This window comes from Dama dama, chromosome 7, assembly GCF_033118175.1.
Source record: "Dama dama isolate Ldn47 chromosome 7, ASM3311817v1, whole genome shotgun sequence".
Lineage (NCBI taxonomy): Eukaryota > Metazoa > Chordata > Mammalia > Artiodactyla > Cervidae > Dama > Dama dama.
In genome coordinates, this window is record NC_083687.1 from 11,130,108 (window position 1) to 11,255,497 (window position 125,390).

General features: G+C 53.7%; 2 protein-coding genes and 1 non-coding gene across 7 annotated transcripts; 1 reads left to right on the top strand and 2 right to left on the bottom strand.

The window, feature by feature from the left end:
• The first annotated feature begins 17,157 nt into the window (after positions 1-17,157).
• Positions 17,158-84,237, top strand: PACSIN1 (protein kinase C and casein kinase substrate in neurons 1). 4 transcript variants are annotated; one of them, XM_061146474.1, is made up of 11 exons: positions 17,158-17,250; positions 17,378-17,476; positions 73,410-73,534; positions 74,436-74,592; positions 75,704-75,939; positions 76,312-76,467; positions 76,565-76,740; positions 77,084-77,204; positions 77,303-77,430; positions 78,596-78,783; positions 79,291-84,237. In XM_061146474.1, exons 3-11 carry the CDS (start codon positions 73,472-73,474, stop codon positions 79,398-79,400), a joined length of 1,335 nt encoding a protein of 444 aa, XP_061002457.1. In that variant the 5' UTR covers positions 17,158-17,250; positions 17,378-17,476; positions 73,410-73,471; the 3' UTR covers positions 79,401-84,237. The 4 variants fall into 4 exon arrangements, with proteins under 4 accessions (XP_061002457.1, XP_061002460.1, XP_061002458.1 ...); XM_061146477.1 differs by lacking the exons at positions 17,158-17,250; positions 17,378-17,476 and adding exons at positions 17,828-18,002; positions 18,933-18,969; XM_061146475.1 differs by lacking the exons at positions 17,158-17,250; positions 17,378-17,476 and adding an exon at positions 17,828-18,002.
• TRNAE-UUC (transfer RNA glutamic acid (anticodon UUC)) lies at positions 36,857-36,930 on the bottom strand. Its single transcript has one exon. It is a non-coding gene; the product is annotated as a tRNA-Glu (tRNA).
• Positions 84,238-84,350: 113 nt separating the features above from the next.
• Positions 84,351-101,901, bottom strand: SPDEF (SAM pointed domain containing ETS transcription factor). Of its 2 annotated transcripts, XM_061146479.1 has the most exons (7): positions 101,347-101,901; positions 93,593-93,733; positions 91,669-92,127; positions 89,297-89,494; positions 87,612-87,659; positions 87,350-87,496; positions 84,351-85,500 (listed from the first exon to the last, which is right to left on the bottom strand). In XM_061146479.1, the coding sequence occupies exons 3-7, from the start codon at positions 92,102-92,104 to the stop codon at positions 85,322-85,324; spliced, it is 1,008 nt and encodes a 335-aa protein (XP_061002462.1). In that variant the 5' UTR covers positions 92,105-92,127; positions 93,593-93,733; positions 101,347-101,901; the 3' UTR covers positions 84,351-85,321. The 2 variants fall into 2 exon arrangements, with proteins under 2 accessions (XP_061002462.1, XP_061002461.1); XM_061146478.1 differs by lacking the exon at positions 93,593-93,733 and having other exon boundaries at positions 84,352-85,500; positions 101,347-101,896.
• Positions 101,902-125,390: the final 23,489 nt, after the last annotated feature.

Below are 125,390 nucleotides of genomic sequence, written 5' to 3' on the forward strand. Positions count from 1 at the left end.
TGTGCATAAGGATATAGAACTATCACTTGCCCCATGTTGAGGACACACGCACACACAACCCTCCCAAAAAACAGGCTTAGAGAAATACATGTTTCTTGTTCAAGGTCACAGGACACAGAGGTAGGAAGTGATGATGTAACCAAAAGTGGGTCCTGCTTGCTTGCCACTCAAGGCCACTTAAAAGCCATTAAAGAGGCCAGGTTGGTGGAAAGGAAAATTTGCTTTATTTTGGATGGGTAATTGCGCACTTGTCCAAAGGCCAACTCTAGTCACCTGTCCCCCTGGCAATCAGTGGGCAATAGCTTTTATAGGCTGAGGGAGGGGACTACTTGCAGAAAGAGTCAGCTCTATCATCTTAAAATTGGCCATCTTGATTGTTTTAAGTAGTTAATCTTCAGTTCCAGGGTCAGTTTGTTTCCATTTCTTTGAGGCCAGTTCTCAGAACTGTGGCAGCTTATGTCATGGCTATAGCCTGGTCATCATGTAGCTAAGTTTTCCACCTGGTGGGGGCTTCAGCGTCTATAAGACAGCTCACAGGATATGGCTCAGAATATTATCTATAGCCCTGGAGAAGGAATTAAAGCTTCTTGACTATGCTTAATGACTAAAGTATTATTACTTGGTCTCCTTTGACTCTCTTTCTTTGTTTCTGCATTTGCTCACTTCTCAGATGAAACCTGTTCTTTGGTTAAAGTTTTCCACAGAGAAAGCAGGCAGAGGACATAGAGGACAAGGACCATAGGGTCTTGCTCCATTTCAGTGGGACTGGACTCTCTGCAGAGCCTAAAGCCTTCCTGCCATCTCAGGCTGCCTCTGAACTGGAATCTTCCCTCTGGGGCCAAGGTCGGGGACAGGAAGCCAGAGCCCTGGATTCAGAGCAGTGAGAGGCAGGGTTCTGGCTCCCCCCACCCCACCCCTGTATTCTTGCCCAGAGAATCTCATGGACAGAGGAGCCCGGTGGGCTACAGTCCATAGGGTCAGACACGACTGAAGCGACTTAGCACACACTGCAGCCTGTTAGAATGCTTTGAGAGGCTTTCAAAAATCTATTTACGCAGGCCACACCCCAGATCTATTAAGTCAGACACTCAGTCGAGGGGTGAGGGGGAAGGCATTAGTATTTTGCTTCTTAATTTTTCTTGATGTGTGGTATACTTCACAGTGGGCTTCCCTCATGGCTCAGATGGTAAAAAAAAATCCACCTGCAATGCGGAGACCTGGGTCTGATCCCTGGGTTGGGCAGATCTCCTGGAGGAGGGCATGGCAACCCACTCCAGTGTTCTTGTCTGGAGAAGCCCCATGGACAGAGGTAGGTGCCTGGCGGGCTACTGTCCATGGGGTTGCAAAGAGTCAGACATGACTGAGCAACTAAGCACATACACAGCACATACTTAACAGTATAGGGTACAAATCTTAAGTTTCAACTCTATGTATTTTTACATGTGTGTGTAAATCCAGGTTAACTACCATCCAGATTAATAGGGAGAATACGACCACTACCCCAGAAGTCTCCTTTTCTGTCGATGTCCCACGCCCACTCCCAGATGCACCCGGTTCTGACTGATGTCACCACACGACGTTTTGGTTTGTGTCTGGTTCCTTGCCCCCTCCATCGTCAAGTCTGTGAGAATCCCCATCAAAGTCATCTGAACATAACTTGTTCATCCATTTACCAGTTGATGGACATCAAAGTGGTTTACAGTGTTTATAAATAAAGCTGCTAAGGATATTCTTAGACATGTTTCCTGGTCCCTGGGCAGTAGCAGTTTTAAAGCCACCAATGTTGAGATCCACCGACTCTGAGGAAGCTGTAAAATCCTGAGGGCTGCTGCAAGAGATGGAAGTCAGGGTCTAGGTCCCCCGGGCCCCCTGGAGTTCTCCCAGACTGGAAAATAATAAACCATGGCTTGTAGAGATTTTCTAGTTGCTGTTCTTTTCCTTTTGAGACTCCAGAGCCTTGAATAAAATCTCCTGGGTCAGAGGGGAGAGAGGGAGTCCTGGGGAGCAGGTGCCTCTGTGGTTAGTATACTAAATCACTTCAGTAGCGTTCAACTCTTGCGACCCCATGGACTGCAGCCTACCAGGCTCCTCTGTCCATTGGATTTCCCAGGCAAGAATCTTGGAGTGGGTTGCCATTTCCTTCTCCAGGTGATCTTCCCAACCCAGATTCTTTACCATCTGAACCACCAGGGAAGCGTGGTGGCCTCTATTTCTGCGGCTCTGGAAACAGTAGAGGGCACCCTCTCAGGGCCCAGGCACCAGGACGGTGAGGCCCTGGCTGCGACGACAGTGAGCCAGACATCCTCAGCAGACACCATCTAGAATAGCTTCCTAATCCTGTAGCATGGCACCTCCCACTCCAGAAGAAACCTCCTCAAAAGAGCCATCTGTGCTGCGAGTTTTCATTTATAGCTCCCACGGCATGTGTGAGTTTGTGATCTGTGACTAGATGGCTGCTGACACATTTCTGGACACACACACACGTCACCCACATCTGTTGCCATGAGGCTGAGGGTGTGATTTCTCCTCTAAGTGGAGCCCAACCCTCCTCTCCACCCGGGCAAAACTCTCCCGCAGCGCCTGCCACCTCTTTGCCTGTCATCGTTGGGGCAGCTCCTCTGACCTCACTCACCCAAAGCTGCCGTGATTACATTTCCTGCATTATTTTATAATGAGCAGTGTGGAGGTAAAAACAGCGCACAGGGTTTGGGGAATGCCACCTGTTGACAGCCTGCTGGATCTGTGGCCTGCGGAGGTGATCCACGCTGCTGTCAGGGTCTGATTTATCCATCGTCACCTGTAAACCTCTGAGCATTTCTTCTGCTCCCTTGTTTTCTTTTTGTCTTTGAGTGTCCATTTTGCAGCTGGAAAAGCAGAAGCGTGGGAAGCTTTGGAGTCTCAGCTCCACAAGGGCAGGGATTTCTGCCTGAGGTGCTCGCGGCTGGAGCCCCAGCAGCCTGGGACAGTGCATGGCCCACAGGAGAGGCTTGGTAAAGATTTCTGAAGGAAACGAATGGAGCTTGTGATGCATTTTGGTGGAAATGCCTGTCTCAGTATCCTCTTCCTGGACTTCCCTGGTGGTCCAGCAGTTAAGACGCTGCGCTTCCAATGCAGGGGGCACAGGTTCAATCCCTGGTCGGGGAAGTTCTGCCTGCTGCGCCATAAGGCCCAAAAAACCCAGAAAGTAAAATCAATATCCTCTTCCTGCTGGACCTCCTTCCTCAGCACAGTCCATCAGGACCAGCAGGGCAGCCACACTTTCCTCCCCATGGCCCGTAAGAGCCTCTTTATCTCTGCAACTGAGAGCACAGACTCCAAAGCTACAACGCCTGGTGCAGCCTCTGCCATTTTGTAGCGGTGGGGCCTTGGTTTCATCCTCTCTCTGCTGGAAATAACAATGGTACTAACATGGTGGAGTTGTGGGGAAGACTGAAAGAGTCTGTATAAATGATGCATTTGGAGCTATGCCTTTTGCACATGGCATATGCTCAAGAAAAGTTACTTATCAATATTACTTTTTTTAGCTTTTTTAAAAAAACTTAACTGAAGGCTATTTGGTTTACAGCCTTGTGTTGGTTTCTACCAAACATCAACAAGTATTGCTTTAAATAGAAAATAAACTTTCCCCTTTGTTTTAATGAGGTATGATTGACAAACAAACATTGTATAAATTTAAGGTTTGTGGCCTGATGGTTTGGTATCTTCTCTGAAAGGTCTTTTCAAATCTTTTGCCCATTTAAACTTTAAGTTGTGGTAAAATATATACACCATAAAGTGTACCATCTTTTTTTAAAATAAATTTTAAAAGATATTTACTTTTTATTATTTATTTGGCTGTGCCATGTCTTAGTTGGGGTACATGGCATCTTTAGCTGCAGCACTCGAACCCACACTTGTGGCATGTAGGACCTAATTCCCTGACCAGGAATCAAATCTGGGTCCCCTGTGCTGGGAGCACAGAGTCCTAGCCACTGGACCACCAGGGAAGTTCCTAGTTTTTCTATGCTGTGTAACATGTTATCACAAATGCAGTGGGCGAAAACAACACACATATATTATCTCTGAGCTTTCATAGGTCAGATGCCTGGGCACCACTGAGCTGATCTTCGTATTGTCAGGCTGCATTTTTGTCTGGAGGCTCAGCTAGGGAAGAATCTACTTCCAAGTTCATTCTGGTTGTTGGCAGAACTCATTTCCTTGCAGCTGCAAACTGTGGGCCCAAGATATTTCCTGGCCATTGCTGGAGATGGCCTTTAAATGCTAGAAGCTACCCCAAATTTCTTGTCATGTGGCTCTCTCCATAGGTTGTTCACAGCCTGGCTGTTTTCTTATTTAAGGCTAATAAGGGAAGGACTTTCCTTGGTGGTCCAGCAGTTAAGACTCCATGCTCCCAATGCAGGGGGCCCAGGTTCAATCCCGGGTCAGGGAACTAGATCCTGCATGCCACAAATAAGAGCCCACATGTTGCAACCAAGACCCACCAGCAGAGTCAAGTAAATAAATATTTTTAAAATAAATAAACAAATATTTTGTAAAACGACCAATAGAGGCGTATCCCCATGCATCTGCTAAGATGGAGTTTTAGATAACAAAACATGGTTATGGGGGTACCATCCCAGCACCTCTGCCATATTCTATGACCTGCAAGTTGCAGGTTATACCTACACTCGGGGGAAGGGAGTATATAAGGGTACAACTCATTGGGGGGTCAGTTAGGGTATGTTGACCATTCTCTCCATGTCCCCCCTTTACAGTTAATTTGTTGGAATATCTGGGCTGTTTGACCGGTGGAGTCCCCCTCGGTTTAGATTTTGCTGATTGCACACACAGTGCAGTTCAACCTGCTCCTTCGTCACCTGCATCTCTGGCAAACTGGCAACTGGACCCAGAGTGCTGACTGGACTCTGGTTGGATCCTTTAGGCAACATTCCAGGTGGCAGTGTGGTCTTCCCTCAGTAGGCACATCATGTCTGGCTGTCTCTTTTTTTGGGATGCTAGCAGTCGTGGCTGCTCAATGCTTATACCACTTAATTCACAGAGGGCAGCAAAATGATGATTCTATTATTTCATTTATTGGTTGAAATAATTTTTAAAGCAATGCTTCCTCTCATCTTCATTTGGTTACCCAGTGGCATAGGTCATATAGGGAAGACAGGATAAATGCTTGATTCATATCTATTATTTACCAGTTTCTAAGATAATAAATAGCTTTCCTATCAAGAGGACCAAATTAATTTTTAATAGCATTATGAACTTATGGGCTTCCCTTGTGGCTCAGTCCATAAAGAATCTGTTGCAATGCAGCAGATGCCAGTTTGATCCCTGGGTTGTGAAGATCCCCTGGAGAAGGGAATGGCAACCCACTTCAGTATTCTCCCATAGATGGAAAAGCCTGGCGGGCTACAGTCCATGGGCTCACAAACAGTTAGCCACAACTTGGAGACTAAAGCATCACTGGCAAGAACCTATAGATTAAAACATATTTGATGGATTTGAATCCATTGCCATTGTTATCGTAATTAAAGCTCACATGGGCCAGTGGGAGTCTCTTCAAACTGGTTTCTGAGTCCTTATGACATCCTATTAGTCTTGGAGAACTTCCTGCTAACTGCTCCATCAAGGTAGTCCAGTCTTCTCTTGTCCTTTAAACCTTCCTGTTCTAGACTTGAAACCAGGCATTTTTCCAAGAAGCCCTGACTTTAAAAGAAAAAAGTTTCCTCTTTCTTTTTAAAAAATATTTATTTCTTAAAAAAAAAAAATGTATTTCTTTGACTGTGTTGGGTCTTAGTTGCGGCACTTGGGATTTTCTTCACATCAGGCAGGATCTTTGGTCATGGTGGATGAATACTCTAGTTGCAGTGATGGGCTCCAGCCCTTGCGGGCTTAGTTGCTCGACCAGGGATCAAATCCACATCCCCTGTGCTGCAAGAAATCTTAATCACTGGGCCAATATGGAGTTCCCCTTTTCTTCTTTCTTTTTTTTAAAAATAAAATTTCCCCTGACTTCTTTTCATAGGAAATGTTACTTCAAAACCACAGTTTGGGTTCTGGGGTGCTCATTGCTGTAGAGTTGATCATTGTATCTTGCTTTCTGGCGGCCAGAACTCGCAAATGTATAGAATCCCTTGTGAGCTCCTCAGGTATGGGGAGAGATAGCTGGCGTGTGGGACCTTAGAGGCAATCAATTAATCACTGGCACATCCACGATTTTCTGGCCCTTCCCTTTCCTTCATTTCTGTAGCTCCATTTTATTCCACAGTCAGCAGTTTCTCCGTGGGGCAGGGAGCCTTGGAGGGGCTCTTTCAGGAGTTTATAGCAGCTGGACGGCTCAGTCCCTCCAAGCCCCTTGCTCTGAGGCACACCCCAGAGTCACCTGCTCTTCCCAAGCATGCCACCATGCTTCACCAGGAATATCTGCTGCTTATTTGGGGGTTTTCCTGTTCTCAGGTCACCAGATGCACCCCCCACCACCCACCTTGATTTTTTTCTGCTTCTGCCCTCAGATGCAAGTCTTGCAGCTGTCTCTGCATTGTCTTCGCCTTTGTATTTTAAGCTGCATGGAGACAGCGTGCCACCCAATGTGTTGTGAACTTTGCCTGTGGTTTTGGGCCACAGCTAGAGTCACTCGCTCAACTGGTGGCTGGGCTAGCCTGGAAGGTCCAGAGGGCCCCCAGTGGCATTTCTCCCACGTGTCTCCTAAAGGTCACACCCATCCCAAAAGCTGGATCAAAGCAAGTCACAAGACACGCCCAGATTTCAGGGGAGGGAGACTGGCCCCACCCCCGATGGGAGGTGTCTGTAGGGAGGAATGGGTGGGGCCATCTTTGGAGATTCCGACTCAGGCTGGTCTGAACAGGAGCCCAAGCTGATGCCTTAGGAGACTGGGACCAACTGAACTCTGCACCAGCCACTGAGCGGTGGGGTGGAGCAGGGGGTACGGGGGAGTGGCCTCCAGTCTCAGGAAGGAATTCCAGTGTTCGACTCTGCGGAACTCTACCCAGTATTTAGAGTTTCCACCTGGGGCTGCAGGGCACAGGGGGATGGGTGGTGCCCTCCTTTGCCCTCAGGGTTGGAGCTGTGGAAAGAAAAGGAATTAGCTTTTTCATCTTTCCGCCCTGCCCCTGTCACTTGCAGGCCCTGGAGGGCTGGCAGGACATATGGCCCTGCCAGTGGTAAATCGAGCCGGGAGTCCTGCCAGGGATAGCCAGATGGAGCAGGAAGAAGACACAGATCAACCCTGCAGCTAAGGCTCCCGGGTGGCATTGCAGCTCTGCGGGCCCGTTCCACTGGCCTTGGAGAGTCCATGCTGGGCCCCCTCCCTTGCCCAGGCCGCCTGGCAGAATAGCCTCTTGCGGTCTGCAGGGCCAGGACAGCTGAAGGGGAAGGCAGATGACTCAGCGACCGGTTAGGGCCACTCCAACAGTCACGATTCTGTCCCCACGTTGCTCCTCTCCCCGCATGGGGCTGAGCCTCCTGGCTGAGTTTGCAAACAAGTCAGCCTAGAGCCCTGACATTGTGATGGACAGAAGGCAGGGCATTTTCCCCTCTGATGCCTCAGCGTTTTTTCTGTGGCTGGCTGGGAGTGCCCGCCAGCCTCATGCCCTATGAGTTCCTCGTCCTCCACAATAGAAGTGGATGTCAGCAAATTGGAGAGCCATTCCAGCTGTCTTCCCTGCCTTCAAGGTGAAGATTTGACTTTCTGCCTCCAGGCAAATTCCACAGGCTGTGTTTCTCATCCTTAAGAAGCAGAAACAGGGAGTTCCGCCTGCCAGAATTCCCCAGATAGCTTTGCCGATGTCAGGAGGATCTGAGGGTGCAAAGATGAGCGTGGATGAGTCCCTGTGCATGTCATATCATAGGGCTTGTTCCCTGCCCCCCCCCCCCGCCCCCGACTAGATGTCATTGAGTTGTTTTGAACAGGGAAACATCTTACAGCTCTGATTCTCACAGTGTAACCCAGGTGTCACCAGGGGATCACGTGGGGAGCTTTACAAAATGTCAGTTTCCAAATCAAAACCACCAATGAAGGGGAGAGAGCACAGATAGCTGTAGAAGTCCCAGTAGGGGACTAAGAGAGACCTAGAGAACTTCGGAAGACCGCTCTGAGTTAATGGTCTCTTAAAGAAAGCCATAGGAATGTTGTGGAATGAAGCAGGCTTGCTAAACTATAATATAAAGCCATAAATAAAAGCACGAGATATGCCCCAGGCCATTTGTTGTTGTTTGGGGCTTCCCAGGTGACTTCCTGGTGGCTCAGACGGTAGAGAATCCACCTGCAATGTGGTAGACCTGGGTTTGACCCCTGGGTTGGGAAGATCCCCTGGAGAAGGGCTTGGCAACTCACTCCAGTATTCTTGCCTGGAGAATCCCATGGACAGAGGAGTCTGATGGTCTATAGTTGCAAAGAGTCGGACACAGCTGAGCAACGGTGAGTGACTGAGCACATATTTTTTGTTCTTTCATCTCAAAGTTATTTCCAATTCTTTTGGGACCCCGTGGACTGGGGCCCGTCAGGCTCCTCTGTCTCTGGGATTCTCCAGGCAAGCATAGTGGAGTGGGTTGCCATTCTCTTCTCCAGGGGATCTGCCCAACCCAGGGATCAAACTGGTGTCTCCTGCATTTGCAACCAGATTTTTTTTTACCACTAAGCCACTAGGTAGGTCCCATTAGGTGAAAGAAAAATGTCACCACCCTTCTACTGATTTGAATAAGTGCTATAATAATCCTAGTTTGACCTAAGGTCAGACACTCTCCTGCCCAACGCAAAGGAGGAGATAGTGATATAAGCCTGCATGCCTGGGTGTTAAGTTGCTTCAGGCATGCACCATTCTTTGCCACCCTATGTAGCCTGCCATGTGCCTTTGTCCATGAGATTCTCCAGGCAAAAATACTGGAGTGGGTTGCCATACCCTCCTCCAGGGGATCTTCCAGACCCAGGGGTCAAACCCGCATCTCTTGGGTCTGCTGCATCGGCAGGCAGGTTCTTTACCACTAGCGCACCTGGCAAGCCCTATGTAGGCTTGATGTCTACTCAACAGAGGTAGTCTTTCCCCCCTCCCCCATGTTCCTTTTACTATAAAATTGCAGCCCACATAATCCTCGGAGCAGAGCTCCCTAGCCCGCCTGCTTGCATCTCTCTCGTGAGTCTTATACTAATAAATCTGCCTTTTGCCTGTCACTTTGCCTCTTGCTGAGTTCCTTCTGCAGTGAGACACAAAGAATCTGAGCCTCCGTCAGTGCAGACATCAGGTGAGTGATTCCAATGAAAAGATCATGAGTTCAAGTCCCAATCCGAGTTTTGGCTGGGTTCGAGTCCCTGTGTGAGGTCTGTGCTTTCACCATGAGATACCACCTGACACCCATTAGGATGGTTACTATTATAAGAAAAATAACAGAAAACGATGTGTGTGGAGTAGTGGGAACCCTGGTGCATTGTTGGTGATGATGTAAAATGGGGCGGTCACTATGGAAAAACAGTATAGAGGTCTCTCGAAATATTAAAAATAGAATTACCCTATGATTTAGCAATCTTATTCTTGGGCATATGCCCAAAAGAATTGAAAGTAGGCTCTCAAAGAGACATTTGTACACCCATCTTCATTCCAGTATTATTCACAATAGCCAAGAAGTGGAAGCAACCCATATGTTCATCAGTGGATGAATGGCTAAAGAAAAAGTGGTACGTATGTATGTGATGGGATATCACGCAGCTTTAAAAAGAAGGAAATTCTGTCACGTGCCACAGCACAGATGAACCTCAAGGACATTAGGCCAGTCACAAAAGGACAAATACTGCATGATTCCTCTCATAGGAAGTACCTGGAGTAGTCAAAATTATAGAAACAGAAAATAGAAATGGTGGTTGCCAAGGGCTTCCCCGGTGGCGCAGTTGGTAAAAAACCCACCTGCCAATGTAGGAGACTTGGGTTCGATCCCTGGGTTGGGAGTATCCCCTGGAGAAGGAAATGGCAACCCAACCCACTCCAGTATTCTTGCCTGGAGAATCCCATGGACAGAGGAGCCTGGTGGGCTGCAGCCCACGGGGTCACAAAGAGTCAGACATGACTGAGTCCACATGCATAGGTACAGAGTTTCAGTTTTGGAAGATGGAAGAGTTCTCGAGATTTATTGCACAACAATGTCAATATACTTAACACTACTGAACTTAACACTTAATGAAGATGGCAAATTTAATGTTGTGTGTGTTTTTTTACCACAATGGCTTGTTGTTGTTTTTTTCCCTCTTCTTTAAAGGGAGCTAATTTCCATTTGGAAATACAAATATTAAAAAAAGAGCGGGGGGCGGGGGGGGCAGATTCCTGGGCTTTGCCAGATCTTCAGAATCATAATCCCTATAGAAGAGCCTTAAGAAGCTGCCTTTTAAACAAATCCTCAAGTAATTCTTAAGCCCACTAATATTTCTTGTCTTAGAGGTCATGCTTAAGAAAACTGGCTCTGAAGGGAGCTTCCCTCGTGGTCCAGTGGCTAAGCCTCCATGCTCCTGGTGCAGGGGGCCAGGGTTTGATTCCTGGTGAGGGGAAATAGATCCTGCATGCTGCAGCTAAAGGTCCCACAGCTAAGACCTGGTGCAGACAAATACATAAAATAAGTATATATTTAAAGAAAAAAGAAAACAGGCTTGAACTCAAACTGTTAGGCAACCAAAGCAACCCTGGAGAAACACCTTGGTTTTCTCATCTGCCTAATGGGGTTCACGGGAGTGTTGTGAGGATTCAGTTAGTTAATAATCACAAGGCTTCTGATCCATGTGTATATCATGGATCAAGTGCCCCCTTTTGCCTGAATGGGTCAGGGAGGTGCCCTGTCTAAGCTCTCTCCTCCGTGCAGCGCCAGCGTCAGGAGGAGCCGCCTCCCAGGCCACGGTCACGGGCGCCCCGCTCCCTGGGGGCCAGGCCCGCGGTCGGGGGTCCTCAGCTCCTTTCTTGACTCGCTCCATTGCATGTGGGGCGAAGGGGACAGATGGGCCTCAGCCGCTCCGTGTCCTGCCCAGCTGCAGGGCCGCTGCAGCTTCGGCCATCTGGGATCAGGACCCCAGAGGCAGAGCGGAGAGAAGGAAGTGCCACACTCTCCTTCCTAGACCAGACCCCAAGTTTCCAGGAGAAAAAATCCTTCCCTTCAGGAGGTGGAGGTGCCTCCACCCACTGTTTGTGGAGCTCCAACTCTGTCCTCGTAGGATTGCTCATCCTTCTGACAACACAACGAAGTGACCCTGTTTGGTCCATTTTTCAGATGGGAAGGCTGAGCCTGGGGGAGATCCACTGGGGCCCAGGCTTCCTCTCATGCAGTCAGCCCGTGGCAGAATTGGGGTGAGGGCTCAGAACTGCCTGGGCCCAAAGATGTGTAGGCTTATCCTGGAGCTGCTGCTGCTGCTAAGTCGCTTCAGTCATGTCCGACTCTGTGCGACCCCACAGACGGCAGCCCACCAGGCTCCCTGTCCCTGGGATTCTCCAGGCGAGAACACTGGAGTGGGTTGCCATTTCCTTCTCCAGGGGATCTTCCTGACCCAGAGATCAAATCCACGTCTCTTTAGGTCTCCTGCATAGGGAGGCAGGTTCTTTACCACTAGCACCACCTGAGAAGTCCACTGGCATGAAGACATAGAGCCAAATGGAACAGAGTAGAGAGCCCAGAAATGAACACTTGTAGATATGATCAAATGATTTCTGACAAGGCTACCAAGACTGCACAGTGGAGAAAGGACAGTCTCTTTAACAAGTGGGGTGGGAAAACTGGATATCCACACATCAAAGAATGAAGCTGGACCTCTACCTGACACCATGTACAAAAGTTAACTCAAAATGCATCAAAGACCTAAACATAGGAGCTAAAACTAGAAAACTCTTAGAAGAAAACAAAGGGGAAAATCTTCATGACATTGGATTTGGCAATCATTTCTTTGCTATGACATCAAAAACACAGGCAACAGAAGAGGGAAAAAAAAAAGGTATATTGGACTTCATAAAAATTAAAAACTTTTGGGAATTCCCTGACAGTCCAATCGTTAGGACTTTGCGTTTTCACTGCCATGGGACCCAGGTTCAATCCCTGTTTGGGGAACTGAGATCCTACAAGCTGTGCAGTACAGCCAAATAAATGAATAAAAATTAAAAACTTTTGTGCACCAAATGACACTATCAAGAGAGTATGGAAGGGAGAGGCAATGAAGGGAGGGGATTATAAGGTACAAACTATTAGGTATAAAATAAGCTACAAGGATATATTGTACAACATGGCCAATATTTTATAATAGCTATAAATGGACTATAACTTAAAAAAATTGTGAATCACTATATTGTAAACCTGTAACACAGGCGAAGAAGGAGCGGACAGAGGATGAGGTGGTTGGATGACATCACCGACTCAATGGACATGAGTTTGGGCACACCCAGGGAGATGGTGAAGGCCAGGGAAGCCTGGCACAATGCAGTCCATGGGGTCGCAAAGAGTCAGACATGGCTTAGTGACGAAGAACAGCAACAGCTTAGGGGCAGAGGGCATGTGGTCAGCCTGACCAGAAGTGGTGCTGATGATGCCACCAGGCCATCAGGACAAGGGGAGACTAGGAGAATTTTCTACCCCATGCAATAGAAAATTGCTCCAGAGATGATCTTGTCTTAATACCATTTACTCCAGAAAATATTTTCTCAATGATGTTGAACTTGGCACCCAGCACTTGTTTAGGTATTCTGCCCGCATTTAAGGTAATAATGCCACTAGGTGGCAACGGTGTGAAGATCCTGAGGTCCCTTCCAGAGCAGATTCACTAAGGATCATCTCAAACGTCCTCGCTTTTTTTACTTAGAGCTGCCTCACCAAAGGACCCACTGAGCATCAGTTTCCTCATTGGTAAAATGAGATAATAGTACTAAGATCATGTAAAATACTCCTGTGCATAGTAAGACACTCGGTTACTTTGCTTCTTTCGTAGCTGAGTGATTATGAGCCTGCCTTTTGAAACCACTTTGCCTGGGTTTGAATCTCAGCTCCACTACTTACCAGCTGTGTGACCCTGGGCAAATTATCTAGCCTCTCTGGGCTTTAGTTTCCTTGTTGGTAAATGGGGTTATTAATTGTACCTACCCCTGGTAGTTTATATGTGATGTGTGTCAGGTGTTTAGAAGTGCCTGTGGTCCAAGAAATGTACTCTGAGTTTGCCATTGTCTATGTATATGAACATAGACACATACCAAGGGGGAGACACATACTCACCCTTGAGAGAGGGTTCACCCTCTCAAGCATAGTCTAACAATAGGCACCTCCTATGATTGAGTGCCTTGTCAAGATCATATGTCTTCAGGACATTTTTAACTCTCCTAGCATGAGTCACGGACAGAGAAAGCCACAACTCCAAGACTCCTGACACCCTGGTCTCTGGATTTAAGACACAGCTGAAAAAAAAAAAAAAAAAAAGACGCAGCTGACAACAGCTTCTGTCCACCAGGCAGGTGATGGAAATCGGTTTGCAAGTGTGAAGCCAGCTGGTGGGAAGATAAGGAGGGGAGGATTTTTGTCCCTTGGGGGTGTCCTGCTCACCTCTGTCTATTGTTGGGAGGCAGCTCAGAAAATAAAACACCCTGGGGCTACTGGGCCAATCACTTTCCCAGATCCATGGGACCCACCTCCATGCAGATCTGCAGGGCAGGTAGAGGAATCTGGTGACCACAGCACCTGACCAGAAGTCAGACCTGTTTTTAGCCCAGCTCTGTCACTGATGTGCTGTGTGACCTTGAACAAGTCATGTTTCCTCTCTGGGCTTCAGAGTCCTGCTCTGCCAAAACTGGGACACACTTTCTGCCCTTCCTTTCTAACCAGAGATGTGGTGAGAACAGAGAAACTCCTCAGAACATCACCTCCTCCTGGAAGCCTTCCATAACGGACGGAACGAAAGGGAATTCAAATCCTCCCCACTTCCCTCCATCTTTTCCAGGCTAAACATGTGTTAGTAACCACCAGTTTGCTCATGCATGGATTTCCACATTCATGTTCAGGGCTGGTCAGCCTTCCTGTCTACGTGTCCTTTCTGTTTTGCTTGCAAAACACCTCTGCAGTGCACCATGCCTGCCTCCTTGCTCCAAATGAAGAGTCTAGCAGAGGAAGCCTCTGAGGGATGGTTTGGGGCTCTGGGTGGGAAATGACGGTCCCATGGAATCCCAGATGGATCAGAACTTAATGAGACTGAAAATAGCAAGTTTTGGGGAAGATCAGAGAAAAGCTCTTTAGAAAAAAACACTCTGAAAAGTGAAAAGAGGGAATTCCCTGGTGGTCCAGTGGTTATGACTCTGGGCTCTCATTGTTGAGAGCCCTTGTCAGGAAACTAAGATCCTGCAAGTCTTACAGCAGGACCAAAACAGAAAAAGAAAAATAAAACTGAAAAGAACTATGAAAATGAGAGAAAGTCTTAGTCTCTGGATGGGGCACAAAACAATAAGAGAGGAAGACGGGGAGGGGGTTAGTTTAACTTTGATGAACCTAAGTTTTGCAATCAGAAGATCTAGAAGGAACCTACTTTAATTTTAGGAAGCATGGAAGTTCTGTGTCAGTTTCCAAAATAACATTTTATTTTTGATTACACGTGAGCAAGGGATGTAGTGTGTGTGCATTCATGCATGTGTGTGTATATGTGTGTGTGTGTTTTCCACTCATTTTTTTCAGGGCTTGGGGCTGCTAAGATCTTCATTTAATGCTGCTAAGGTCTTCATTTAATGCATACTTTTAACTTCAAATGGAGTAAGCCCAGCTCATCTGCTCTGTCATCGCCTCTCCACAATATCTCCCCACCCCCCATAATCTGCCTGATCCGGTCTCCCCCTCCATGACCCTCCCCATGACTGCTCCAAGCTGGTTCAGCTTCTGTGACCCTCCAGCGTCTCTGAGCACACCTCTCCTGAATACCAGTGCCCCTTCCACTCTTGCCACCCTCCACCAAATGCCCAGCTGCCAAGGGACATTGAGTGTTCCATGCTCCGGACTTCACTGCCTTTCCAAAACTCACCCCTCTGGGCTCCATCTACACCAGATCCCCTGATGACACGTGTACAGTAGGGGAGGGGGCAGATGTTCTAAGCTTTCCATCCTGGTTGCACTTTAAGACCCTCTTGGGGAATTAGCCTCTCACATTATGAAAGTTCTGTCTAACAGGAATTTCATAGCTCTGGAGGAGACCAAAAGGGAGAGATTTGAGGGTGCATGTAGTTAAAGACAATATAAGAGACACCAATTATTACACAACTGTTTGGTTCTAGGCGCTTATGCGAGATGCTTCACCTTCTTTATCGAATTCCAATTCCAACTGGATATCGAATATCCAATTCCAATATTTAATTCCAATTCGACCAGTGAGACAAGTGTAATTATAATAAAGAAAATAAAATTAACTAAGTACTAACACGCCAAGCAGTTCACCTGAATTGTCTTGTGTAATACACAACCCTTGACGTAAGAACTGTCATTGTTGCATTTTCTAAATGAAGGAACCAAGCAATCAACCAGTTAAGTAACTTGTCACACAGCTATTAAGATGAGGAGGTTGAAACACAGGTTAAGTGACATGCCCATCTTTACCCAGCAAACAAGCGATTGAGGAAAGTGTATTTTCCCCTTATATGCTCATCACGCCTCCTCCTGTAGCAAGAGAAAATTCCAGGTTGAGGTGAGGGCAGCTGGGGACCAGGAACTGCTAGGGTGGAGATGGGAGGGGTACTTTGTCAGCTCATACCCCTGGCATGGACGGTGTCCAGGAATGTTTCAGGACCCCAGCTCCAGACATCTGCCAAAAGTCCTCTGGTTTTGTGAGCCTCTCCTAGTAATCCTTCCTTGGCTCCTGCCCCATCTGATTGTTCCAGCTGTTGTTCAGAATTTCAGCTGTCGTTCAGCACCTCCTTGGAATGCTGCCTCCTCCAGGAAGCTTCCTGGATTCCTTTAACCCAGAGCCATCTGACCTTCTCTGGAACATTGTCCACTCACCTGGCTGTCCTGTTCATCCTTGGGGTAGGTACCGTCAACTGGACTTCCAACCAGGTGTTGAGTTCCTTTAGGCTCTAACACCTTATGTGTGATAACTGGTCAGAGAATTCTTTCTGAAGGAACAGGAGCTGCACTTGGGCGTTCCCCTGGGTCACTGGGGTCATGGATTTCAGTGCCTCTGGTGAGGGGGAAAGGTGAGGGAGGGCAGGAAATACAAATGTGTGACGCGTTCAGTTGCCAACATCAGGGAGTGGTGAGGTCTGCGGCAAACCAGAGTCTGCATGCTTACCTGAGGGGCTTACCATCAAATTCACTTATGCCTGCTCCCCACAAATGGCTGGGGCCTATTCTCACCCTGACCTCCCTCACTTTCTTTCCCTTTCTCAAGCTTTATTTTTCTACTTTGTGCATATCACTTTATTTTTAAAGGAATTTATTTTATTTTATCTTAAATATTTATTTATTTGGCTACATTGAGTCTTAGTTGTGGCACTGGCTTCTCTAGTTGCAGCATGCAGACTGAGTTGCCCCTTGGCAAGTGGATCTTAGTTCCCCAACCAGGGATTGAACCCCCATCCACTGCATTGGAAGTCAGATTCTTAACCACTGGATGACCAAGGAAGTCCCTAAAGCATACTTTATATACTATTTATTATGTTTAACATCTGTTGTCCCTCACAACATGAGTAACTTAGGGCAGAGATTTTGTCTATTTGTGTGTGTGTTTTTTTTTATGGTTAGCTTTTTTTTTTAGCAATAAATTATTTTAAATTAATTTTTATTGGAGTATAGCTGATTTACAGTGGTGTTAGTTTCTGATGTACAGCAAAGTGAATCAGTTGTACAAATACATATCCCCATTACATATACACACATACTCTATTCCCGTACAGGGCATTAGAGAGTATTGAGTAGACTTCCCTGTGCTATGCAGGGGGTGTTTATTAGCTCTCTATTTTATGTATAGTAGTGTGCTATGTCAATCCCAGTCTCCCAATTTATCCCCACCCCAGTTTGGTCTGTTTTGCACTCTGCTGCAGTCCAGCCGCTCCTCACTGCCCTGCATGAAGCAGGTTCTCAGTAGATAGGTGTTGAATAAACCCTCCTTATAACTCCAAGACGGCTGCTTACAAGTCTGCAGTGAAGAGAGCTGCCCCAGCGCCCCTCGCCGCGTCTAGGTTCCCGGAAGCGTGCAGGGTTTAAGACAGGAAGAATGCATCGGGGGTCCCAACGAGTCGCTCAGACAGCCCCCAGGAGGTGGCCTGGGTAACTTCCCCATGGGGCCAGTTTGGGCATTTCTGGGAGAAGCTGGTGCGGGGTGCGGGGGTTATGGGTGCGGTGCTGGGACAGGAGGGGTCCTCACTCCAGAGACTACTCCCCCATACGCACACAGACTCCAGACCTGCCCACCGCACACGCCCCCGCATGTGCCAGAAGACGCAGGATTCCGCGAGGCCAGAAACAAACGCGGCGGGAGGAACGTCCTAAAAAAGTGAGAAAAGGGCGGAGAGGGGGAGGGGAGCGACACCCCGGGGTTCACGGGGCTCCCGCCGGGGGCCGGGGCGGGGGGGCGCGCGGGAGACGCTCTCCGCGCCCTCTCGGCGCCCGCCTGCCGCAGACAGAGCCCCTCGGCCGGGCGCCACGGAGCACCCCCTGGGAGGAGCAGCAGGGCGCTGGGGGTGCTGCCCGCCCCCCCGCACCTCCTAAGCCGGCAGCTGCCGCCTCAGCAGCGCGGCGTCTCCACCTGCGCAGCCAGCGCTCCGCCCGGCGCCGCGCCGCCATTGGCTCGCTAAAAATGCCTCGCTAATCTGCGCCCATCTGCGCGCCTCCGCCCGCCGCCTCCCCTCCTCCTCGGCTCTGACCTTCCTCCTTCCCGCAGCCCCGGGCGAGGTCCGGAGGGACGCGGTGGCGCAGCCTCTTTTGCCCCCCGGGAAGTCGACCGGGCTTGAGGCCGGGTCCCCCAGACGCCCGCTTGGCCCCGCGGCGCCGCCGATGGTGCCGGGCGCGCCTGCCCCCAGGTAGGGGGTCTGGCCCTTGGATACGGGGGTAGGGAGGGAGCGCTCCAGTCTAGGGGTGCGTGCTGGCGGCGGGCGCAGAGGCGGACAGGGGGGAGGATCGGAGAGCTACCTGCAGAGAGGTGAGCGCGCGACTGCGGGTGCTTTGCAAGCGCCGGGGTTCTTGAGCATCACCGGGGCAGTGTCAGGATGTCCCTGAGCTGGGCCCCCTGGGAGACAGACCTGGCGGAGGCCTTCACCCCGGGACCCGGGGGGTTGGGGAGGAAACGCAGGAAATAGGTGCCTTGGGAAGGTGGGACCCAGGCCCCGGGTCCCATCCGAGGCTCTGGCCTGGCTTGTTCCGGTCCCAACAGGGTGGGTAGGCTGGTGCCGGCTTGGTGCATAGGCTGTTTGTGGTCCAGAGTGGGCTGGGGAGAAATCCAGCAGCTGATGCCCACCCTAGGTCCTGTCTGGTTTACAGAGAAAAATATTTCCTTCTGGCTTGTCTGCCCTTTTCCCCCACTGCTGAGATGGGAGGGGGGAGAGGGAGAGAAGGTGAGGATAAATGGCCGGCACAGACCGCAGAGGCCAAGGTCTGTCTGGCCCTGCTCCCTTCCCCACCCCCCCAGGCCACTTGCTGCCCGTTTGAATTCTCTCTCCTCCTTAGTTTTCTCTTGGGAGGCCTTGAAAAGCTTAAAAGGTCATCAGGGTGTGAGGGACACAGTGGCAAACCACAGAGCTTGCCCGGACCCAGCATCAAGCCCCAGCGGCCCCCCACCCTCTACTGCCCAGCTCTGCACCCCACGTGCAGTGACACATGTGGCCGCTTTTCTCTGGGCACAACCATAAATAACTCACGTTGTCCTGGCTCTGGCCTGGCGGGGGTGCAAACGGAACTGTCTGTCAATGGTTTTGAAGGTTCTATCCCTCACCCTCCCGGCCTTCCCATCACAGGTCCATAAGCCACTGACGAGCCTCCCTGCTACCCCAGGTGAGATCCATGCCGCCTGCCCTGCCTTCTCCAGCCTAGCCTCCTTGTGCCTTGGTTGGTAATGCCTTGCCCGTGGCCCATAGACTGGAAGTGCTTTAGCACAGGAGTCTGTATGATTCATCTGTCATCGCCCCTGCACCTGACCCGGGTCTGGCACCAAGTACATGTTCGTGGAATGAGTGAATGAATCCACTTGAACTCTGAGAAATAGCTGGCACCCTGAAGGAGGGGGGTGAGACCCATCTTGGGCTCTCCTCCCATGCCCCAGGACCAAAGAGCTACTGAAAACAGACTCTCCCATTCCGGCCCTTCCTTGGTCTAGAGGTGATGAGCAGCTATGGCATTTAGAGATAGACACTGGGGTCCTAATGGCTCTAGGGGGTCTTTTGGGCCCCAGGCTTGAGTCCCTGGCTGGTCCAGGCTTGCTGGAAGGCCCTGGTGAAGGTCTGACTTGCCTCAGGCCTTTGGGTTGGTACTTGCCTCCCAGGGTGCTGAGCCCACACCAGGCGCTCTCTCTCTGCCCCAGCCCTTAGCAGGGTCCCGGTCAGCATCAGGGCATCTGGGAAGCCCTGAGGCAGGCCATCCTCAGCCTCCGGGGTCCTCACAGTGAGCTCTGAACAGATCTTACGTGGAGGAGCCAGTGTCGGCCAGAAGAGGAGGCTGCCAGCAAGAGTTCTGGCCCAGCCACAAGGCCGTGCCTGTGACATAGACATTCTCAGGGCATCTCCAGCCCTCATTGCTCCTTTGACAGCCCTGCTGATAAGACAGCAGTAAGATGTCCTTGTCCTCATCTCACAGAGGAAGAGTCTGAGGGTCAGTGGCAGAGCTCAGCCCGGGACACAGTTCCTGGCTCCAGGTCCAGTGTTCTGTCGACTGCACTCGAGGGAGCTGGGGCAAGGCCCCAGGCCCAGGTCAGTGGGCTGTCCTAAATCCCGTCTGGCTCTGTCCCACCCCCAGCGAAGGAGAAAGGAAGGGTGTGATGCTTCAGAGCTGGGGGAGGATATGGAGGATGGTTTGGTTAGTGCCTGCACGTGGTTGGCCCAGGGGAGGGCTGCAGGAAAAACAGTAGAAACCAACAGTGCGCAGCATCTGCCAGGAGCCAGGAGGCAGCCACTTTTTCAGTATTGAGTCACTCAATCTTCACTTCAGCCCAATTGGATACCATTATTATCCCCATTTTACACATGAGGAGACTGAGGCACCGAGAGGTCATCTGTCCAAGGTTACACGGTTTGAAACCGGAGGAGCTCAGATTTGAACCGAGGCTCCAGAGTCCATTATTCCCTAAGGTAGCGTATTCCTTCACGCTAGAGCAGGAGGGCTGGGAGCCTCGGGCCTGGGGGCTCGTCTCCATGGAGACACAGGTTTTAGGTACTCCGTGGCTAAAGTCCCCACGTGGCAGATAGTGTGTGCTTGATTAGGTGGGACTGTGATGGTTTCAGAGGCTCAGGATGAAAACTTGAGCTCCTGCTGTGTGGCAGGTGGAGATCTTTATAGGATGCCCACCCGAGTCTGTCCCTCCCCTGCTCTGCGTCCTTCGGCGGCTCCCCATTTCTTTGAGGACAGACCGCAGTCTCCCTCACGTGGCCCCGCTGCCCTCCCCAAACCTGGGCTTCCTCTCCCTCCCCACCGCCTCCTCTGCCCTCCAGCTGCTCTGAACTGCTTTCAGTTCCTCAAATAAACCACCCTCCTCTCACCTGCAGGCCTTTGCAAAGACAGATCCCCTGCCTCGAGCCGGGCTCCCCTCCCTCCTCCCTACCCGCTCCTTCTCACCCTCAGGGATCTGCTGAGACTTTTCCTTCTTCCAGACGCTTCCACAAATTCCTCCTCCCCACACCTGGCCCACTTCACCTCACACAGTGTCCTCTCTGACTTTCCATTGCCCCCACCCCACCAGCTGTGGAGCCCTCGGAGGCAGGGTCTGTGTCCTGTTCCCTTGGCCCCCAGCGCAGAGGACCCCAGCGGAGTTAGCAAATGCTGGTTCCCCTCTTACACTTTCTCTCCAATCTCAGGACTTAACCTCCTCCTCCCAACCAGCGCTAAGAACCCCTCCAGAATTTGCATATAACCCCCCCCCAGCAAGGACGAGCTGATGGTGGAAAGCTGGTGGTGGAAAGCCTTCGGTGGAGAAGTGAAACCACCTGTGGGTCTGGCAGGACTGGGGAGGCATTTGGGGTGGGAGTTCGCTGATTCGGGGGCAGTCCTCCCTGGGGAAGCAGGTGGGAGGGAGTCGGGGGGGGGAGTGGGCAGGTCAGAGAGGAGGAGGGCTGCTGGGTTGGTTTTACACTTTTCTTAAAGAAAAAAAAAACTTTTATTATTTTTATTATTGTATTGCTGAAGTAATATGTACCTGTGTGGAAAAATCTAGAATGTACTGGAAAGCCCAAATTAAAAAAAAAAAAAAATTAGCCAGCCCCAGACCGAGCCACTGTGGACACTTAGTGGCTGGTTTCCGATCAGGGGTCTGTGGACCGGGGCGGGGAGGTAGGGACGGGTCTGGTGGGGCAGGCGGGGAACAATCGGCCTGTGCACAGCAGGGGAGGGGAGCAGGGCGAGTGGAGGGAGAAGCGGAACCCTGGGAATTCCCCGGTGGTCCAGTGGTTGGGACTCCCAGCATCCACTGCAGGGGGCACAGGTTCGATCCCTGGTCCGGGAACTAAGATGGATCCTGCATGCTGTGTGGCACAGCCACAATAAATGAATGAAAAATAGACTTAAAAGTGGAGCTCTGGTGCAGGCCCAGCAGAGAGCCCCCCGCCACTGCTCGGGCGCTCTGGAGCTGGAGGGGCCCATCAGAGGTGCAGTGGAATAGCTGGGCCTGAGGACCTCTGCGTCCCTCTGACACTGGGTATGGCCCAGGACGTGCCTTTGGGCAGGCGGCTCCGAAGCAGGCACCATCCCGAAGGGACTGCCAGTCAACAGAAAGCATGGGTGGGCAGATGGGAGACGGGCTGAAGGGAGAAGAACATCAGGAATGTGACCCCAGATGCTTTGAGGGGACAGAGACTCTAATCCCAGGGAAGCTGGTGGGGCGTCTCTGGGTGGGGAGCATTTCTGTGAGGGTGGGGTGCATGCCTTCAGACCTCGAGCTTGGGGTAGCAGGTTGACCAAAGACTGGGAGGACAAAGAGGGTCTTGGCTCCTGTTTAAAAATCACTTGATCTTTAGACACTGGGTGGGGTCGATGGTCTGCTTGCCAGATAAACCCTAGGACGCCCAGTTAAATCTGACTTTCAGATGAAACAGCACATTGGTAGGCTTTGGTTGGTTTGTTTTTTGGTATATGTATGTCCCAAATATTGCATAGGACATACTTGTACTAAAAATTTTGTATGTTGTTTGTCTGAACGTCAGATTTAACTCAGTGTCCTGTATTTTCATTTGTTAAATCTGGGTCCCCTGGACTGGGCTGAGGTGTGGGTAGAGAGGAGGGGAGAGAGGCGGGGAGGGCGCTTAGGGCTCCTAGTTTTCTCTTGTTTTGTATTGAGGGACACTTGTTTGAAGTTGACAGTTTGAAAAAATTAAGATGTCCATTGAAAAAATTTTTGCATTTGTTTCTGTTCGCTGTCTAGAAAGTAATTCTCCATTTGTGAGTTTTGGTCCCTCATGCTGTTAGAAATAAAATGATCCATCCTATTATTTATTCAGGAGCTTTGATGATCAAAGGTGGAGTCGCTAAAGAAGAATAATCCATTTGAGAAATAAAAGTCTTCATCATAAGAAAGCTCTTAGGTGGCAGAGGGTGTGGGAAGCTGGAACTCTCCCATCAGCTGAGGTTGGCTCGACCTGTTTTGGCAATAGCTGCACGTTTTTTTTTGAAAGCCAGCATTTATTCTTTCAAATACACGTGGTTCTAGAATTTTTTACATTAAAATAAGAAGAGAGAGACTTTCCTGGTGGCCCCGTGGTGAGGAATCCGTCTTGCAGTGCCGGGAACTGGTCAGGGAACTAAGACCCTCCATGCAGCAGGGCAGCTGAACACACATGCTGTAACTCCTGAGCCCACATGCCACGAGAGGGTCCGAGCACCGCAATGAAAGATCTCACGTGGCACATCTAAGGCCCACCGCAGCAAGTTAAAAAAGAAAAGAAGTGCAAATAAACAGCTCTAGGAAGGAGAAGGTATAAATTAGGAAATATGGAAATATTTGTATGTTTACAAATAATAGTAGCAAGTACTTGCTGAGAGCTTGCTATTGTTTCAGAAACTGTTGTTGAAATATACTGTGATTCAGGAAACTGTTTGTACAATAGAATACACGCGTGAGGTTTTAATGGGGCGGTTCCATGCCCCAGGGCTCCTCCTATAGGTGCCCTCTAGGCATGCAGAGCTGGGTGGAAAGGTCCATGTGGCAAAGCTAAATGTCCATCAGGAGGGCTGATGACATAATTAGGACCTGATGAGATGCTGTGATTTTAGGTAGCTGTTCGTTCTTTCATTTGGTCAGTGAATGTGCACTGAATGTCTTCTGTGTGCCGGGCACTGTTTTAGGTGCTGAAAACCAGAGAAGAGAACTGGGCAGAGCTTAATATTAGGGTGGAAAGATGGCCAGACTGTACTGGCAAGTCAAACCAAATGACTTTGTGGAACAACGTGGGTAGTATGATCCATTCAAAAAATGCATATGGGGACTTTGCTGATGGTCCAGTGGTTAGGACTCATCACTTCCACTGCTGGGGGGGCACCTTTAGATGATCCCAAAAGCCATGCAGCTCAGCCAAAAATAAATAAAAATATACATATTTATCTTGTGTGCACATTTGTATAAAAATGTCCCCAAAGCTGCACATCTGATGGTTTATCTCTTGGGCAAGTACTGGGAGGTCAAGTGCCAGGCAGGAGAGGCAATGTTTGCTTTTTAGCACCCTATGCTCTTTGCATTTATACCACAATTGTCATTACTCGTACAAAACATAGTTTACAAAACATAAACTCCACTTCATGATACCTGGGGTTGTTCTTAGAAGTCTCAAAAAAATGAGCATTTAAATTACACTCCCCTCCAATGCAGATTCGATGCCATCTTACTTTTGGCTTGAAGAGTTTTTATTTGTAACTGGCTTTGTTTTTTATTTATTTATTTATTTTTAATTGAAAGATAATTGCTTTACAACGTTGTGTTGGTTTCTGCCATACATCAACAAGAATCACCATAGGCACACATGTGTCCCCTCTCTCTTGACCCTCCCTTCCACTGCCCACCTCTTCCCGCCCCTCTAGGTTGTTATAAGCACCGGTTTGAGTTCCCTGGTCATGCAGCATAGTCTCACTGCTGTCTGTTTTCCATGTGGTAATGTATATGTTTCCATGCTCCTCTCTCCATTTGTCCCACCCTCTCCTTCCCCCACTGTGTCCACAGGCCTGTTCTCTCTGTCTGCGCCTCTATTGCTGCCCGGCAAATAGGTTCTTCAGTATCAGCTTTCTAGATTCCATATATATGTGTTAATATACAACATTTTTTTTCTCTTTCTGACTTACCGTGTAATAGGCTCTAGGTTCATCCACCTCATTAGAATTGACTCAAATGCATTCCTTTTTATAGCTGAGTAATATTCCATTGTATGTATGTATCACAACTTCTTTACCCACTCATCTGTCAATGGACATCTAGGTTGCTTTCACGTGTGACTGGTTTCTAACTGGTCTCTTCATGAGTTTCTTGTCTCCTCTCCTTCCTCCTCCCAATCCTGGGGTGGACAAAACCTGCTAGGCACTTCACTGGTTGTCCAATGGTTGAGAGTATGTGCTTCCACTCATTGCAAGGGCACAGGTTTGATCCCTGGTTGGGGAACTAAGATCCGGCATGCTATGCAGTGTGACAGAAATAAATAAAAAACGGAAATTAAAAAAAAAGAAACCTGCTGGGATGGGAGAGGAGGTAACTGTGGTGTCAAGAGGGCACAGAGAAGTGAGGCAGGCCCTGGACAGCAGTGCCAGGGGTCCTGAGGGGGTCCAAGATCCTCTGACATAGGCCAGGCGCTGTTCTATTTATCCCATTTATCAACTCATTTAGTCTTCTCAGTAACATTATGAGGTTATCCCATTTTACAGATGTGGAAACTGAGGTCAAGTGACTTGCCTGAGGTCACACTGGCAAGTGAGTGGCGGAGGCAGGATTCACGTCTGTGCGGTCTGGAAGCAGAGGAGATGACCCTTCCTCCCAGTGAAGAGAGTCCTTCGCAGGTGTGCTCCCAAAGGCTGGGGGTGATTGTGGGTGGTCTTCTGTAGAAGCAGAACTGGAAGGAAAGGATGGGAGATGCAGAGAGGTGGGCACAGGGGCAGGGGAGGAAATCAGTTCAGGAACCCAGACGAAGAAGCAGGAGGTGAGACTGATAGGCGATCCAGCTGCTGGACTGTTTAGATGACCGGCCTCACGGGACTGGCTGGGACAGGTAGCCCAGTGCTCTCTCTGCTCCTTGCAGGGTCTGGCAGGGCCCAGCCTCCCCAGCCCGACTCTGTCCCACCTGGGCTTTCTCTGGGCCACACATTCTATCTCTTGCCTGCCTGGGTCCAGCCTTGACTGACCTCCAGAGCAGAAAGGCAGCCGAAGTGGGGCAGGGCCAAGGGCTGGGCTTTGGGACGCCCCCGCTGAGGTTCAGGTCTGACACGTATGGAGGGGCCTTATGCCATTCAGTGCCTCCCCTTGGACTTTATTTTCCTCCCTTTTCTTTTTAAACTTTTTATCATGGAAAAATATAAGCATTTACAAGAGTAAAATAGTATAATGAACCATTATTGTCCCTAGCATTCAGCTTCAAATGCTGTCAACTCATGGCCAAACTCATGTTTCAGTTCTATACCCCTCTCCCCCATAATAATTCAAGCAAATCCCAGGCATGGTTTCATCACAGATATATCAAGATGTGTCTCTAGAAGATCAGGATTTTTCCTAACATAATCATAATACCATCATCACACTTATGAAGAAATCACTTTCTTTATATCATCAAATGTCCACTCAGCATTCACATTCTTGGTTGTCACAGATGTCTTTTTTTTTTTCACATCTAATTTGACTCAAGATCCAAATAAGATCCACACACATTGTGACTGATTGATAAGTCTTAGTCTCTTTTAACCCATACTTCCCCCCTCCATCTTTTTCTTTGTCCTTGGCAATTTATCTGTTGGAGAATCCGGGTTATTTGTCTTGTAGGATTTCCTGCCGTGTGGATTTTGTGGATTGCATCCCTATGGTGTAGCTTAACATGTTCCTCAGTCCCCTCTGTAACTTGGTAGTTGAGTTCATCTTCTGACCCCTCCACCAGGCTCTGTCATCAAGATCCCCAGAGTCCCACGACTTCTCACCACCTACACTGCTGCCCCATCTCTGAGCCCCTCCATCGCTCTCCCGGATTACTGCAGCAGTCTCTCCCTGGTCTCCCCGCGTCCCCCTTGCCCCAGCAGCCAACGGTATCCTTTTAAAACCTAAATGAGATCATCTTCCTCCTCTGCTCAAAACTTTAATGGCTCCCTCTTACTTGGAATAAAATCTCAAGTCCTGTAAAAAGTCCTGTTTACAAGGCCCTGTGTGATTTGGCTGTCAGGTCCTGCTGACCTCATCTCATGCCTTCCCCTCTTCGCTGGGCTCCTGGCCATTTCCCGGGCATATCAGATATCCTCCTGCCTCAGGGCCTTTGCACTGCCCTTCCCCATGCCTGGCCGCAGAGGTCCACATGTCTCATGACGTTCACATCTCTGCCCACATCACCTCCTCAGAGAGGCCTTCCCAGAGCACCACATCTAAGACAGCCCCTGTCCTTCTCTACTGCCAATCTTCTCTGTTTTCCTTCTTAGCACTCAGACATCCCTCATATTCGTCTCGTTGTTTCTGGGCTGTCTCCCCTATCTGTCTTTGAGTTCCCTGAGAGCAGGGCAGCACGACTCTGCCCAAGGAGCAGACCTCCTCTGCCACTTAGATACCCTGCCTGTCAGCTCGTCTCCTTCTAGCATTTTCTGGAAAGCAAAACAACCCTGTACTTGCATGTGGCCCTTTCGGAGTTTATAACATTCTTCCTGTCTTAGGTCAGAGTCCCTTGAAGCTGTACCTAAGATGGAGATTCCTGGACCGTGGTTTCCTGCAGGCATGCGCATAGGAAGGAGGGAGAGAGAGAAAGAGCATCTGATGGGGTCGGGAAGGAGCCAGGGAAAGGTGCTTCCAGCTGAGTCCATCTCCGGTCCTGTAGGGAACCCTGGAGTGGGAGCAAGGGGCCAGGCCTTTGGAGCCTCTTCTCAGGCCTAGGGGAGAGCGTGACCCCCAAGACACCCCTAGCTGAGGCTGCCCACCTAAAGCTGCGGTCCAAACACCAATTCAGAAAGCCACATGCACCCCAGTGTCATAGCAGCGTTACTCACCATAGCCAAAATGTGGAGGCCACCCTGGTGCCCACCAACAGATGGCTGAAGAAGATGTGGTATGTCAACACACATGTATGCACACACAAACACAGACACACTGGAATATTACTCAGTCACAGCAGAGAATGAAATTCTGCCATTTGCAGCCACGTGGATGAACCTGGAGAACATTATGGTTTGTGAAATAAAGTCAGAAAGACAAATACTATATAAAATCACTTATATGTGGAAAACAGACAAACGTATAAGGAAAACAGAAGCAGACTCACAGATATAGAGGACAAACTAGCGGTTACCAAACTAATGTGAGTGTATGTGTGTGTGCGAGTTTGTGTGGGACAGGGGAGGGGCAAGAGAGGCACGGGGTTAAGAGAGAAAGGTTGCTATGTATAAAATAGATAAGCAACGAGGATATAGTATGTAGCACAGGGAATTACAGCCATTATCTTGATATGTCTTTTAGCGGAGTGTAAATTGTGAAAATACTGAAGCCCTGTGCCGTACACCTGAAACTTAACATCGTAAATCAACTACTATAAAAAATACAAACAACTCTCAAGGGAAGGGGGCATCTGGCTAGGGATGGGGACCCTGTCTGATGAAGGGTTCTGACAGCACCACCTTCACCTTCACATCCAGTTTCTGCTTTGAGCCCTGCCATAAGCTGATGAGGAAGGTATTTATTAGTTACCATTACTGCTGTTTTGATAAATAAGGAAGCTGAGGTTGGGGTGGGGATGACTTGCCTGGGGTTGCACAGCCATCGGAGTAGACCTGGGATTCGACTTTGGATTCTTACTTGGGATCCCCTGATGAGTTAAGTGTCTTAGTGGCTACTGGGTCACTGTTTTACTCTCATGTATTCATTCGACAAACATATATTGAGCGCTGTGTGCCCAGGTTGAACGGGGCACCGACCATTCAGTGGTGAATGAAACCCACCCCGTCCTTGCCCCGTGGAGATTTTGCTCTGTGCCTCTCCCTGCATTTAGCTGACCCCCCACCCTTCTGACCACTGCTGAGCCCTCAGCAGCCCCGACTTTGGTAATGAGAGCATGTGATGTTCGTTTAGAACTTACTATGTGCTGGCACCATGCCAGGCTCGTTGTGTTGATGAGCTTGCTTCACCTTCCCAGCACCCCATTTTTGGATGGGCAAGCTGAGGCTGCAGAGGGCCCTAAGGCTCCAAGCCCAGGTCCTTCCATGATCTGGGATGCAAACTACCCCTGAGCACAGCTCTCTCCGCTTCTGCCTCCCCTGCCCGGCCCCCCGCTGCAGGGTATCTGGTGTCACCTCTATCAGCAGCTCCATCGGACGCCAGGCTGCCGCCGCCGCCTGCTCACCGGGTGTTGGGTGACCGGCTGCCATCTCGCCTGCCCCACTTGGCCCTGTCCCAGGTGGGGCGCTTCTGATGGGAGGCCTCCCCACCCTCCAGGGGCCAGGATCCCTGCCTCCGCACCCCTTCCCACCACTTTTCTCACTGGCCCCAGCTGGCCGGGTGGGACCTTCTGGCAGCCCCAGCTGGACCTGGGCATTGGGGGCCCCTCCACCCTCACACCAGCTGGCCTAGTAAGCTGCAAAGCTGGCTCAGGCGCCCCTGAAAGAGTGGGGGGCGGAGGGCAGATCAGAGTGGGCTTCCTTCCCTCCTCACGCTTCCCCACACAGGGCCAAGACAAGCCCAGCAGGGAGAAATCAAGTCACAACATTTCCACCCGAGGAGGGTAAGGGTGGGGAGGGACCGCCCCTAGACTGCCCTGGAACAGTAGACTGGGAGTGAGCACCCCAGCCTGCATCAGCTCCAGAGATCTGAGTTGCCTGCCCCCTGCTCCTCTAGCTCTTTGGAGAAATGACTGATTGCAGCTCTGAGGAGCCGGGAAACATCATTCCAGGAAGCAAGGACACTTCCAAAACCGTATGAATGATGCCGGAGTCAACTTCAAGAGGTTCCCACTGGCCAAAGAGAGGACAATCTGAGCATCACTGAGAATGACTGGGACTCATCAAATATATAAAAACCCATAATGATGATCAAAACGTTAAAAAAAAAAAATACAAACTCCGAACAACAGAAAAGTCTGCTAATAACCAACTATCTGCAAGAACGTGGAGCCTGGGCTCCTGCACATACTGCTTGTGAGCTGCATTATCTAGTAATGCTAGTAAACATTCCCAGTGATCCAGCAGTTCTGCTCCTGGGAATACACCCTGCAGAACGCACGCATATATTTATCCCAAGACATAGATGAGAATGTCCCAAGCATCATTTTTCACAAGAAAAAAACATTGATGTCTGCAAACCGTAAACTGGATAAGTAAATCACGATATACTCACATATCAGAACACTGTGCAAAGATTAAAAAAAAACTAAAGGACTACTGCTGCAAAGAATAACCTAATTGCATGGTGAAAAGAAAACGTTGATTTTGCAAACAAAACAAAAAAGACAGGCATAAAATAATACATCATTCCATTAATTAAAATTCAAGAAGAGACAGAACTATTTGGTTTTGGATGCATACTTTGTGGTCAAACCCAAAACTAAGCAGCTAATAACCCCAGCTATTTAGAATGGTTGGTCCCTCTCCCACAAACCCACAAGAAGGGCTTGTGGTAGGGAAGTGTCCATGGGGGTCTTTTGGAGCCCTGGCAATTCTCTATTTTTGACCTAGATGGTGGTGACTTTATATTAATGGTGGCTGTTGGCTTTATAACTTTTCTTCTATAAAGTTATGACCAACGTAGACAGTATATTAAAAAGCAGAGACATTACTTTGCCAACAAAGGCCCGTCTAGTCAAAGCTATGGTTTTTCCAGCAGTCATGAATGGATGTGAGAGTTGGACTGTAAAGAAAGCTGAGCACCAAAGAATTTGATGCTTTTGAACTGTGGTGTTGGGAACACTCTTGGACAGCAAGGAGATCTAACCAGTCCATCCTAAAGGAAATCAATCCTGAATATTCATTGGAAGGACTGATACTGAAGCTGAAACTCCAATACTTTGGCCATCTGATTTGAAGAACTGACTCATTTGAAAAGACCCTGATGCTGGGAAAGATTGAAGGCAGGAGGAGAAGGGGACGACAGAGGATGAGATGGTTGGATGGCATCACCAACTCAATGGACATGAGTTTGAGTAAACTCTGGGAGTTGGTGATGGACAGGGAGGCCTGGCGTGCTGCAGTCCATGGGGTCGCAAAGAGTCAGACACGACTGAGTGACTGAACTGAACTGTTGGTTTTATATTAATTTGTTAAAATGCATAACCTATTTTATATACTTAAATATTTTAAAACTAGAAAAAATACTCATTGGTCACTTTTGGAGGTTGCTAGAGCACCAACTCATTTCTCTAGAAAAATGATCAAGGGAAGGAATCAAGCCTTTATCCTACTATGTATGCCAGATTTCAGAATAACAGAATAGGTGAAGAGGAAAATTTCTTTATAAAAGTCTGGCAAACAAAATGATCAAATTAGAAAACTCACCATCTGGTCAGGGAGAAAAATGTGATGGAAAGCTGGCGTTAACTTGCAGAGGAGGTGGGACGGCCTCGGCTCTCAGGGCTCTCCTGCCTCCCAGCCGCTGCTGGGAACACAGGTCTCCCAGCTCAGCTGAGCGATGCAGCCTGTGGGTGGGGCAGTCAAGGGGTCCAAGGAGGCATGGGGTGGGGCTCAGCGATCTGGCAAAATGACTGATTGCATCTCTGAGGAGCTGGAAAACACATTATATGTGGAGATATACATACAATTAAATTGGGTTGGCCAAAAAACTCATTCAAGTTTTTCCGTAACATCTTACAGAAGATGTTTTTGGCCAACCCAATACATAGGTATACATTTACAAATTTGAGATATAATTCATCCACCATAATTTTCACCTTCTTCAAATGTATAATTCAGCAGCTTTTAGCACATTCACAAAGTTGTGAATAACTGCTTCTAATCACCAATATCACAATCACCACCACCATCTAACTCCAGACCATCTTCTCTCGGAAAAGAAACCTATTAGCAGTCACTGCTCAATTCCTGCTTCCTCAAGCTACTGGCAACCACCCATCTGTTCTCTGTCTCTATCAATTTGCCTATTCTGGATATTTCATAAAAGTGAATTATATCTTTTGTGTCTGGCTCCTTTAACTTAGCACAATGTTTATAAGGTTCATCCATGTTATATGTAGCGTGTAACAGTATATATGGTCATGTACGGATGTGAGAGTTGGACTATAAAGAAAGCTGAGCGCCAAAGAATTTGATGCTTTTGAACTGTGGTGTTGGAGAAGACTCTTGAGAGTCCCTTGGACTGCAAGGAGATCCAACCAGTCCATCCTAAAGGAGATCAGTCCTGGGTGTTCATTGGAAGGACTGATGCTAAAGCTGAAACTCCAATACTTTGGCCACCTGATGTGAAGAGTTGACTCACTGGAAAAGACCCTGATGCTGGGAGGGATTGAGGGCAGGAGGAGAAGGGGACGACAGAGGATGAGATGGTTGGATGGCCTCACCAACTCAACGGACATGAGTTTGAGTCAACTCCGGGAGTTTGTGATGGACAGGGAGGCCTGGCGTGTTGCAGTCCGTGGGGTTGCAAAGAGTCGGACACGACTGAGGGACTGAACTGAACAGTACTCTATTCCTTTTTGTGACTGCATAATATCACATTGTGTGAGTTACATTTTTTGTTTATACATTCAGTCATTGATGGATATTTAAGTTGTTTTCAACTTAATTTGTTGGTTATTATTTGTTGTTTGGTTATTATTAATAATGCTTCTATGAGCATTTATGTACAAGCTTTTATGTAGAGATTTTTTCTTGGATATATACTTAGGAATGGAATTGTTGGATCATATGGTAACTCTATATTTAACTTTTTGAGGAATTGCCAGACTGTTTCTAGACATATACATTCCCTCCTTGCAACGTTTGAAAGTTCCAGTTACTCTTCATTTTCAGCAACACTTATTATTGTCCTTTTTTTTTTTTAAATCATAGCCACCCTAGTGCATGGGAAGTAACACCTTAATGTGGGCCTGATTTACATTCTCTAATGACTGATAATACTGAGCAGGGAAACCTGCTTATTGGACTTTCATATCTTCTTTGGAGAAATGTCTTTTCATACCCTTGCCCATTTTTAAATTGGGTAAACTTCCTTTTTATTGTTGAGTTTTTAGAGTTCTTTATGTATTCAGATACTGGACCCTCATCGTATAGATGATTTGCAAATATTTTTTTCCCCATTTCTATGGGTGGTCTTTTCCCTGTGGACCCATTGAATAGGGAATGGTCTTTAGAGACTCAGTCTGGGTGTTGGAAGCATTAGGCTGTTTGAGTTCTAGAAACCAACCTAAGGCCCCACTTACAGCCTCAGCAGCTCTAGGGGATAGGGCCTCGTCTCCCAGTGGTCCTGAGACACAGAAGAGGGAGCTGGCCTGCCCAGGGACACCGGCTGCTGTGCGGCTGTGGGGCCCAGAGTCAGGGCCCCGGTTTAGTTCCCATAGCTTCTCTTGGGGTCTTCATTCCAGCTCAGTCCACATCCTCCAGCCCCCAAACTCAGCTGTTCGCTTTGCCTGGGTGCCTCCCACTGTTTGGTTGCTCTCAGTTCCTCTCCTTCAAGGAAACCCTTCCTGGCTGCCCCAGCCCAGAGGGTCCCTCTGGGGTGAGCTCCAGGAGGCGGGAAGCTGCACTTGGACACGTTATTGTTTTTCAGTCGCTCAGTCGTGTCCAACTCTTTGGACCCCATGGACAGCACGTCAGGCTTCCCTGTCCTTCACATTCTATCTCTCAGAGTTTGCTCAAACTCATGTCCATTGAGTTGACAATGCCATCAAACCATCTCGTCCTCTGTCATCTCCTTCTCCTCCTGCCTTCATCGGGGTCTTTTCCAATGAGTCAGCTGTTCACATCAGGTGGCCAAAGTTTTGGAGCTTCCGCATCAGTCCTTCCAATGCATATTCAGGATTGATTTCCTTTAGGATTGACTGGTTTGATCTCCTTGCAGTCCAAGGGACTCTCAAGGGTTTTCTCCAACACCACGGTTTGAAAGCCTCAATTTGGGAAAAAGCAAATTCAACCAAGGGAAAGAGTTTTTTCTTTATTGCAGGACTCATCCGTGCCTTTAGCTTGCTACTGTGTATTGTGAACATTAAGGAATTTAATTGCCAAAACCTAGAAGCAACCAGGATGACCTGCAACAGGTGAATGAATAAACAAACTGTGGTTCACCCAGACAATGGAATGTTATTCCATGGTGAAAAGAAATGAGCTATCAAACCATGAAAGACATGGAGGAACCTTCAAAGACATATTACTAAATGAAAGAAGCCAATCTGAACAGGCTACTTACGATGTGGTTGCAACTATATGACATTCTGGAGAAGGCAGAACTACAGAGACAATAAAAAGATCATGGTTGCCAGGGGTTTGGAGAGAGAAAAGGACGAATAAATGGAGCACAGAGATTTTTAGGGCAATGAAACTATTCTATATGCGCTTAAAGTGGTAGTTACTACGTGCCATTACACATTTGCCAAAATCCATAGACTGCACAACAAGAGGGAACCCTGGTGTAAGTGATGGATTTTGGTTGATGATAATGTGTGTCAGTGTTGATTCATTGATTGCACCAAATGAACCACACTGATGAGGGATGTTGAGGATGGGGCAGTATATGTGTGTGTGTCAGAGGGGAAGGGTGCTGTGTGGGAATTCTATTTTCTGCTCAGTTCTTCCTGAACCTGAAACTGCTCCGAAAAAATAGTCTGTTAATTTAAAAAAGTAACATCAGGGGACTTCCCTGGTGGTCTAGTGGTTAAGAATCTGCCTTGCAATGCAGAGGATGTGGGCTCAATCCCTGGTTGGGGAAGTAAGATCCTACATGCCCCAGAGCAAGGAAGTCCACATACTATGAGAAGCAACAAAAGAGCCCATGTGTAAGACCCTACACAGCCAAATAAATAAAAAAAAAAAAGTAACATCAGGGAGTGATAAGTGTTACAGTGGAAAAGTGGAACAGGGGTAGGGACTAGGGAGTGATGGCTAGGTTTTAGATGAGGCGGGGGTCAGGGACATTGATCAGAGACCTAAATGAGGCAGGAAACCAGCCTGTGGACATCGCGGGAAGAGCTGTCCAGCAGCAGACGCAAAGGCCCTGAGGCAGCCAAGAGCCTAATTTGTGTCAGGGACGCAGCAAGGACAAACTGGCAGGAGGGGAGCGAGGGGCGGGGGGAGAGGTTGGCGGTAAAGACAGACAGACGGGCTACTTACTACTCCACGTTGGCCTGTAGGCCTGGAGGTCCCGGGCAGCTTGTTCTCAGTGAAACATGAGTCCCTAGGGGGTTTCAGCAGGGGTGGGACACATCAAAATTATATTTTAAGATGAGTGTCAGGCAAGCGGACTGAAGGGGCAAGGATGGAAGCAGGGAGACCTTATAGGAAACGACACGTCTTCCAGGTGAGACAGACTATGGTGTGGACCCACCGCCCACGGCAGGGGTGCAGGGTGGCTGGATTCTGGGTCTGGTGAGGGGAGAACCAGTGGGATTTGGGGGTGAGGGAAGGAGAGGAATGTAGGACTTTGGTTGGAGCATGTGGGTGAACAGAGGTGTCCTTTTCTGAGATGGAGAAGAGAGCAGAGCAATCAAGAGTTCTGCTGGGACATGTCTACCTGTTTAACATGTCTACCTGTTTAACATCCAAACGGGGGAGCCGTTGAGGAGGTGGTTGGGTTTACAGGCTGAAATTCAGTGGCAGAGCTGGGGCTGGAAACTGGAGGGAGGTGTTAAAGCCACAGGCTGGATGAACGCCCCTCGAGAGTAGGCGTAGGTGGGGAAGAGGAGGGACCCCAGGCTGGGCTGGGGGTGCAGGCCGCCCCCTAGCTGCCTCTCTCTCTCTTGCTTGGAGAGACCAAGCAGTGACGGCAGGGGGTGCATGGTGTCAGAGAAGCCGGGGGGCCACGTGTGTCAGGGCTGACGACGGGCGGCTGAGGAGGGGGGCGGGGACTGGGGGCTTTGGACGGGGGAGGCCAGAGCCGGATTGGAGGGCTTCAGGAGGGAGTGGGTGTCCTCGACAAGCCAGGGAGAAGTCAAGCAGGCAGGAGCTGGGGGCAGCATGCATGCAGCATGGGACTTTCTTTTTTGTTTAGTGACAGAAACAGTGCCCTTTCTCCATATGGAGGGAAAACCGGGTCACGTGGGGGAGGGAGAGAACTGTTTGTTGGGGTGATGCAGTTGGGGAGCTGGGGGGCAGGAGCTGGTGCCAGCGGGAGGGAGGCGGAGCCTGGGGGTGGGGAGCAGGCAGGCGTGGGGCCGGGTGTACAGGTCTCTTTAGGCTCCTGTTTTCTCAGCGTCATCAACAGAGCGAGTGAAGCCCTGCTCTTCGCTGCCGTTCTCTGTGTGGGGCAGATGAGGAAATGGGCCCAACTCTCACCTGCCGCCGAGGGGCAAGTGACTGGGATTTCGAGCGGGGTCTGGTGGATTCCGAGGACACTCTGGGTGTTCACAGGGCAGCCTGGATCTCAGGATGTGTCTACGTTCCGCTCCCCTGGCCTCCTCGCCCAGGGCAGCCTTTCACCTGCAGGGCACACACCAGCCAGACAGGGAGGTAACTGCCCCCACGTCATACAGACGAACCTGGGGTGGACCCACGGGACACCCTGGGAGCCAGACCTGGGCCAGGAATCCATTTATCTCGTGGTTCCCACATGGTCCTATTCTAACGGGGGAGCTGTGATGACTGTCAGGGCCCCTGTGTCTCATAGTCCTTGAGATGCCTGGGTATTTGTGGATTCCTCTTTGCCCAGTTCTCTTTCCCTGATGAATGGCTGTGTCAGCTCCTCTGGGGAGGGTCTGGTGGGAGCATTACCGTATACACTTGTTCTGGGGCCGCAGGGCACTTGCTCCCAGGCACCTGGCCTCTCCTTCCATCAGCTGGACCTGAAACCTTTCTCAAGTCTGGAAACTGGGCAAGAGATCATGACGTTTTATTGGGGTGCAACCCAGGGGTCATCACGCCTTAGTTTCTTTTGGTTACAGAGAGTGGGCCGTGTCCTGGCTGCCCCTTGAGGCACCTGGTTCTGCTAACCATCTCCCATTTCCAAAGCTCTGTGGGTCAGGCCCTCCCAGCTGCCCTCTGACCTGCCCAAGAGCTGTGATAACAGCACCCACCTTGTTCTGACCAGTCAGTGCTATCACCTGGCCTCTTATTTGGGGACCCTCTCACCTTCACTGCGTCAGGGTACCCAGTTCTGTCCCGGCGGCTCCTAGTCTCAGGTCCTCAGAGGACACACCCCTGAGCTTGTCAGGCTGCCGTGGCCAGCACGTTCCTACAGCTTTGGCAAACAGAGATTCCATCAGGCTGTCCTGCGGAAGACGGACACCTGGTGGGTTCTCCAGCCATATTCACCCAACGTGCTCCCCTCTCTGAGCCTTTTGACTTCTCTTCCACTGCCTGCAGCCCGGGCATTTCTACTTCTTGTGCCAGGATATCACTTTCTTTTGGCTGAGCCATGCAGCTTCTGGAATCTTAGTTCCCTGACCAGGGATTGAACCTGGGGCCCTTGGCAGTGAAAGTGCCGAGTACTAACGACTGTACCACCAGGGAGTTGCCTGTGATACCGCTTTCTCCAAGCACCATGCCGGTACCATCTTTCGGGGTCCTTGTCAGTGTGTGTGTGTGGAATTAACTCTCTCTTATCAGACTCTACGCCCTGCCCCCCCCCCCCCCCCCCCCCCAATGGCATCTGCTGTGTTCTCCTGGTTCTGCCAGCACCGGGCTCCTTCCGGCAGCCCTCTGAGGTGTGACTTATCTTAGCTATTGCTCCGGTGGTCAGGAGAGGAACGAGCTAGTTCTAAGGCAGGATCCCAGCGTCATCCTCCAGCAGGGAGCATTCTGCACTCCGAGGGGTCACTGCTCAGGAAAGAGCAGGACCTGACCTTGGTGCTGAAGACTCATCCTGGGCTGAGACTTCCGCCTTCCCTGACATTCTGCTCTGCTTATAATTCAGCTCCGCGCCTGCTCCTTAGCTTTCCCCTCCCCTCCAGCTGCAGGAGAGGAGGATTTATATGCAGCTAAGGAGGCCCTTGGCTTCCACACTTGGCCTTAAATTAGTGATTAATCACTCTCAGCCTTTTAGAATCGTCTTTCTCCAGTGCCGGCCCATTCCGTGGGCTTTATCATTAATCACCACCCTTCTCCCGCAAGTCTCAAACTCTGGAGAGACTGCCCAGCCCCACAGTGTGCTCCCCTCCATCCAACCTGGAAAGGGGTTCGCACCTTCACTGCTGTGCTAGCCGGTGGCCAGTGCTGCCCCAGCTGTGGTCCTCACTGCTGGCCCGCAGTGGGTGACCCAGCTGCATCCCCAGGTTCAGGGGCTGCTTCCGAGCCGCTCCTGTTGCTGATTCAGGATGGGTTCCTGGGGTGACAGGCTCTGAAATGGTTTTTGTGCAGGAAGGTTTCAGGGTCTTGTTCTCCTTGTATGAGGTGAGGGAAGCAGAACAGGGCAGGGAGAAGGAGGGGTTGAATCAATGGTGGACTTTTTCTTTTTTAAGTGCTCCTAGGTTTTTCCTTTATTTATTTTTTGGTCTCGCCACTTGGGGTCTTAGTTCCCCCAATCAGGGTTTGAACCCATGCCCCCTGCATTGAAAGTGTGGAATCTTAACCACTGGACCGCCAGGGAAGTCCCTGACAGTGCACTTTTAACACCGGCTTCACTTGATCCCCTGAGGAGTGCTAAGGCTGAGATGGCATGTCAGGGTTGTCCTGCATTAAAGATCCAGGGATCCAGGCCTATATGAACCAGTTATTGGATGTGAGCTTCCCCTGTGAGGGGGCTGTGAGGTGGAGGACAGTCCTTGGGGAAGGACTCAGACTTGTCAGCAGTAAATATTCCCCACAGCTCGGGCACACCTTTGTCCTGAGGCAGGGCTTCTGGGTGGTGTAGCACACAGCCCAGCACACGATTTATTTAGTTTTTCACATACTGGTGGACATTTGGGTTGTCTGGGGGCTAGTGTGAATCCCACTGCCTTGTGCATTCATGTACATGCCTCCCCCTTTTATTTTTTTTTTGGATCTAATGAACCAGCGCTCCCTCTCGTGCAGTGGAAGTACTGAGTCTTAATCACTGGACCCCCAGGAAAGCCCCTCATGTACATGCCGTTTGGTGGCCGCGAGCACTCCTTACTGTTGGGGGTCCGCTCGAGAGTGGCAGGGTTGGTGAACTTTAGTAGCTATTGCCAAATAGTTTCCCAAAGTGGCTGCACTTTTTATAGTCCCACCAGCAGTGTTCCAGACTTCTGGTTGCTCGGCAGCCTCACCAACACTTGATATTGTCTTTCCTTTTATTTTAGCCGTCCTGGTGGTCCAGGCATCAGTGATTCTTTTTTTTTCCCTTTCTCAGACTTTTTTATTTTTAAAATCTTGTTCCTTGCCTAGGTATATAGTCTGTTGTTGTTGTTTTATTTTTTTCAAATGAACATAGTGTTGTTTTTATGGAAATATTTATGGTAGTATAAATTTATAGCTTTACCAGAAACATCAGTGATTCTTTTGTGCAGTCAGGGTGGGAAACCGCTGCTCCATGGTATGTGGGTAGATGTGAGATTTGGGGAGTCCTGGGACCACCCCTGCTTGACTGTACCTGATATCCATTTCCAAGGGTCTTTGCCAAAACCAAATCCTGGTGGATACATTGAAAGGTTATCAGACAGTAACATCCTCATGTGACTTGGTTTAGCCATTTCCTTTCAGCCTGAGAGACCAGCTCCAAAGGCCTGCGGAAGGAAACAGGTTCATTTTGCTCCCCACGAGGCCACCTTCTGCAAATCTTACGAGGACAGCTGGAAGCAGCTGCAGGGATGCACCCTGTCCAGTGTTTCACGGTTTCCAAAATGCTTCTCATCTGAACTCCTCTGGGCTTCACTGCTGCCCCCAAAGACAGCAAGAGAACATAGTATCAGCTCCCCAGGACAGAAGGGGAAATCAAGGCCAGTCATGCAGCAAGTTAGTGCAAAGTGACCATGAACCCAGTGGTGGATTCCAAGTCCAGGGCCCCCAGTTTACTTCTTAGTTTCATTGGCCTGTGGCTCCTCCCTTCCTTTAGAAAGCAACTCAGAACCAGCACCTCAGCACCCCGGCCCCCAGCCTGCTGTCCATCAAAGTACTCTTAGAAGCAGGTATTCCAGGGACTCTCTGGGCCTAACTTTTCCAACCTTGATGGGCTCAGCAGTCTTCTGGGGACCTTGCTTGAAGATTCTGAGTTAGGAGGCCTTATAGGCCCAAATTCTGCATTTCTCATCAACTCCCAGTTATGCCAGTGCTGCTGGTCCATGGACCACACTTTGAGTAGTGAGGATTCAGACCGATACCCAGCTGAGGGCCGTATAGGCAGGTCTCTCTGCTGTGCTTGATACGTCCCATGGAACTCGGGCAAACACTGGTTCATTACTGTCTGGATTCTGGTATGAGTGTTAGTTACTACAAGTTCAAGCCTCTCTCCAGTTCTTGTTATGAGATGTACCATTCAAGCCATTTGCCTAGTTCAAAGTCCCTTACTCTTAACACCTCTCTCAGGAGCACCTCTTCCCCCTCCCTCTTCCTGCTCTCTTTTCTTTCCTCTTCTATCAACACTCCTAATTCCCACCCAACCCCGAAATGGGCAGGATCTCAGCTAGGCATCAGGCAGAAAGCTGGTTGAGTAAACATATTTATACTAAAGTGTGAATGACTCACATCTCATCCCTTAACTCTTCCAGTGGTTATTTAGATGTGGGGGTGGGGGGAGGAGCTGTGAGTTGTTGGAAAAGTTGGCAATGAGGGAATGAACAGGAAATATTCAGGAATTCTTTACTGTACCCCTTAACGTTTCCCAAACCTGGGTCAATGATTGACTGCTTGCCCACTCTGCGGTTGTAACTGGAGAGTGGAGAGGCAGCAGGTTATGCAGATGCAGGAGATTATGCCGTGGGACGGGGATGCCAGGGGCCAGAGCATGTTGGGGGCTCAGTACCTGTGCTGAAGCCTTGGTCACAGTGGCTTGTGAATAATTGCTGTGGTAATGATGAAGACTGCTCAGGCAAATGGATTCCAGTTTACATTCTGCTCCCTGCAAAGGTCATCTATAATTGCCCGGTTTCCTCTCTGTGGTGGGTACGAGGCTGCAGTGGGGGCCTGTCAGGGGGTTTCTGGGCTCTGGGCCCGCACTGAGGGGGTTGGGGGCTGAGGGCCACTCGGGTGATCTCTGCCAGCCCGAGGGGAGAGGCAGGAGGTGGCAGCCTCCCCCATCCACCCCCGGGTGGTGCTCCAGCTCCCCGGCACTCTCCCGCTGAGCTGGCTGGGAACGGGCACGCAGAACTCGCTGACCTGCTGAGCAGTGACTGCTGGTGGCCTCTGCGACCCGTTCTGCCCATCGGTTTATCTAGAAGCTTCAGCCAGATCCCTCTGCCCTGACATGCCGTGGGGCAGGTGCTGTCACCTCCCTGCTCTGGTTGTCTTTCTCTGCAGAACAAAGGAGTTGGGCCAGGCACAATGGCCTTGGGAGGCCCTCTTAGATCTGGATCCCAGGAATCTAGCCTTTGGCCCCCTAGGTTTATGGAAGATTTGTGCATGGGCTTTGGAGTTTGAATCGTGGCTCATTCCTGCTGTGTGACATTGGACTCCTCACTTCACTCCTCTGACCCCCAGTTTTCCTCTTTAAAAAAAAAATGGAGATAATGGTAGATGTCTCTTAGTGTTATTTTTGAGATTAAAGACTATTGTGGCAATGGATTCTGACATAACCGAGTGCTTCCTCTGTGTCTGGTATGGTTCCAAGGGACTTTCTTTCCCCCTCAGCTGCCCTGTGAGGTCGGTGCTGCCCTTATCTCCAGTTTAAGATGAGTAAACGTAATGGAAAGCAGACACGTGTTTTTAATAGCCATCAGCTTCTGCTAAGCCTTTTTGTTGTTCAGTCACTCAGTCATGTCTGATTCTTAGTGACCCCATGGACTGCATCATGCTAGGCTTTCCTATCCTTCACCATTTCCTGGAGCTTGTTCAAACTCGTGTCCATCTAGTCGGTGATGCCATTGAACCATCTCATCCTCTGTCATCCCCTTCTCCTTCTTCCTTCTATCTTCCACAGCTGCTAAGCTTACTCCTTTTCAAAAATTTTTCTTTGTTATTTTTTAAATTTTTGATGCCACACCATATAGCTTGCAGACTCTTAGTTTCCTGACCAGGGACTGAACCTGTGCCCTTGGCACTGAAAGTGTGGAGTCCTAACCACTGGACCACCAGGGAATTCCCCTAAGGGTGCTCCTTCTACGCTCCTTGGGAGGCTTCTCCAGCGAGGCTCCCCCATTTGCTCCATGTGCGCTCACCTCTGCACCTCTGCACCTCTGCTCAGGCTTTTCCTCCTCCGAGCACCCTTTCCTCCTGGGCCCTCCCAGCCCTGTCCCTAGCAGCCCACCCCACAGCAGCCAGACTCTTTGATTTCGTAGCCTGGACGGCCTGTCCCGCACCGTCCAGCAGTCAGTTACTATCAGACTCTGTAACCTCTCCTGAGGCCACCTACGCTCCCTAGGGCTGAGCCTCCGGCTGATTCTGCTTCATCTCCTCAGATGTACCTGTCACAGCCCTGGGAATGGAACCCATGTGTCTGAGAAGTTCCAAGGCTATGATCTCCCATACCAGGCCCAGCATAAACCCCGTTGAATACCTCATGGGCCATGCCTTGTGCTAGAAAGTGGGAAGAAAGACCAATACGAGATGACCTGGGACTAAGAAGGACTAAGGAGTGCAGTAGGACTGTGGCTCTCAGCCTGGGATGCCCTTGGGCACCACCTGAGGACCTTGGGATTGCTGATGCCTGGACCCCACCACAGAGTCTAGGGTGAGGCTGGACTTGACGAGTTTTAAAAGTGTCCTAGGTAAGAAAATTGGACATCACGTGCAGAAGAATAAAGTTGGACCCTTACCTTACACCATGTACAAAAATGGATCAAAGGCATAAATGTAAGAACTAAAGTGATAAAAGTCTTGAAAGAAAATGTAGGGGGAAGTCTTCATGACATGGGATTTGGCAGTGATTGCTTGGATATGATACCAAAAGCACAGGCAACCAAAGAAAAAATACATACATAAAGTGAAAGTGTTAGTCGCTCAGTCCAACTCTTTGCAACCCCATGGATTGTCCATGGGATTCTCTAGGCAAGACGGGAGTGGGTTGCCATTTCCTTCTCCAGAGGCTCTTTCCAATCCAGGGATCAAAGCCGGGTCTCCTGCATTGCAGGCAGTTTCTTTACCAGCTAAGCTACCAGGGTGGTAATACACAAATTGGACTTCATCAAAATTTAAAACTCTATCAAGAGAGTGAAAAGACAACATACAGCAGGAGAGAAAATATTTGCAAATGATATATCTGATCAGGGATTAATATTCAGAATGTATGAAGAACTCCTACAACTCAACAATAAAGAACCAAACAACCAATTTAAAAAATAAGCAAAGGGCTTGAATAGACATTTCTCTAAAGGAGATATACAGATGGCTAATAAGCACATGAAAAGATGTTCAGTAATTCCCCAATTAATCATTAGGGAAATGCAAATCAAAACTACAATGAGATATCACTTCATACCCATTAGGATGGCCATTATCAAAAAAAGCAGAAAATAACAAGTGTTGGTGAGGATGTGGAGAAATTGGAACCCTTCTGCATTGTTGATGGGAATGTAAAATGGTACAGCTGCTGTGGAAAACAATTTGATGGTTCATCAAAAATTAAACACAAAATATAATTAAAAAAATTCCCACTTCTAGGTCTCTACTCAAAAGAATTGAAAGCAGGGGCTGAAACAGATACTGAAACACCAGTGTTCATAGCAGCATTATTAACCACAGCCAAAAGGTGAGAACAACCCAAGTGTCCACTGATGGATGAATGGATAGACAAAGTGTGGTAAATCCATGTGACAAGAAATTATTCAGCCTTAGAAAGGAATGAAGGACTTCCTTGGTGGTACAGTGGATGAGAATCTGCCTGCCGATGCAAGGGGACATGGGTTTGATCCCTGATCGGGGGAGATTCCACATGCCTCGGGGAAACTAAGCCCATGTGCCCCAACTACTGAGCCCACGTGCTGCAACTACCGAAGCCCATGCTCCTAGAGCCCGTGCTCCGCAACGAGAAGCCACCGCAGTGAGAGGCCTGCGCACCGCAGCGAAGAGTAGCCCCTGCTCTCCGCAACTACGGAAGCCTGAGCTTTCAACAAAGACCCAGCATAGCCCTACAAACAAAAAACAGGATGAAATTCTCATACATGCTGCATCATGGATGAACATGGAAATCATGCTGAGTGAAAGAAGCTAGGCACAAACGGACGAGCATTGGAGATTCCACTTAATACGAGGTGCCCAGACTAGGCAAATTGATAGACGTAGAAGGTGGAATGGTGGTGGCCAGGGTCTGGAGGGAAGGCGGGGAGTGGGGAGTTATTTTACCTTTAAAGTTTTTTTTTTTTTCGTGTGGACCATTTTTAAAGTCTTGTTGGGATCTGTTACAGTATTACTTCTGTCTTATGTTTTGGTTTTTCGGCCACGAGGCATGTGGGATTTTAGCTTCCTGACCAGGGATCGAACCCACACTGCCAGCATTGGAAAGCGAAGTCTTAACTACTGGACCACCAGGGAAGTCCCAGACCAGTGGTTCTTCAAGTGGGGTCCCTAGACCAAGAGCATCAGTCTCACCTCAGCACTCAATAGAAAGGCACATTCTTGAGCCCCACCACGGACATAATGAATCAGAAAGAAACTTTCGGGGTGAGGCCCAGCAATGTGTGTTTTAATGAGTCTTTCAAGTGATTCTGATGAATGTTCAAGTCTGAGAACCACTGGCTTAGAGTTTATATCTTGGACCAGTGGTTCTCAGTCTTGGTTGATTTTGCTTCCCAGAGGGCATTCAGCAATGTCTGCAGAGGTCTTGGTGGTTATAATGGCTGGGGGTGGGGTGGGGGAGTGTAGACGCTACTTATGTCTAGTGGGTAGAGGCCAGGGATGTTACCCAGTATCTACAATGTATATGACAGCTCCCCAGTAAAGAATGATCCAGCCCCAAATGTCAGTAGTGTTGAAGTTGAGGGCCCCTGCCTTGGGTCGATCATCATTTCTTCTGAGTCACTTGTTATGTAATCAGGACTCTGGTCAGCATGAGCCAAAGAAGAATGGCTGTTAGTCAGACAACCAACAGTGTCTGCTCCTGGAAATTACTTTCACAATAAATCAGACATTCCCTCCATCTTTTCCACCCTACCCCCTTGTGGAGAGGCTCGATCTTTAGAAATAGAGAGATACTACAGAATGCCAAGTATGGGGCTGGCAGGGTCAAAGAGGTTTCCATATGTCAGGGTGAGCAAACACCCAGCCCCTCCTTCCCTTCCTTTTTTTGGGGGGTGGTAGAGAATCCTGGTGGAGGGATGTTGACAGGGATCATACTTGGTGGTTTACTCCAAATATTATTGGTAATGCAGTTTTGTCAGGAGAGTAATCATCTCTCTCTAAACGTAGCACATGATTTTAAAGGTTGGCTGCATCCCTGAGTGTGATTTTTGCAGTACTTTGGAGCCAATTTTATTTTTTTCTGTCAGAGAAATGCAGCCCCATTGTGTCATAGGAGCAGGGGAGCAACTAGACTGTAATGTGTAAAGAACTCGTTTTGGGGGGGCCCCAATCAAGTGTGTGACACCGGACACCCCTGATTTTGTATGAACCAGACCTTCTAGCTCTGTCTGAATTTTCTGCAATGGTACAAGTGATCAGTTTCTACACTAAGGCGGTAGCTATTAGCCACATGCGGCTGTTAACACATGAGATGTGGCTAGTACAGCTAAGGAATTATTTTGTTGTTGTTGTTTTAGGAATAGCATTTTCAAATGTATTTCATTCCATTTAACTTAAATTTGAATAGTCAAATGGCACCAGTGACCACTGTCATGAGCCGTGTTACCTTAGATGCCCTGAGCTGTCCCCATGGTGCTCAGCAGTGTGCTGGCTCGTGGCGGCTCCGAGAGGTACTGAGCATACAGCTTGCTTGGAGTTGGACGGATTCGTACTTAGAGGGCTCCCATCCAGCCCATCTCAGCTGGCACTCCGCCCCCCAGCCCCAGGTTCCAGAGAGAGGCTTGGTTATTTTTTTTAAACGTATTTCTTTTTTAAAAAGTTATTATCATCTTGGCTGTGCTGGTCTTCATGGTGGTGTTCGAGCTTCCTCTTGTTGCCACGTGTGGGCCTAGTTACCCTGCGGCACGCGGGCTCTACTTACCTAACCAGGGATGGGACCCACGTCCCCTTCATTGGAAGGTGGATTCTTAACCGCCGGACCACAAGGGAAGTCCTGAGGCTTGGTTATTTTGGGTTTTTGGGTTTTTTTGGCCTTGCTGTGAGTCTTGTGGGGTCTTAGTTCCTTCAACCTGGGATTGAACCCGGGCCCTTGCCAGTGAAAGCACGGAGTCCTAAGTACTAAACCGTCAGGGAACTCCTGAGACTCAGGTGTTTTGAATGTTGCGAAAACCTGTCACCTTGCTGAGCATTTACTAGCTGAGGCAACCCAGCCCATCCAGTACTTCAGAGCTCTTTGCTTCTGGTGAGAATTTTCTCAGTTTAGCATGGAACTGTTGATTATACCACGCCAGTCAGGAACTCGACCTGATAACTGAGTAAAAAGTAAATTTGTTTTCCAATTGAAAAACATGTGCAGTCTGTTTGATAGATAAAAATCTTTCAAAACAGGGGTTTCCTTGGTCAAAAAATATGTAAAAGTAATTAGCCTCCAACTAATAAAAAAAAAAAAAAAAATGTAAAAGGTCCCGGAGTGGTGCAGAGGTTAGATGTTGCTAATATAGTCCAGCACCCTCACTTTGAAGGAGAGAAGGGAGACCCAGGTGGAATGGGGCCAAGTTAGGACTGAAAGCTGGAGTTTCAGATTGATGGGAGAGGCCAGTGTCTGAGCAGCCTTCCTGTGGCCCAGTGTGTGTGTGTGTCTGCCCTGGGCTGTCCGCCCCCGAACAGGGATTGTGACTGTGTGGCATTCTCTTTGATGGCTGCGCAGACATTAGTGAGTTGTAACAGCCTCTTTGATCACAGTGTCATGGAGTAGGTATTACGGGCTAGGAGCAGTGCTCCAGGTGTGCTCCCTGGGCTGATTGTATCACAGTGGGGAACTACCTGGAAAGAAGGTCATAAAACAAAAATGCAAAGTCTTGGGTCCCATAATAGACCTATCCTGGTGCCCTGGTGCTCCCTACCCCCATCTGGAAACCCCAGCTCTTGTTACTCACACCCTGGTGTAACCCTCGTCAGCCTCCTTGCATGGGCTCTGGGCTTGGCCATTGACTTGCTTTGGCCAGTGAGATGTTGGCCAGCAGGATGGAAGCAGAGGCTTGAGAGCTAAATGCTCACACCTTGGAGGACTTCCCAGGTGGTTCAGTGGTAAAGAATCCACCTGCCAGTGCAGGAGATGCAAGAGACTCGGGTTCGATCCCTGGGTCGGGAATATTCCCTGGGGTAGGAAACAGCAACTCATTCCAGCATTCTTGCCTGGAAAGTTCCATGGACAGGGGAGCCTGGCGGGCTACAGTCCATGGGGTCACAAAGAGTCGGACACGACACACACGCACATTGGAACTTGTCCTTTTGGACTGTATGCTCTTGGAACCCTGAGCTACCACATAAGTAGGGCCAGGTACTCGGCTGGAGAGACCACGTGGGGATAAGGGCAGGGAGGGGAGGGGGCGAGGGGGAGGGACAGGTACTCAGCCAGCTGCCAGCCACCCCAGCATCCCAGTCCTGTGAATGAAGAAGCTGCTTTGGACATTCCAGCCCCAGCTGAGGCATATGGAAATGAACCACCCAGTGGAACCCAGCCAGCCCACACCCTGGTGGTGGGGTGTTAATGACCAGGGTTCTTGACCTTCCCCAATCAATGGAAATTGACGAGCGACCAGACAAGAAATTCAGACAAGGCTTTCATGGGGACCTCTGCTGCAGCAGAGAGGGGCAGCAAGAACAAACAGCAGGTTCCTCGCTTGTTTGCTCCCTGAGGGCGGCGAGCTTTTTCCTCATGTGGGGTGAGGGTGGGGGTGTGTCCAGGGGTCTGGCCAGAGGGGTCACTTAGGTGTTTTGCCCACCCTTAGGTGGTGGTGTGTGCAGGGAGCATGCATAGTAACTGCTTTTGCTCCCAACACCCTGTTTTTGCTTCAGGCTCTTCAAAAGTCACAGGTGGGTTTTTTGGTCTCTTTGTATCTTTTGGGCCCAGAATTTGCCCCAAGTCCCATACAGTTTCATTGTATTTTGTCGCTCAAGGAGAGGTGTGTCCAGGTGCAAGCACTGCAGCGCCGCAGCAAAGGGTCCCGGACCCCAGCCTGTCAGGGGCTGGGGTGCTGGTTACTGCCAGGCAAGGCGCCCCACCTGACCCCTGCTCATGGGGGGTGGGAAGGGCTAGGGCTGCAGTTTTTTCCCACGGTGTTTGGCTACAGTAGGGCATTTCTTGTTTTAAAAGTTTTTATCTTGCTAAACTGCACCTCTTCTAGTCCTTTGGCTAAAGAGAAGAGGCTTTTTTTAGAGCTGTCATTGTCCATAGTCGTTGGTCTTTCTGGGTTGCTGACTTCTCCAGCCACACACCTGGGGTATATCAGGTGAAAAGAAAACCCAGAGAACTCTTTGCCCTGTCATTCTTTGGGTTCTGAGGTCTCTAGTAGTCAGCTGGTCTTCTTTTCTCCCCTTTTAGAGTCATCTTCTATTTGTTTATGTCCAGGACTTTTAGCTGGACTTTGCAGAAGGAGGAGGGACAAGTACATTTACTCCATCTTGCCAGGAACCAGAAATCTAGATTTGCCTGTTCTTGAGCTTCATATAAATACAATCCATTTAGTATGCTCTGTAAAGTTTGGCTTCTCTTGCTCATCATAATGTCTTGAGATGTTTTTCATGTAATTGTGTGTAGCTGGATGTTTTCCATTGCTGTATAATATTCAACTGTGCGAGCAAACCGCACAGTGGAATTTGCACAGTGGAGTCCTAGACAGCAGTGAAAAAGCAAATGATCTCAACTGCATGCAATAACCCCATGATTTATTGATCAGTCCCTCTGTGGATGGGCATCTGGGTTGCTTCCAGTTTGGAGCTATTATGAGCAACGCTGCTACAAGTGCTCTTGGTCGTAGGTTTCAGTGGCCACAAACACTCATTTCTGTTGGGAATAAATATTGCAAAAGCTTCTCAACTGGTCTCTTCATTTCAGCTGTTGCCTCCTTCTAGTCAGTTTTCCACATCAAAGCCACAGTGATCTTTTGAAAGCATTAACTGGATCTCTTCCCCACCCTTGCTCTACCAGTGGCTTCCTCTCTTGCTTAGAATAAAATCCAGATCCATCTGCACCATGGGCCTTGTGGACCATGTTCTCTGTTCCTGCACCTGCCCGCCCACCCGTCCACCCATCCATTCACTGTGCCGAGCTCACTCCCACTTCAGGACAATGTGCCCGTGTTGTTCCCTCTGCCAGAGACACTCTTCCCCCAAATCATCACATACCCCCCTTTCCCTTTTATACAGGTCTCTGTCCAGATGTTACCTTTTCAAAGAGGGATTCTAGGGACTTCCCTGGTGGTCCAGTGGTTAAGACTCCACTCTTCCACGGCAGGGGGCATGGGTTTGAGCCCTGGTCAGGGAACGAAGACCCCATATGCCATATGGCATGGCCAAAAAATAAAAAATTGAAAGATAAAAAAATTAAAAGTCAAGTATTACAAAAAAAGGATTCTGAAATGGTCCCCACTCATCCTCTATTCCTTTACCCACATTACTTTTCTTGATGGTACCCAGAGCCACGTGAGCTCTTACTGTATTTATTGTGTGTCTCCCACTCGGGCATGAAACACCCACGGGGTTATCCCGTGGTTCTGTGCTGTGTGCCCCTGCCTAGAGCTGTCCTGCGTATAGTAGGTGCTCAGGAAATGTTTGTTAAACATATTAAAGACACTAAGATGGGATCTGGGCGGACGCCTCAGTTCTGACACCAGCGTGATCTTCAGGCTGCATCACAGGGCAAGTCCCCACGACTCTAATCTCCTGGGATCTTGTGACAAGGCAGACTCTGATCTGGAGGTCTGGGTTGGGACCCGAGATGCTGGCTGTCGTCCCGGCTCCCAGGGGATGCCCAGGCTGTGGGTTCTGAGACCCAGACATTGAATAGTGAGGCCGTTACTGCTCTAAACTGGTTTCCACACCTGTTCGTTGTGGAAAGCAAGTGGTGATGTGTGTAAATCATGGTGCACGGTGCCTGGCCTTAGCTCACCCTCAGTAAGTTTCAGCTGCCCCTCCTCTGGGGGCTTTCAGGGTCTGAACCTTGAAGCAGCTGTTGAATTTCTCCCTCTGATCCTCTCCATCCCCCCTTGTTTGGTCCCCTCCACTGACCCTCAGCAGAGCCTTGTCCAGGTTATGTCTCCGTTGCTGGCCAGCCCCACCTGTCATGGGCAGGGGCCTGGGGAGGATTCTGGTACTTTGACAGTCGTGGGGGGTTATGCAAATGAGATGCAAAGCAGCAGTTAATAAGCCCTGATTGTGTTTGCACAGCACTGGGGAACACGGAGGATTACTGCCGGGCTGGGGCGGGGGATGGGGACCATGATGCTCTTTGGGTTGGGGAAGGAGGCAGTGACAAAAGGGATTGGCTTCTCTGGGGGCCACGAGAGCAGCTGCCCTGTGGCCTGGGTGAGGCCCCCTCCTTATTTGTAGACTGATCCAACCTGTGGGACTGGAACACGATGAAGGTCCAGGAGGCTGGGCACAGGGTGCGTGTGTGTGTGTGAGTGTGCATGTGTGTGTACATGGGTGTGTGTGTACATGGGTGTGTGTGTGTGGATTAGGGAGTGTCCCTGGGCCTGTCTGGGGCCTACAAGTTGCAGATGGCAACTCCTTGATGTTTTTCTAGCTCAAGTAACATGCAGAGGAAAGTTGCCACAGAACTGGCAGAGGAGACTTCCCCAGCAGTCCAAGGGTTAAGACTCCATTCTTCTACTGCAGGGAGTTCAGGTTCGAACCCTGGTTGGGGAACTAAGATCCCACAGGCCAAAAAAAAAAAAACACCAAAAGACAAAAAAGTTGGCAGAGGACGATTTCCCCCTGAATGGGGGTCCACGTGGGAAGAAGGAGACGAGGAAGGTAGGAGGTAAAGATGGAGTAGTTTTGAAGGGCATAGGCTGACAGGTGTAACCTGTTACCGGTATTTTTGCTGGTTTAGGGGGTCTCTTATCAATGTCAACTTTGACAAAAACTAAGTCTGTCCAATCTTGTTGTCTTCTTGCCTCATGAACCTCTCTTGGGGACCCTCCCAAGAGCAGATGGGGCTGAATCAGGCTGATGGAGGTGGGTGGGGGGCGGCTGTCTTTGATTATCCCTGGATGGAGCTGGCTGTTTAGGAGAAAGATGATCTGAGCCTGGGGGCTGGCAGGCGGGCCGGGGGCTCTGCTTACAGGGCTCAGGAACTCAATCCCTCCCTGCCCCCTAGCTCTCCCAGGAGCCTGTGCTCTCGGGCACCAGGCATCCCCACATTCTTGGCCTGGGTGTGGACCTCACTGACTGTTGAGGACCTCCAGCTCTGGGGACACACAACATCGGGCTTCTGGACCAAGGAGGCCAGGCTGGAAGTCACCTCTGAGGTCGTTTGGGGAGATCCTCACTCATGCCCACTATTTGACTTCGAATACATGTGACCCTGTCCTGCCTTGATCTAAGGATGAGAAGCATCCTTTTAGAAAATGGGTGGCTGTCACCATGTTGCCCAATCAGATCTTTCCTAATGGAACCCATGGGATAAGCTTGGCAGGCAGGGAGTTCAAATCCCAGCCCAGGCATTTTCTGCCTTTGTCCTCTCGGGAAAATTGCTTAACCACTCAGAGCCTCTCTCCTCATCAGTCCTGGAGCCTCACAGAGATGCAGCAAGAGAACAAGGGTCCAGTAAATCCACTAGCCCGTCACCCCTGAGGGCAGAGACTTTGTTTTGCTGGTGGCCCGCATCCCAGCATGTAGAACCCCAGGCACATAGTGGGTGCCTAGTCAATATCCGGTGAATGAATGAAGTGCCCCATTTCATCTGTTCCAAGATGATTTCCCCCTCACATTTGACATCACTGATATTAGAATGCTTCATACGCTCTTTATTAATAGCATATCTTGGTTTAATTGGCAGCAGTCTTATGACCGAGAGAGTTTTAGATGGGATGAACTGTGGAAGAGGCTGTCACTGTATTAACAGGCACTTTTTGGCTTAATTTTTGATGGGCCTCCGCTTCTTTCTGATTGCGTGTGCCCTCTCTGGGCTGTGTGGGATCCCTGAGTATTGCCCTGGGGCACAGGGCCTTCAGTGACCCTGCCTGAGGTCTTTCTGAGGCTGTCCTGGGCTGAGGGTAGCACATCCCGTGGGGAACACTGACCTAAAGACCCTTCTTGGCCTAAAGACCCCCTCCCCTGGCCCCCACTGGGTGTTATCTATCCTTCTTGGTTGGTGGCAGGGCTCTCTGAAGTCTGGAATTCTTTTTGGGGAAGGGGGTCTATTTTGTTCAATCCTGTCTTAATTCCAGGTACCAGGACTGGACAGCAACTAGCGGGTGGGGGGTATCTGTGAGCCGCCTAGGCTGAGGGGCTGTAGATGGGATGTAGTCTGGACCAGACAGAGGACTTTCAGAATGAGGGAGAGGGAGTGGGGGAGGTGGACCCATCTCCCCACCCTCCCACAGTCCCCTCCAGGCCCTCCAGCAGCAGACTGAGAGACCAGAGGCAGATTAGTGTCCAGAGGAGCAGACAGAGCCTCCTAGGAAGGGGCTCATTGTTCAGTCCCCTGGTTGGGACACTCATTTGTGTCACCAATCCCCTCCCACGAGGCCAAGGTTGGGGGCTTGTGTGTACAGCTGCGATTTTGTGGGGGAAGAGTTTGTGCATTCTATGTTCTGGATTCATGTAGATGTGTGTACACATGTCAAAGATAGGTGTACATTGATATTAGTGTTACAGTTATATGTATGTGTGTGTTATCTGTACATGTATAGGTAAGTACACAGACTTGTGGAAATGCACATGTGCAAATACATGTAATGAGTGTTTGTATGTGTAAATATGTCATTGGCATGCACATGTGCATGGACAAGTATTGGTGTGGATGGGTCATACATGTGGAGTACATGTTTGCTGTGGGGTGTGTGGGACAGCTCTGGCCTGTGGGAGCAACACCAGAATTAGAATCACAAGGCCTCGCTGCCAATAAGGAACCCAGGAGCCTTGGATGTCCAGACAGGTTGTTTTACTACTATGGGCCTCAGTTTCCGATCTGTAAAATGGGTATGGAATCTCTTGGAATGAGATCGTAGAGGAGCATCTCACACTTGGCCTGACCCAGAAAAATCAAGTCTGAAATTGAGGAGTGACTGAATGATAATAAATGATTAAGCAAGTAGAAATGTTTTGCAGAGCGACACATGGTAACATTTTAAGGACCTGAGGGAAGCATGTGGAAAGATGCAACTTCCAAATTCTTGAAGGCATTTTGGGAGGCAGGGTCTTGGGGACCCCTGCCCCGCCCCGCCGTGGGGCGTGGCTGCCGGAGCCCGGGAAGGTGAAGCGTGCGCGTGCCCGCCCGGAGGTGCGGGCACCGCGCGGGAGGCGGGCGTCCCCTGGTGTCCGCGGGAGGGAGGCTGTCTGAGCCAGCATTGCCCAGTTGCCATGGAAACGAGCAGACGGAGGTGGGCGGTGGGAGAAGGAGGCGGGCCGGGAGGAGGGACGGGGAGGAGGCGGCGGCGGGCGGCGGGCGGCGGGCGGCGGGCGGCGGGGAGCCGGCGTCTGCAGCCCTGGAGCCTCTGCGTTCGCGAGCGAGTGGTGGAGGGAACCCAGAAGGACAGAGCCCCCGGCCCGGGCGCCAGGCCCTCTCCCCGCCCGCCGCCACGGAGCAGGAGGAGGGCAGCCGGTCCCTCGGCCCCGGCCTGGCCCAGCGGGGGCCGCGCGCGCCTCCGTGCCCGGGGCTTGGTGCCCAGACGGGCCCAGGTAGGCATCTCGGTGGGGACAGCCGGAAGAGGCTGTCCGGAGACTGCGGCCGGCGTCCGCTCCTGCCTTCCTACCGGCAGGACCCGGCAGCAAGCCCTGGGACCAGTGGGCCTGGTGGGACGCAGCCTGCGTCCCCAGAGGCCCTCTGCAGAAGCTGGGTCCTCCCCATCAGGACTGTCCCCGTTACTGCCCCTCTGCGCTTCCGTCCCTTTCTGCACCCCTGCCACAGGTCCTTACCAGAGAAGTGCCCCTTCCCTCGCAGAGTGGGCCCCGGGGGTCAGAGCTTCCAGGAGCCCATGGTACTGCTGCTTCCCAGGCTGAGGGGGGTGGCAGTGGGGATGCGGGGGGAGGATGTCCCCCACCCCCGCTCGGGGCAGTCCCAGGCCCTGGCCATCGGGAACCAGCAGGCCCACCTCCTACCCCCACACCAGCTTGGCCCCCCTGTGGTCTCAGGGCCTGGGCTTAGACCCCGGGTCAGGGAGGAGACCTCTCTCTTCTTCCCCAGGCTCTGGCCCTTCCCCTCCTTGCTCTCCCGGTAGACCCAGTTCCCCCAGATCTCCCAAAGGGCCCTGTCCCACCTGGCCCATTAGCAAGCCCAGGGTCTCCATGCTGGGTGGGGGCCCGCCCTGATGGGGTGGGGTGCCCAAGGCCCTCCCTTCCCCTCTCTGTCCCTCTGCAGCGTGGCCCCCGGCATGGACTCAGATGCTGCTGGGGGAGCTGGGGCACTGCAGAGGAGACTCTGCTGCTGCCCGGGAGGGGGTGGGGCCGGGCCTGGGGAGGAGCTGGGCAGCACTGCCTGCCTGTGGGCACAGAGCGGGCATGAGGGCCTGTGGCAGAGCAGTGGGCGCAGAGCACTGGCCCGGGGGCCCCTGGGCCACAGCTGAAGGGCCTCGGCCAGCGTGGGGGGAGATCCCAGCCCAGGGGGGCAGGGGGTGGTGTGTCAACCTCCAGCCTGCCCAGGGGGCTTAGGACCTGAAGGGTCTGCCCCGTTCTCTCGCCTGCCCTCCGTCCCCAGCAGCCCTTGAGAGCTAGGCTGGCTCCTTGGCTGGGTCTCAGCACCACACTGGAGCTCCCCCTTCCCTGGGCACTCGGGGGCCCTGGGACAGGGCCGAGGTGATGGGGTCAGGGGACGCGTGCTGAGAAGCTGACGTGGCTCCGTTCGTTCATTTCTGCAAGCCGTAGTTGCACTTGCTGAATATAGGTACGGAGGTCTCCTACTTCGAGGTTAAGGGCCCAGGTGAGAAGGTGGGCCTGGGGGTGGCAGGAACTGGGTGGGGAGGTGCAGATTCGCCCTGAAGCCAGCAACCCAGTAACCGGTGTGCACCGCCCCCTTGTCTCCGAGTCTTGGCACTCTCCTTCCGACCAGCGTCCATCCCATCCCCACCAGGACAGGGGCCAGTGAGGCCTGGAGGGCAGACTCTTTTGGCAGAAGCTGGAAAGAGCAGACCCTTCCCCAGAACTCCTGCTCCTGTTTGGCCTTCTCTAGGCCACAGTCCCCCCTCCACCATTTTCTCCGTCCCACATGTCCTGGGCTCTGCCTTTGCTCGCTCTGTCTCCTCTGTTGCCCCCAGACTCTGGGGCAGTCATTGCACCAGAAGGGAAGCCCCACCAGTGGGCTCACAGCCCAGGGCGCCTGGGCCCCACCCCCCGCAGCCTTCCCTGCATCGGCGGGAGCTGAAGGGCGGCTGCAGGAGCATCAGAGGCCCCGGGACTAGAGCAGTTTGGCCTGGGCTGGCCCTCCCTGCGTGCCCCTGGTGTAGGAGGTCTGGGGAGAAGAAGCAGCATGTCCACTTGGCTCTCAGGGCTCCAAAGCTGAGCTCCGGGCTTCCTTAAATTGGTCCTTCTGCTGTACTCCTCATCTCGGGAAGCAGCACCCCCCTGTCAGGCGCTCAGGCCCAAACCCCAGCACCACCTGGACTCCTCGCTTTCACATCCAAACCATCAGCCAATCCTCTTGGCCCCAAAGTCAGTATCTTCCAACTCCAAGCACCTCTCACCAGCTTCCGGCATTAGCGCCTTGCTCCGAGTCCCCATCTTCCCTCAGTTGGGGGGGAGGGCGGGGGCTGCAGCTGCCTGCCAGTAGGTGCCCCCTGTAATACACGCTCCCCTTCACCTCCCCCAGCAACCAGGAATCTTTTGAAACCTAAGTCAGGTCACACCCCACCTCTTCTCACACGCTGCAGTGGCTCCTGACTCACTCGATGGGGGGCGGGGGGAAGTCACAGGCCCCCCTCTGACCTACAAGCTGCCACGTGTCTACATTACCTCCCAGTCGGCCTCCTTGACTTCAGCCTTCCCCCTCACTCCCCCTGCTCCAGCCACGCGGCCCCCTTGTTCTTCAACCCTGGCAGCTGGGCTTCACCCCAGGGCCTTTGCACCGGCTGTTCCCGTGGCCTGAACACTCTTCCTACAGATATCTGGATGGCGCCCTTCCTTACCTCCTTCAGGACTCTGCTCCAATCCCACCTTCTGAGAACGGCCTTCTCCGACCAGCCTGTGTAAAACAAAACCACTCCTCAGCCCCCACCATCCCTCCCTGTTCCCTCCGCTTCCCTGTTCTTCCCCAGAGCCTTTGTCACCCTCTAACACACTTGATCATTTACTTTTTTGGCCAGTTTCTTGTCTTGCCAGCCCTTTAGAGTGTCAGCTCCTCGAGGCACAGAGCTTTCTGGCTTGTTCACACTGTAGCACGGAGCTGCACCGGAAGGATCAGGGCTGCAATTAAAGCCAGGAGTGTTTGGCTCAGTGGCTGGCCCCCCTGCCTCTGCAGGGTAACGGGCAGGTGGGTTTCAGCCTCACAAGGGAAGGGATGCAGTGCCTACTCCCCCCCCAACCCCGGACTGGGCAGTTGCCCCAGGGCATCTAGTGGGACAAGATGTCCTTCAAGGACTGAGTGCGTGCTTCTTGCCTTTCTCTGCCTAGCCGTGGCCCCAGAGCTCTCCTCAGCCAGGAAGGGGCGGAGAGCGAGCTGCATGCCCCCCACCCCAGTGCTGCTTGGGGTGGGGGGCCCCTCCTTCCTGCTCAGAGTTCTGTGCCTTCAGGAAAACCTGCGGTGCACTCCCCAGGAGCATCGCCCCCAGGGCGGGCAGACCTGGTTCCTTCCCCTCCAGACTGGAGATGCGGAGGGCTCGGGACAGAACACACCTTGTCGGGACAGAGCGTCCGCCTGTGGGATGAGTGGTCTCGAGGAGACGCACCCACAGCAGAGAGGACGGGGCCCTGTCTTCCCACCAGCTCCCACCCCGTCTGTGGAGCCTGAGACGGGGCTGTGGTTAGAGTGGGTCACTGGAGGTGGTCCCTGGAAACACTGAGCGTGTGGAGGTGAGGCAGGAAGCGTTCTTGATTAAGCAGGTTCCCGCTGTGGGCAGCGGCGTCTCCATCCAGCGGGCCCTCAGAGAAGCAGTGTAGGACACGCCCCAGATGAGCCCCCAGGAAGGTGGGGAGCCGGGGTGTGTGTTCACCAGGTCAGCTGTTCGTTACCTGAGGCTGCCCCAACTTCCCTCTTCCCGGCTTGATTTTCTTTAGCTGTTGTTAACGTTTATCATCTAATGAGTGATATTTATCCACTGCTTGGTTTCCTGCTTGCGCTGCAGTGTAGGCCCCGTGGGGGAAGCCTGGTCTCCTTCCCTGCTCAGCCTGCAGCATCCAGAACAGGCTTCCAGGCTCCCTAGAGGTGGGTGGTCCTAATGAGATGTCACCTCACCCGCTTGGCCTGGGAGCGGGGTAGCGCAGAGCAGAAGGGAGGGCCTGGGGCCTGGTGGAGCTGGAGGAAGAGGGGAAAGGCTGGGGAGGGTGAGGAGCTGAAGTCTGGGGTCTGAGGAGCGGCTGGGAGGAGGGGAGGGGAGAGTCCCTCCCACCCTTTCCTCCTGGGATGGGCCCACCCATTTCCTTCAGCTCTGTGTCTCTCGGGGGTCTGCCTTGCTCAATCTCCCCATTTGCTTCCATCCCTTTGCTGCCTCCCCGCCTTGGGGTTTATAGTTTCTGGAGGCAGGGCCTCTGGGGACTGTCCGGGTCACCCACCTCACAGGAGATGGAGATTGGGTAGTCTGGTTTTTAGATCCAATGAGAAGAAGGCAAGACAAAGCCAGGTCTGGGACTTTCTCTTTCCAGGGTACCTGGGGACCTGGGGTTCTAGATGAAGCCCAGCCATCTCATGGAAAGCGGTCCTAGCTGGGGTGCTGTAACAGATCGCCACAGATTGGGCGGTTTAAACAGCAGACACTGATTTCTCACAGTGTGGAGGCTGGGAGTCCGACATCGAGGGCCTGTTGGGGCCCTGGTGAGACCCGTCTTCCGGGCTTGTCGACAGCGGCCCTGCTGTGTCCTCACCCGGCGCCCCCATCTGCTGGAGCCTGGGGAGAAGGCGCGTCCCTCCCTTCCTCCTCTTAACATGGACGCTGATCCTGTTGGATTGGACCTCACCCCGTGAACTCATTTAACTTTAATCACCTCCTGAAAGCCTGTCTCCAAATGCAGTCACTTCGCGGGGATAGAGCATCACTATATAAACTTGAGGGGACACGGTTCGGTCCTTAGCAAACATCTGCGGGAATGTTGGTCCATAGAGGGGAGAAGGAGATGTGAGGGCATCCAGGGAGATGCTTCCTTGGTGGCTCAGAGGGTAAAGAATCTGCCTGCAATGCAGGAGACTCGGGTTCTGTCCCTGGGTGGGGAGGATCGCTTGGAGAAGGGAAAGGCAACCCACTCCAATATTCTGGCCTGGAGAATTCCATGGACAGAGGAGCCTGGCGGGCTACAGTTCATGAAGTTCATGAAGTCACAAAAAGTCAGACACAGCTGCGGGACTAACACCAGGGAGGTCACCCAGACAGCCTCTTGTTTTGAAAGCTCTCTAGCTCTGGGAAGTGTGGGTAATAATAACGGTGAACTCACACCAACTCCATGGGGTTGAGGTAGCATCACCTTCATTTTGCAGATGAAGAAACTGAGGCACAGAGCATTTAAGCCATTTGCCAAAGTCACACCGCCCGTAAAGTGGCAAAGCTGGGATTCGAACCCGGTCGCCCTGTCCGGCCCCACGGCAGGGCCGTAACTGGCTGCTCTTAGGGCTGACCCAGGGGAGAGCAGGCTGCCTCCTGAGACAGCGAGGCGTGGTTGAAGGCGGGCGTGCTGAGGAGCCGCACCAGGGTGTGGGGTGAAGTGGGCATCTTGGGGGCACTGAGCTGGCCCTCGAAGGGAAGCAGGGCAGTTTTGGGGAGAGGCGATCCGTGGGAAGGAGGACGGCATGCACCCCAGGCCGCAGGGAAGGTGTGAACAGAACCTGGAGTCAGCTTGGGGGTGTGTGTCACAGGGAGGGCCGAGAGGACAGCGTGTTCCAGCTGACCTGGACCCTTCCTGCTGCCTCTGAAGCCCCAGCAGGGGCTGGTGAGGGTCCTTGTGTGGCCCCAGGCCAGGCACAGTGAACTCGTCCATGTCTGGGTGACCTGAGGATTGGGGAGCTGTGGGAACGTTTGTGGAAGCTGAGGCCCGCCCTGGGTGAGGGCACGCAGCTTTGGCTTCCCGGGGCCCCGTCCAGGTTTGAGCTGAGCTGGTCCCTTCGGCCAGGAGGGCTGGGGTGACACCCGTGGAATGACTCTGGGTACCGGGGCAGGGGAGGGACTCACCCCTGGGTCTGCCTCTGACCCTGCCTCCCCCCTGCTGTGTGACCTTGGACGTGTTATTTAACCTGTTTGTCTCAGAGAAGGCAGAGAAGTCACCACCTATTTCAATGTGGTTTTTTTTAAAATTTATTTATTTTAATTGGAGGCTAGTTACTTTACATTATTGTGGTGGTTTTGCCATACTTCGACATGAACCAGCCATGGGTGTGCATGTGTGTGCCCCCCATCCCGAACGCCCCTCCCACCTCCCTCCCCACCCCACTCCTCTGGGTCACCCCAGAGCACCGGCTTTGAGTGTCCTGCTTCATGCATTGAACTTGTACTGGTCATCTGTTTTACATACGGTGATATACATGTTTCACTGCTATTCTCTCATCTCGTCACACCCTCGCCTTCTCCCACAGAGTCTAAAAGCCTGTTCTTTAAAACAGTGTCTCTTTTGCTGTCTTGAATATAAGGTCGTTGTTACCATCTTTCTAAATTCCATATATATGTGTTAATATACTGTATTGGTGTTTCTCTGACTTACTTCACTCTGTATAATAGGCTCCGGTTTCGTCCACCTCATTAGAACTGACTCAAATGCATCCTTTTTTATAGCTGAGTAATATTCCATTGTGTATATTTTGGGGTTGTTATGATTCATTTATATATTTAATGGGTTGTTATGAGGATTAGAAATAGAGTGTATGAAGAGATTGGCACACAGTAGGTACTCAAATGGTTGTGGTTGATGTGAAGGGAGAGTGAAGCAGGGGGGTGACAGGCCGAGGCTGTTGACACCTATTTTGTCTGTACTTCGGGTCCCTGAGGAGGGAGGGCACCTCCCCAAGGGCAGAAACATCACGGGGAGTCATGGAGGAAGAGACCGTGGAACTGGACCCTGACGGTTGACCAGGAGGAGAGGAAGGGGCCCAGAGACAGAGGACAGGAGGAATCTGGGACCCCCACTCTTCTGGGATGCTGGCTCTTGGTTCTGTCTTTATCAGCATTTATTGGACATCGACTGTGCAGGTGACTGTGTTTGACTCTAGAGTACAGAATTCAGTGTTTCTGCTATTTACTGAATGAATGTTCCAAAAGGTTGACATTTTTTTCATTCATTCAATAAATAAGTCTTGTGCACTTACTATGTGCCAGGCGCTGCTCTGGATGTTGATAAAATACAGCAGAGAGTCAGACAAAATCGCTAGGCTTACAGAGTTGATGTTTTAAGTGGGAGAGGAAGACAGCAAGCATGATGACTACTGTGTTGAGAGACTGTCGCATGGTGACAAGTGTTACGCAGATTGCAAAAGTGAGGAGGAAAGGGAGAAAGGAGGAGAGTCGGGGTGGAAAAAGAATTTAGAGTTGAAATGGGGGGAGGTCAGGACATTGGAGCAGAACTGGAAATCTGGGGGTGGGGGTGGGGAACCATTCCTAGCAGGTGCAAAGGCCCTGGGGTTAGAACAGCAAGGAAGTCAGTAGAGCTGGAGGAGATAAAGAATGGTAGGAGGTGAGGCCAGAGGGGCGAGGGGAGGGCCAGCAGGTCACGCAGGGCCTCCTGGCAAGGAACTGGACTCTTCAGCGGAAGTGGGGAGCCATGGGAGGAATGTGAGTAGTGTGCTGGAAGAGTCAGATTTAGCTTTTACCAGTTTCCTCCTGGCTGCTGCCTGGGGAACAGACCAGGGTTGGGGAGAGACAAACAAGGTCAGAGGCAGGAGGACCAGTGAAGAGGCTACTGAGGGGAGGTCGGGGCGCTGGGGCCAGCGTGGCTGAGGGTAAAGCTCAGGACCTGTTGATGGGCTGGGTAGAGGGTGGGAGGAGAAAGCGGAGCTGGATGACTCCGAGGCCTGTGGTTTTTAGTGGCTAAAGCCGTGCGAGCCCACACAGTGCCATCCACACCGGGCCTGCTCTCCCCACTCTACCCCTGAGGCTCATGTTCCTAACTCTTCTGTCCCTTCTCCAGGTCAGGGGTTGAGGGAACGTGACCACAGCCTCTGCCCTCAAGGTCTTTTAAAGGCAGCTAGCAGTGGGCTTGGGGCCTGAGGGGGGACACCTTTCACGCTGGGGCTCCTTTCTCTCTAAAGGCAAGGTCAAGGCCAGCATTGAAACTTCAGATTTTCAGAGGGGTCTGTGTTTTTCAAAAAGAGCTTACTGCCCTTTTATTATTAGATCTTTGAAGGTTCAGGTATTGTTTTCTCATCATACGAGTTAGAAAACTGGGACCCCCCATGGGGCAAGCCAGCTTAGATCTGATTGGTCAGCAGTCAAGCTGGGGCCAGAGCTCCGCACCGCTGATGCCACACCTGTGCCAAGGGCTGCACCATCCTTGCGGGCCGGAAAGGCCTGGCACCTCCCCTGGCTCCACAGAGAGGTTAGTGTTTGTTAGCTGCTCAGTCATATCTGACTCTTTGTGACCCCATGGATCACAGCCTGCCAGGCTCCTCTGTCCATGGGATTCTCCAGGCAGAAATCCTGGAGTGGTTTGCCATGCCCTTCTCTGGGGGATCTTCTTGACCCAGGATTCAAACCCGGGTCTCCTGCAATGCAGATAGAGAGGGTCCACCCTGAAAAGGGACCCCCACCCCCATTCCAGCAACAGAGGTGACAAATCCGTAGTGAGAGCTGGTAGTCTCCTTGAGTCGAGTCTCAGCCCCTGGACGCTCCTCTGTGCTGTGGGGGTGACGACAGCCCCCGCCTTCCAGGGCTGCGGTGGGGATTAGAGCCGTCAAGACGTGCGAACAGGCCTTGGCCCCAAGTCTGCGCTCCACAAATGCCAACTGTTGTCATGAGGGATAAAGGGCTTTCTGGGCCTCACAGCTTTACAGCCACAGCGAGGAAGGTCAGATGGGCGCTGTGCCCGTTTGATGGGCTGAGGAGCACAGATGGGGGTCACCTACTGGGAGCAGCGAATTCCGGCCACACTGGCTTCCTGACCTGAGAGATGCTGCGCTCCGTGACGGCAGCCCCTGACTGCCGTTCAGGGAGGCCCCGGCGTTTGCCAGAGTGAGGCCGCCTGCCTGCACCCTGGGTGAGGTCGTGAGGCCGTTTGGAGGAGGCAGGTGCGAGTTGGGGTGGTGTGTCTGGCCACGCGGTGCTGGAGGCTCCCACGCCTCCTCCCACTTCCCCGTCCCGATGCTGCCTGCCTGGCCTCGTGGGCCACCTCTGCGCCTCCGTCCCGGGGTGAGAGTGGGCTGGACCCTCTCCTCCGTCTGATCTAATCCTTCAGTCTGGTTGCATCACTCCCATTTGACAGCAAGGCCCAGCAAGGCCATGTGAATTGCCCGGCATCACACAGCATCTTGGTGGCAGAGTAGGAATCCCAAGGCTAGAGCTATTTCCACTGCACATTCTGCCTCAGCTGGGAGCCAGGAGACCCTGCCTGCATCCAGGGTGGGACCACAGCCAGTTCCACCCTCCCTGGATTGGACAGGGTGGAGAGTGGCCTTTGCTCTCATGCATTCCCTCCTAGCCTGACTTGCCAAGTCTTGACTGCTGTCCCCTCCCTCCACGCTTCGAGTACAACCTCATCCTGGCTCCCAGCTTACTCAGGGCTCCTCCAACACCTGGAGCCTGGAGGCTTTTTTTTTTTAATTGCAGGATAATTGCTTTACAATATTGTGTTGGGTTTTTGCCATACATCAACATGAATCGATCATAGGTATATATATATGTCCCCTCCCTCCTGAACCTCCCTCCCACCCATCCCGCCCCTCTAGGTTATCACAGAGCTCCTTGAGTCATACGGCACATTCTCACTGGCTGTCTGTTTTACATTTGTAGTGTATGTTTCCATGCTACTCTCCGTTCGTCTACCCTCTCCTTCCCCTCCTGCGTCCACGCGTCTGTTCTCTATGTCTGCACCTCCCTTGCAAGGCTGGAGGCTTTTTAAAAAGAACATGCAGTTTATGCAAGGCAAAACCTAAAAGGCACAAGAAGACCCATGGTGAAAATGCCCACTCCCATCCCCCAGCCACCCAGTTCCCCGAAGGCAACCATCATTACTCAGCTTTCCAAAAATACGCTCTGCTCCTGTATTTCCCCCAATAAAAATGGAAGCATCCAGGCGCACGGTGCCGAACCCGGCTCGTTTCGCTTTAGTGACATGGCTTGGAGGGTTCCTTCCATTCAAGACCAGAGCATTCCGTTGCAGGCCTGCGTCGTGATTTACTTAACCGGTCCCCTGTGGCCAGGCATTTGCGTTGTTTCCAGCCTTTGGTTCCTACAAGCAGGGCTGCAGTAAACAAAATTGAGCGGCATCAGGTCACCTAGCTAGCTGGAAGGTAAAATTCCCAGGGGTGGTGCATTTCCCTCCAACAAGGTTATATTGAGTCCCTTCCCCACCACCAGGGGTGGGTCCAACCGCTCCTGTGATGGGGATGTCCCTGCCCCCACCTCCAGCTGCTGACAGCTGTATGCGCTCGGATCCCAAAGAACAGGGCTCGGTGACTCCAAGGGGTCTGGGTGGGCTCTGACCCCAGGATACTTACTTACCTACCCCAGTTGGGGGTCCTTCATTAAACATCCCTGCCCTTTACTGCTCCAAACCTAAATTCAAAATGTTCTTTATGAAGCAAGTATTGCTTTCTAACTGAAAAGTGCCAAATTAAGAAGAAAAAAATTCAGACTCATTTCTTTCTCCCTTGATGAATTCAGCTGCCTTCCCGCCCACCCACCACTGCTGTGCATGAGTGTGAGAAAGTGTGTCTGAGGCTTTGCCAAGGTGAGAGGAACAAGATATATTTAGTGCCTGCGAGGAGTGGGGAGGCAGTACTGGGTGGTTACTGGGAAAAGAGCACCCGGCTCTGGACAGATGGGGAGGCAGAGGCCCGGGAAGGGGAGGGCCACCCAGCGCTGAAGCCTGTAGAGACTGGCCTCCCCCTGCCCGCGCTGCCCGCGTCCTCACGGGCCAAGGCTCCTAGTGTCGGAGGTGTGCCCTGCTGAGGTTCACAGCTGCTAATATGGTTGTTACCGAAAGGGGGCGTCCGGCTGCTTGCCACTCTAAAGCCACTAAAGAGGCACGGTTGGCGGAAGGTTTGCTTTATTTTGGAGGCTGGCAACCTTGATGGGAGGGCAGACGCTTGTCCAAAGGCCGACTCCCCGCCACCGACAATCGGGGGCAAGAGCTTTTATAGACGGAGGGAGGGGACTACGCGCAGAAACAGTGCAGTCCGCTCTGACAGTCGTCTTGAAACTGGTCGTTCGGTGGTCTAATCAGCGTCATCTTGGTTTTTTTTAATTTTTTTGATTTTCTGTTGGAGTATAGTTGATTTACTGTTGTGTTGTGCTAGCTTTAGGTGTGCAGCACAGTGCTGCAGTTAAACATATATTTATTCTGTTTCGGATTCTTCACTCATATTACAGAATATTGAGTATAGTTTCCTATGCTCTATGGTAGGTCCTTGTTGGTTGTTTTTTTTTAAATAATGATTTTTTATTTTATTTTTAAAAATTTGATTCTGTTTTACTTGTTGGTTCTGCTGGGTCTTCATTGCTGCAGGCGGGCTTTTCTCTAGTCGTGGCGAGCGGGCACGACCCTCCTTGCAGCGTTCAGGCTCTAGGGCACACGGGCTCCACAGTTCTGGTGCACAGACTTAGTTGCTACACAGTGTGTGGGGTCTTCCCGGACCAGGGTTCCAATCTGTGTCCCCTGCATTGGCAAGTGGATTCTTGACCCCTGGACTGCCAGAATCTGGTTGTCTATTTTATGTCTAGTAGTGTGTGTATGTTAATCCCAAGCTCCTAATTTATCCTTCCCTCTCATGTTACCCCCTTGGTAACCTTCAGTTTATTTTAGAAGTCTGTGAGTATGCTTCTGTTTTATAAATAAGTTCATGTGTATCGTTTTTTAAAAATTAGGTCCCACATATGAGTTATATGTTTTACATAGTAAGATAATCTCTGGGTCTATCCATATTGCTGCAAATGGCATTATTTCATTCTTTTTATGGCTGAGTAGTATTCCACTGTATATATGGACCACGTCTTCTTTATCCATTCACCTGTCGATGGACATTCAGTTTGCTTACGTGTCCTGACTATTGTACGTAGTGCTGAGATGCACACGGGGGTGCGTGTATCTGTCTGAAGTATGATTTTCTTTGGATATATGCCCAGGAGTGGGATTTCTGGGCCATATGGTAGTTCTGTTTTTAGCTTTTTTAAGGACCCTCCATACTCTTTAGTGGTTGTATCAATTCCCAGCAGCAGTGTAGGAGGGTTCCCTTTTCTCCACACCCTCTCCAGGATTTATTGTTTGTAGACTTTTTGATGATGTCATTCTGGCCGGTGTGAGATGACGCCTCATTGTGGTTTTGGTTTGCATTTGTCTGATAATTAGTGATGTAGACCATCTTTTTGTGTTCTTTTTGGCCATATGTATGCCTTCTTCGGAGAAATATCTATTTTAATCTTCTGCCCATTGTTTGACTGGGTTGTTTGTTTTTTGACATAGAGCATCTTGATCGTTTTAAGCACAGTTCATCTTTAGTTCCAGCGTCAGTTTGTTGCCCTCTCTTTGAGGCCAGCTCTTGGAACTGTGGCAGCTTGTCATGGCTATAGTCAGTCACCATGTAGTTAACTTCTCCCACCTGGTGGGGGTTTTATTTGTAAGCGTCTGTAAGACAGCTCACAGGATACGGCTCAGAATATTATCTATAGTCCTTGAGGAGGAACTAATGGTCCTTGACTATGTTTAATGACTTAACCATTATTATTTAGTCTTGTTGACTGTTTTCCGTTGTTTCTGCATTTTCTCATTTATTTCTCTGATTAAACTTACTCATTGGAAGTTTTTCCGAAGACAAAAGGCAGGCTGAGGACATGGGGGACAAAGACCACAGGTTTCTGCTCCATTTCAGTACCCCCTTTTTCTTGATACTCCTCAGTCTTGAGGAGGGACAGGTACAGAAGAAGAAAGAGAATAAAGTTTTGGACAAAGAGGTTAATCACAGACTTGGTAGAGGAACCCTGTTTTAGTTCCATTTCTGTTCCAGTTTTCCCCAAAGCTTTGAGGGAATGGGCCAACACCTGCTATGGAGACTTTCTACTGAAGTGGGGCATTGTGAAAGTAAAAGCATTAGTCGCTCCATCATGTCCGACTCTGCGATCCCATGGACTGTAGCCTGCCAGGCTCCTCTGTCCCTGGGATTCTCCAGGCAAGAATGCTGGAGTGGTAGCCATTCCCTTCTCCAGGGGCTTGCTTAGTCACTTCACTCGTGTCTGACTCTGTGCGACCCCATAGACGGCAGCCCACCAGGCTCCTCCATCCCTGGGATTCTCCAGGCAAGAATACTGGAGTGAGTTGCCATTTCCTTCTCCAATGCATGAAAGTGAAAAGTGAAAGTGAAGTCGCTCAGTCCTGTCTGGCTCTTAGCGACCCCATGGACTGTAGCCCACCAGGCTCCTCCGTCCATGGGATTTTCCAGGTAAGAGTATTGGAGTGGCATAGTGAGGCACAGTCCTCCATAATTTTGGGAATGGACACAAAGTTGGAAATAATCTCAACTTCCAAACTTAGCATCAACATTTTGTATTGTGAAAACATTACCTCTGTCTTTGATTACTTTGTCATAATACCTGGACAAACATTTGAAAATCAGTAGACATATTACAATGAGGATAATAATGGAAATGCATCTTGTATTATTCTTTGAATGTGTTGTTTCCCCCTTAATGGTTAAAGCAGATATACAATGTTTGTTTGTATATCAAACATATATACAGTGTTTGTTTGCAAGATATACAATGAATGTTTCCCCCTTTAATGACAAATCTTTCCATAGAAAGCACTGGTAATCAATATATTTCTCCAGCATTGCCAGCTGTTGCTCAGTTGCCTGCACTGGGTCCTTTCAGGTCCCTCGGTGCTAGGCCTACTTTTTGTTTATTGGCCTAGTTTTCCATGATGGGGGAAACTAATCAGATCCAACAAACAAGAACAGAGGTGTGCTGACGGGGAAACATTTGATAGGCTATCCATTTTAGCACTAATACTCAATTGTAACACAAGCATTGTACATATGCTTTTATTTTTTTTTTTTGTTGTTCAGTCACTCAGTCATGTCTGACTCTTTGCAACCCCATGAACTGCAGTATGCCAGGCCTCCGTCCCTCACCATCTCCTGGAGTTTGCTCAGACTCGTGTCCATTGAGTCAATTATGCCATCCAACCATCTCATCCTCTGTCATGTCCTTCTCCTCCTGCCTTCAAAAATCTTTCCCAGCATCAGGGTCTTTTCCAGTGAGTCGGCTCTTCATATCAGGTGGCCAAAGTACTGAAGCTTCAGCTTCAATATCATCCCTTCCAATAAATATTCAGGGTTGATTTCCTTTAGGATTGACTGGTTTGATCTCCTTGCATCCAAGGGACTCTCGAGAGTCTTCTGCACCACCATCTGAAGGCATCAGTTCTTCAGCACTCAGTCTTTTCTATTGTCCAGCTCTCACATCTGTACATGACTACTGGAAAAATCACAGCTTTGACTAGATGGACCTTCATAGGCAAAGTGATATCTCTGCTTTTTAATACACTGTCTAGGTTTGTGATGGCTTTTCTTCCAAGGAGCAAGTGTCTTTTAATTTAATGGCTGCAGTCACCATCTGCAGTGATTTTGAAGCCCCAAAAATAAAGTCTCTCACTGTTTCCATTGTTTCCCCATCTATTTGCCATGAAGTGATGGGATCAAATGCCATGATCTTCTTTTTTTGAATGTTGAGTTTTAAGCCAGCTTTTTCACTCTCCTCTTTCACCTTCATGAAGAGGCCCTTTAAATCCTCTTCGCTTTCTGCCATTAGGGTAGTGTCATCTGCATATCTGAGATTATTGATATTTCTCCTGGCAAACTTGATTCCAGCTTGTGCTTCATCCAGTCTGGCATTTCTCATCATGTACTCTGCATATAAGTTAAATAAGCAGAGTGACAATAGATAGCTTTGATGTACTCCTTTCCCCATTTGGAACCAGTCCATTGTTCCATGTCCATTTCTAACTGTTGCTTCTTGACCTGCATACAGGTTTCACAGGAGGCAGGTAAGGTGGTCTGGTATTCCCATCTCTAAGAATTTTCCACAGTTTGTTGTGATTCTACACAGTCAAAGGCTTTAGCATAGTCAGTGAGTTAGAAGTAGATGTTTTTATGGAATTCTCTAGCTTTTCCTATTATACAGTGGATGTTGGCAATTTGATTTCTGGTTCTGCCTTTTCTAAATCTAGGTTGAACATATGGAAGTTCTTGGTTCACATACTGTTGAAATCAACTTGAAGGATTTTGCTAGCATGTGAAATGAGTGTGATTATGTGGTAGTTTGAACTTAAAGCCAGCAGTGATACACATCATAAATAATTGTACTCTATGATAACTTCACTAGACAATTCTTTCCATCCTAAGCACTGGGGTCAAAAGTATGGTTTGAAGCAAAACAATAACTTTCCATTGTGTGTGCTCAGTAGTGTCCGACTCTCCGCAACCCCACAGACTGTAGCCCTCCAGTCTCCTCTGTCCTCTGTCCCAGTAAGAATACTGGGGTGATTTGCCATTTCCTACTCCAGGGAATCTTCCTGACCCAGGGATTGAACCTGTGTCTCCTGCATTGGCAGGCGGATTCTTTACCACTGAGCCATCCGGGAATCCCAGCTTTCCGTTAGAATTCTTTAAATTTCTTACCTAGTTCAGCAGTAGGATCTGAGAGTTATTAAATGTTGTCCATATTATTTAACTTACCAAATAATCCTAGTTAGAGCTTCCCTGATAGCTCAGCGGGTAAAGAACATGCAGTGCAGAAGAAGCAGGAGACATGGGTTCGATCCCTGGGTCAGGAAGATCCCCTGGAGGAGGAAATGGCAACCCATGGACATTCTTGGGTTCTTGTCTGAAAAATCCCATGGACAGAGGAGCCTAGTGGGCTACAGGCTATGGGGTTGCAAAGAATTGAACCTGACTGAGCAACTAAGCAAGACAAATCCTAGTTACTTCACTATTTCTTCTGAGTGTCTAGGAGCCCTTTGGAATACGCAAAGTTAGCTCGAGAAAGAAACTTGAAGTCTGTTATCCACTTGATCTTAGCCAAAAGGCCGAGAAGCGATAAGTCTGTTATCCAAAGCAGCTTGATATTCTAGGAAACTTTGGGGGAGAACAAAAACCAAATTCTAGTCTTATACCAGCTTACTATTAATAACAAAGCTTCATTTAAATCCAATCTAATCTTAAATCACTCCTGACAGCATACAAAATTCTTTTCTCAGAGTCCCCCCTCCACTTTTTTCTGCAAATCTTTCATCACTTTTTGTATCCATATGATTCATCCCTTATTTTTCTCCATCTGAAAACAACTAGCTCTAGGACAAAACTATTATCATAATTTTTTCTTCAACAACAATATCTGCATTCTTTATACTTTTTCTCATTGACAACAGATATCCTATTTGCTTTACAGACTGAAATGCTTCACTTTTAGTAGCTTTCATCACATATTTCAATTTTTAACCCATAAAAACTTTAACAAAGCCAAGAAACAAGTAATTGAACTGTCAGGCCAGCATTTACTGATTGGCAAACTTAAGAACATATTCCATAACCTCTAACAACTTACATTCTTCTCATAACCTAATTTCCCTTTAATATGGTACAAGATGCATGTTTAATAAACCCAACATCTTTTGAAGTTCTGCTAATTAACCCAAGGCTGAAGTCTCAGGCAAAGTGGACTTTGTTTGTATTTCAAGGACATGATGAGAGTTAACTTCAAGTTTTCTCCCAGGCGTATTTTTGTTCTCTCAGAATTTTATCAGAATTCTGAAAACAGTATTTTACCAAGCTAGCTTTTTCTAACTACATATGCAAAAAGAACAAGAAGAATTTCAAAATTCTTTTGGAATTTCAGAAGAGTTTCATCTCAACCAATTTTCTCCAGAGTCTAAAGAATACTATTGTCATATATTGTTTAAAAAATTAGCTTTGAGACTTTCAGTTCAGTTCAGTCTCTCAGTCTGACTCTCAGTCTCACTCTTTGCGACCCCATGGACTGCCGCACGCCAGGCCTCCCTGTCCATCACCAGCTCCCAGATCCTGCTCAAACTCATGTCCATCAAGTCAGTGATGCCATCCAACCATCTCATCCTCTGTCATCCCCTTCTCCTCCCTCCTTCAGTCTCTCCCAGCATCAGGGTCTTTTCCAAGGAGTCAGTTCTTTGCATCAGGTGGCCAAAGTATTGGAGTTTTGGCTTCAGCATCCATACTTCCAGTGAATATTCAGGACTGATTTCCTTTAGGATTGACGGGTTTGATCTCCTTGCAGTCAAAGGGACTCTCAAGAATCTTCTCCACCACCACAGTTCAAAAGCATCAAATCTTCAGCACTCAGCTTTCTTTATGGTCCAACTCTCACATCCATACATGACTACTAGAAAAACGGTAGCTTTGATTAGAGGGACCTTTGTCAGCAAATAATGTTTCTGCTTTTTAATATGCTGTCTAGGTTGGTCATAGCTTTTCTTCCATGAAGCGTCTTTTAATTTCATGGCTTCAGTCACCATCTGCAGTGATTTTGGAGCCCAAGAAAATAAAGTCTGCCACTGTTTCCATTTTTTCTCCATCTATTTGCCATGAAGTAATGGGACTGGATGCCATGATCTTCGTTTTCTGAATGTTGAGTTTTAAGCCAACTTTTTCACTCTCCTCTTTCACTTTCATCAAGAGGCTCTTTAGTTCTTCGCTTTCTGCCATAAGGGTGGTGTCATCTGCGTGTCTGAGATTATTAATATTTCTCACGGCAATCTTGATTCCAGCTTGTGTTTCATCCAGCCCAGCGTTTCTCATGATGTACTCTGCAAAGAAGCTAAATAAGCAGGATGACAATATACAGCCTTGACGTACTCCTTTTCCAAATTGGCATCAGTCTGTTGTTGCATGTCCGGTTCTAACTGTTGCTTCTTGACCTGCATACAGGTTTCACAGAAGGCAGGCAAGGTGGTCTGGTATTCCCGTCTCTTGAACGATTCTGAGACTTTACTGGTGGTCCAGTGGTTGAGACTCTGTGCTTCCACTACAGGGGCGCAGGTGTGATTCCTCATTGGGGAACTGGGATCCCACATGCCACACGGTGTGGCCAAATAATTTATCTTTTTCCTAAAAATACAAATTAAAATGAACAAAAAAACGTTACCTTTTTCTTTTAGTGACCTCATTGCTAAACCTTTTCTGTTCACACACATGGAATATGCACTCACACACCAGAACTTCACAAATCTTCCAAGAGGATGGCATGGAGTCCCAAATAAATACTTTCCCAACACAAATTGTCCTCAGCTTCAGACACATGTCAGAACCAATTGGCAAAATGTGCAAATAGCACTTCGAGCTGAAAAGAGAAGTTTGCCTGGGTGCATACTGGTGGACTTACTCAGTCTTGGAGCCTGTCAGCGGGTCTAGATGCCTGTTTCCGTTCCACCAAGGAAAAACGTACATTGGCAGCCAGTTATGCCGAGCAGGGGAGAAATAGGGCAGATCCCCGAAACAAATGGTTTCGGCAGCTGCTAGGAATGTCCCCCCAAACCCACCTCCTGGGGCCAGCTGACCACAAGCAGCGGGCTCCTCACAGCCGCCCCAGCGTGTGGTCACGGGAGGACCCCCCGGGAGCCAGGCACTGTGAGTGCAGCGGCCCCGCACTGGGTGCCAAAAACTGTTGTCAAACGTAGGGGTCTGGCTGCTTGCTGCTCTAAAGACAGGAAAGAGGCAAGGTTGGTGGAAAGGAAAGGTTGCCGTATTTCAGAGCCGGCAGACTGGCAGGGAGGGCAGACTCCTATCCAAAGGCTGACTCCTTACTCCCCGACAATCAGTGGGGAAGAGCTTTTATAGGTGCAAGGAGGGGGCTGCTTGCAGAAACAACACAGGCAGCTCTGACAGTCATCTTGAAGTTGGTCATGTGGTGGTCTGATCACTGTCATCTTGATTGTTTTAAGTACAGTTAATCTTCAGTACCAGGGTCAGGTTATTCCCATTTCTTCGAAGCCAGCTCTTGGAATTGCGGCAGCTTAGGTCATGGCTGCAGTGAGTGTCTATAAGACAGCTCACAGGATATGGCTCAGAGTGTTATCTATAGCCCTTGAGGGGGAGCTATATGATTTTGACTTTGCTTAAAGCCTAAACGATTATTATTTAGTCTTGTTGGACTTGTTTAGTCTTGTAGACTTTCAGTCTTGGTTCTGCATTTTCTCGTTTCTCTGATTAAACTGATTCGTTGACTGAAGTTTTTCCACAGACAGAAGGCAGGCTGAAGACATGGGGGTCAAGGATCAGAGGGTCCTGCTCCATTTCAGGGTCAGGCCCGTCCTGGACTCACTGCCCCTTTGAAGACCCTGGCTCTCTGCGTTCTGTCTCCTGACTACTGAGCCATGCTTGTTAGAGGTGGCAGTGAGGTCTGGGTGGGGGTGGGAGTCGGGCAGCGCCTGGCCCAGCCCGGGGGCAACACACGGCCTAGATTGGAGAGCCGTGATGCCTGCCGACAGATCCAGGGCACACGGAGCCACCCCAGTGTCTGCACAGATTGCAGTGGCCTGACCTGTGGGCCCAAAGCCCCATGTCCAGGACTCTCAGCAGACACGTAAGTGGCTAGTGGAGGCTTTGAGACTGGGTACCAGGGCAGCCAGAAGGGCATTTCCAGGAGCCCCGCAGCTCAGAGGACTGAGGAGGCGCTGAGCCTGGGCACGAGGCAGGAGGTGGCCTGCTGCCAGCCTCCCAATGGGCTTGGGTCCAGGCGCCGGGTGGGGCTTCAGGGAGATTCTAGGGGCTGAGACCAGGGGTTCTGCATTGATTGGGGATGGCGAGGCAGGGCGGGGAGGAGGAGCTGAGGTGGGTCTGTTGGGCCTGGTGCAAGGATTCAGCTGTGACAGGTGGGCAGTGCCAAGGGGGAAGATTGAGAAGGCTTCTGGGGTTCATTTGAGCCCCAGGGGGCCCTAACAGGGTGTCCGGTCCTGGGGAGGGGGTGTAGGACATGCACAAAAGTAGATGTGGTGTCTGCCTTTGAGGGGCTGTGTGTGTCTATGAAGCAAACCGCAGATTTATATAAAGTAAATATGCAATTATGTGGCCCGAGGTTTTGTCTCTAAGAGTCCAGGAGCATAAAACCATCTGGAGACAGCATGGTTCTGGTGGGGAGAGGAGGCAGTCTTCTTAGAGGAGGTGCCCACACTGGATCTGGAGGACAGACTTGGGGGAAGGGGAGGATGGGAAGGATATGGAGTGAAGGGCTCGTGGAGGAACAGCTGCGGGGTGGGCATGAGGGGTGCCACAGGGTGGATATTAGGGTTACCCTGGGGACAAGGAGCCGGTCTGTAGACAGGAAGCCCCCAGCTGCACCTGGAATGGGGCACCTGGGACGCTTCCCTCATCTCCAGGGGTCTCTCTCCTGCCCTCCTAGCACGTGAGCAGCCCGCGTGCTGACCGCCACTGCCCACCTGTCCGCCGCAGCACTGCCGCACCATGTCTGGCTCTTACGACGAGGCCTCGCTAGCTCCAGAGGAGACCACTGACAGCTTCTGGGAGGTGAGTCTTAGGTGCTCCACGGGTCCCAGGCACCCGGCAGCCTGGCTGCATGGAGACCCAGGCTCCCAGCCACCCACGACCTCAGCCCTTGCCCCTCAGCCCTTGGGGCCCCTTGGGAGCCCTCCATGTTCAGCAGGCAGTGGTTGCCATGAAGTAGTTCCTACAGACCACCGCTGACCCTACAGAGACCCTGTAGAATTCAGTGTGGAGCAGGGCCCTCCTGACCCTGCCCTGGGGGCCCTGGCTCAGACTGCTGTTCACAAGGAGTTCACAAGGGCAAGTGCTGCACTTTACAGCTTCCTGGGGTTTCACAGCTGTGCCCCCCCAACCCTGTGCCATGGGCAAGGGGCGGGGCACTAGTGCCAACGTGCCCTGGGGACCCCGCAACCAAGAGGCGGAGCCAAGCCAGCATTGCTGGAGCCTCCCCAAATATCTGAGACCCAGAAAGGTATTTTCCATTGGCTTCCAAACCCCAAAGCGCCACAAACTGCCAAACGTAAATTAATAAGTGTTTAATGAGATGTCTACAAAACATAATATTATGTCAAGAAGCTGCAGCTCAACTCAACGCTTATATGACTCTATATAAATATAATAGATTTAGCACAGCAAGAACAGAATGAATAATTCATCTGAGTCCAAGTCCAAATTATAAATATTCTTCTGCACTTGGTGACAGCCAGGAAATTCTGTTTAAAGCGGGACGGAGAGAGTCCAGACGGTGGGGTGTGAGGCGGGGTGTCCGAGCCTCCCAAAGCGGGAGGGCTCGGACCCCCAGAGCGTTAGAGCCGGGCGGCCCGGGAGGCCTGGTGGGGGCCTCCTGCAGGACGCGGCGGCAAGGGAGGGCGGGCGGCCGGGCGGGGCGGCCCCGCGGGAGTTGTGCTCGCTGCTCCGCCGCCAGGTGGGGAACTACAAGCGGACGGTGAAGCGCATCGATGACGGGCACCGGCTGTGCAACGACCTGATGAGCTGCGTGCAGGAGCGCGCCAAGATCGAGAAAGCCTACGCACAGCAGCTCACCGACTGGGCCAAGCGCTGGCGCCAGCTCCTCGAGAAAGGTGCCCCCTCTCCCCTCCGTGCCCGGCCCGGGCGCACACCCAGGCGCTAACCAGCCCTCCACTGCCCAGTTCCGGGAGCACCGAGCCTCTGGATGCTCCCGGAACCTCCCATCACTGGGTCTTTGCAGGCGCCGGGCCCTCCCGCGCACTCTTCCCCTCCCAAACTACCCAGGCCTCCCTGTCCCTGGTCAACTCCACTTTCTGCAATTTTGGATTGGATTAGGGGGGAAAAAAGACTTTTTTTTTTTTTTTGGTTGCGCCACGGGGCTTGCAGGATCTCAGTTCCTTGATCAGGGATTGAACCCCAGGTCCACTGGGCAGTGAAAGCCTGGAATCCTAATCACGAGGCCACTAGGGAATTTACAAAACTTTTTATTTTGCAATAATTTAAGCTTAGAGAAAAACTTCTAGAATAGTACAGAGAATTACCTACCTTTCACCCAGACTCACCAGCTCATATTTTATCAGGTTTGTTTTCTCACACCCTCTCTATTTATAGGCATGTCTTTTCTGAGCCATTTAAGTTGGAGACATGCCCCTTCACCCTAAATCCTTCACTGTATTGCTGAAGAATAAGGACATTTGTTTATGTAATCATAGCTCAACTGTCAAATTCAGGGCATTTAATGTGGCCCACATACAAATGTTATGGTAGCTGTTGTTTGCCCTGGTCCAGATCCGGTGGGTTGTCTGGGTCCAGTGGCTTCCTGTTACGTCACCAGTTCGTTCTTCACTTTGACATTTCCATCTACATTCCTAGAGCACCAAGAGCTGGCCTGTGAGAACTCATGGGGTCCAGGTTGTCCCCCGTGGGGCTCACAAGCTAATGGGGGAGACAGGGAGCAGGCCCAGAGGCAGATGCTACATATAAGAAGAATTCATGAGGGCTGCTGCCGAGCTATGTGAGGATAGAGTATTCAGAGAAGGCTTCCTGGAGGTGGTGGCTGTTCTTGGGCTGTTCTGGAGGATGGATAAAACTATCAGGAGAGCAGAGGAGGGCTTTCCTGCTGCCTTGGGAAGTATGGGGAAAGCCTCAGAGAAAGGAGGCGTGAAGTGGGGCCTCTGGGCAGGGGGTGATGAGGACCTGGTGGCCCCCCGGCCGTTTCCCCAGGCCCACAGTATGGCAGCTTGGAGCGGGCCTGGGGTGCCATAATGACGGAGGCCGACAAGGTGAGCGAGCTGCACCAGGAGGTGAAGAACAGCCTGCTGAACGAGGACCTGGAGAAGGTCAAGAACTGGCAGAAGGATGCCTACCACAAGCAGATCATGGGCGGCTTCAAGGAGACCAAGGAGGCTGAGGACGGCTTCCGCAAGGCCCAGAAGCCCTGGGCCAAGAAGATGAAGGAGGTGCCTGGTGGGCGGGCGGCTGCCACGGAGGGGGCGAGGCCGGGCGGCAGGGCTCGGGGGGCAGACTGAGCCAAGACAGGGCGTCTGCAGATGCCGCGGGCACCGCACTGCCCCCCGGGATTGTGCCCATGGGGAGCAGCACTGCCTGCCAGGAGGATGCATGCACAGATGGGCCCAGCAGTGCAGGGTCATATGCGCAGGTGGGTGGGCACTGCCCCCCGATACCTGGAGCCGGGGCCTGCACCGCTTCTGCCTTTTAAGGGTGTATGCACGCAGCTCCTGGCGGAGCGGGCAGGAGGGATGTGTGGACAGTGATCTTGTTGGCTCCTGCATGCGAGTAGGCGCCCTGCCCCCTCACCTCCCTCCCCACAGCTAGAGGCAGCCAAGAAGGCCTACCATCTGGCCTGCAAAGAGGAGAAGCTGGCCGTGACCCGGGAGATGAACAGCAAGACGGAGCAGTCAGTCACCCCCGAGCAGCAGAAGAAGCTGCAGGACAAAGTGGACAAGTGCAAGCAGGATGTGCAGAAGGTGCTGGCCGGGCCAGGGTCTCGGGGCCCTGTGGAGGGGGTGGCGGCAGGGAGCTGCAGGCCTGGGCCTCACTCCCGCTTTGCCCTGGTGCCCGTAGACGCAGGAGAAGTATGAGAAGGTGCTGGACGACGTGGGCAAGACCACGCCGCAGTACATGGAGGGCATGGAGCAAGTGTTTGAGCAGTGCCAGCAGTTCGAGGAAAAGCGGCTGGTCTTCCTCAAGGAGGTGCTGCTGGACATCAAACGTCATCTCAACCTGGCCGAGAGCAGCAGGTAGCTGGGGGTGGCGGGGCGGGAGCGGGGGCAGCAGGGCTTCCCAGCCCTCGTTCCAGTGGCAGGAAGGGGAGGGCAAGGCCGCAGGGGCCGGTGGCTGCCTGGGTGAGCGCTGACGCACGCCAGATCCTCAGGACAGGTGCTTGGATGGATGGGTGAGCAACTAAGATGGGGATGGAGAAGAGTGCCCACAGGGCATGCCTGGAGCTGCCCACTCAGAGATTGCACTTCCAAAGCCACCTGTTTCCTGGCTGCCAGCACCCTGGTCCTCTGGACGGGCTTCGGTCCTCACCAAAGCTGGGGTGCATCTTGCCCTGAACCGCCCCGTCTCCCCCATGCACAGCTACGTCCAAGTGTATCGGGAGCTGGAGCAGGCCATCCGGGGGGCTGATGCCCAGGATGACCTCAGATGGTTCCGCAGCACCAGCGGCCCTGGCATGCCCATGAACTGGCCCCAGTTTGAGGTGAGGATGTGTGGGGATGGGGTAGAGGGATACAAAACCACTGGAAGGAGCCTCAGGGGGCAGCCCCCCAGACTGACTGCTCCCCTGGTCCCCCCCAGGAGTGGAACCCAGACCTCCCTCACACCGCCGCCAAGAAGGAAAAACAGCCTAAGAAGGCAGAGGGGGCAGCGCTGACCAATGCTGCTGGCGTGGTGGAGTCCACGTCTCAGGCTGGGGACCGTGGCAGGTGAGTGCCCCCTACGGAGCCTCTTGGGGGCCCCCACATGGGGGCCACGGAGTTTTACCTTAGGAGACAAGAAATGGTTTTAATCAGGACAACTTAGTGCTCCTCTCAGAGATAGTGGTAGCCAGTCTGTGAGAGCACCTACCGTGTGTGAGGCGCTGTGCTAAGCATTTTCCGTAAATTATCTCATTGAAGTCTCCCAGCACTCTGAGGAGTATGTCAATATTCCCATTTTACAAATAGAGAAACCGATACCTGGAGAGGGTAAGTGACTTGCCCAAGGTCACACAGCTAGTTTAGTAAGCCTCAGAGCCAAGATATGTTGCCCAAGAGGTCTGGCTCCAGAATCCTCACTCATTAAACACATACACATAGATATAGGGCTTCTCTGGTGGCTCAGTGGTAAAGAACCCACCTGCCAATGCAGGAGCCTCAGGTTCAGTCCCTGGGTGGGGAAGATCCCCTGGAGAAGGAAATGGCAACCCACTCCAGTATTCTTGCCTGGGAAATCCCATGGACAGAGGAAGCTGGTGGGCTATAGTACATGGTGTCGCAAAAGAGTTGGGCATGACTTTGTGACTAAAAATGAGCTTGGGCTCATCTCTTTCTTTTTTTTTTCTTCTAGTTTTAATGAGATATGATTGACATATGGCACTAAGTTTAAGGTGTACAGAATAATGATGTGACTTCTAGACGTCATGACTTATAGACAGGAATGATTACCACCATAACTTGAGTAAAACATCCATCATCTCCTGTAGATTCAAGGTTGAGAAATTAGAAAAGAATTGTTTTCCTGGTGGTGAGAGCTCAGGATTTACTGTCTTAACATTCATGGCTAACATACAGCAGTGTTGATTTATTGTGTGGCACGTTAATTAACAACATGATGCTCCGCCTACTAGAATCCTCACTGTTAGTCACTGGGTTGTACTGCCCCTCTCAGATGGGGGGTCAGATGTTCTCTGGGGTCTCCTTCAGCATCCCCCCACTCAAGGGCTGAGTGATGCTAATAGTCCTGCTTCCCGTGTGTTTAAAAAACCGTCAGTGAGGGCTCCCTCTTACAAGGCCTGCTCCGCGGGATTTGGGGTCAGGCCCTGGTTGGGAGGGGGCAGCCCTGGGGACCAGGTGAGGGGCCGCTCAGGCCGGGTCCTCTCCTGCGCCTCAGTGTTAGCAGCTACGACAGGGGCCAGACTTACGCCACCGAGTGGTCGGACGATGAGAGCGGGAACCCGTTTGGGGGCAATGAGGCCAACGGAGGCTCCAACCCCTTCGACGAGGATGCCAAGGGAGTGCGTGTGCGGGCGCTCTACGACTACGATGGCCAGGAGCAGGACGAGCTCAGCTTCAAGGCCGGTGAGGGGGCGTGCCTGGTGGGCGGGGCCGAGACCTGGAGGTGCCCCGTGCCCCGGGGACAGGACCTAGGCGCGCCCGATGTGCGGAGCCGAGACCTGGGGGTGACCCGTGCCCCAGGACAAGGCCTGGACTGGCGAGCCGGGGCGGGCTCTAAGGATGGCAAGGGGTGGGATCTGGACCTCAGAAGAGGGTGGGGGGAGGGCTGGAACGCGGACTGGGTGGGGAGGGCAGGGGGAGGGATCGAACCAGGGAAATGAAGCAGGAGGCGCAGCCTGGGCCTCCCTGGTGGAGCTGAGACCCAGATTAGCTGGTGGCTGGGCCGCACGTGGGTGTCGAGGTGTGGGTGGGGCTGGTCCCCGGGGCGGGCGCTCGGGCAACAATGCGGGGAGGGGGTGTTGGGGTGGGCCCAGCCTAATCAGAGGGCTTCCGCGGCAGGTGGGCAGGTGGGGGCGACGGTCCCTCTCCGGCTCCGGTCAATCAGCTCCTCTGTGTCCTCTCCCTCCCTAGGAGACGAGCTCACCAAGCTGGGCGAGGAGGACGAGCAGGGTTGGTGCCGCGGGCGGCTGGACAGCGGGCAGCTGGGCCTCTACCCTGCCAACTACGTGGAGGCCGTCTAGCGGCCCTGCCCCCCAGCTCCTCACCCGCCGCCCCCCTCCCTGCAGCCTCCCGCCCCCGCACCCGCTCCCCGCCATAGAGTTCCAGACATATTTTCCGATCAAGCTTTTATTTTTTTAAAAGTCAAAACAGAACAAAACAAAAAATATAAAGAGACGGAGCATTTGCAGGGTCGCCTGGAGGCCAGGGTGGCGGGACTTGGGGTGATGGCCCCAGGGCAGGTGAGGGTTTAGGACTTAGCCCGACAGCGACGTCATCACATCTGCTCTTCAGATCCCACCAAAGAGTCTCCTGCGCCCGGAGGGGTGTCTCCTGGACCCTTCCATCCTCGGTGCCCCCACCCCCACCCCAGGCTGCCAGCGCCTGCTGCCGGTCTCCCGGCCTGGTTTTCTTGCCCTCTGTCTCCTGCTCCACCCTGCTCCCCTCCCACCACCTACTCTCAGAGGCCCCCTCTGAAGACCCCCAAGAAGGGGGCCACCCCTTTAGTCTTCCACTCTGCCTGGGGGAGTACTCTTCTCCTAGCCTCGTCCCTGAGGACTGGTAGGGCCGGAGGAGGGATGGTCACCCTTGTCTTCTCCCACAGAGGTTTCCGGGGTCCCTAGACTCCTCAAGACAAGAAGAGGGGTTAGCTGGAGTTGCGGACAGTGTCACTGGTGTAGGAGGAGGGGTGAATAGGATTGGGGTCAGGGGAGGGGCTAGGACCCCACTGGGGCCCTTTTCCAGCTGTCAACAGGTTGGGCCCAATCTCTTCCTCAGAGCCAGACACCCACCCCAGTCACTAGCAGAGGCCCCATACCGCTCTCAGGCAGCGGGGAGGGGGCCCCAAAGCCCAGGGCAAAGCCAGCAACAGTAGCAGCCTCCTCCTGTTTCCTGGGGAGGAGGGCATCTTGCCCGCCCTCCCCCCCCCCCCCCCCACCCCTCTCTCTCTCTCTCTCTCTCTCTCTCTCTCCCCTCTCCCTCCAAGTCCGCTGAAAACTGTTAGATCCACCAGGCTAAACCGGCCTAGCCTCCTTCCTCCTCCGTGCCCCTGCTCTGGCCTGCCCAGGGAGACCCGTGGAGGACCAGGCGGGGAAAGCCTGCGGCCGGCGGGGAGGGCCTGGGTCTGCGGGGGCCCTGGCCTCCGGAGCAGCACTGTCATGGGGTCTTTCTCCCTCATCCATCCCCCAACTCCAGCCCTGGCCCCTCGCAGCCCCTCCCGCTGGCGGCCCCCATCTCTGCAAGCCTGGGTCTCAGTGAGAGGACTCCCGTGGGCAGGAGGGGGCCGGATGTCTTCCGAGAGCTGCAGTGTCTCCTGAGGTGGGTGAAAGGAGGCCGTGCTGGACTACCGGGTGTTCGTACCAGGTCCCAACCAGCCTCGCCCATAGAATGGGAAGCCGCCCCAGGCAGGCCAGGACCCCCAGGCGGGGGAACGACGGGAAGCGGAGTCTCTGAGGCCCTGAGACTTCCTGCAGCAGCAGGTGAGGTCGCTGCTCACGGCTGATGCTCCCGCTGAGCCTGGGGCCTGTGGACACCCGGCGTGCTCTGCCCTGGTGGCGCTTGGCCGCCCCGGCCTCCAGGTAACGAAAGCGCGATCCCCAGCCCCTCTGCCACCCTTGGTCTTCTTTTGCTCCCTGCTGCGTTTGCCCAGAGCCCACTCAGGAGCTCCCAGACCCCAGCCTCCAGGCCCTGTACCTAGTCCTGTGGGCACAGAGGACCCTGGCAGAGGCGCTGGGGCGGGCCTCCCTCGGGGCCAGGGGACTTGGGGGTTTGAGGACCCCAGGGCCCTGCAGACCTTCCCCTTCCAGCACCCCGTTCTCGTCCCTGTCTGCTGCAGCCTGAGGTGTGACCCAGGCCCCTGAGAGCCTGAAGCAGGATTCCAGAAGCCCTCAGGCCTCCAAACCCCCCAACTGAAGCCTCTTCAGCTTCTCCCCCAGGCAGGAATTGGGGTAGGGGGCCTCTGTCCTCGAAAGGCAGGAAGCCCTCCCATTTGCACCCTGGGGCCTGGGCTCGCCTCTCCGTGCCTGCGGCTCCCCAGCACCTGGGTGGGGCTGTGGCCCCAGCTGGGCCCCAGACCCGTCCCCCTCCACACTCTAGCTGCTGGCTCCAGGGTGGAGACTCAAAACCTGTTTCCTTCTGAGCAACCACCTCCACGGGCCCACGGGGGACCGCTCTCTCTCATCCCCAGGCCCCTCAGGACCCCAGGGAAGGAGGGTCTCCCACCCGAAGTCCCCCTGAGCCCCACGTGCTGGCGTTGGGCACTCAACACCGAGCGTGGGTGCCCGCACCCACCGCCCCTTCGCCCCTTGTAGCCTCCCCGCCCCCGCCCACCCCCTTGATGCTGCGCGGGCCGCCCCGCGGGGCTCGGGGCTCAGCAGCGAGTACTGTGTTCTGTCCCCAGTGAAGCCCCGTTTCCGTAGTCCGGCTCTGCGAGGAGCCGGGGCTGCCCCGCCACCCACCACCCCAGGCTTCCTGACTCCATTAGTCCAACACTTGTGAAACTCCGAGAAGTGCTGTGGTCTCAGCAACGCACCTGTTTTGTACATGATTGTGTAATTTAAAGGTGTATAAATGCAGATATATATATATATATAAGTTGTGATTGTACAACTGTGGATAAAATCCAGAACTGTGTCAACCTGGCTGGACGTGTGTCCTCTTGTGTGTGTCTCCAGCTCTTGTGAGTCCTCTACAGTTGGAGTCTGTTGGGGAGGCGGTGTCCCAGGGTGCTATCCTGGGGGACCGCCAAGGGCGGGGGGCCCCGGGGCCCGTCCATGCAGAGGAGCTCACCCCGGATGCTCTCTGAGGCACCAAGACTGTGGCCTTTAGGGTCCTGGGCACCTGGTGATGAGCACTGGCCAGGAGAGCTGGGGCATCTGGGGTCCCAAACTTAGGGTTCAAGGGTGAATTTGACTCCCAAGTAGGTTCAATTTTTGAAGTGAAATTCTAAAAGTGACTCCGGAGGCCTGTGGCTCGTGGCTGTCCACAGTCCCAGGCTCCCTGTGGTGTGATATCAGGTCATGCCACACCTTCCTGCCTGACCTCGGATAGCATTTCTGTGTGGGACTCCTCCGGGGGCCGGACTGGGGCTCTGGGCTCCTAACTCTGTCCCATCTTCAGCTCCAGGCCCGACCCCTGCTTCAGCCTCCCCCACTCCACCCAGATCCCCTCTGGGTCAGGCAGGAGTCCCAGGTCGAGTCCCAGTCCTGCCGTCGGTTCACCGTGTCCCGGTCACCACTCTGGGCCTTACCCCCCATCTGGTTAGCTGTCTCTCTGAGGCCCTTCTGGCCCCGACAGCCTGTCAAGGTCCCAACACAAAACCATCATTCAAGGCAAATACACTACAGGCCCGTCGCCCCCCACTGCTTTCCCCAGCCTCAGGGCATGCTCATTTGACCTGGGGACATTATCTGCTTCTCCCCCATATTCTTCATCCCCAGACCCACCTCCAGGGACACACCCCTGGTTTGAGTTGAACAGAAGACTCTTCAAATAAAGGCACAAGCTGACCTCATCACATTTGGACAGCCTGTTCCATGCGGAGCCCTGGAGGCGGGCTCCCCTGAAGACGGTCAGGGAGGAGGACCTAGGCTAGATGGGGCTCTGACAGGCAGTGTGTGCAGGAGGAGGAGGCTTCTGGAGCTTGCTGCCAGCACACGGGGTGTCACCGGATGGGTGTGTGCCTGCCAGGGACGTCTGTGCCTCGTGGCAGATCCACCCAGCAGGGAGCGGCCCCCCGCCCCCCTGCAGCGCCGGGTGCCATTCTGGAGCAGCTCCAGCTCCCCACTCCTCGCCCTGATCCCCTTCCCCCCTGCCTCCAGCCCCAGCCTGCGATCGGAGGCGCTCCAGGCCCTGCTCGGGACCTGAGAGCAGGTGGCTCCAGGGACTCTGGTGGGGGCGGAGGCTGGAGACAAAACCAGTTCAGCAAAGCTGACCTGGGTTCTGGCCGGGGTCCCAGCCCGCCCCCTCCCCAGGGGTGGGCAGACAGCAGGGGCCCAGCGAGGCAGCCGCCTGGGGCAGCCCCCCACCCCCGCCTCCTCAGGTGCAGTCCCAGCTGACATGCCTAGGTGCTGTTTGCTCACTGCCAGGAGTAAACGTTCTTTTGGAGACAATAAAATTGCTGGGGGCACAAGGTGCAGTGCAGGGCAGCATTTAACCCTCACTGGGCTGGGTGCCGCGGGCTGGCTCCTCGTCCTGACTCCTGGGAAGCTAAGCCTTACAGAGGTCAGGGCGCTGGAGGGACGGGAGGCAAGGAGGGGCAGAGAGGGCCCTGTGCTTGCGGGTTCAGTCCCTGGTTCTGCCGCCGAGCGGCCGTGTGACTGAGCGAGCGCTCAACTGCTCTGAGCCTCAGTTTCCTCAGCTGCAAAGTTGCGGGGTGGGGTAACCTCATAGTTTCTATTGAGAGTCCCTTGGACTGCAAGGAGATCCAACCAGTCCATCCTCAAGGAAATCAGCCCTGAATATTCATTGGAAGGACTGATGCTGAAGCTGAAGCTCCAGTACTTTGGCCAGCTGATGTGAAGAGCTGACTCATTGGTAAAGACCATGATGCTGGGGAAGATTGAAGGTGGGAGGAGAAGGGGATGACAGAGGATGAGATGGTGGGATGGCATCACCGACTCAATGGACATGAGTTTGAGCAAGCTCTGGGAGATGGTGGAGGTCAGGGAAGCCTGGTGTGCTGCGGTTCATGGGGTCACAAAGAGTCGGACACGACTGAGCGTCTGAACAACAACAACAAACGGCAAAAAAGCAGTCGAAGCACCTAGCCGGCCCTCAGGACACCCAAGCTGGATGAATAAACATGAGGCGGGGTGTGAAAAGGCTGAGAGCCTTTGCCCAGGAGAGGGTTCCATCTCCCCCAGCTCACAAACCCACACTCAGACCCGCCCCCCTCCCATCATGAGCTCTGACCGCTGCTGACACCCCGCTCACAGGGCTCACAGCTTCAGTACCCCTGAGGCCTCAAGAGAGGAACTGCCCCCAAGCCAGCCTCTCTTCCCCCGTTCACTGCAGGGCCGGCTCCCCCGAGGAGGGCTGAAGGCCCCCCTCTCCCACGGCACGGCTGCCTGTCCCAGAGCCCCCAGGTTGGCCCAGCAGCGGCCAGGCTGTGGGTCCCCTCGCAGGAAGGGCAGCCCTCGGCCCCTCCAGGGGGAAGTCCTGACCCCCGACAGAGCACAAGGACAGAAGGATGCCACCACCTCTTCAGTCCCGTGGGAGACCCTCCTCAGCCCTTCCAGCCCCCACTTCCAGCCCACACCAGGCCAGGGGAGACGAGGGCCCCTCCAGCCCCGCATGGGCCTTGAGGACTCCCTGCCTTTCTCCCACTGCTTCCACCCATCAGCTGTCCCTTTCCTGTTAGGCTCCACACAATGCCGCCTCCCCCAGGAAGCCTCCCTTAACCACCCCAGGCCCCTGTGACCACAATGACTTGAGTATGGATGGCTTCCAGGCTGTGCTTCTGGCTCACTGGGACCATATCAGTTCCTTAGGATCTTTATTATCCGTCCCCAGGGCACCCCTGGCTTCCCAACTCCGGGGTCCAGATGTCTCCTGGCACCATGCCAGGCGCAGTGCTGGACGGGCAGCTGAGGGCACTGGAGGGCAAGTGGCTTGGCCAAGTCACTGCCGTTCAGTTGGCTCTGCTCCGGAGCGCCTGGGGTCAGAGGCTGCAACGGAGCGGGGGGACAGCCCTGCCTCCCTCCGTCCTCCGATGGGCTGGCCGTGGAGCAGTCAGGCCCGAGGGGCAAGCACCCCCCACCCTGGGGCTCTCTTCCCAGAGAGCTCACTGACATCTCGGGGAGCGGCGGGCCATCTCCTCCCTGACCTTGAACTCTGGATGTCAGCAGACTGCCCTCTTTCCCAGCTCTGGGCCTGGCCAAGGCAGGGCAGGCAGGAGGGAGGTCTGGCGAGGGCACCTTTCAGGCCCGGGACCCGGTGGCCGTGCTCAGATGGGGTGCACGAACTGGTAGACCAGACGCTGGGAGATGTCGGGCTTGCGGATGATGCCCTTCTTGTAATACTGGCGGATGGAGCGGCTCAGCTTGTCGTAGTTCATGGCGGGGCGGTTCTTGCGGATGCCCCACAGCCGGGCCACCTGCGCGGAGTCCTCGATTTTGAAGATGCCTGGGGCAGCGGGGGGCCCGGGGGGAGCCAGCAGAGCAGGGGGGAGAGAGACCAAGACCAGCAGATCAGCCTCGCAGAGTCAGAGGAGGCGGGGTCGCCCCGGGGCCAGGCTAGGCTGTGGGGCCACAAGACCGTCTACCACGACTGTGCTGAGGGTTAAATCAACATGTGGGGAGGTGTAGCACAGGCCCCGGGAAGTGGGGGATCCTACTGTGGATTCACAGACCTCCTGGGTGCAGGGTGAGCCTGCGGTGGGTGACTCGGGGCCTTGAAGGCCTGGCCCTTGCCAGCGCCAGCTCCTAAACACCCCGCGCTGAAGCCCCTTGTGGGGGGCTCCGGGCTGCGGACACAGCTCGTTTCGCAAGGTCACCTGTGCAGTTCCCCAGCCTGCAAGACCTCTGTGGGATTCGCAGCCACCTCGGCCCCACACAGCCCTTTCTGGCAGGATGAACTGGTAAGAGACGGTGGAAAGAGTGGGTTTGGAATCAAGCCCACCTGTGTTGGAATCCTGGCTCGGCTGTTTTCCAGCTTTAGAAGCTGAGACCCCCTTTTTCCGGTCAGTTAGAGGGTTTGTGGTGACCACTGTCTTGGTGAGTACAGAAAGTCCTTGGAGCAGAGCCTGGGGGAAGGGACTATTACTCACTAATATCCCCAGTTCTCTGTCTGAAGCACCTGGCAAATCCCAGGTCAGCACACCCTCTCCAGGCAGGCTTCCCAGATCACCCCGCCTTCCCTGATCTCCCTGTCCTCTATCGTGGGATGGTCTCCCTGGGGGACCGGCTCACTCTGTCTCAAATCCACACACGAGATCACCACAGCTCGTGCAGGAACTTCCCCACCCCTCCTAAGCCCTCTTCCTTCCTGAGCTCCACACTCAGCCCCAGAGTTGCTCCACTCTGAGGTCCTCCTCAACCTGGGTACAGCTGGTCCCATCACAGCCAGATGCGTTCCGCACACCAGCTCATTTCACTGCTGGTTTTCCTACAAGACTGTAGGTCCCTAGAGGATGGGGTATCGCTGAATCCTCCCCACAGCTCCAGGACACTATGATCCTCCATAAACATTGGCTGAGCAAGTGTGGAACCAGAGGAAGTGCTCAATGAAGGTTTGTTGGATGAATGAATCTAGTGTGTTTCACAAAGACTGGAGTCCAGGTATCCATAGCTACTAACGGCAGAATGGGACCTAGAACCCAGGTTTCTCAGCTTTGGGCCTTTTCCAAAACACACACCCGCACACCATCCAGTCCTGTGCTGTCCAGGGCAGTCACCACTAGCCACCTGTGGCTGTGAGTCCTTGAAAAGTAGCCAGTCTGAACTGAGATGCAGTGTAAGCGTGAAATACACACCAGATTTAAAAGACTTAGTAAAGCATCTCATTAATAATTTTGCAGCGATTATACATTGAGATTAGAAGAATGTATAATATTGGATTAGGCAGACGTATTATTAAAATTAAATGTACCTGTTTTTAAGCATTTTAAACTGTGGCTACTTGAAAATCTAACACTGCCTGTGTGGTTTGCTCTGTATTTCTCTCGGGACACCACTGGCTTCCTCAGTGCAGCTCTGATGTTTTGACGTAGAGACTATGTCCCGTTCTCATCAGAGTTGTACGGCCCTGCTATGTGCCAGGCACGTGGCCGCTGGGGACCTTCAGCAGGCAGAGCCTGGCGGGGGACAGGTGTGGACACAGATTGCACAGACCCTGGGCTGGTCCAATGAGAGTGCGTGTGTGGTATTCAAGGCAAAGGTGGGGGCGGCTGCAGCCCCCTGCCCAGCGCCTGGCAGGACCACAGCTCCCACCCCCTGCCTCGCAGCACCCCCGTCCTGCCCCCAGCACCACTCACCCTTCTCCTTGTTGAGCCACCGGATGAAGCGGCCGTAGCTGTGTGGCTTCAGCAGCAGCTCCTTGAGAAACTGCCAGAGGTGGATGGGCTGCCCGGAGCAGGACGAGTCCACCTCGCTATCCGTCCAGCTCTCCTCGCTGGTTGAGGCTGGGCAGTGAGGAGGTGGTGGTGAGCGGGGAGCCCTGGTCTTCAGTGGCTGCCACCCCATCGCCCCCCAGACCTGAAGCTCTGGCTGCCTGCCTCCCTGCCCTGCCCGACTCACCGCAGAAGTGAATCGCCCCCGGGGACGTCCTCTCTTTCATCCAGGCAGCTGCGGGGCAAGGAGAGGAAGTTGGGACCCCAGAAAGACGCCCCCCCACAAGGGAGGAGGAGGGCATTTGGGTGGAACTGTGGGGTCACAGAAGCCCACCTCCCCCCCCCTCCCCCCCCACCGACCCGGTGGCTCTCTTCCTCCTGCCAATCTGGGAGACAAGCTGCTTACAAAGCTGCTTCCTGGAAGAAAGTTTAGGATTTGGCAGCTGAGAGGGGCCTTCGGCATGCGGCCCCTGGTTCAGAGAGGAGAGCGCATGTTGAGCCCTGCTGGTCACCTGTGAAACGGGCCTGGGAGCACGGATGAGTGGTGATGAGGTCTGCACGGCATCCCGCTCAGAACCCAGCATAACAAAAACACTCCCTGCTCTCCGGCTGCCGAGCTCCCCGCACCCCTCCACCCCCTCCAGCTCCCCACCTGCCTCCCTCCCCAGAAAAAGCAGTGGGAGGCGGAGGCAGGCGCCTTCTGCCCACGCCACCACCCAGTTCTCAGCCTGGCACTGCCCACTGCTCTTGCCAGCCCCTGGCAAGAGGCCTGGGCTGGGGGCTGGACACTGGTCTCTGATCGGACCATAAGAGTGGGACCTGTCCCCTCATTCATCCTGGGCCCCAAGGGGCAGGGCCGCGACTCAGGGAGCAGGGGACACAGGTTTGATCCATGGTTTGGGAAGATCCCACATGCCGCAGGGCAGCTAAGCTGGTGTATCACAGCTACTGAGCCTGCGTGCCCTCGAGCCCGTGCCCTGCAACGAAGAGTAGCCCCACTCGCCACAACGAGAGAAAGCCCACTGGCAGCAGTGACAACCTAGGGCAACGGCAACAACAAAAATTAATAAAAACAAATACATTTTAAAAAAGGGAATTCCCTGGCAGTCCAGTGGTTAGAGCTCTGCGCTTTTGCTGCCAAGGGCCTGGGTTCAATCCCTTGCGGAACTGAGATCTCAAAAGCCATGTAGTCACGCAATTAAAAAAAAAAAAGATTAAAAATAGGTGCGCTGGTCAAACAACGAAGGGTAACAAAGGTCCAAGATACACTGTCCAGGACAAAACAGCGTGATACTCATCCTACTTGTGTTAGGAAAGGGTAGAAGTCACACTTACTTTTGCTTGTATATGCATAGACTTCCTTTGGCAAGGTACCCAAGAAACAGGCAACAGTGGTTGCCTCGAGGGAGGGGGGCTGGGGGCCAGGGGAGGGAAGTGGGAGCGGCATCCCCCAAGGTATACTGTGGTTCACAACAGTTTGTTTTTGAAAAAAATTCTGTACATTTATTGCCTTATTTCTGCTTTAATGAAGTACAACACAAAACAAATACAAAATTTTTACAAGGACAAGGAAGGAGGACTTGGGAGGATCCAGCGTCCTGTGTCCTCACAGTCTACCTTATACTTTTAACTTGCCACATGCTCTGTCCTAGGTTCTGCGGCCTTGATCAGGGTAGGCAGAGGGTCGGGGCTGGAGGGCTCACCCAGGATCCAGGGAGGCAGTGGTCCGTGGGGTCGGGATGCAGAACGGAACCCAGGTGGGCATAAGGGGCTGCTTCCCCCGTAACCCGCGGGCAGGCATCCTGGCCTAACTTCTCCCCTGAGGGCCCGGGCTTGGAGCCTGGGGGTGGGGCGGGGGTGTGCTCCACCGACCTGATTTCCAGATGTCCAGATGGGCGTGCAGCACGTCCCCGCCAAGGGGCGAACGCTGGCGGAACTGCTCCTCCGACATGGCACACAGCTCCTTGCCCCCCAGCTCCTGGAAGGCCTTGCCCACGGGGGGCAGCCGGTACTGGTGTTCCGTCCACAGGAGCCACTTCTGCACGTTGCCGGGGCTCCAGTCTACGGGGTCTGAGCGGGAGACACTCTTTCAGCCCCGGAGTCTGCTTGAAGGCACTGCCCCGGGGGGTCCCCTCTGCCCTGATGGAGCCCCCGTGGGAATCTATGTTCTCCCGGAACGGCCTCCAGGCCAGACAGAGGCTTGAGAGGTTTTGTGGAGGTGGGTACCCAAGAAGAGAGGAGATGAGGGGAAGGATCCAGGGCCCTGAAAGCAAACATGGCTCAGGGCAGGGGAGCCTGGAGCTTCTGTACCTCCATCTCACCTGGACCTCAGCTCCTCCCACGCCCCCCCAGCCCCTCCAAAGGGCCCTTTGGGGAGCCCCAGTGCTGGAGGGGACAGTGACATGATACCAGAGACACCCCAGCTTTTTCCTTTCCCAGATTCCTCTCGCCTGCCCAAAACCCTCAAAGGACCAGAGAAAAACCCAACCAGGGATCGGCCCCACCCGCCGCCGAGGAGGAATCAAGACACAGAGGGGGCTCCTTCCCCGCGTCCAGCACCCGACAAAGGGCTGGCCGTCAGGGCGCCGCTCAGCACACGTGCTCCGTGGGCAAAGGGCAGGGCAGGGGGTGCAAATGGGGCCGAGGCCAGCGGGGTGGGGGCGTCTCTGACTGGGCTCCAGTCGTCTCCGTGGGGAGCCGCCCTGGGGTGAACCCAGCTGCGGGCTCGGACACAATGGGGCCTCCAAGGGAACACCAGGCTCTCAGGGGGTGACCTGCAGACCGACCTGCCCCCACCTAATAAACCCATTTTCCTCCCCAGGGTCAAAGCCATTTGTTTCTGTCCCTATTGTTCACAGGGCAGGGCCCTCCCCAGCCCGGGGCGGGAGCGGGGGCACCGTGGGAAAGCCTCCGGGTGCGGGCTGGTTTGGCCACTGGGGGAGGGGGCCCTAAGCAGGGGCTGCCTCAAGGGGGGCCCCAGCTGAGACTATTGGGGGGCAGGGGCTGGGCCCAGATGACTCCAGGGAGGAGGAGTCGGGCCTGAGGACCTTTCCTGTGTGGGAGGCTCAGACGCCAGGCCTCGAAGGCCAAGGAGATGCATCAGACGCTCCCAAAGCTGGAGAGGCGCCGGTGGGACCGGGAGGGGCCCCAGCAGCCCCTCAACCGGCAGCATCAGCTCCGCAAACACACCCTCCAGGCCCCGGACACACACGCGCTTCACCTCCTGATGGCTCTCCTCCTCAGAGCCCTCACCCCCACCGGACCAGAGACACATTGATCTATTTATCTATGATCTGTTTCGTCACTGTAACGCCAGCTTCATGAGCAGAGGAGCCTTTCTGCTGTGTCCACGTTGAATCCCTTGTATAAGGGATAAGGGCATATTAGGTGACTGTGTTGAGCATCTATTAAGTACCAGGTACCATCCCAGGAGCTGGGGATGTGTGTGCAACCCCATGGACTGTAACTTGTCAGGCTCCTCTGTCCATGGGGATTCTCCAGGCAAGAATACTGGAGTGGGGTTGCCTTGCCCTCCTCCAGGGGATCTTCCCGACCCAGGGACGGAACTGGCATCTCCTGAATTGGTAAGCAGATTCTTTACCGCTGAGCCACAGAGGAAGCAGGAGCTAGTGACATAGCAGTGAAAAAGTGAAAATCCCTGCCCTCGGGGCATGTACCTTCCAGTGAGGGAGACAGTCAGGGAACAAGATAAACATGCAGCATATCTGACGGTAGGAGCCATGAGAGAAATAGAGCAGGTTGGAGGAATAGGAGGGCAGCAGTTTCAGTAGAAGGGTCAGGAAAGGCCTCATCGAGGTGGTACCATTTGAGTCAAGGCCTGAAGGAGGTGAGGGGTGAGCCAAGTAGATATTTGAGGGAAGAGCACTCTGTGATGAGGAACTAGCAAGTGCAAAGGTCCTGGGGTGTGAGTGTTGTGGGGAAGGCAAAGAGGCAGGAGAGTCTGGAGCAGAACAGGCCGGGGACTGTGCACTGATGTGTGAGAGCAGGAGGTGGGCCAGATGGTAGAGCTCGTATTCATTCACCCGGTGCCTGCCACGTGGGGACACCAGGCTGGCACGGCCAGGGTGCAGAGAGGCTGAGAACCTTGGCTCCCAGGCTCGCTGCTGCTGTGTTAGGGACTGGCTGCACGTGGAGAAGCACCAGCATCTCTGGGGGTGACCACGGTGTGCCAGGCAGCACCCTCGTCCCTCCCGGTGGCCTCTGCTGGCAGAGGAGGGGCTCACCTGCCGTGATGTTGAGCAGCTTGCAGGCCGTCTCGATGTCCTTGAGCACCTCGCCCACCACCATGGACTGCACCTGCTCCAGCGAGTGCTCCTCCAGGGTCAGCCCGCCCGGGGCCAGGTCCAGGCTGCCCCCCGGGGCTTGGCTGTCGATGACCGGGCATTGCTCTGGCTCGTCGAGCGGCTCCTCCCGCGCACTGGCCCCGGGGCCCTTGGCCGCCCAGCTGCTGTCCTCGGGGTACAGCATGTCAAAGTAGGAGAGGTAGAAGGTGGGCAGGCCCTGCTCAGGGGTGGCAGGCGGGCTGGGGCTCCAGTCCCGCCGCTCGGGCCCCGTGCCCCCCGCGGCCGCCTTCTCCAGGCCTGTCCGCAGCGCGCTGTCCGGGGGCAGCAGGAGGCGGCCGGGCGGCCCGGGGCTCAGGCCTGGGCTGGCGCTGCCCATGCTACTCGGGCTGGCGGCTGTGTCTACAGAAACAGAACAGGAGGGAGAGTCAGGCCCCGGTTGCTTCCCTGTCCCCGTGGGGGCCGCTAAGCTGGTTATGGAGATGAGGAGCCCAGTGGGCAGCGGCCGGGCCTGGGAGAGAGCTGGGGCTTCCAGGTCACTGGGCAGCTAAGACAGGGCTGGGCAGATGGGCCCTGTGGCTGGGAGGGGACGTGCAGAGCTGCAAACAGACGGCTCCCTCGCTCCCCAGGGAAGTCGGGGTGCTGGGAGCAGTGTATTTTTACACAAGTAACCTGTTTAAAACAATCTCCTGAAGTGCTCGATCTCATTTGGTCCTCACAAAGGAAGGCACAATTAGTTCCATTTGGCAGATGAGCAAACTGGGGCCTGGACAAGGTGGCCGGCCCCCCACCCAGATCCCAGACTGCTGTCCCGTCGATGAAGCTCCTTCTGTGGTGGTGGTGGTGGTTTGGTTGCTAAGTCCTGTCTGACTCGTTGCAATCCCATGGACTGTAGCCCGCCAGGCTCCTCTGTCCATGGGATTCTCCAGGCAAGGATACTGGAGTGGGTTGCCATTTCCTTCTCCAGGGGATCTTCCCAGCCCAGAAATCGAACCCGAGTCTGCTGCACTGCAGACAGATTCCTAATCTTTTCTGCTGGGACAAAGCTTGTTTGTTTTTGTTCTGCCCTTGAAGAGGGTAGGGAAGGGAAAAGGTCACCATGATCTCCCTTGGGCCAGGTGAAGACAGACGGGAGCAAGTGAGGGTGTGGCAGGGAGAAGCCCCTCCCAGGTCAGGCAGGCGGCCCCCTGCCCCTCCCACAAGGGCCGCTTTTGTGAGCTTAGTCTGACTTTTTGTGACCCCATGGACCGTAGCCCACCCGGCTTCTCTGTCCATGGGATTCTCTAGGCAAGAATACTGGCGAATTCTTGACCCAGAGATCGAACCCTGGTCTCCTGCATTGCAGGCAGATTCTTTACCACTGGGCCACCAGGGAAGCCCCGCAGGGTCGTGCGGGGAGTATGGATAAACTCTCAGCCCAACGATGCTGACGTGGCCACCCAGCAACACCCCCACTCAGGGCCAGGCTCCTGCTACCCGCCCCGCCTCGTCCTGCCCTGAAAGGTGCTGCTGTGGCCTCTCCCAGCTCCCGGGGCCCTCTCCTCTCCCCTCACGCCTTAGAGGAACGCGCAGCTCCCCAGGTGGGAGGTGCCCACGCGCACGTTTCTGCGGACCTACACACCCCAGTTTCCTCACGGCTGCAGGGGCTGGAGAGAAGGCCGAGGCCCAAGCGGACAGATGAGGCCCTCGGCAAGCCCACTCCCCCCGGCCCCCCCAAGGCCACCCAGGGGGCACCATTTGGCCTCAATGCGAAGACCCAGAGGCCTCCCTCCCCATCAGTCCCCAGGCTCTGCTGCCCCCGGACCCTTTCCTCTGAGCCCCATATTGGAGGTTTGGGTGAGGCAGGGGACCTGCATTGTGTACGTACAGCAAAGAACTGGGGTCCCTGGGATACTTCCGTGACTTGAGAGTCAAGAATACAGCAGGACAGATGTGGGAGATGACCAACAAATACATGCTCCCCGTAACGCGGTGAGTCATCCTCAAAGGCGGAAAGGAGCAGATAAACCTGATAAGGGCAAGTTCATATGTGTCCTTTCTTGGGGTTATTTATACTTTATACAGTGTTCTCAAAATGTGCCTGCATCCGCACCACTCATAAGGAACTCGAATTTTCAGGCCCACATCAGAGCTACTGAATCAGAAGCTCAGGGTTGGGGAGGAAGGCCCAGCAAGGCATTTCTTTTCTTTTTTTCTGGCCACACCTCACGCTTGTGGAAACTTAGTTCCTTGACCAGGGATTGAACCTGTACCCGCTACAGTGGAAGTTCAGAGTCCTCACCGCTAGATTGCCAGGGAATTCCCAGCAATGAGTCTCAACAGGCCCTTTGATTGTGATGGGGGTTCAAGTTTGAGAACTGGCTTTGAAGGCACCTGGCCAGTATGAGGGGGAGGCTTTACTAGAAGCCCTGTAGACCTCCTCAGCCGCAATGTGCAGGTGGGGTAGAGAAAGAGCCCCATTTGGAAGGTTCTGGCTTCTATACCTAGGGCTGCAGCTAGTGCAGCTGCATGCAACTCAGGAAATAATGCCCTTTCCTCTCTGGGCAGTGCGGCTTGGTGAGTGGAGCCCAAGTGGAACTTCAGCTCCCCTTGTCCCTTACCCTTGTGCAGTACCCAACCTGCCCAACCTGACTTGGCAGCTCTGCTCTTCCTGTGGCACAGAGAATGCCAGCAAGAAAGAAAGGTGTTCCCTTTCATTTCAAATCTCCCTTTCAAGTTCCTTTAAGTGACAAGGAAGGAAATGTTGGGGTGGGGTGGGCAGGGATGGGGGGGGCCAGGATTGCGGGGGACAGAGGGCAGGCTTGGAATTATTTCAAGTCCTTCTGTGCAAACACACGTGTGTGCTGTGAGCCCATGTTATTTACCCAGGCAGAGCCAACAGCCCGCTCTGCCCTGGGTCCCCACCCCAGCCTGTGCCCACACCCTACCTCCCGCGGAGCCCCACCCCTGGAGAGCCCCCTCAACCCCACCCTTCCCTCATCACCCCGCCCCATCCACGTCCCCAGAACTCCCCGACCTGCCACGTTAGGACAGTCCCTGCCAACACCCCGGGCCGTGTGCCAGGGAGACGGAACCTCTTCCAACAGGCAGGAGAAACTGCCTCCCTCACGGCCCTCCTGTTTGCCTGACCTCGGTCACAGGTGGGACGGGGGCACAGAGGCACGAAGGGTCAGTGAGGATGAATGGCTAGGGCGTAGGGGTTAGCATCGGCCAGGCGAGGACATGACGACACATCCCTGACACAGTGGTCAGGCGACTTCGGAGGCCCTCGCCTTCACCCCCTTCCTGAGGGCGCCTTAGTGCTCATCCCTGCGCTGTGGCGCGGAAGTGACGGTGCAGAGAACAAACGACTCAGATGCAGGTCTTCCAGCTCCTGGCCCAGGGATCCTTCACCAGCAGAGACCTCCAGCCTTCTCCTCCACACCCCACATTCCAGCCCCCACCCCCGTCACCTTGCTCCTAAATGCCAAGGAACCTGCTCTCAACCAAGGCTTGGTCCCAGCTCCAACACCTCCCTGGTGAAAAAGAAGTTAATAATTAACCATGCGGCAGGAGGAAAGAGCCCATGGCCTGCAGGTGGGACACAGTGTGGAAGGCTGAGCCCAGCCCAGGGGACTTGGGTTTTCTGGTCAACGAGCCAGGGGCTGGTGTGTCCAGCCTGCAACTCTGGCATCTTCTCCAGGCTCTAGGGCTGGACCCGGGAGGGCAGAGAATGCACGTGGAGTACCTCATGTGTACATGCTACCCTCTGACTACCCATAGGGGCTCAGGCACCCTGCTTTGTGGATGTGGACAGTAAGGCTCAGAGAGGCCGTGCAGCTTGCCTGAGGGCCCCAGCTGGCCTTGGGTGGCCTCTGCTCTTGTACCACGTGCCCTCTGAGGCTCCTGCTCTGGCTGGTCCCATCTCCCCAGGGCCCTGCCCACCTCCTGATTGGCCAGCTTGGTCTTCCAGAGTCCATTCCTGCCTCCTATCCACTCACTCCACTGCACGGTCAAGCTCATTTCCCTCCAACACCCTTTTATCGGGCAGCCCTGGGCTCTAGAACCTCCCATGGCTCCCCACTGCCTGCCCTGCCTGATCCCAGGGGCTGGTGCCCCCCGTCTGAGCACTAGAGCTCAGAGCCCAGGGCGGGAAACAGATTTATTCACTGGTTAGGGGCAGGGTCTGGAGCAAAGCACATATCCAGGCTCTGATGGGAACGGTGTTTCTCCCTCAGATCCTGAGCTGTGGGCGTGACACGGCTATTTTCTCTTGTTTTCATCATCCCCCTGCCCAAAATGCCCTTCCCTTCTCATCACAGTTCAGCTCAAAGTCCTCCGTGGCCGCTCCCTCCTCTGACTTTTCAGCTCTCCCCGTCTGTGCAGTTCAGCCATGAGTACGTTCGTTGGTGATGGTCTCCGCATGGGGACACTGGGAAAATGAGGCTCAGAGAATGGCCAGGAGGTGTCTGTAGTCACACAGCAGCGCCTGGATCACTGCACCCTGGGGTCCTGTGACAAATCCGGGCTCTGTCGAGTCCCGCTCCCTCCCGAAAGCCCAGGCCTGAGGGGCTGCCCGTCTCCTGAGCAATGCCTCCAGCTCCCAAACCTCGAGCTGATCTTTTCTGGATTAAGGCTCAGCGTGTCCTGGTTCCCTCTTGCCCAAGAGGCACTGGCTCTGACTCCAGACAAAGAAGTTTGGTAACAGCTGGTGGAGGCTGAGGCCCAGAGACAGGGCAGACTCACGCGGCTGCAGCCAGAGGGATTACCACCTTGGCCCCTTCTCTCCGCACCTTGTGGTCCCCCAGGAAGACAGAGAGGGGGCAGGGGACAGGGGGACCCAAAGTTAGAGATTTACGGCAGCTGTTTCCTGCCCCTCGGGGCCACCCGGACATTAGAAAGATGCTCAGACAGCTCCTGAAATCACAGCCCAGGGAGTCACCAGGAGGTCTTTACTGAGGCCCTGGGCTGTCATGAGGGCAGAGCCTATCTCTCACATTCTGCTCAGATCTTACTCCCAGTGGGGTTGTGGGGTGGTGGCGGTAAATATGCCTCGAGCCCCCACCTCAATCCTAAGACACAACCTTAGTCTGCCCAGGGCCCAGGACTGCAGGAGGAGAGGGGAGGGACAGGCCTGCCACTCGGCCCAGAATCTCCTCACTCCAGCATCTGGGGGCAGACCACCTCGGGTTTCCCCACCAGTGGCGGCCCTTCCCTCCCTCCATTCCAACCTCTGAGTCCACATGAATGGGTCGGAATGAGGGGGCTTCGGGGGTGCAGCCCCTGGGAGCCATGCAGAGTGGGCAGGGGCCACGTGGGCCTGTCCCCTCAAGTCCCAGGCAGTTGGTCAGCACCTTGGAGAGAAGCCGGGCCTACCTAGGCCAGTGCTCAGGGCCCGCCTGCTGCGGTCTGAAGCCTCCCTGCCTCTGGCCTCAGCCTTCGTGCTCCCCTAGACAGGCCCTTCCTGCCCTGCCTACTGCCCCCGTCCAGCCTCCTCACTGCTCCTGGGACAGCTGCTACACTCCTAGGAAAATGCAGCTCCCTTGCCCTCCGAGACTGCTCTTCAAACCAGCTAGATCCAGGGACTTCTCTGGTGATCTAGTTGCTAGGATTCCCGGCTTTCACTCCTGAGGGCACAGGTTCGATTCCCGGTCAGGGAACTAAGATACCGCACGCCGCACAATGCAGCCAACATAAAGAAAAGAGAGGAATGAGCTGGAAGCAACTAGCAGAAGCAAAACTTCGACTTGGGGAGATTTAACTTGGGGAGCCAGTCCTCAGGCCTGGGGAGACTTGGGAGTAGGGTCAGGGCCAAGCAGCAGGAGGATGGGGGACAGGAAACAAAAAGAGTCGGGGGACATAAGGGAATTGTGATCAGCTCAGATGGTAAAAGTATCTGCTTGCAATGCAGGAGACCTGGGTTCGATTGGGAAGGGGGTCGATTGAAGGGTCGGGAAGATCCCCTGGAGAAGGAGATGGCAACCCACTCCAGTATTCTTGCCTGGAGAATCCCATGGACAGAGAGGAGCCTGGCGGCTTGCAGTCCACAGGGTCACAAAGAGCGACTTCGCTTTCTGCGTTGCCCGCTGTTCCCGTGGGCAGCCAGGAGCCCCCCCCTAGTCACTCCTGCGCGTGGGTATATTAGGCATCCACTTCCTGCCCCCCCGTCCCGCCTCACTGACTCCACTTCCAGCCCTTCCAGGGACAAGGTGAAGGCCAAATAAATAAACTGCTTGGGCTCCCCCCCGCGGTCTCCTCGGGCAGCCAGGATTATTCCCACCTGACAGGCAGGGGCGGTGAGTGCCTGGGGGCATGTGTCCATGGTGATCGGGCAGGGACTGGGAGTCAAGGGTGAGCTCCGCCCTCTTTCCTGCTGAAGTCTTGGCACCTTCTGACTTCTAGGGTCACCCCTGTTGCCTCGCTCAGGCTACCTGCAGGGCCAGCCCCACGGAAGTCACACTGGGGTGTCTGGGTGGCATGGATGCCTGAAGCCTGCAGGTACATGGACCCCCCTCAGCCCCAAGCTCACCCTGTATTTGAGTTTTCTCCAAAGGCATGGGAGGCCTGGAAGGAACTCGAGGCCTCAGCATCTGGAGATGTGGGTTCATAATCTGCTGTTTCCACTGTATCTGAGGCCCTGGGCAGCCCCTGGTCTCCTCGGCCTCAGTCTCCTCCTCTGTTCTTCCAGGAGATAAGTCAGCTCCCAGAGCTCTTCTGGCCCAGACACTGTCTGGAGTCTGTGACCCCATGACCTCCATCGTGCCTGCCAGGCTGACTTGGGTTGGACATCAGAGGCAGGAAGAACTGGTCCCAGCAGCCCTCAGGCCAACTCGCTGCCCTGAGAGCAGAGACCTGGGCCCCACCCCTGCCTAACCCAGGCGGTCACCCCCAGACCCCTCTCCTCAATCCCAGAGCTGGAGCGAAAAGGAAGGGCCCCTTGGATTCTGGCAGTCCCGGAAGGACCTCATCAGCCCTTCCTACAGTCCAGGGAGGGTGCTGGCCCATCTGACTCCCACAGGGTCCCACTCCGGGCCCTGGCCTAGGAGGAGTGACCTGGAGGAGTCTGGAGGCCCGGAGAGGTGGGAGAGGAGAATCTGGCAGGGGGCACCTCCTGGACTGGGAACATGCAAATGAGGCAGGGGAAGGAGCCTGGCATTAAATGTCAGGAAGGGCCCAGGGCAACTCAGCTTGTGCAAAGTTTGCTTTGGGAAGAGTTGCTCCACCTGACAGGCCACTCTCCTGGCCAGGGGTGCAGGGTGGAGCATGGAGCAGGGTGGGGGCGGCGGAGGGTCCCATGCTGCTTGGAGCCCCAAGCCTAGCTCTGGCAGCGGGGCAAGAAACTCAGCTGCATGTCTGTTGAATGGGCTGTTAAGAGCAGGTCTTAAAAGGGTTGTGGAGATTGAGGGGGACAGTGGATGGAAATTCCTTGCGAATTACAATGGGCTGAGCATGCATGAAGGCGGCAGGTGAGGGGACCAGGCTGGAGAAGAAGGAGGGAAAGGGGACAGGGTGAAGAGTGACGGGAACAAAGGAAGAAGCAGGTGGTGATGCTGGATGGAGGGGCAGGGCCAAAGGGTGGAGTCTGGGGGAGAGTTGAGAATGGTGATGGGAGAGGCCTGAACCTTGCCCCAAGGTCAGCCTACTCTCTAGCTGGGTCCAGGGCAGCTGCTGGCTGCACTCACTCCTCCCCGGCCTCTAGGAGGAGCCCAAACCAGAGGCCCCCACTTCCCCTGACCTCAGCCTAGGAGACCAGACTGGGAAACCACACAAGTTTCACAAAGCGCTAAATCCCGCCAGCCAGCCTGCCTCCACCAACTCCTACACAGCCTTCAAAACCCCACTCCAGGTTGCTTCTTCCACAAAGCTTCCTTTCAGAGGAGGCCACCTTGTCTAACCTGCTGCAAGCTCAGGGAGTCAGAGGGACTTGCCTGGGGTGACACCTTGCGGGTTCTGACCTGCCCCTTCTTGCCCTCCGCCAGAGGGCCCTGTCCCCAGTTACACTCAGGCTGCACCATAGTCGCTCAGCACACAGCTGTGCTCTTGTCTGTTGCAGGGTTATTCCCTTTATGGCTGCAACCACCTCCGTGGCAGGAAGTGGGCTCTCCTGGTTCCTCCACTCACTGCCAGGCTCACACTTTCTGAGCACTGATTGAGCACCTACTGAGTTCCACCCTATTTCCTCAGGCTCGGTTGACAAGAGACGTTTTGCGTAATCCAGAGGCTTGTGGCAACCCGGTAGCACAGCATCTGCCAAACCGTTTTATAATCAGAAACACAATAACCAAGTCCGGCAGGGCCTGAGTTCTCAGCTCTGGGCCCCTCATGGTGCCTATTAGGCTCTCAAAGGGGCAGGTGGCTCCTGACCCCATGATAGACCACCTCCTCCACACCCCAACCTCCCAGGAGCTCTGAATTCTGAATTTTGGGGGAGCCCTGAGCAGCTGGGGGGGAGTCCCTGGCTCCGGCCCTCCCCCCATTGGACCGGGGTGAGCAGACTGGCTGGCTGAGCTGAGCCCTGGCGTGGGCACCCCGTCTGATGGGTAATCTCCTGCCTGCCACCTGGGGCCTGGGGCAGCCCCAGCGCCTGTTTGCTCTGTTACTCAGCCGAGCAGCTGGGGAGATGGTTGCTTTCCTGGGGATGGCCGTGAAGCTCTTTATTGGGGAGGTAGGGGCAGGAAGTGAGGCCAAGTCCCAGGCCTGGCTAAAGAGGAGCAGAAAGGCCATGGCTGTCAGGCAGGGGCTAGCCCGCTTGAGGCCTGAGTGCGGGCTGCTGGGTGGGCCCAGCTGGAGGGGAGAGGGGCCCCGGGCTAGCTCAGGGCACTGCCCCCACCCCGCATGCACACGTGCACACATGCACACACACCTTGTCCGATTCCAGGGCAGGCTCCAGCCACCGAGACCCTTCAGCCCTCCACGCTGTCACCCCCATCACCCAGTTCCTTCCCCCCCACTGGAGGCACCTGGCAAGTCCTCGAAGGGGGCACCTCCAGGCCCCTGCCCTCACCTGCACTGTTTTCCCCACGTGCCCAGAGGCGCTGTGCCCCCCAGGGACTCAAGGCAATCACTCTGATCCCCTGGTTCCCGTGCGCACCACACCCACCCCCCCACCCAAGCCACTGGGCTCTGGGACTGTAGCCCCTGCTCCAACCCCGGACCCTGGCCCTGACCCGGAGCCTCCAGGCTCCAGCAGGGCCCTGCCCACTCGTGACCAGGCTCTGAGAGACCCTGCCCCTGGCAGAGCAGCCGTGCTGGCAGCCACGGAAAGGCTGCCTGTGTTTAACTAGCCAAGCAGAACCAGTCTGGTCTCGGGCCGAGGCTCCGCACCTGCAGAGCCGCCTCCCCGCAGGCTGGGCAGGGTGGGCTCAGTGCGGAGCTCAGATGGGCTCATCACAGACGTGGGGCACCCCAGGCCGCCCTCCCCAGGCCAGGGGCCTCAACTGGGCCCTGGGGTCAGCCTGGGGGGTGGGGGCAGGCCGGGCAGGCAGTATGCACAGGGATCGGGGGCTTCTGAGGCTGAAGGACCCAGATCAGGGTCATCAACACCTGGGAGCCTGGCATTGAAAGTTCCCTCCACCACCCACCTCCCCAGAGCTGGCAGGGGAAAGCCCCCATGGCCGGGCACTGCCCCCCCACCAGACTTACCCGTTAGCTGCCTGGTGCCCAAAGAGTCGTCCGCGGTGGTGCCAAACTTGGGGGCCAGGGGGAGGCACAGGCAGCTGGGACCACTGCTGGGTCTCAGCCAGGCATCTGGGGCGCCGGTGGTACCAGGGGCCGGCAGGACTGAGGGCGGAGGTGGCACTCGGGTGGGCCGCCGGGGGCCTGGCCACCCTCGACGGGCGGCTCTCTGAGGTCTCAGGGCTGCACGCCCTGTAGGGAGCCCCCCTGCCCCCAGCTCAGGGCCACTTGCTGGCACCGTGGCGAGACCCAGCCAGGGGGGCTTACAAGGGAGGCCGCGGTGGGCTCAGGGGACCGGGTCTGCGGGGCAGTGTGGACACAGGCGGAGTGCAGGAATGTGCTGGGAGGAAGTTAGGCAGCAAGAGATGAAGAGTTGGCTGGGGCCTGATTTCCCATTATAAGTAATCCTTCCTTATTTACCTGAACAAATACGCTCCCTGCTTACCTCAGACCACAGACGGGCTCCTGGTTAACCCTTGCAGGCCTCCCCCTCCTCGCTGGGGGAACCACCCCCTGGCAGCCTGGGAACTCATTCAGTCACTCATTCATGCATTCATTCACTCACTCACTCACTCATTCATTAGTTGATATATCGTTACCGAGTTCATCTTACATGCAAGGTACAGGGGCTATATCGAGTGGGGTCAGCTGAGGGCAGGGGACAGATGAGCAGGCAGCATTAGAAAAAGCCCAGTGGAGGGATGTGGGAGAACGCTGAGAGTGGGCATCTGGCAAAGGAAGTCAGCAAGGGCTTCCTGGAGGAGGCGCTGTCTGGCTCCCCAGGTCAGGGGTGGAGAGAGCTTTGGGGAAAGAGACCCAAGGCTCACAGGCCCGCCCACCCTATGCTCTGCCCCACAGGGCCTGGCGCAGGCCTGTCATAGCTTGGTTCTCAGGAAGGACCAGTAGCTCGCTTTCGCAGGCCCGGAGCGGCAGTCAGCCAGCAACAGCACAGAAGCTCCAGCCCCAGCACCCACCTGGGCTCCTCCAGCTCTGGGAGACCAAGCAAGGCCACGTAGCCAAACTCTCAGCTTCTTCCTTGTCCTGCCAGGTGGGCTGAGGGCTGCCCTGCCCTCCAGGGCCTCTTGTTCTGAATCACCTTGGAAGGGCGCCTGGCATCTGCAACCCCCACGCTGTCAGACGGAGGCATTTCAGAGAGTATTTATTGTTATGTTCCCATTTCAGAAGTAATTGTGTCACTACAGTCACTACAGTCACACAATTGTGTGACAACTTACAGTATGATTTTTCTAGGGCCTCTGGAAGATTCCAAGGCCTTCAGAACCTTGCCCCCTCACCTTAACTGATGCCAAAATTCTCTACCATGTGGTTGCACTTTTCACCCTGGAGAGCCTGTGCTTAGCTGTTAACTATCACAGGTGTCTTGGTAAGGAGGAATTATCAGAGTCATTTCCCTGAGAAGGTGGAGGTAGGATGGAATGGAGATTGGGGAGGTAACATGAGTTTCCAAAACGACTACAGTCAACCATCCCAGTCTTCCAGAACCAAGAAAAAAAGAAAGAACTCCAACATTCCCAAGCGGGACCTTCTCTCCATTCTCCCAGAAGCTTGTGTTTGTATTAGCACTAATAGTAATGGCCACTGAGCACTTACTAAGTGCCAGGCACAGTTTATCGCTCATGAGACACTAAGGTATTGATCACATTATAAGTACTGTAACATGGGTGAGTACAGGGAGTATTCAATAAATGCTTATAGAATGGATGGGGTGTCATAGATAGTTACCCCCAATATCCATTCTCTTTTCCTCAATAAACAAACGCCTACTTTATCTGGGAACCTGGCTACCTGGAACTAAGACTATCTCAGACTCCCTTGCAGCTAGATGCGACTGTGGGACCAAGTAGCAGTGTCATGTGTCACTTGCTAAGAATCTTTCTTAAAAGTAAACTATCAAGGAAAAAAAGTAAACTAGCATGTATGATTTACCTCCTTCTCCTTTATCCTTCCTCTGTGTTACTGCCTGGGATGCAGCTGTGATGGCTGGAATCTTGGCTGCCATTTTGGACCATGGAAACAAAATGCTGGAGCAGTGAGCTGGAAGGAGCTTAGGTCTTTGAGGACTGCATAAAACCTCCATACTGGCTTTGGATTGCATGTCTCAGGACTTCTGTGAGAGAAACAGACCTTTGATTTTTGTTAAGTGGCATCTTTATTACTCAAAGTCAAGCCTGATTCTATGAGACAGACAAGAAGATGAGAAGATAGATGAAGACAGAATACTCTTGCAGCCAGAGAAGACATTTCATGACTGGGTGGCACTGAGAAGGGAACTGGTCATACCACAGAAAACCTTGACCTTGGGAAGGCTGCTCCTTGAATGCTGGTACAGCTTTGCCTTGGGCCCAAAGGAGCACTTCATAGGTATCTCCAGGAATGGTGGGCCTGCGTGGATGGACCAGGCTAAGCTGTGCTGAGAATGGACAGTGAGTATACCCACCCAGGCCTGGAATAAGGAAACAAAGCTGCCTTTGGAGGATGGAAAGATCCAAGAAGTAGCAAGGATAGGACCCTGCATCCACTCAGCCGAGGTTCACACGGACCACAGCGCTAAGAGGCTGCGTGGGAAGATGTCCGTGGTGGGCTCAAGGCAGGTTTGGTGCTCACCTGGGGCAAACCTGCCTATGGGCTCCAGGGGAAGGGAGGGCCAAATAAGGGACTCTGGGTAACACACCCCACCAGCACCTTGATCCATCCAGCATGGGGTTGTAACACCAGCTCAGAGTTTGACCCAAATACACACCCTAGTTCTGTCACCTTCCACCTTTGTGACTGGCCGGAACCTACCGAACTCCCCCTTCCCCTCTCTGAGGCACTCTCAGAGCTGTGGTATTAGTTAGTGTTAGTCACTAAGTCATGTCCAACTCTTTGCAACCCTATGGACTGTAGCCCGCCAGGCTCCTCTGTCCATGGAATTCTCCAGGCAAGAAAACCAGAGTGGACAAGAAAACTAAAAGGTTCCTTCTCCAGGGAATCTTCCCAATGCAGGAATCGAACCGAGGTCTTCTGCACTGCAGGCAGTTTCTTTACCGTCTGAACCACCAGAGAAGCCTAGAGTTGTGGTGAGGGGTGATATAAAGTTGTGAAAAGTGCTCTGCAACCCTCAACGCCCTCTCCCGGGGCCTGGCCGATGACCAACCATAAAGCCATGTCATCTTATTCCCCATAGCAGCCCTTTCAGGTAACTTACTGTGCCCATTTTCCAGGTGAAGAAACTGAGGCCCAGATGTTACAATGTCTTGTAACAAGGTCATGATGGTAATCAGATATAAGCTCATATCTGAAGTTTCCTCGATCACCTTATGCCTGATAGTACCCTCTTACTAGCCACCTTGTTCCCTTGGGGTCAAGTCCTAGGTCCTTGGCATGGCTCACTCAGTCTAGTAGAGTTTCCGTCTCCTGCCCACAGCTCCCCAAGGCTGGTCTCCCCTTCGGTCCCCCTTAGGCCAGGCCCTCAGGGAGTGAAATCTGCCCCCTCCTGTTCTTCCCCACCCATCCATTACCGGCAATGCCTTTCCCACATCCACCCACTGCCGACCTGGGGTCCAACACACACCCACTCCATCCTGGAACTTTTCTCTGACCTACTGAGATAACATTCTCTCCAGCCACTGGGGTTTCTGAGGCTTGAGCGTGTACACGGGGAGCTGTCACCCCCTCGGGTTGTGAGCTCTGACAGCAGAGCAGGAGCCTGGTGGAGCCATCGCCCTCTGAACACCCAGATGAACCGGGAAAATCCTTTTTCTGTCACTCAAATGGAGCTGAGTTTCTTCTACTTCAATGGAAAGAATCTTCATCTTTTGAGCCCCAACTCAAGAGCTCTCTACTCCAGAGAGTTTTCTCGTGTCCCCTCGAGCCCCTGAAGACCCCACATGTCCCAATTCTTTGTCTCCGTTTCCCAGTGTTTCTTTCCTTCCCCAGACTCTAACTCCTTGAGGGCAGGGACTTCGCCCAGCTGGAGCAGCCTCAGACTCAACACAGATGGTGATTTCTGGAGCAGCTGGCTCCGGAGCTTTCCTCCCTGCATCCAAGCCCATCAGTGAGTCAAGAGCATGGATGGGAGGCAGGGCCCAGGGCTTGGCTTGGAGCTGCCAGCCCCTGGCCCCCTCTGGACCTTCATCACCTCCCCTGTGAAATGGAAATAACACCTGCCCTGCTGATCCTGCTGACAGGGCCTTGTGATGAGTGATGAAAAATTGAGAAAGGAAGTGGAAAGGGCAGTCTGTCTTTGTCTATTGGTCAGTTGGTCAATAGACTGCTGCTCCCATGTCCTTGGGTCCCACTCTCCTAGGATTCCCACTGCCTGGAGCACGCAAGGCCCCCAGGCTGTGACACGGTGCTCTGGGCAGGCCAGCAGGCATTCACTGAGCACCTACTCTGTGCCAGGCCCTGTACGGGCGCGAGGGGCAGGGTGGCCGGGCACAGTCTGTCCTGGAGGAGTTCAAGGCCTGGTGGCCTCGGAGGGCCCAGGTGACCTCCAGCGTCTCTCCCAAGGCTAGCCACCTATGGTCACTGGTTTCATGAACACCTACTGTATGCGTGACCCTTTCCACTCTGGGAAAAACCGACAGGAGATGCCAAAGGCTTTTCCTCACCAATGCCATCCCTCCTCCTCCCCAGACATTCCCCTCCAGAACGGAGGCTGAGCGGAAGGACCAGTCTTCCCTGTGTCTAAGGTCTTTGGTGTTCACCTCCCAACACACTCTTGTCTACAGCCTCATCCACCCACCCCATCACTGGTTCACACCTCGGACAAAGCTGAGGAAGCCTCACTCCACCCCAGGACCCCAGAGCTCTCAGGAGCTTCCTGGGAACCGAGGCATACAGAGCTCCTGCCAGAGATGGGCTCCAAGCCTGAGGAAACTTGCAGGCCTCTCAGGGGGTCAGAGAGGACACACATACGCAGACACACACACGCACAGAAATATACACATGACGCATCTGCTTCTGTCCCGCCAGGCCCCTGCGATGGTAGAGCAGGGTGATGACCCAAGATACAACCTGGCCCTGGGCCGGATCTCTGCCATCTATTCACTGCACACACGTGGGCTGAGGCCTACTGTGGGCCAGGGCAGGGCTCCTCAGGATACAGCAGTGAACTCTGGTTGGTTTACATTCTAGAGGAGAAAGACAGATGGTCAACAGGAAAAGTAACAAAGGAGTGAATTACATAGCACTGCTAGGGGCTGATGAGGGCCATGAAAAACAGCTCCTGGGGGGTGCTGGGTGGGATGCAAGGGGCAACGTGAAACAGGGTGGTCAGGGCAGGCCTCCTTGGAGAGGTGCGATCTGAGCAAAAACGTGAAGGCGGTGAAGATGTGAGCCCCGAGTTACCTGTAGGCATTCCAGGCGGAGGCAAAGCTGGAGGCTGGAGCAGAGGGCAGGGAGAGGAGGGGGATGAGGCCCGGGGCGGACTAGACGGCAGCCCGGGAGCCTGGGCTCCTCGCTTCCCAGGCCTTTCTGCCCAGCACTTACTCCGGCTCCCTGCGCGCTTAACTCACGGCAGTGTCCCCGGGAGGCCCCGGGAGGCATCTCCCATTCGCGGCCGGGTTAAACCGCAGAGAGGAAACTGAGGCAGGCGGAGGGCGCGAAGGCCGGGAGCCAGGAGCCCAAGACAGGCCCGCCCCCGCCACGGCGGCCGCCTCCCCACCCCAGGGCATCGGTCGCCCCTCCCGGCCCGCTCCGCGGGGGCGCCGGGTGCACCCCCGGCCCGGCCCGCCGTCGTGGGGGGTGGGGGCGGCGGCCCGCGTCACTCCCGTGCCCGCGAGTCGCTGCCTTTCCCCCATTAGTGCGGGGCCGCGGGCAGACCAAACCGCAGACCCAGATAAGAGCACAATCGAACCTGTTTTGCTCGCAGGCCGTCCTGGGGGCTGGGTGGGAAGTCGGGGAGGCCGCTGGCAGCGCCCCGCGCCTGCTATCAGCCCCTTTGAAATTTACCCACCTTATCAGGGCCGCGCTTTCCGAGGGGGGCGGGGGTGGGGTGGGGAAGGGACCGGGAGGCTGCCTTCCTTCCGCGGCTCGTGCCCAAAGGAGAGGATGGGGTCACGTCCTGGGAAGGGCGCCCCCCACCCGTCCCCCACCAAGGACTCAGCCCCCCCAGCCCCGTCACTGCCCCGCGGGCACCGCCCAGGCCGAAAGGTGCCCCCCTCCCATCCTGCCCTGACCTGGCACCCCACACCTGCAGCACCCACCCCCTCACCCCCTCCCCAGCCGCGGGCGCCTGTAACACGCCGACCCCCCAGTCACACCCTCGGCAAATGTTTATTTGCTGAGCACCTGCTGCCTGCCGAAGGGACACACCAACCTCACTCCCCCACGGAGCTGACGCTGGAGCTGGGGAGACAGTAAATAAACACAAATGAGTAGGTAAGAGACTGTGTCCGCAGGTGATGACCCCTGCAGTGGGGCAAAAACAAGCAAGGGTGTAGGATGGGAAGTGTTGGGCAATTTTAAGTGTGTGTGTGAAGCAGGTGAGGGGTCGGGGAAAGTCTGAGAAGTTGATGTTTGAATCAAGACCGGAAGGATTCCAACTCTCTCCCTGGGGTTAGAATCCCATGGAAGGGCAGAGCCAGGAGGAGAGATTAGCCAGTCTTCCGAGATCCTTTTTTACTGAGGCTCAGAGAGGGTGATGAAATGCCGAAGGTCACACAGCACCATGGCAGCAGAGCCAGCCAGAGTTCGAGCCCAGCCAGGACCTTTCTCTGCATTCCCGTGGCCCCCGGTCTGGGGCCCTGCCAGGGCTCTGGGCAGGACAGTAGGCCATTGTTGGACAGTTTGGGGGGTGGGCTGAGCCTGGAAGTGCAGCGTCAACAGCCATCTGACTCTGCCTTTTGTAGACCAGGCACCTGCCAGGTGGAGTTTGAGGCTGAGGGTCAGGGCTCGGCCCGGTGGGAAGGCTGCAGGGTATGTGTAGATGGTGTCGTGGTGGGGACGGCAGCCCAGTGTCCGGGTCCTCTGGCTCCCTCGCCAGCCCTGTTCTCCATCGGCCCCGGATGTCCAGGTCCACAATGGCCCAACCTGGAGGGTGAGTCCTTCCAGGAGGAGCCCCTCTCTAGCCTCAGCGCTCCCTCCGGACACACGCTCCTGCGGTGAAGGGTGAGTGGGTGACCACCCACAGAGTGGCCGTGGAGCCCTGCGGCCAGGAGGGGCGGACCCCGGGGCCTGGCTGAGGCCCGACAGGCTCTAAGGAGATAGATGAGAAATCAGAGCTGAGGGGCTCAGGGCCCTGGGGTGGTGGGGGCAGCGTCCAGAGACCCTTGGGCACTGTTTTTACGGAGCTGCAGAAGCATCTGGGAGGAGCAGGGCCTGGTAACTAACTTTAAGTCCCAGCTCTGCTGCTTCTGGCTGTGTGACCTTGGGCAGGTCTGTTTCCCACCCAGCCTCGGTTTCTCTTCTCACTGAAAGGGGAGCAAGAATGTCTTCTTCAAAGGGATGTTGTAAGGAGCAAACGAGAGAACTTGCGAGTGCCTGGCACACAGCCAGGACCTGTCGACAGTGGGAGGGTCTCCCCGTGGGGACCTCTGTCTCTCTCGTCTAGATGTGGCCAGGGTCAGGGAGCACTGAGCAGGTGCCAAGCACTTAGAGGCTGTTTTTAGGACCCTTGTTAACTGGATTGACCACAATCCTGAGTTTATGACCCACGCTCACCATAGGCCCTCTCGATTATTAATCATGTAATGAACACAGGGACCCAACTGCTAACCCAGGGTCAAGGTTATTACCAGCCGTGCTACTGAATTAATTCACGTATTTCTCACATTAATCCTCCCATACTTAAAATTTTTTTTTAAATTTTATGTGTTTGTTTTTATATTTTAGTTTTGGCTGCTCTGCATCTTCACTGCTGCGCACAGGCTTTCCCTAGCTGTGGTGAGCGGGGGCTACTGTCTAGTTGGGACATGCAGGCTGCTCACTGTGGTGGCTTCTCTTGTTGCAGAGCATGGGCTCTGGGGTGTGGGCGCAGCAGCTGTGATGCACCAGTTCAGTTGCCCCATGTCATGTGGGGTCTTCCCAGACCAGGGACTGAACCCATGTCCCCTGCATTGACAGGCGGATTCTTAACCTCTGGACCACCAGGGAAGCCCCCTTCCTAGACTTTGACCCAGTGTGTCCCCATTTTACAGATGAGGAAATTGAGGCACAACTGAGGACTCAGTACCTCGTGTCCACTGATGCTGGAGATTCACTGGGTACATTTTTCCAGTTGACTTCCTGTTCTGGGCTCCAGAGCCCCTGATGACGAGTCTCCACACGACCCCCACCCCACCCCTGCCGTGTTCTGTAGCTCAGCTCAGGGGGTTACAGCCATGGACTCAGCCCCCGGCTCCCTGCAGGGCCCCGCCTCTGACATCTGGGGGAGCCGTGGGGAGGACCCTGGCCAGACCCATGCTCTCTGCTGGCCTCCTCTCCCCGCCCCTCACCCCCCGAGAGCCCCCTTCAGCCCAGCTTGGTGACACAAGAGCCTGGTGATCCTCCTGGGTGCCCAAGAATAAATGAAGGAAATGAACAAGTGAATGAATGAATGAAGATGCTAAAAGGGGGAAAGGGAAATGGAGAGAAAAACACACAGCATTTCTGAAAGCTGAGGGGGAGGGGTGGGAGGAGGCTGAGGCAGGACTTGGCGTTGAAAGATGCCCCTTTGCCAGCTGCCGCACTCAGGGAGCCCCCAAGTGTGGATCTGGCCCTCAGATCCTGCTGCCCAGGCCCTGACCCTGAGTCCTGCCCCTCCCCCACGGTGACTTCCCAGATACAGAGGCAGCTGCAGCGTTCCCAGAACCCTCCTAAGATGACACAGCTGAAGCTGCTCTAGGGGCCGGGACTGTGGGTGGCGCACCCCTGCCAGGCAGCCACACCACCAGGCAGGAAGTGCTGTGCCCTCGCCTGCTGCCAGGAATGGCCAGCTCCTGGATGTAGGGTTGGGAGGGTTTGGGGTCCTGGGCAGAGTCAGGATTAGGTTAAGATTGGAAGGTCCTGAGGCCTGACTTCTCTCAGCAGAGTCCAGATGCAATGCTGGGGAACCAACCTTCTTCCATACACACGTGGGTCTTGACCTGTGTGGGGAGCTGGTCACTCTTGAGACTCTACTTGAGAACAGACACAATTCCAGGGGCTCACAGACCCCCCTGCAGCCCCTCCATGGACCCCAGATTAAGAGGCCCCATTCTCCTAGGAACAGAGTTGCCATATGACCCAACAATCCCACTCCTGGGTATATATGCCAAGAAAACTCTAATTCAAAAAGATACCTGCACCCCTATGTTCATTGCAGCACTATTTACAAGAGCCCAGACACAGAAGCCACCCAAATATGCATCAACAGATGAATGGATAAAGAAGATGTGTGTCCACAGTGGGATATTCCTCACCACGTCCTGTCCTGTGGGCTCAGTCGTGTCTGACTCTTTGCAACCCCATGGACTGTAGCCTGCCAGGCTCCTCTGTCCTTGGAATCCACCAGGCAAGGATACTGGAGTGGGTTGCCATTTCCTTTTCCATTTACTCACCATAGAAAGAATGAAATAATGCCTTTTGGAGCAACATGGCTGGACCTAGAGATTATGATACGGAGTGAAGTAAATCAGACAGAGAGAGATAAATATATAATACCACTTGTATGTAGAATCTAAAATATGTAACAGATGACCTTATTTGTGGAACAGAAACAGCCTCACAGACATAGAACTGTGAGTTCTATGTTAATTTCCGGTAACCAAAGAGGAAAGGGGGTGTGGGAGGGACAAATTGGGAGTTTTGGATTAGAAGATGTAAACTACTGCATGTAAAACAGATACACAACAAGGTCCTACTGTGTAGCACAGGGGACTATAATCAATATCCTGTAATAAACCAGTGGAAAAGAATATGGAAAAGAACATATATACAAATCTGTATATATATGTAAAGCTGAATCACTCTGCTTATACCAGAAACTAACACAACACTGTAAATCAGCGATGCTTATAAGAAGAGTCTCAGCCCTGGACTGTGGGCAGTGTGTGGGCGGGACTGTTCAATTCATCTCCAGCTCCCGACAAAACATCTGGCACACAGTACGTGCTTAACATGTGCTTATTTCCACAAATCACCAGGTGATACGGACTTGGCTGAGGGAAAGGGCAGCTGCAACAGGGCTAATCAGAGGACTAGATCGGGAAGGGAACGGGCGGTGAGGCGGGTGTCCCTGGGCCGCTTACGGCCCCCGTGGCCCCTACTGTCCTCAAAGCAAATGCGTGGGGTCTCTGGGGCCCGGGAGGCGCCACGTGGTCCTGTCCCCTAGCGCCCACGATGCTTCAGCTCCAAGGGCCATGGGACTCTGTCCCCAGACACTGTGACTTGTTCCAACACCTACTGAGCACCGGAGAAGGAAATGGCAACCCACTCCAGTACTCTTGCCTGGAGAATTCCGTGGATGGAGGAGCCTGGTGGGCTGCAGTCCACGGGGTCGCAGAGAGTCGGACACGACTGAGCGACATCACTTTCTTTCTTTCTATAGTTCCTTTTGGAAAAGGAAATGGCAACCTACTCCTGTGTTCTTGCCTGGAGAATCCCAGGGATGGAGGGGCCTGGTGGGCTGCGGTCTATGGGGTTGCAAAGAGTCGGACACAACTAAGCAACTCACACACACACTGAGCACCGCTTGCACGTTACGCTGTTCCAGACACTCGTGACCAACAGTGAGTGCAACAGGCCCTGCGCTCGGGGGCTCACAGACTCACTTCCAGACTTCTCCACGTGCCCTCATACTGAATCACAGAATCCAGCACGGGCATCAGCTCCCCGGGAAGCCTTCCCCGAGCCTGCCGGTGTCGGGGGCCCTGGGATCGGGACACAAATCTCACCTTATCAAACAGTCCTTCTGCTTCTCCGTCTCCTGCCCCGAGCAGGGAGTCCATAGAGACAGAAGCTTTGTCACATTTTCTTGGCATCCTAGGCCTTGAGCACAGTGTCTAGCAAAAAGCTGTGTGTGGAATAAAGGGATGGATGGATGGAAAGATGGCCTGATGGGCAGCTGGGGGCACCAGCCAGGGAGTGGGAAGGAAACGGGCTGGGCTGAGTGAGGCCTGGGAATGTCCCTGGGGAGGGCAGAGGGTGTAGGGAGGGTGGGAGGGAGGCTCCCTCCTCCTGGCTGAGGCCTGATTTTCTTGGAAACAATCGCCACAGGTGTGGGGAGGAGGGTCAGGGGAGGGCTGACGGAGAGCAGCATTTGCTTCCTGGTCCAGGGCTTCCAGTCGAGGATTTTGAGCTCTTATCTCCCTGGGTTGTGACCCCTGTGTCACCAGGCCCAGGAGGGCCCGAGACATGGCCCAGTCTGTGCTCAGACCCCAAGACAGGCTCAGAGGATCGGGGGTCTCCCGGCCTGAGGCCCCCCAGCTGTTGGGGCTCGGCTCCTGGTCTCCGCTGTCTTCATTCTTGGGCAAGGCCTGCCTGACTCTGCCTTGGAGTCAGGCCAAGGAGGGGACTCCCCGGGGGTTCCTCCCTCCTGATGGAGGGGGCAAGCCAGCCCTGCCTCTGTGGGCACCCCCCGGGTCAGAGGGGAGCAGGGCCTGCCCACCTCAGAGGGGCACAGAGGGCAGTGGGAACCGCACAGAGGGCTGGTCGGAGGGGTCTGTCCCCTCCCACCACCCCAGCCTGGACCGCCTCCCCGCTGCTTCACCGCCAACACTGCCCCTCTCCTCTGGAGCCTTTGTCTCTCCTGGAAGAGGGGAGAGGAGAAGTGTAGAGACAGGCTGAAGAGGGGTCCTGCCCTCAGGGGTGTGAGGACCGCAACAGCGGGAGCAGGGTTCTGGGAACCGTGCCTGTACTCCCCAGAATGGCGGACGTCAAAGTCGGAAGGGAGGAACCTCCGGCTGAGCTGTCTAATGATTCATGTTGCAGGGGTGAAGCAGAGGCCCAGAGAGGGAAGGGACTTGCGCAAGGTCACACAGCATCATCTGAACTATTTTCTCGGTACTCCATAAAGGCACTCTTCCAAGCACTTGACACAAATTAACTCCTTCCAGCAACCCTACGGGGACCAGTGCGCTATTACAATCTGCATTTTACAGATGGAGAACATGAGGCACAGAGAGGTTTAGGAAGTTGCCTCAGGTCACAGAGCTTGTGCGTGGCAGGGCTAAGCCTGACTCCAGGGCCTCACGCACAGCCCTGGGCTTTGTCGCCTCTTGCTAAAGTTACCAGGCGGGAGTCTTGGTCCCTACTCAGCTCTGCCTGCCGTGTGGCTTCAATTCAGTCTGTCACAGTCTGTGTGCCTGTGACTAACAAATACAGTAATGTTACTTTTTGCACTTGCGGAAGCTTTTCGGTGGTACAGGCAATGGGAACCAATGCCTTTTCTACACAGTGTCAATTCTCATCGTAACTCTATGGGGTAGGTGTCACACCTCCATTTGAAGATGGGAAAACCGAGGCAGAGAGGTTAATTAACTCAGGGACACACATCTCGTAAGAAACAGCCAGCATGCAAAGCCAGCCAAGCTCTGATCACTGGTCCCTCCTGCCTGTACATGGGCTGGGACAGGCAAGGGGTCCCAGATCAGTCAGTGCCCAGGAGGTCGTTCTGTGCAGACCCTTCCTCCACTTTAGTGGGCATCTTGCCACATGCACCCTTTGCTGGGCTTGGCAGCTTCGGGGCCCCCAGAAACCACCCTACCCCCAACCGGTGACCCTTGCCCCCTCTGACCACCAGACGCTGCTTCTGCGTCACATCAGGGAAGCTAGGATCCCCGCGCCCAGCCTTGGACGCAATTGGCAGCAGGTGCAGGAAGCGGACTCGCCCAGCATCTCGGGTGTCACACAGGAACCTTCACCCTGAGTCCAGGCTCCCCCCGCTGGCTCCCCCCACCCCCCAGACCCCCCACCATGCTCACTCACCGCTTCTTACTCAGCCCTTGGGGAACCCCGGCCAGCCGCCCAGACGGGCAGACAGGAAGGATTCCAGGGGCGGGAGGACGGGGCTGGGACTCAGGCCACGGGGACGGGCAAGACGTGGAGAGGAGCTGGGGGAAGGTGCGGAGCTTTCCCCGGGGCACCCTGAGCTCGGCTCTCCTGCTTGAGCAGAAGCGTGAGTGACCAGCAGGACAGACGAGCGCTGTGAGCTCAGGCAAGTCCATCCACCTCCCTGGGCCTCAACTCAGACCTCTCAGGCTGAGATGAGGATTAGCCTCGCTGGCACATGGGGATGGCGAGTACCGTGTGTGTGCATATGTGTGTGTAGGGGGTCACCTGATGGGTACCCACAACTATCTTGTACACAGTCCTCATCTTATCCCCATTTTAGAGATAAACAAACTGAGGCGACCTGCCCATAGCTGGGCAGTAGCAGAGCTGTTTAGAGCAAGGGTCTACCTAACCAGGCGTCTTAGAGCACTTGAGGTAGGAGTGGGTGGGAAGCCTGGGGCTCGGAGGGAGCAGAGCCTGGAGACCCCCTCTTTGTCCTCCTCAGGGTGGGCGGGTCAAGGGCCTGGGGCAGGGGGCTCGAGATCTGGCTGCAGTCCCACCTCTGTCTGACTTGCTGTGCAACCTCCACAAGTTCCTTTCCCTCTCTGGGCTTCAGCCTGCTCTTCTGAAAAGCGAGAGGCCGGACTAGACCATCAGTCACTAGTGGGCCCTCCTAGCGCTGTGCTCTGCTAAGTCACTCAGTCGTGTCCGACTCTCTGGGGCCCCGTGGACCGTAGCCCACCAGGCTCCTCTGTCCGCCGGATTCTCCAGGTAAAAATACTGGAGTGGGTAGCCATGCCCTCCTCCAGGGGATCTTCCCAACCCAGGGATCGAACCCAAGTCTCTAACGTCTCCTGGCTTGGCGGGTGGGTTCTTTACCACCACTGCCCCCTGGGGGCCCTCCTTGTCCCCCCCACAATCCCCCGCAATTGTGGGAGGGGACCCCGGGCCCCTTCCCTGAGTTTCCTCCCCATCAGTGTCCTCAGCAGCACTCACAGTGACCGGCAGGCACTTCACACACGTCGGCTCGTTTCATCTCCACACACCCCTGGGAGGAAGTTCTTATTTCCTGCTTACAGATGAGGAGACCGAGATACAAAGAAGGCAAGGGGGCAGCCAAGGCCCCACCAAGGGGAGGTGAGTGGGCAGAATGAGGGGCCCAGATCTCCACGCCTCCCACAGTAGGCGATCAGGGCCCGGCAGAGCCCACCATCGACTTGTCCTCCGACCACCAGGCCTTCACTCACCTGCATGGTGGCCATGCATGCCTGGGGCCGACTTCCCATGGCTCGGCCTTTGCACATGCAGGGGCTGGTGGCAGGCATCGGTGAGCCCTCTGCAACTGGGTGGAGGAGAATATTAAGCCTGAGACCAGGCATAGACCCTCGAGGTTCCCAGCAGTTTATACGTTTAACGTTCAAGCTGAACACGGACCCTATGAGGTGGGCACTTCTACCATCAGGCCCATTTTATAGAAAAGGTAAGTGAGACAGAGGGGAGGCCACGCTACCTCTTGGTAACACAGCAGCAAGTGCAGAGTGAGGGCTGCCCCCTGGCAGCCCTCCCCGCACACGTGAAAAAAAGGAAAACAATAGCGGACAGGCGATCTGTAATTGAGGATGTCACTGGACGGGACAGACTCTCCATGCCCAAGGGAAGCTGAGCAGGGATGTGATCAAAGTTTCAGAGAAGAAAGCCTGAGTCCTGGCGACCAAGGAGTAGGGAAGGGTAGGTCGGGGTTGAGGCACTGGTCTCCCCATATAGGTGCCTGATCCATTTGAGATACTGGGGGCCCCACCCTAGCCCACATCCCTACCCCCACACCAACCCTGCGCCTCCCATTGCACAGATGGGAAAACCGAGGCCTGAGCTCTGTCCATCAGGACCCTGTGGGGGCATCAAGCCGAAGGGAGGCGTTCCTGGGGGGCCAGAAGGAGGGGACAGGGGCCCTCCTCGCCTGGCCTGGGACCTTTTGCTCTCCAAGCTTCCAGTCTCTGCCCATCCAGGGAAGGCTTGCCCATCCAGGGAAGGCTTACCCTTCCCCGACTCCGAACACTGTGGGCAACACATGAGGGGCCAGGGCTGCCCTTCGCTAGAGGCCCCCTGAAGCATCCTTCAGCCTCCAGAACCCGCCCAGGGAGGGGGCCGCTTCACTGACGGAGGAACGAGAGCTCAGAGAAGGTGAGTGACGTGCCCGAGGTCACACAGCAGAGTGGAAGGGGGTCTCTCTTGAGAAGGGGGAGAAGGAGCAGAGAACAGGGAGGAAGGGGGGTGCGGAGGAGACAGTGGAGGGGGCAGTCTCAGGGGCCCTCCTTCTCACACTTGCCTGCCCTGGCCTCAGTCTTCCAGGTTGGCTTTCCCTGCCCATTCTCAGGAAAAGAAAAACAAACAGCTGGCAGCTGCGGCCCCGAGTGGCTGCCCTCGCCCCCAGCAGGGAAGAGGCGGCTCCCTGCTGAGGCTCCAGTGGGGTGGGGCCTCTTGGGAGGGGCCGGGAAGGGCTGTTTGTTCCTGGGCAGCCCAGGTTCGGGATGGCTTTATGGTACCATCTGGACGATGTGGCTCGGGCGGGCCTTGATGGCTGCGGGCCAGGGCGGGGAGGGGGCGCCGGGGCCCAGTGAGGAGCTGCCCCCCAGCTGTTGCCTGGCCCCACAAGGAGGGCGGGGGCCTCAGGTGGGCATGAGCTGGGCACCGTCTGCAGATCTTGTGAAGCAGGAACTAGCCCCCTTTCACGGGCGGGAGACACTGAGGCCCAGCGGATCAGTGAACAGCCCCAAATCACAGCTGGCTGGGTGGAAGTGACACGGAGCCGGCGTCTCACCGTCCACCCACCTCTCAGCACCACCACAGGAGTGCTGGGCACCAGGGCAGGCCTGGAACCACGCGGCCCAGACGCCCTGAAGCCATGGGCCAGCATCTCCACCTCCTTAGCGTTCCGTTTCCCGTACCGTCAAATGGAGGTACGATACACCTTCTGGGCCAATCAATGGGAGAAACGGGTGAGACAGCATTTTTGCGTGAGGACAGCAGTCCCCGGGATGAACGTGGGTTTCCAGTGACTGACCCCACAGGGTAAAGCCCTACCTCGGCATCTAAGACCCTTGACAGCAGGATGTAGCTCAGGCCATCCCACCTCCATCCTTGCCCCTTTCCCTCTGGGGAGTTTGGGCAAGTCCATCTCCTCTCTGAGCCGCACTGTATCTCCTGCGTCAGATGGAGGTGGTGGGGGTAGACAACGTTCTCAAAGGGGGTCCATGAAGGCTCCAAGGAGCCCCTGTGGGAGAAAAGACATCATAAACATAGTGTCTATTTTGGGGGGGCTCCAAAATCAGTGCAGATGGTGACTGCAGCCATGAAATTAAAAGATGCTTACTCCTTGGAAGAAAAGCTATGACCAACCTAGATAGCATATCAAAAGCAGAGACATTACTTTGTCAACAAAGGTTCGTCTAGTCAAGGCTATGGTTTTTCCAGTAGTCATGTATGGGTGTGAGAGTTGGACTATAAAGAAAGCTGAGCGCCGAAGAATTGATGCTTTTGAACTGTGGTGGAGAAGATTCTTGAGAGTCCCTTGGACTGCAAGGAGATCCAGCCAGTCCATCCTAAAGGAGATCAGTCCTGGGTGTTCACTGGAAGGACTGATATTGAAGCTGAAACTCCAATACTTTGGTCACATGATATGAAGAGCTGACTCATTTGAAAAGACCCTGATGCTGAGAAAGATTGAAGGTGGGAGGAGAAGGGGACGACAGAGGATGAGATGGTTGGATGGCATCACCGACTCCATGGACATGGGTTTGGGTAAACTCCGGGAGTTGGTGATGGACAGGGAGGCCTGGCATGCTGCAGTCCATGGGGTCACAAAGAGTCAGACACGACTGAGAGACTGAACTGAACTGAAACAGTGTACTGGGACTCAATAACAGCATCGCCCCTAAGCGGGGTCCGTCCTTTGCTCCTTAGTGAGAAGTTTATTCCATCTTCCTAAGGGCCTCAGAGATGTAATGTGAGAGACAAGGTCAGGGGCAGCAGGGTTTTCAGGAAGGGACTTGGGGAGCCAGCCGGATCTCCTTCTTCCCCCAGCACCCTGAGGTCACTCTTTCTTGGGAGAAGAGCACTCAGGGCCCAGCATCTCTGCCTGCAGCGCTGAAAGCCGCTTCTCTTACATGGCTGGTTTGGGGGTAGGCTGGCTCCCTCCAAGCCCGCTGGGCTGCCAGGAGGTCTGCCTGGTGTGTGAGGGCCTGAGGCCTCCTGGAGTCCATTCAACCGCACATCTAAGAGCCGGTCTGTTAGGGAGGACCACTTCGGGGAACCCACGGGGACCACAGCCTTGGACCCTCAGCATTTGCTAGGTGTCTGGATCCATCAGTGTTTCTTTCTTTTTTTTTTTTTTAATTTTACTTATTTGTTTGGCTGCCCTGGGTCTTCGTTGCTGTGCACGGGCTTTCTCTAGTTGTGGTGTGAGGGCTTCTTATCGTGGCAGCTTCTCTTGTTGCAGACTCGGAGCTCACGGGCTTCAGTAGCTGCTCCCAGGCACGGGGGAACTTCCCAGACCAGGGATGGAACCCGCATCCCCTGCACTGGCGGGAGGAATCTCAATCGCTGGGCACCAGGGAAACCCTCCACCAGCATTTCTAAACAGCTCTGGTACTGTGCAGGGCACCTACCCGCCACACACACTCCCCGGTGAGTCTCTTGGTCTCATCTCCAGGCTTGGGCCAGGCCCCCGGGAGTCCCAGCACCTGACGCCTGCCCCGGGACTTTTCATCTGGAGCCGTGTTCATCCCCTGCCCCTTAAAGGTCTACAGCCTTTGGAATCGGGGCCACTTTCCTGAGGGCTCCCTTCAACACACTAAGCCTGGTGCTCCCCGGCCACCTGCTTAGTCTCTATCTACTCCCGTTCTCTGATTTATCTTCTCAGGACAGGGCAGTCTGAGCTGATCTTCTTCTTTTTTAAAATATTTAGTTAATTGATTTATTTTTACTGTGCTGGGTCTTAGTTGCGGCATGCAGTCTCTTAGCTGCGCGGCATGCGGGATCTAGTTCCCCACCCAGGGGTTGAACCCAGGCCCCCTGCATTGGAAGCGTGGAGTCTCACCCACTGGACCACCAGCGAAGTCCCTGAGACGACCTTTACTAGGTTTTGGTCTGTATGATGACTGTCTCTCCCCCTCCCTTGGAGGCAGGGACTGGCCTGGCTCATCCACTGCTCTGACCCCTGCTGAGCAGGGGGTGCGGAGGCCTTGCCTCTCCCTCGTGATGGATGCCAGGGCTGGTATTCTGGGTTCTTAGAATTAACTCCACCCTCCTCCTTTCACTTGAGCGACCCCTGGGAGCTTTCTGGGGTTGTGGCAACCCCAGTAAGTTCAGGAAATGTACTGTGCGCTCCTTTCCAGAGAACAGATGACTGTGGGGTGAGGGAGACTTCGCAGGAAGAGGCAACAGCATGCATGTGTGCATGTATTTATTTGGCTGTGCTGGGTCTTAGTTGCGGCACTCGGGAGCTTCGATCATTGTTGCACCATGCAGGATCTTCACTTGCAGAATGCTGTTAGTTGGCATGTGGGATGTAGTTCTCTGATCAGAGATTGAACCCAGGCCCCCCGCCTTGGAAGTGCGGAGTCTTAGCCACTGGACCACCAGGGAAGTCCCAGCAGGTTTTTCAAGGTAGAGATGGATAAGTTCAGGACATATACAGAGATGTCTCTCCAGTATCCATTCTCTTCTTACTAATGGAATCCCAATCATCTTGGATGAAATCATGCCAGCATTACTTGGAGACAGAAGGAAGTTAACCAAATTCTGGCCAGTGGGATATAAATTAAGTCCTTGGGTAGGGATTCCAGGACAGTTCCTTTAAAAGGGGACTGAGTCAATCTTTCCTCCTTTCTGCCTGGAACTGGAATGTGATAGCTGGAGCTCTGGTGGCTACACTCTGAAATAAGGAGGCCTTGAGGCTAGAAGCCAGCTCTGTCGTTAGCTTCAGATTTTCCACTCAAGGAGAGGGAAGTACATCCCTATCTTGTTCAAGCCACTGCTGCTCAGGTCTGTTACTTACAGCTAGTTGCAATTCCTAAATGACTCAATAGGGCCTGTCAATGTCTCCTTCTTTGCCATTTCCTTTTGTCTAGATCATCTTGGGTAAGCATTTCCCTTAAGGAGGACTTTGAGAAGCTATAGGTGTTGAAGGAAGGGAGAACAGGGCCAAGACATGAAGCCAACCTTGGGAGGAGGTAGGGGGTCCCTGATCTCTCTGGAGAGAGATCCTCCAGAGACAAGCCAGGCCTGGGAGTGTCCAGGGAGGGTGGAGTCTGGAGGGACCCTAGACGCATCCACTGTTGCCCTCAACAATAAATATGCAAATAAACCTGTGGCATATGTTTGAGACATGACACCCAGGGCGCACACAAATCCCCAGTAGCTCCACCCCATTCACCCAAACACACACAGCCAGTGTTTGGAAATGCTGTAACACCCGGAACTCTGCCAGCACCTCCCCGACTGCCACCCCTGGCCCCTGCATCTAGAGCGGTCTGGTCCCGGACCGGAGTCTGTGACCAGCCCTGGAGTCAGGTGGCCAGGCCCCGGGGCCAGAATTTGGGTGGGCAGAGATGCCCCTCCACTGGTTAGGGCAGGTCCGTGAGGACGGAGTGCGCAGGTGGAGGGCAGCTCATCAGCTAAGCCTCGCCTCCTGCGGGTGAAGAGATGGAGCCCAGAGAGGAAGAGCTGGCCCACCAAAGTCACACCGCCTCGGGGGGTGAGGCGTGCAAACGCCAGTCAGCACTTCACAGGACCCATGACTGGCATCTAAAAGGGTGCCATTATTTTCCTTTGTTTTGGCCATTCTCCTTGCCTGGAATGCTCTTCCAGATAGCTGCAAAGCTGCTTCGTATCCTTCCTTAAACCTCACCTCCATGGGGACCGCCCTGACCCCCTATTTAAAGCTGCACTTCAGAATCTGCCTGGTGGTCCAGTGGTTCAGGATTGCCCTTCCACTGCAGGGGGACACAGGTTCAATCCCTGGTCAGCGAACTAAGATGCCGTGTGCTGCATGGTATAGCCAAAAAAAAAAAAAAAAAAGTTGTACTCCCCCCTCTCACTCCACCCTCTCCTGCTTTTCCCTTTCTCCTACCCCAAACGCCATATATTTTACTGTCTGTCAGCTCCGTGATGCAGGCATATTGTGTCAGTTCCACTGCTGCATCCTCAGTACTTAGGACAGGGCTGGGCATGGAGTAGGAAAGTGCTCACTATATACCTATTAACAGAATGAATGAATGGATGGATGAATGAATGAATGAATGAACATCAAGCTTTGCCACGAGTGCTCCTTTGATGGAAGGCATGAAGAAAGTGCTCAGGTGACTTCTTTTGGGGCAGAAGTGTCCTCAAATGCACCTCCCACCCCATGGATACAGGGTGCCCCAGGGCAGGAGCAGCAGCTCCGAGCTCACAGAGTTCACCGATCCTTTGATCCTTCCTGAGCCAAGCTGTGCCCTTTTAAGGGCAGGTTGAAAACAAAGCTTAAATTGTCTCTGCTGCTTTCCTCAGGAAAGAAACATAATAGGTTCGTCCACCCCTCTTATGACCATGGCTCTCTATCAGTGTGAGGTGTGTGCTGTGGAAGACCAGCCATCCTATGTGGTGTGGTGGTCTGAAGTCAGAGCCTCCAGCCTGGCCACGGCTTAGTATGTGACCAGGAGCCTCAGCCTCAGTCTTCTCATCTCTTAAATGGGAATAACAATGATGCTTTAACAGGACATTGGCTTCTCTTGTCTGCACTGTTGACTGACAATGCACTCATGCGAGCCTGCTGGGGGAGTGGACATGTTCTAGATCTTGAGTGGGGTGACGGTTATGATTTGTGCACTTAAGAAAGAGTTCACTGGACTTTCCCTGGTGGTCCAGTGGTACAGAATTGTCTTGCAATGCAGGGGACGCGGGGTTTACGATCCCTGGTCTGGGAAGATCCCATGTGCTTTGGGGCAACTAAGCCCATGCACCACAACTGCTGAGCCCTTGGAGCCCAAGAACTGCAGCTCCTGTGCCTGTCTGCCAGAACTGCCGAAGCCCGAGTGCCCGAAAACCTGCGCCCCGCAACGAGAGAGGCCTGTGCACCGTAACTCGAGAAAAGCCTGTGCGCAGCAACGAGGATCTGGTGCAGCCAAAAAACTAAAGTGGAAAAAAAAAAAAAAAGCTCATCAAGCCAAACCCATTGAGTTTCGTGTTTTTTTACTGTGTGTACAGTATACGCCAATGACAAAGAAAAAACAGTACTTACTTCAGAAGTTTGTTGTGAGGATGGAATAGAACTTCAAACATGCCTGACTTATAGGGAAAACGTAAAAGCCATCAACTATTGTCGAGGATGAATGTGGGAAACAGGTGTGAACTTTGGTGTGGGCACATGCTGGTGTGAGAGGAGGTGACCCCGAGGGTGTGTCTGTGTATGAACTAAGGTCGTGTCCCTGCACCTGTGTCAGTACGTGGAGGCACAGATGTTGTGTGAAGACACGTTCCTGCGTGTGAGTGGTGCACAGAACTGCACATGTTGGATCACATGCTGTGAGTGCGGGCACGCATGTGCAGCTACGCAGACGGCTCTGCTCCTCCGAACCCGTGTTCCACACAGGACAGAGCTTGAATGCTGAGCCGAGGGCACTGGGACTCAGCTGAGCTCCTCACCCTGGGGGAGATGGCGGCTGGCTGGCACAGGGCCTGCTCCCCCACACCCACCCCATCCAGAGGGAGGCGGGAGACGGAAGGCCTGACTAAGAGCTCCTGGCGCCCACTCCCTTCCCACAGCTGGAACTTCTCAAAGATGCAAATTCCACTTCAGTCCATGCAAACGAATCCCCAGAGCCAAGGCTGCCTCCCCTGGGGCCCAACCACCACCACCACCACCACGACTGGCCCCACCGGACCCCCCCAGCCTGGATGCCTGGCTTGGGGATTGGAGCCAGCCGGAGTCACTTCCTGCTTCCCAACCTGATTCTCTCTCTTCCCTGGGGGACCTTGGCACCCCACTGGCTCAGGTGTCCTGGAGGCAGCCGGGGAGGGGTGCGGCTGACACTGGCCGGGGGCCCCTGGGGAGAGAAGGCCCTTTCTTGCTGGGCTGTAGGGCCCTTTCCAGCCTCACCTTTGGGGATGCAGTGAAGGGTCACTGTTTCCAACCCAAGGCACTGGAGGGAGGGCTGACTCCTCTCACAGGACACTCCGCCTACCCCACTCCCCACCATGGCCACTTTGCCCGTCTCCTAGGTCCCGCGTCCCGCCTCAGGGACGTGTCTTCATCAGCCCTGGAGGACCCACATCAGGGGTCCTGGCAGAGGCTCAACACACGCACACACACAGACAGCCTCTTGACCTATCTTGGTAACAACTGCCCCAGCCGCAAGCCTATACCCTCGTGGCTCCTGGGTAAAGCCTGCTCAACTGCCGGGAAGCCAGGATGTGGGGAAAGAGAGAGGTAAGTGAAGACAGAAGCGTGCAAGAGCTGGAGATGCTCAGGGGGTCCGGGTGCCTTTGACAGCAGGAAATGCCACGAGGGTGAGATACCAATGCTACCTTGGTGCCCACCTGTGGCCTGGCCTGCGTCCTTGGCCCCGATACAGGTCCTTGCAGGCACCTGGAAGCAAACGTGTGAGCCCCAGTGCTCCGCCCTTGGAAGTGGTAAACCGCAGCGGCCGAACCAGTTCCCATAGGCTCCTGGGCTGTTCTCAACCTCAGTCGCACCTGTGACTCACGACCCATCTCCAGGAGCCCCCGCAGTCTGGGATCTGTGCTGGACTAAGCAGTGTCCGCCCCCAGAAGTCAGGCCAGCCCTGTACGAAGCTCCTACACACACGGTCGTTTCCTTACTCAACAGGCGTACTGAGAGTCCCTGAGGACTGCCTCCACCCCCTTGAGTCTATTCCTAGAGGGAGCTGGACCCTCTTCCAGAACAGTCTTTCCTGCTTCCCAACTCCCATCCCGACCAAGGAATACCTTCAGGGCAGGACTTGCTGTGGTCCTGGAAGAGACTCCTGAGCAGGCTGCGGATTTCTTGGACTCCACCTCCCAAATGCCCAGGGTCCCAGTCCCCCTCTCCTCGGGAGCTGGACCTCCATCTGGAAGGTCACAAAAAGATAACAGTGGCCACCACATACTGGACACCACCTGCGCCGGGTATGCAATGCTAAACTTTTACAGAGGGTTTTGATTCTCATGATCCCTCTGGAAAAAAAGAACTGTCCTCGTTCACAGGCTAGGACACGGAGGTTCTGAGGGCTGACACACACGCTTGAGCAGCCAGAGTGGAGCAGCAGGGCCCGGGTTCACAGCCAAGCTCAGCGGGGAGAGCTGAGGTGACACTTGCCCTGGAGGTGTGTGGATCTGGAATAGCTATTGGCCTGGGAGCCAGGCCAGGCCAGTGTCCATCTTTTCCAGACAAGGCCTGGGCCACGTGGTGCCCTCTGCTGGCCATGGGCCCACCCGCACCAGCTCCCAAGTGGCTGCACTCCCAGCACCCTGGGGGGCTGCTGCCGCCCTCCACACACCCCCATCCCGCTCAGCTCAGGGCTCAGAAGACAGCCCGCACAGCTCAGCAGGAGTCCCCTCTCCTCGCCGACCCCCCTGACCCCGACCCTTCCTGTCCCACTGACCTGTGTGTGGGGTGGGGGAGTCTTGGCCGCTCAGAGGCCTCAAGCCCTGGCAGCCCAGATCCCTCTCCGGGATCTTATGTCTTGGCTGTTGGCCAGGGCTGGTGGGCCCGTGGCAGGTGAGCATGGCTCCACAAGCTCCTTGGGCCCCAAGGCCCCTCCTCTCAGTCTTCTCCCTTTCCCAGAGCTCAGCTGGAGGAATTCCTACAAGTTGACTCTGGGGCTCTAGGGATTGGGGTCACAGGAAATATGCTACAAGCTCCTGGGGCTCCAGTCTCCTTCCCCCAGGCCCTGGCCACCTGGTTCCATCTAGTCCCCCAGTGACTATAACCAGCTGCAGGGACACAGGGGTCAGGGACAGGATGGGGATCGGACAGGAGAGGTGCCCTATGGCCATGAGAACGCGAGTCGGGGGCGGTG

Excerpts from the sequence above, each read along its gene's own strand:
- PACSIN1 (XM_061146474.1), top strand. The coding sequence starts at position 73,472 with ATGTCTGGCTCTTACGACGAGGCCTCGCTAGCTCCAGAGGAGACCACT. Across the intron at positions 74,593-75,703 it reads GCGCCAGCTCCTCGAGAAAG|GCCCACAGTATGGCAGCTTG; the intron begins GTGCCCCCTCTC and ends CCGTTTCCCCAG. Across the intron at positions 77,205-77,302 it reads TGAACTGGCCCCAGTTTGAG|GAGTGGAACCCAGACCTCCC; the intron begins GTGAGGATGTGT and ends GGTCCCCCCCAG.
- SPDEF (XM_061146479.1), bottom strand. The coding sequence starts at position 92,104 with ATGGGCAGCGCCAGCCCAGGCCTGAGCCCCGGGCCGCCCGGCCGCCTC. Across the intron at positions 87,660-89,296 it reads TCTGGACATCTGGAAATCAG|CTGCCTGGATGAAAGAGAGG; the intron begins GTCGGTGGAGCA and ends CTTGCCCCGCAG. Across the intron at positions 85,501-87,349 it reads GTGGCTCAACAAGGAGAAGG|GCATCTTCAAAATCGAGGAC; the intron begins GTGAGTGGTGCT and ends CCGCTGCCCCAG.